General features: G+C 49.5%; 4 protein-coding genes across 5 annotated transcripts in view; 2 read left to right on the top strand and 2 right to left on the bottom strand.

The window, feature by feature from the left end:
• Window positions 1-16193: 16193 nt before the first annotated feature.
• Window positions 16194-21864, top strand: Lgals7 (galectin 7). The gene is made up of 4 exons (XM_021168903.1): window positions 16194-16208; window positions 20498-20577; window positions 21188-21389; window positions 21751-21864. Exons 1-4 carry the CDS (start codon window positions 16194-16196, stop codon window positions 21862-21864), a joined length of 411 nt encoding a protein of 136 aa, XP_021024562.1.
• Window positions 21865-37005: 15141 nt separating this feature from the next.
• Capn12 (calpain 12) lies at window positions 37006-48511 on the top strand. The gene is made up of 21 exons (XM_021168442.2): window positions 37006-37242; window positions 37906-37975; window positions 38142-38260; window positions 38485-38618; window positions 41066-41234; window positions 41709-41783; window positions 41898-41983; window positions 42063-42137; window positions 42979-43142; window positions 43226-43461; window positions 43822-43833; window positions 44015-44223; window positions 44475-44517; window positions 44598-44657; window positions 45207-45264; window positions 45582-45652; window positions 45751-45813; window positions 46347-46425; window positions 48061-48177; window positions 48265-48323; window positions 48404-48511. Exons 1-21 carry the CDS (start codon window positions 37006-37008, stop codon window positions 48428-48430), a joined length of 2163 nt encoding a protein of 720 aa, XP_021024101.1. The 3' UTR covers window positions 48431-48511.
• A 262-nt stretch (window positions 48512-48773) lies between these two features.
• Actn4 (actinin alpha 4) lies at window positions 48774-118424 on the bottom strand. 2 transcript variants are annotated; one of them, XM_021168443.3, is made up of 21 exons: window positions 118125-118424; window positions 74442-74556; window positions 74186-74305; window positions 71642-71728; window positions 70685-70772; window positions 68952-69030; window positions 67817-67898; window positions 67051-67136; window positions 62620-62712; window positions 60883-61113; window positions 60058-60205; window positions 57382-57532; window positions 54146-54254; window positions 53884-54024; window positions 53614-53796; window positions 53394-53528; window positions 52416-52595; window positions 51634-51780; window positions 50985-51065; window positions 50051-50209; window positions 48774-49936 (listed from the first exon to the last, which is right to left on the bottom strand). In XM_021168443.3, the coding sequence occupies exons 1-21, from the start codon at window positions 118287-118289 to the stop codon at window positions 49778-49780; spliced, it is 2739 nt and encodes a 912-aa protein (XP_021024102.1). In that variant the 5' UTR covers window positions 118290-118424; the 3' UTR covers window positions 48774-49777. The 2 variants fall into 2 exon arrangements, with proteins under 2 accessions (XP_021024102.1, XP_029335059.1); XM_029479199.2 differs by lacking the exon at window positions 67051-67136 and adding an exon at window positions 65539-65624.
• An 11203-nt stretch (window positions 118425-129627) lies between these two features.
• The window catches only part of Eif3k (eukaryotic translation initiation factor 3 subunit K), a 10759-nt gene continuing 7728 nt past the window's right edge, over window positions 129628-132658 (bottom strand). Inside the window, exons 7-8 of the mRNA XM_021167165.2 lie at window positions 130842-130967; window positions 129628-129693 (exon numbers count right to left, since the gene is read on the bottom strand). Coding sequence (XP_021022824.1) covers window positions 129662-129693; window positions 130842-130967 — 158 coding nt within the window. The 3' untranslated portion in view covers window positions 129628-129661. The remainder of the gene's footprint in view (window positions 129694-130841; window positions 130968-132658) is intronic.

Genomic DNA, 132658 nt, shown 5'->3' with positions numbered 1-132658 from the left:
ACCTGTCTCCAAAAATACATTTTTTTTTCTGCATAGTACCCTACTATCTCAGCACATAGGAGGTTAAGCCAGAAGGATTGCTGGCTTACATTGAGGCTAGCCTGAACTAAGAGTAAAACCCTATCTCAGAATAGAGAGAGGAAGAGAGAAGGCTGGGAAGAGAAGAACGAAAGTGAAGGAGGGACAGGGAAAGAAGAAGAAATTGCCCAAGATTACAGAACCTCTAAACCTCTGAACAAGGAATGTGGCCCAGTCTTACCATTCCACCCATCTGCACACTTACCCATCTCTGATGTTCAGTCTTTATAAACTATTTTTTCAAGACAGACTCTCACTTTCCAGCCCCAACATGGAACTCTCTATGTAGATCAGGCTGGTCTCAAATTCAAACCTATCTGCCTGCTTCTGCCTCCTGAGTGCTGCGATTACAGGATTGTGCCCCCTCCATCTAGCTTGTGATGGCGTTAGTTATCAACCTAACTCATCTAGAATCACCTGCAAATAGAGTCTCAGCAAGGGTTTTTTTAAATCAGGTTAGCTTGTGGGTGGGCCTGTGGGGATTACTTTATCTTAACTGAGACAGCCCCCTGTGGGTGGCAGCATTCCTTAGGCAGGGATCCTGGACTGCCTACCTATAGAGGGATTGAGCACAAGTAAACTTTCATTTTCTCTCTGCTCTTGACTGTGGATGTGGCCAGCTGCCTCAAGATTCGGTTTCTGTCTCCACTGTCCCACAACCTGGAGCTGAGAGCCAAAAAACCTTTTCCTCCTGAGTTGTTTTGGTCCGCATATTTTAGCACAGTAGCTGGAATAAAAGTAAGACACCATGGGCCCTTCCCTCATCCCCTCCATCCATGAGGCCAGCCATAAGTCTGTCTGTCCACTGATCCATCTGTCTGTCTGTCCATCCATCCATCCATCCATCCATCCATCCATCCATCTGTCAGTCCATCCATCCATCCATCCATCCATCCATCTGTCCATCCAGACACCCATCAACAACCCATCCACTAGTGCTAGCCCTGTCCTCCTCTCTGCCTGTCCACTTACCCACCCACTCATCTCAAACTTTCTGAACATTCACACACTCTTTCCCAACTAGCCCTGCTAGCTCCACCTACTATCCATTACCCTTCCAGTCCTGCTTTTGTCTCCCAGCTGTCATCTTTCCCATTCATCAAGACACACAACACCATAACTAAACACACACTTCCAAAGAAAAGCGCCTAGCCTAATATCTATCTACGTAACCCTCCTTACATCCAACTTTCATCTTCCTTTCTGCTCCTTCTTCTTCCCTTCCTGTCTTCCTCCCTCCATCTCTCCTTCTTACTCGAGACAGGTCTTTTATATAGTCCAGGCTAACCTGGATTTTGCTAGGTAACCAAGGCTTACTTAGAGATTTAATCAGTTCTCCTGATTTTCAAGTGCTGGAGTTATAGGCACACACACATCTGGTGTGTATGTGTGTGTATGTGTATAAGTGCATGTATATGTGTGTACATGAATGTATGTGTATGTATGTGTATACATGTGTTTTGTATGAATGTGTGTGCGTGTATGTATATGAATGTGTGTACATGTGTGTATATGAGTGTGTGTAGTCAGACTTCTAGCTACTTTGTGGGTTCTTCTTTCTACCACATTTCCCCTTTCCACCTCGTAACACTAGAAGCGACAGAGAAAAGGACAGAGGGAAAAGGGGACAATGTTACCTTAGACTACTTGCTGGTTAGGGACATCACATTCCCTAGGGCAAGTTTGATTTCACCAACAGGATATCACTTCTTCTCATCTCTTTGCATACAACCACTTGACAAGACAAAACAAATAACACCTAACCAGCGGGCGTGGTGGTGCTCGCCTTTAATCCCAGCACTCGGGAGGCAGAGGCAGGCAGATTTATGAGTTCGAGGCCAGCCTGGTCTACAAAGTGAGTTCCAGATCAGCCAGGATGACACAGAGAAACCCTGTCTTGAAAAACAAAAAAAAACAAAACAAAAAAGAAAAAAAATCATAACTACCCACCACCAGGCCAACCAGCCCCTTCTACCGAGGCTCGAACATTTATATACCCTTGAAAAGTCCTCAGAATCCCAAACATCACACACTCGCAAACTATCAGCAGCTGGCAAAACCATGTTCCAGCTAAAGCATGAGGCAAATCACAGTCACCGGCTGTGAAGCAGCCCCATATCCCACAACCGGGATTAAAAGGAAAACAGATTACCATAATAGTTCTGTGTTTGTTTTTAAAGAAACCAATATTCTCACTACAAGTGTGCATGTATGTCTATGAGTGTGTGTGTGAGTGCATGTGGCTCATATGTATGTATGCATGTTTGTGTATGAGTGTGTCTATGTTTATGTGTGTATGTGTATGAGTGTATGTGTGTATATGTGGTTTTGTATATGAGTATGTGCATGTATGAGTGTGTGTATATGTGTGTACGAGTATATGTGTATGTGTGTACGAGTATATGTGTATGTGTGTATATGTGTGGTTGTGTATGAGTGTGTGTATGTATATGTGTGTGTGTGTGTTTGACATGGGTTTTGTTATATAGCATAGGCTAACCTGAAACCATTTAAAAATTAAAACAGTGCCAGGCTTGGTGGCACAGGCCTTTAATCCCAGCACTCGGGAGGCAGGTGGATTTCTGAGTTCAAGGCCAGCCTGGTCTACAGAGTGAGTTCCAGGACAGCCATGGCTACACAGAGAAACCCTGAATTGAAAAACCTAAATAAATAAATAAATAAAATAATCAAAACAATGTATTTATGTCTATGTCTTTGAATATATATATATGTGTATATATATGTATACACACATATATTTACATATGTATATATACATATATATTTACACACATGCATATATATACATACATATACACACACATATATATATTTACACATGCACATGAGTGCCCTTGAAGGTCAAACCCCTGGGAACTGGGGTTAAGGGGGTGGAGAGCTTCCTGATGGGTGCTGGGACTTGAACTTGGGTTCTCTGAAGAGCAAATTTCCTTAACCGCTCTGCAGACCTGCCTGGCCTGAGACTTTTTGTTTTTATTTTATTATATTTAGTTTAAAGATTCACTCATCTATTATATCTAAGTACACTGCAGCTGTCTTCAGACACACCAGAAGAGGGCATCAGATCCCATTACAGATGGTTGTCAGCCACCATGTGGTTGCTGGGGATCAAACTCATGACCTTTGGAAAAGCAGTCAGTGCTCTCAACCGCTGAGCCGTCTGTCCAGCCTTGTTTTTATTTTTTTTTTATATTTATTTATTTTATGTGCATGAGTGTTTTGGACACATACACACATTCATACATATGCATGTGCACCACATATATGCCTACAGATATTTGTGAGCCAGCACATGGGTCCTGGGAACTGAAGCTTGCATCCATTGCTAGAACAGCCAAGTGCTCTAACCTGCTGAGTCATCTCTTCACCCTTGAAGGTTTGTTTTTATGGTTTTTAAAAATTCTATGTAGGAACTAGGCATGGTCGTGTCTCCCATCTATGACACTGTGCCTAGCATCCTAACATCTTTTTTTTTTTTTTAACAAACAGTTGATGTTTTCACGTTCTACACTGTCTTTTGTTATATTTTTGTTTGTTTGTTTGTTTGTTTGTTTTGTTTTGTTTTTCGAGACAGGATTTCTCTGTGTAGCCCTGGCTGTCCTAGAACTCACTCTGTAGACCAGGTTGGCCTTGAACTCAGAAATCCACCTGCCTCTGCCTCTGGAGTGCTGGGATTAAAGGCGTGCGCCACCATGCCAGGCTGTTTTAATTTTTTTTTTTTTTTGAGGCAGGGTCTCTTTATGCAGTGCTGACTGTCTTGGGGCTCCCTATGTAAACCAGGCTGATCTTGAACTCATGAGGTCCACTTGTCTGTGTTCCTCAAGAGCTGGGACTACAGGTATATGCCACCACTCCCAGCTACTGTCTCTTTTTTTGTTTGTTTAATTTATGTGTATATCTACAAATAACATTGAAGAGGTCAGCTCAGGAACTTTGGAAAATCCCACCAGACCCCTCCCCTCCAGAAGGAAAAGACCAATTACATTCCTCAGACCACGGGGTGGGGGTTGGGGGGTGTGAACCAACGACAATCGGCCACCTGTGGGTGGGGGAGGCCTGGAGTAGACACATTCCATGACCACTGGCCACCTACAGTCGAGGGAAGTGTAACCCTGGCTGTCCTGGAACTCACTCTGTAGACCAGGCTGGCCTCGAACTCAGAAATCCGCCTGCCTCTGCCTCCCGAGTGCTGGGATTAAAGGCCTGCGCCACCACTGCCTTTTGTCTTATTTCTTGTTTCCTTTATTTCTCATCCCTGCTCCTCCTACTTGACACCTCACTATTCAGAACCACTATCCCTGTGGACTTGGGTCAGTCAGTCTTGATTTGTCATGAAAGAAAATTTATTTTTTGCTGTGGGAGGTGGACTGCAGAAATACATAATGGATCAACATCCCGGGACTGGCTCTGTTGTTGTAGCACAATAGCACAAGACTTAACCATAGATGAAGGAAAATAATCAACCAACCACATGGCTCCATCCAGGACTGGGGAAAACTGTGGAAGAGTTGGCAAAAAGAATGTGAGAGCCAGAGGGAAGGGTGAGATGTTATATAGCCACTTTCTTGGAACTGAAATAGTCCATTCTGGAGGGAAGTGCCTTAAGATTTATGAAGTACAAAACTGATAACAACTTCTTCCTTTTTTGTTTGTTTGTTTTTTGTTTTTGAGACAGGGTTTCTCTGTGTAGCCCTGGCTGTCCTGGAACTCACTCTGTAGACCAGGCTGGCCTCGAACTCAGAAATCCGCCTGCCTCTGCCTCCCGAATGCTGGGATTAAAGGCGTGAGCCACCACTGCCCGGCCCTTTTTTTTTTTTTTAAGATTTATTTATTGATTTTATGTATATGGGTACACTGTAGCTGAACAAATGGTTGTGAGCCTTCTTGTGATTGTTGAGAATTGAATTTTTTAGGACCTCTGCTAGCTCCAGTCAACCCTGCTCGCTCTGGCCCAAAGACTTATTTATTATTATACATAAGTACACTGTAGTTGTCTTCAGACTCGCCAGAGAGGGCATCAGATCTCATTCCGGGTGGTTGTGAGCTACCATGTGGTTGCTGGGATTTGAATTCAGAACCTTCAGAACAGCAGTCTGTGCTCTTACCCACTGAGCCATCTCACCAGCCCTGACAACAACTTCTAAGACTCAGGGAGTTCCTCAAACTTACAGGATTCACAAGGCCCCTCCAGAAGGTAATATAAGCAGTAACAATTACTAAGGAGAAAAGACTCTCTGAGACCTTTCTCTATGATGGGGTGTGCTTTTTGGTGATGGAGCCGCCCTTAAGTAATCTCTGATCCAATAAGTAGCCCCTCACTCATATTCCTTCTGTAATTTACCCCAATACACTCATCCATTTACTAAGTTGGATTTTTGTGGAATTGTTTCTTTGGTCGTTTATCAGTGCACTTTCTGAAACAAATAGAAATTTGCTCACTATTCCTCAGGTGTCTTAGTTAGGGTTTTACTGCTGTGAACAAACACTATTACCAAGGCAACTCTTGTAAGGACAACATTTAATTAGGGCTGGCTTACAGGTTCAGAGGTTCAGTCCATTATCATCAAGGCGGGAGCATGGCAGCATCCAGGCAGGCTTGATGTAGGAAGAGCTGAGAGTTCTACATCTTCATTTGCAGGCCAAATACTAGCTTCCAGGCAGGTAGGATGAGGGTCTTAAAGTCCACATCCACAGTGACACACCTATTCCAACAGGGCCACACCTTCTAATAGTGCCACTTCCTGACCCAAGCATATACAAACCATCACACCAGGAGAAATTACATAATACAAGGGTCCTTTTACTTCCTGAGTCTGGGGTGACCCTGCAGTCACCGTATTCCAAGGAATCTCCAGTTTCTAGATGACCTGGGACAATACCAGACAACTCACTATTTCCAGGGAGCCCACACCCTCACATGACTTGAAGTTTCCGTGTCAGGGAACTCTGGGTGTCAAGGCTGTGACGCAAGAGCTCCGGCAGATTTCCAAACTCCTGGAGACTTGAACATGGAGTTCTGAGGGTTAACCAGAGACCCCAAGGTTGCCTTGGGACCTTGAATTCCCAGAGAGACTTGAGGACCCACATCATGAAGTCAGAGGGAACATCAGCAAGTCCATCAAAATCCAGTCAGAATCGGGGGATCCAAGATTTCAATTGTCAGATCCCAGGGACCTCATGTCTGGGTATAAAACTGGGGATCTGATGATTCCAGAGACAGTGTGCTCTTTCTCCTGGGATCTGGAATATTACCTGCCAGGCTGGTCAGGGATAACAACCTTAAGTCTCATCCCATTGCTCAGACACATAGCTTTGGACATGGTCTACAAGATGTGGGTGGGGCGGGGTATGAGAAACAGGGAGACAAAGAGAGACAAGTGGATCAGCCCTAGTTAGGAACTCTAGGGACAGGATAGCATAAAGAAGAGAGACTCAGGGATGAAGGAGAGACGTATGGGACAGAGACAAAAGTTATAAGACAGGGAAGCTGGCAGGGAGATGTCCATCAGACCAGCTAGTGAAACCAGAGAGAGGCAACGCTCAGCTCTATGCTCTATTTTGCTGGATGGCCTCAGCCAAGCTCAGCCTCTTCATCTGGTCCTACCCTGATGCAGACCACCCAGCTCAGCCCCAGAGCACAGAGCAACAGCAACAGTGTTACTTTAAGTAAATGCAGGTGGGACCAAGCTTGGTGACTCAGCCTGCACCTTCCAACCATCACACCTGGCACAGACTCTGGCCCCAAGGCAAAGCTGTCAAGGCTGGGCAGGTCTCCTCCTGCTCTACCCCCACACTCTCAGGCGTGGCTGCCATGCCTTCTCTTAGGCTTGTAGAATAGGGACAGTCTTTAATATCAAGACTGGGGAGATTTACCCTTCCCTCCCTCCCTCCCCTCCCCTCCAGGATACCCTGCCTCCTGCCTTGCACAGGGCTGTTGGGTTTCCTGGAGACTAGCCAAGTTCAGACAAGCTCAGCAGGCCACAGCCTCCACCTCCTCTCCCCAGAGGGCCTTCAGCCCAGGAATTCAGGCTGCTTCACTCAGCCAAGATCAGCCTCTGCCACTGGTCCCAGCCATGAGAGCTACAACTGGGAGTCCCAAGGGCTGCATTATGTCTGCTTCTCCAGTGCTGGGTTAGCCACAGGGGTCTGGCCTATGAAAACTGCCCAGTAACGCAGGGTGAAATAAAGATGCCACACTTAACAATGGCCCTTCTCCGGCCTCTTGGTGTCCAGATGGGTCAGATTCTCTGAAGCCACCAGGACAACAGAGAGCAGCCTCCACAGAGCACAGGGCACTGAGCTGGTGGGAGCAATTTGCAGAAAGATCACGCTATAGGACTGGGTCACTGAGGTGTCTGTCTCTAAGAACCTCTCTCTTGAGGGCTCCATCCTGATCAGCTCCAGCTCCAACTCGGAGTCCAGGCACACATGTCCTGGTTTGATCCCTTAGCTCTCTAGCTCCTCTCTGAATTCCTTTCTTTCTACTCAGTTTGCAGATGGGGTGAGATGAGATACGGGTTGGAGTGTTTCAGACCCCAATCACCACCTGGTTCAAAAATGAGAGGAAACGGGAACACTGTCCATGAGTCTTTGGGTCAAATACTCTTGGAGAAGTCTCTTAAAAGTAGGAGAGTCAGGTACTGTATTAAAAGAAGTTGCTGGAAGGCAGACAAAGGAAGAATGAGCAGCAACCACAGCTAGTAGCCCAAAGTCCACCAAGGCCCTACTCTTGCCCTGTCCACCAGGTTGTGGAGTCCAGGGGTGAGGTGCATGTTGGAGTGAAAAACTGAGATGGAGATGCTAAATGTAGAACCAACTCCCTATAGTCCTCCCCTGTCCTAGTGCTCCCGAGATCTGTCCTAGTGCTCCCAAGATCTGTCCTAGTGCTCCCGAGATCCCAACCATGTGCTCCCAAGGACCCTCACATGGATGCCCAACTACAGAACATCAGGTGAGGGGTTGCAGCCCTTTGGAGGCATTGTGGGCTTCCTGACAATTTCGTGCTAGAGTGCCCTATAAGGCTGCAAAAATAACTCAACAGTAAAGTACTTGTCTGGTGTGGGGAGGCTCTGGGCTCTATCTTCAGTGTCACAAGGACGAAAAGGAGAACATTTAAGTGTGGTAGTAGTACATGGCTGTAATTATAGAGTCTGGGAAGTAGAGGCAGGAGAATCCAGAGTTCAAGGCCAGAAGGTCTGTTCAAGACCACTTGAGATCCTTTCTAAAACATCCCATTCCCCTCCCTCAAATTCCCAGGGGAGACAGAGAAGGAGTGAGAGATTTTATTTTTCATTTTGTATGAGACAGGTTTTCACCATGTAGCCCTGGATGGCCCGAAACTTGCTATGTAGAGTGGGCTGGCCTAGAACTCAGAGACATTCTCTTGCCTCTGCCCTTAAAGGCTGCTTTTGAGCCTGTCTCTTGAGTTTGCTAATCCCTCCTAGTGCTGACTTTGTTGATGATTACTCTGAGACCATTTGAATTAATTAATTAAAGACTATTTAACAAATTAATCTCCAATTTCAGACAACTTCTTTTTTGCCTCATTTTTTTTGGGCACTTATAAATGGCAACATGAATTTTGATTTTGAAATTTGAGAAAGGATCTTGTCTGTAGCCCAGGCTGGCCTCCAGTCCATGGCAATCCTCCTTCCCCAGTTTTCCATGTGCTTACATTATAAACATTTGCTACTAGACCTCCATAATACTTTTACAGAGCAGAAGTGCATCTCCATATACATGTGCACTGCCTTCCTTGCAACTTTTTAGTTCTGAGGGATACAATGTCAGTTTGGTGAAATCTGTTACATGAATCTAGCTGCAAGGGAGTCCACGAGTAAGTTCTTCATTAATCTCCCAGGGGAACCCTACCTCATCTCATCTGTTCCTGCCTGACTTGGGAGGTCATACTACATCAATGTGATCCCTTTTTCTTACTTGTGAATGAACTAGTGAAGTTGGCTTGAATTGAAGCCCATGTTATGATACTATGTCAACAAAGGGGTCATGAAGATATCTCAGCTATTTGTTTTGGTTTTTTTTTTTTTTTAGTTTTTTTGAGACAGGGTTTCTCTGTGTAGCCCTGGCTGTCCTGGAACCCACTCTGGAGATCAGGCTGGCCTCAAACTCAGAAATTCGCCTGCCTCTGCCTCCCAAGTGCTGGGATTAAAAGTGTGTGCCACCACACCCAGCAGAATGTCTCAGCTATTAACGTTATTGCTGAGTGGCCATTAGGACCTAAGTTCAATACCCAGCACCTATCCAAAAGGCTTAAGGTTTGGTGGCACATGTTCTTAATCTCAGCACTTGGGAGGAAGAGGAAGGTGAATCTTCATGAGTTTGAAGCCAGCATGGTCTGAATGCTGGTGAGTTCCAGGCCAGTCAGGGCTACAAAGTGAGATTCTGTCTGAAACAACAAATGAAGAAATGTTTTAAGAGCTAGGCATGTGATGGCATGTGCTTGTAATTCCAGCCCTGGGAGAACAGGGACAGGAGGAGGCAGGGGGCCTGATGGCTAGCCAACCTAGCTTAACCTATTGTCTTAGTTAGGATTTTACTGCTGTGAACAGACACCATGACCAAGACAAGTTTTATAAAGGACAACATTTAATTGGGGCTGGCTTACAGGTTCAGAGGTTCAGTCTATTATCATCAAGGCAGGAGCATAGCAGCATTCAGGCAGGTGTGATGTAGGAAAGAGCTGAGAGTTCTACATCTTATTCCAAAAGCAAACAGAAGACTGACTTCCAGGCAGCTTAGACAGGGTCTCAAAGCCCATATCCACACCCACAGTGACACACTTCCTCCAACAAGGCCACACTTACTCTAACAAAGCCACACCTCCAAATAGTGTCACTCCCTGATCCAAGCACATTCAAACCACCACAGCTGTGTACCATCTCAAAAAAAAAAAAAAAAAAAAAAATCAATGTTTCTGAGTAAGCACACTCAGGGTCTTTGGCCTCCACATGCTTGTTTAAAGGAGCCTGCACATGTGCCCAACACAGCAAACTAGATTAAACTAAACTAAATATTTTTAAAAGTGGGAATGGAATTTATAATCACTTCATCCATCTTCCCTCATAATTACAGCATGATCTGGCTATCTTGTGTGGGGCATTTCATTCTGGTTGGTTAGTTTGTCTTTTGAGATAGTCTCCTGTATCCTGGGATGTCCTCAAACTTGTTATGTAGCTGTATGTGGTGGCCCATGCCTTTAATCCCAGCACTTGGGAGTCAGAGGCAGGTGAATTTCTGAGTTCGAGGCCAGCCTGGTCTACAGAGCGAATACCAGGACAGCCAGGGCTACATAGAGAAATCCTGTCTCAAAAAACAAAACAAAACAAACAAAATACCCCACATGTATTGGTTTGTCTTACACAGCATTGTTCAGCTCAATTTGAGATAACACCACCATTGAGAGAAACTCACCCAAGAAATGCTTGTGAGGTTCCAGTGGCAGTTTGCCTCTTCCTCGGCCTCGCCTTCGGCTGATTGGGGAGCCTGGTGGTTTCTTCAGGACTGAAGTACAGCTGCCTGGTGTCTGCCTGCCAAAAGGACTGGACTGCAGCTGCTAAGTCCTATTTGGTGTTTGCTAAGGGGCTGAACTACACTGCCCAACAAGATGGAGCTCATTCCCAAAGAGCTATTGCTGAGCAGGACCCTTCCCCACGTCCTAATAACTTTCCTCTCCCACTGCCTCTGCTGGGTGGTGGGCTGGAGGAGAGATAAATCCTTATTAAAGTAGGTTGCAGGGCTGGTGAGATGGCTTAGTGGGTAAGAGCACCCGACTGCTCTTCCGAAGGTCCGGTGTTCAAATCCCAGCAACCACATGGTGGCTCACAACCATCCGTAATGAGATCTGACTCCCTCTTCTGGAGTGTCTGAAGACAGCTACAGTATACTTACATATAATAAATAAATAAATCTAAAAAAAAAGTAGGTTGCAAAAAATTATGCCTACATATATATATGCATAAATATACATGCATAAATATATATATGCATAAATATACATGTGTGTGTGTGCGTATATCATGGAAGAGAGGCAGGATGATGATAGGAACCAGAATACTGGGAAGTCTACTGTGAAAACCCTCTTCTAGGATGGCTGAAGAGACAAGACTGGAACAGTGTCAATATCAGTAGATCTGCTACCATGGAAAGGGCAAATTTGTTTGCTATGGGGTCCCACCTCTAGACAAAGACCTATAGTCAACCAAAGACTGCTGAGAGGAGAATTAGCCTCTCTGAGGGATGAACCCCATCGTTGGCTGTCCAATCAGAGCGCTCAGTCCTGAAACCATATACACACAAGCAACAGACATGGACCCAGCAGGTTGCATTTACAGATGTGTGCATACATATGCAGATGTGTGTAACAATAATAATATAAAAAGAGGCTATGGATTTGAGAGTAGGGAGACATGGGAGGGGTTGTTGATGGTCATGGGACAGTTGGAGGCAGGGCACCTGGGAGGGACTGAAGGGGAGAAAGCCAAGGAGAACGGTATATAATTGTATTTTAATTTAAAAAGATGTTTAAAGGGGCTGGTGAGATGGCTCAGTGGGTAAGAGCACCCGACTGCTCTTCCGAAGGTCCAGAGTTCAATTCCCAGCAACCACATGGTGGCTCACAACCATCTGTAACGAGATCTGGCGCCCTCTTCTGGAGTGTCTGAAGACAGCTACAGTGTACTTACATATAATAAATAAATAAGTCTTTAAAAAAAAAAAAGATGTTTAAAAATAAAATAAAGACCGGGCATGGTGGTGCACGCCTTTAATCCCAGCACTCGGGAGGCAGGCAGGTTTCTGAGTTCGAGGCCAGCCTGGTCTACAGAGTGAGTTCCAGGACAGCCAGGGTTATACAGAGAAAACCTGTCTCGAAAAACCAAAAAAAGTTTAAGTAAATAAATAAAATAAAGATATATTTTATTATGTAGTTATTTTACATGCGGTGGTGGTATACGTATGGGTATTTGCCACAGCCTGAGTATGGCGGTCGAAGGTCAGCCTGTGGGAATGAGTTCTCTTTTTACACTGTAGTTCCAGGGAATGAAACCGAGGTCTGCAAGCTTGGCAGCAAGCTCCTCTCCTCTACCTGCTGAGCCGTTCTGCCTGTCTTCACTTTCTGCGTTGTTTTCTTGAGGCCTTGAGGTCTCACTAGGTAGCTTGGCTGTCCTAGAACTCACTATGTAGACCAGACTAAGAAGCTGCAACTCTCTCAGGGTCCAAGATTGAACTCAGGTTGTGGCGTTTGTGCGTCTAGTCCACTAAGCCATCCGGGGCCTGTTCAGGGCAAATATTTAATTTTTACTTAGAGTTCACACTGAATTCTCTGTCTTCCATCATTCTTTATTTTTGCCTTTGCAACGGGATCTTGGTGTGGAGCTCAGGCTGGCTTTGAGGTCCCGGTTCTCTGGCCTCAGTTTCCCAGGTGTTGGAATACAGAAGGGTGCCACCACACCCAGCTTTCTTCCACTCTCACATAGCCAAAGATACATAGGCATGAAGTCTAATACATGAGGCCGAGGATGGGATTTAGCTGATAGAGTGCCTACTTAGCATGCGTGGAGCCCTGGGTTTGATGCCCAGCATAGAACAAAATAGATGTAGGGTTGCATGCCTAAGATCTCAGCACTTGAAAGGCAGAGGTAGGAGGGTCAGGGGTTCAAGACCAGCCTCAGCTCTGTAGGAAGTTCCAGGCCAACCTGGGCTACATAAGAGTGTCTCAAGCCGGGCGTGGTGGCACACGCCTTTAATCCCAGCACTCGGGAGGCAGAGGCAGGTGGATTTCTGAGTTCAAGGCCAGCCTGGTCTACAAAGTGAGTTCCAGGACAGCCAGGGCTACACAGAGAAAAACAAACAAACAAACAAACAAACAAACAAAAAAGAGTGTCTCAAATTTGTTTTTGAATAAATGGTTTCATAACGAACAGTTTAGTGAAGCAGCTGGGGAAAAGAGGCCACTTTGCCCTTCCACCTGCCCGCTGTCCTTTCCACAGAGGGCAAATGCTTTCAATTGGACCTTAAGTCTACCTAACAATGTGATAATCACAGAACTAATGTACTTCCTGTTCCTTCCAGGGTTTACCGATGGAAGTGGCACTATGGAGGATGGGGACATAGCTTTCTCTCTCCCTGTCACACGCCCCTAACAGGAGCACCCGATCACTCTGTTCATGTAGAGATTTGTTGATTTCTTTTTCAAAGACTTATGTTTAGTTATCTGTGTGTGTGTGTGTGTGTGTGTGTATGTGTGTGTGTGTGTGTAGGTGTGTACAGGTGTGTGCAGGTGCCTGAGAGCACAGCACTAGATCGCCTGGAGCCAGTGGTGCAGGTGGTTGTGAGCCACAGGACAAGGATGCAGGGAACTGAACTTGGGTCCTCTGCAATAGTAAAACGCACGTTTAGCCACTGTGGCTCCAGGCTATAAAGTGCTCTCTCTCTATGTCTCTGTCCCTGTCTCTGTCTCTCTCCTCCCTGAAGGGACTAGAAGACACCATGGGATCCCCTAAAACAGGTGGTTGTGAGCCACTTGGTGTGGGTGCCAGGAACCAAACTTTGGTCCTTTCCAGGAGCAGCGAACCCTCACAACCCCCGAGCCAGCTCTCCAGCGCCTCTCCTTCTCCCTGGTGTACTGTGAGGCGATGGCTACCATTCTGTCTCCTCAGGTCTGTCTATAATAGATACAGAATAGAATAGAAACCTAATTCTGCTTGCCTCAGTGTTCAGTGCTGGTGTTACTGAGGCAACGTAGCTTCCTTCTCCAGCCAGCCCTGTGGGGTGTCTGTGCGGGTGTCTCCTTGCATAACTGCCCATCACATCTTGGCCATCACATCATCTGCTTACTGTTGGGTGCCCTTAGTTTCCTGTATGGTGGACTGAGTCCCTTGGTTTGCTCAGTGTGTTGAAACAAGTCAGGGGTCCTGTCAGTTTCACCGCTGTGGAGCTCTAACCCCAGCGGCCCCTTCTGTCTTCCGTTCCCTATGGGGATGGGGTGGGTAGGAGGCTGCAACCCTAAGGCTGCTGCTGTCCGGAAATCCCCTTTATCAGCGCCTCCCTCAGCCTCCTGCTTCAGGCCTGTTTCCAAGAAGGACCAGGTGCCCTGGATTCCTTCAAGTTTGGAGGGTCTCAGTCCAATGAGCCTGAGAAACCACCATCCATTTGGTCCTCAATTTGTTTTCTCCCTCCTTCCCCACCAGGGAATAACAGTTGAAGCAGCCTGTGAGGTTTTAGTACTATAACAGTACTTAAAGCAGGCTGCCTAAGAAGGCAAGGAGATCTCACAGATTGGGAGCTGAAGGCCCAAAATACCATAGTGTCGAGCCCTGTGAGCCCCCACTGAGGAAAAGTGGGAGCCCACGAGGGAAGAGCAGTCATGTCACCTAACATCTCACTCCCACACTACCCTTTAATGTCTCTCCTTTCCCTTTTTTTCTCCCCTTCCCTTTCTTTTCCACTATCTTTTTGGGGTAACTGTGTGAGAGACCTCCTCAGACAGCCAAATTTGTGACCCTTCCACTTTTGCTCTGAAAGGAGGGGTTTTGGGCATGTACCACCACACTGGCTATTCTCGATAGAATAGCTGCTGGAAACCACTTATTCCCCGACTGAGCCCACAAAGTGACTAAAACCTGGGTAAAAACATGATATCCCTGTCCTCATTTTTGTTTCTGTCTCATTTGTCTTAAAACCTTGGGTCACAGCCTTACCCAGCTATGACACCTATGAACCCCATCAACAACCAGCATGGGACAATGATCCTAAGGGTGCTGTAGTGGCACACACACCTTGGCATAACCAACAACTCTCTAATTGGACGTAATACCCATTCAACAAGAGGGAAACCATGCCTGATACTGGAAACCTACCCAACCACCCGAGTGCTAATGAAGTCATGATGGTTGGAGGAGAATCTACAACTATTAATTTACTAAACTCCCATAATCCCTAACAACAAGCTATACACATCTATCCTGTATGCACAGATAAGTGTAGTCTTCATCCCTCACTAAGGAAACTTCTCTTTGCAACAGATGGAAATCACTGCAGAAAATCACAACCAGTCAAAATGCACACATATGGAGTCCAGTCCCAGTGGATATGTCTATACAACACCACAGCACGCACGGCTCCGGAAACATTGCAGACGATAAGGTGGGACGATTGTAAGAGCCAGCGGGTCCGGGAGTTTGCTGTGAGATTCTGTTCTCCTAGTAATATCGGAAGCCACACCCATGAAGTCTCACCAACATGGCTGCCCAAGCATGAGCTGAACAAGGACAGCACCAATAGATCTGCCAAAGTGGATGGAGAAAAGCCCACAAGGCCTCAGTCCTACACAAAGAAAAGCAGGCAAAAGAGGAAAGCTGGGTGTGGGAGTTCCTCCCAGAGAAGCGGTACATGAGTTATGGAAATGATCATCCCTGAAAATATACATATAAGCAACATTGTATCGACTGAACAAGGTATATTTAAGAATACATATGTATATTAAAAATTATATATATATACATTGTGTATATACATGCAACTGTACATAAATGCACATGTATACATTGTATATGTGTATACATACATGCAATAACAATTAGTGAAAAAAGAGGACATGAACTTGAGAGGGATCAGGGAGCAGTATATGCCAGGGTTTGGAGGGAGGAAAGAGAAGGGAGAAATATTGTAATTGTAATCTCAAAACAAACAAACAACACTGGGTGAGTCACCTGCAAAGCCCTGTGTGTTAGCATGTTAGTCACTCCAGGTGGGGGTGGATCGGTCTGGACCTAGCGGTAGCTAACTCACCCCATACTCTTCAGGACTGAAGGTACAGTCATTGAGGAGGCTGGGAGAGATTACTCAGTTGGTAAAGTGCTTGCCACCCAAGCATGAGAACATGAGTTTGATCTTCAGCACCCACATAAGAAGCCAGGCATGGTGGAGCATGTTTGTATTCCCAGCACTGGGGATTTGGAGACAGATGGATCTCCGGGCATGGCTGGCTAGATGACCTAGCCAGATATCAAACTCCAGGCTAATGAGAGATGCTGTCTCCAAGACCTAGGTGGGTTGCTGGGTGTGGTGGGCGGTACATGTCTTTGATCCCAGTACTCAGTAGGCACAGGTAGGCAGGTATCTGTGTTCCAGACGAGCCTGGTCTACACAGTGAGACCTGGTAGAGGGATGGGGCAGGAAAGACATGACGTCAGAGGAGAGAGTCACCCAGAGCATTTTATTATCAGGCCTTGAAATTTACAAGACCAACTTTATGGCCTAGAAATGCTTATTGCACAATTAAAACATGGAAAAATGAATCCCTTGTAAAAAATCATACTGTCCGCTTAAAATAATTAGTAGATTTTAATTAAATAAGTTCATAGATGGAGCTGAACACTACAAGAAGAGGCTTGCCCTTGTCAGAGACTAGAGTGTTCAACTTACTATAGTCACCACTAGAAACATTAGCTTTCATACAGGTACAGCGACTCTAACCTGTATCCCCAGCAATGGGGAGGCTGAGAAAAGAGGTTTGATAGTTCCTGGCTCACCTGCGCTATAGCGGAGACCTCATCTATAAAAGAAAGAGGAGGCTGAAGAGATGGTGTCAGTGGTTAAAGAGCACTTGCTGCTCTTCCAGAGGACTCGGGTTCTGTTCCCAGGATCCACAAGTGACTAGAAACTGTCAGCAACTCCAGTACCAGAATACCTGGCGCCCTCTTCTGACCTCCTCAGGCACTGCACTCACATGGTGCACAGATATACATGCAGGCAAAACCACCCATACACGTAAAATAAACACCAACACAATCTGTCAGAGGGCTCACAAGCCTGTGTAATTCCAGCTCCCGTAACCTGACGCCCTCTTTTGGTCTCCTCAGGCATTACACTTGCATGCATATACCTCTCCGCAGACACGCACTTAAACCAAAAGCAAATTAAAATCTTTAAAGTTCAGATTTTTCACCAGATCATCAATATCATTATCACTTCATTCCTTTCTTACCTTTTTCTATTTTTGTTGTTGTTTGTTTTGTTTTGTTTTATTTCAAGACACAATTTCTCTGTTTTACCCTGGCTGTGCTGGAACTTATTCTGTTGTCCAGGCTGGTCTCAAACTCAAAGATAGACCTGTCTCTGCCTCACCAGAGCTGGACTTAAAGGCATGGATCACCATGCCTAGCTTCACTTCATTATTTCCACTGTGTACAAAAAATAATAAAAATTATGACAGACTGACATTGACGAGGGGAGCCTTGGGTTTTGAGTCCCCACAGCTGAGCTGGGGCTGTGGATGCCGGTGTGCCTGTCTAGTGTGGACAAACTCTGGGTTCAGCATTGCACCAACCAGTCGTGATAGCACAGCCTAGCCCTTGGGAGGCAAGAGCAGTAGAACCAAGAATTCAAGGTCATCCTTGGCTAATTAGGAAGTTCAAGGCTAGCCTGGGCTACATGAAATTGTTGTTTCAAAGCTAAACCAAACCAAAACAACCCCCCTTTAGCTCCCCCAAACCTCAAGGACCCATTTGTTAGATTCCTTCTTAATCCAGAGCATTTTTCCATAAAAATAGACCCAGGGAATAAATACATTCACTAATGAATTAAAAATGATAAAATGAATACGTTCAGAGCTTGCAGCGAGACAGTCAAACTCAATCACCGATGCCGCACATCTCAGTTCCCAGAAAGGAGATAGATACAGAAACCGATAAAGGATTGAACACAACTATCTTACCAATCACCAAGGGCAAGTTCAGACCTGTGAAGAGCTGTATGTGAACTTCCATCCAGCCCTGATGAAGAAAACGAGAGGCCAGCCCGTGGGAACCAGCACCCACAAACAGAACGAGGTGCAGACAAGTGTCAGGCGGTGATTTATACAGAGCGTGAAGCTAAAATAATGGGAGCCATAATTATCAGCCTAACTGTGACACACGGCTGGTGGTGTAACAGGAAACCTGATGTCCCCTCGTTCTGCCCTGTGATGGGTCCTTGTCCTGTGGAAACCCAAGTCAAGAACCTTCGAACTTCACTCTAAGTAGCTCCTCTCAAACCCACGTTTTCTTGTTTGTTTGTAAAGAGGTTTATAGTGTGTGTGTGCCCCATGTGTGTGTGAACCTGAAGAGGCTACAAAAGGGCATCAGATTCTCTGGACCTGGAGTTTCGGGAGGTTGTAAGGTCCCTGGTGTGGGTGCTGGGAACTGAACTTGGGTTCTCTGTAAGAACAGCAGTGTTTATTTGTTTGTTTTGTTGTTGTCGTGTTTTGATTTTTTTTGTTTTGTGTGTGTGTGTGTGTGTTTAGACAGGGTTTCTCTGTGGAGCCCTGGCTGTCCTGGAACTCACTCTCCAGACCAGGGTGGCCTCGAACGCACAGAACTGCTTTTCTTTGCCTTCCTGGTGCTGGGATTAAAAGCATGCCCCACCACTTAAAAAAAGGAAGGAAGGAAGGAAGGAAGGAAGGAAGGAAGGAAGGAAGGAAGGAAGGAAGGAAGGAAGGAAGGAAGGAAGGAAGGAAGGAGGAAAGCCAGTTGCTGTTGTTTGAGACAGTGTTTTCCAGCCCGCGTTGGCTTCAAACGACCTCGTGCTGACTCTCCCGCCTTCACCTCCCACGCGCTGGTTTCCAGGTGGAGTGATCAGGTCCATCTCCAGCCCGTATTCTCCCGGGCTCCTTCCCCAGCATCGTAGCGCCCACGTTTCTCTGGCATCTTCTGTGCCCCCTCTGGACCACCTCACGGGAGTCCTTGATGTGTATTCTAGGGTTGTGTGTGTTGCGGGCGGGCGTGGGGGGTCTGAATATGGGAAACTGGGACAGAGGAGCAGGAGAGGCAGCAAGTTCCTAATCAACAAGGCAACTTTCCACTCCCAGCATGCATCTGGCCTCCGGCTCTGCCACCTGCTGGGTGGGGCAGGAGTAGGGTGGTGGGGATAGGGATGGGAAAGATCTTTCAGGAAGGCTGCTGGGCTGTTAGGAGCGGTAACTGCTCAGCGCTCCCACCCTCCCTTTGCCTGCCTTCCAGAAATTTCTCTTTCACTCTTTATGAGTCACCCCTACACACACACACACTTTCTCTAGAGAGCTGGTCCAGGGAGACTAAAACTCAGGCTATTGGAAGTTTCCCCATTGTGTTTCATTGATATGGGTGGTTACCCGGGACACCCACCAACCCATATTCCATCTCACTTTCATTGGATGGGAAGATGGGCTCAGTTCCAAGGAGGAGCTGATAGAGACCTGAAGAAGAAAAGTAGGAACCACTGAGAGAGAGAGAGAGAGAGAGAGAGCGAGCGCTGATCTTCTTGATCTTTGGGCAAATTGTTCCCATGAGCACTGTTTCCTGTGCGTCAGTACAGTGGCTCGATATACTCCACATATCCTGGTAAGGTTCAGACACACATCTGGACACCCAGAGGTCTCAGCCTGGTCACTGTTAGCGAACCTTCATTATTTGACCCTCCCGTTACTGGCCACTCCGTTACTGACCACTTCAAATGTGCCAACACACTCTTGGTAACCTGGGTGGTGGGGTGGGGGCACAGCATAGGATAAAAAGGAATAACGGGTTTCCTGGGGACCCCATTGAGTTGGTCAGAGACAACAGAAGCAGAGTTGGCCAGGACAAAGCGGAAAGAGCAGCCTGCGCTCCAGGGAAGAGGCTCCTTTCAGAAAGGGTGGAGGCTGACGCTTGCGCAGCCTCTCTGGATCCCCTAGATCTCCAGAGGAGTCCAGTGTCTGACAGGGTGGTAGGGGCATGAAAGAGGAGGTGGGATGGTGGGGGGAGCACAGGACAAACCTCCCCAGCCTTGGTATTAAAGGTTGTCCCTATCTATAAGCCTAGGAAAAGGGGAGAAGGAGCTGGTGTGTGGGGGCAGGGCAGGAGGAGACTCGCCCAGCCTTGACAGCTTTGCCTTAGGGCAGGGGTCTGTGCCAGCTGTGGGCGTTGGATGGAAAGGGAGGAGCTAAACCACCACCTTGCCTTTACTTAAGGTCCCCTCCCACAGCGACTGGCCACATTGTTGCTGTATTGCTGTGCCCGCCATGTCTGTAAGTATACTGGGGCCCAAGCTGGGGAAACTGGGCCTCGGGACAAGGCCAAGACTGAAAGCTGGGACTAGCTTAAGCCTCCCCTTCAAAGCAAAAAACGGGTATCAGGAGAGCTGGCTGCTAACTATCTCGTGGGTTTCACCAGCACATCCTGATGGGTTGTCTCCCGGCTGGCTTTCCTTTCTTCTAACTGCATTGTCTCTGTCAGGTCTCTGTGCCTGTCTCTGCCTCTCCGTTAATCTGCATCCCTTTTGGTTTCTGCCTGGTCCCTGGAGTTCCTAGCTGGGGATGACCGGTCTGTTTCTTTGTCTCCCTGGTTCTCATTCTTGCCCCACCCAAATCTTGCAGGCTACCCAGCACAAGACCTCCCTGCCTCAGGGCGTCCGCGTGGGCACTGTCATGAGAATTCGAGGCGTGGTCCCTGACCAGGCTGGCAGGTGATATCCCAGGTTCCAAGGGAAAAGGGTGGGTGGGGCATCTCCTGGCTCAGTTGAACCCTGGTTCTTAGAGCCCACATATGGTGTCCCTGGGACCTTGTTTGCCATGTGGAGTCTTGGAGTCCCTATTGCTAGCTTAATTTGGATATTTTCACTGATGTTCCCCAAGACTTGTTGGGTGGGTGTGCCCAAGTCTCCCTAAAAATGTAGGCTTCTAGAACAATAAAAAGAATCCCTGGTTAGTCCTACAATCTCCATGTCCAGTTTTCCAGGACAATGAAAATCTCTCTTGGATCTTGAAGCTACCCTGGATACCCAGGGTACCTGGTCATCAAGTCCATGACCTACTAAAATTGAGACCTTGGGCTTTGTGGGAGTATTGATAACCTGGAATAGTGGGGTCCCTGCTATTAACTCTGCTTATCTGGAGTGCGATTCCCTGAAACCCACTCAGGCGCAGCAGGCCATCCCATAACCTAGCTCCAGGCTCTGGAAATGAGGGGATCCTGGCTATAAGCACAGGGACTCCCTATGGGTGTGGGTGTGCCCAGTGGAGCCACATAACTTGCGCATGGTGGTTGCTGATCTTTGAGGCTTACTGTCCCCGAAGGTTCCATGTAAACCTGCTATGCGGCGAGGAGCAAGGGGCAGATGCCGCCTTGCACTTTAACCCGAGGCTGGACACATCCGAGGTTGTCTTCAACACCAAAGAACAAGGCAAATGGGGCCGTGAGGAGCGAGGCACCGGCATCCCCTTCCAGCGTGGGCATCCCTTTGAAGTGCTCCTCATCGCCACAGAGGAAGGCTTCAAGGTGGGTCTTTGAAGGAGAACACTCCAGACCCAGGTCTAGAGCCAAATGCTGGGGACTGGGCTGTCAAGGATGGCGGGAAAGCCCTTGGGATACTGGAACCCGGGCCCAGACCTGACACGGGCCTCCAGAGACCCTCTCCAGGTCTGCTTCTAAGAGCGACAAAACAGAGATCAAGAGCCAAGTGCTCAGGGACTGGGTGTCCCAGCAGTACACTGTGTCCTAGCAGTACACTGTGTTCCATTACAATGGACAACAGACCCATTTTCCTTCTGAGGAGAGGGAGGCTCGGGTGTAATTAGCCTCTTCCGGGGCCGCAGACCGGGATCCGCATTCAGTCTTAACTTGGGTTCTCACCCTGCAGGCAGTGGTCGGGGATGACGAATATCACCACTTCCACCACCGGATTCCGGCCGCGCGCGTGCGCTTGGTGGAGGTGGGCGGAGACGTGCAGCTGCATTCAGTGAAGATCTTCTAAGCAAGGACTCAAGGGCTTGGCGGGTAGGGGTGGGGGTGTAGGATCGTAGAGGAGGGTTTTGGATGGCGAATAAAGTGTAGCTGTAGTTCCTGACTGTGCCTGTGTCCTTTATGTGTGACTGAAGAAATTGAGACTCAGAGAAAAACACAGTAACCCAGGGGCAAAGTGAGCCTGTGTCGGAGACGCTGTTCAGGACTTGCTGCGCAGGGGCCCAGCAGGGTTTCCTTTGGGGAGCAATCAGGTATGGGGTGGGAGTGGGGGTAAAAAGTCAGGCTGTGTAACCCAGGTCGGTTAAATTGTGGCCACTCCCTTGCCTCAGCCTCCCAAGTACTGGCAGAAATTACAGGGAGTACGATCACACCAGTTATTTTATAAGTGTGTGTGAGAGGCAGGCGAATTTCTGAGTTCGAGGCCAGACTGGTCTACAAAGTGAGTTCCAGGACAGCCAGGGCTACACAGAGAAACCCTGCCTCGAACCCCCCCCCCCAAAAAAAAATGTGTGTGTGCACGTGCGCGCGTCCCCTCCCCGCCCCCCCCCTCGGTCTCTGGTAGGTGTACATAAATGAAAAGGGTGGTGTTACAAGGAGTTGTGAGGTGCCCGACCGTGGGTACTGAGAACTGAACTCAGGTCTAACGCAACAAGTGCCTTTTGCACAGCAAGCCGTTGTGTTCCGGCGGCTTGCTAACATTTGGAGGTACTTTTTTTTTTTTTAAGAGCTGAGGACCGAACACTAGGCAAGCGTTCTACCACTGAGCTAAGTCCCCAACCCTTCGGAGGTACTTTTATACTACACTATGTCATCTTTATAAAGGCCACCAAAATACCTCCTTTTGAAAAAGGGGAAATGCTGGGCCTGGTGGCTCATGCCTGTTAGTTATCTCAGCACTCGGTAAGCTGAAGCAGAACAACTGCCCGTAGTTCCAGGCCAGCCTGGGATAGAGTTGTCTCAATAAGTAGTTAGATAAATTAGTTAATTAAATAACAACGGGAGTTCCGTTTTATCTCTCTCATCTGGACATCCCAAACTTACGACTTCCTGGGCTTCCTGGAGGTCCTGGGGCAGGCAGGGATGGGCATCCCGCTGGGTGGACCCAGCTGGGAGCCTCTCCCAGCCTGGAAACAGGTCGCCACTCGCACACCTCCAGGGCAGACGCAATGTCTCCAGCAGATGTTACTTTGAGTTGGGCGGGGCGTAGGGAGCAGGCCCCCATCGCAGCCGTGCACCCCTTGGACACAGGTGGTGCGGTCCTGAACTGACGATCCGGACTAACTTCCCTGGCCCTGCCATAAATAAGCGATTTTGGTGGCCGGGCGCAGCCTGGTGTCCAGGTTTATTTTCAGGCTCCGACAGGGAAGCACCAGATGCGGCGCCCCGGAGCCAACATCGCTCTCGCTGGAGACCAGGAAGCCCTCCCTGTGGCCTCCACTTTAGGCAGCAGGTTGGAGCTCCAAGTTGGCCTTCTTTCCAGAACATTCATCCCGAGACACGCCCAAGAGGGACACGCCACAGGTCTGTGCCCAGGCCTAGAGCACAAACGACAGTTCCCCCTGGTGGCCACTGTCCACCTTGTCACCTGGATCAACGCGGGCGCAGGAAACTCCCTAGAATCCCTGAGGCCTCAGTGGGACCCTGGAGGCCAGATCCCCCAGGGTCCTGCTCTTCTTCCACCCAAGGTTTTCTGCCCTTGGGGCCTTCCGCTGGAGACCCTTCACCTTGCCCACACCCTAAATACCCAAAGGCCGCGCTATGGACGGGCGCCCCCTAGTGGTAGAAAAGAATTCTGGCAATACCGAAGCAATGTTAATTCTTTTTTTTTTTTTAAAGATTTAGTATATCTGCCGGGCAGTGGTGGCACACGCCTTTAATCCCAGCACTTGGGAGGCAGAGGCAGGTGGATTTCTGAGCTCGAGGCCAGCCTGGTTTAAAGGTGAGTTCCAGGACAGCCAGAGGTATACAGAGAAACCCTGTCTCGAAAAAACAAAACAAAACAAACAAACAAAACAAACAAAAAAAGATTTATTATATTTAAGTACACTGTAGCTATCTTTAGACACACCAGAAGAGGGCGTCAAATCTCATTACGGATGGTTGTGAGCCACCATGTGGTTGCTGGGATTTGAACTCAGGATCTTCAGAAGAGCAGTCAGTGCTCTTAACTGCTGAGCCATCTCTCCAGCCCTCTTTTCTTTTTTAAAGCAAATTTAATTTATTTTGTTTGTGTATGGTGTGTTTTTGTGGCACACGCCTTTAATCTCAGCACCTGAGAGGCTGATGCAGGCAGACGCCAGCCTGGTCTACAGACTGAGTGAGTTCCAGGATGGCCGGTGCTTTCTCAGAAAAGAAAAAAAAATTCCTTTATCACTTTTCAGCTTATTAATGAATAAGTCTCAGATAGTCCTCCAGCACCTTGTTCTTTCCTGCTGGGAGGGCGGCTAGTCAGCTTGCTCTGGGGAGCCTATGATCATCTGCCTTTTATAGGAGCCCTGCCAAACGCACCCGGCTTTTATGGTTCCGGAAGACGGTATTTTGATCATCTTCATCACGCAGGCACCTTAAACACTAACCATCTTCCATGTCCCTTAATGAGTGAATTATTAAATGAGTGAATTATTACTTATTGATTGATTTGGAGGCAGGATTCACTGTAGCATCTGGCTGGCCCAGAATATATATCCTGAACTCAGATCTCTGAGTTCAAAGCCAGCCCAGTCTACAGATCCAGTTTCAGGATAGCCAGGGCTACTCAGAGAAACCTTGCCTCGATAGGCAGAAATAAATCAAAATAGAAAACTAAATAAGTAATCAAATCAAACAAAAAACGATGTCCCTTTGAGAAATATTCAAAATAGAATGCTAAATAGGCAGCAGTATTGGCACAGTGGAGAATGGGGTCTGTGCACCTTGCTGCAGTAGATAGCAGTAAACCACTGATGTTTCTAAGCACTCTCGGGAGCTGGAGAGATGGCTCAGTGCCTGAGAGTACATACCTGCTCTTGCAGAAGACCTAAGTTCATTTTTCAGTACCCATGTCAATAATATGAGCTCAAAACATCAGCCCCAGGGATCCATCTCCTTTTTCTGGCCTGTGGCACAGGAATGTATATGCAAACATCCACACACATGCATGTGTTAAAAAACAAAAATGGGCAGGGCATGGTGGCCCATGCTTTCAATCCCAGCAATTGGGAGGCAGAGGTAGGTGGATCCTTGTGAGTTCTAGGCTATGTAATGGGATGCTATTAAAAAGAAAAAAAGGAGGGGGGGGGAGGCTGGAGAGATGGCTCAGTGGGTAAGAGCACTGACTGCTCTTCTGAAGGTCCTGAGTTCAAATCTCAGCAGCCACATGGTGGCTCACAACCATCCGTAATGAGATCTGGCGCCCTCTTCTGGAGTGTCTGAAGACAGCTACAGTGTACTTACATATAATAAATAAATCTTTAAAAAAGAAGAAGAAGAAGAAGAAGAAGAAGAAAGGAAATAGAAAAAAGGGGGAAATTTTCAAAACACATGCTGCACTCCAAGTTTTCATAGAGGGAATTTTCCCTCTGTAGACTTTGAGATGTATTCACATTAGCTAAGTTCCCCAGGCCCCTGGGTAAGTGGCAGTGTGGTCCCCGAGCTGCTTTTAGCTCCAGTAATCATGCCAGTCATAGTGACATCCCTGAGTCCCTACTGTGTATTAGTCCCCAGTTATGAGTGTTCTTAGAAGAAAACAAATAGTATTTAAAATCTTTTTTTTTTTTTTTTTTTTTTTTTTTTGCTGGGCGTGGTGGCACACGCCTCTAATCCCAGCACTTAGGAGGTAGAGGCAGGCAGATTTCTGAGTTCGAGGACAGCCTGGTCTACAAAGTGAGTTCCAGGACAGCTAAGGCTACACAGAGAAACCCTGACTCAAAAAACCAAAAAAAAAAAAAAAAAGATTTTTTTTTTTAAAAGTTATTTAATGTGAATGGGTATTTTGCCTGCACCTGTGTCTGGGTATCACACCCATGCCCGGAACCCTCAGAGATCAGAGAGATCATCAGATTTCCTGGAACTGAAGTTATAGACAACTTCAAGCCACTATGTGGATGCTGGGAATCAAACCTGTGTCCTCTCAGCCTCTGAGCCATCTCTTCAGCCCCACCTTCCTCTACCACCTGAGTTCTGGGATTGTAATTGCCTGGGTTTATAGGTATGCACCACCATGTACAGTTTTATTCAATGAGCGAGATGAAACTTAAAGTTTCTGTATGTCAGGCAAGGACTCTGCCCACTGAGCCACACTCCCCAGTCCTAAGGTTAGCCCTTTCAGTTTGGGGGGTTTTGTTTGTTTGTTTTTGTTGTTGTTTTTCCCAAAACAGGGTTTCTATATGTGGCTCTTGCTACCCTGGAACTTGTTCTGTATACCACACTGGCCTTGAACTCACAGAGCTCCTCCTGCCTCTGCCTCCTGAGGATTAAAGATGTGTACCACCCCCACCACCTAGCCCCTTTCAGGTTGTTTTTTTTTTTTTCTAAAATTGATTTATTATTTTTATTTTATACACATGAGTGTTGTGCCTGTATGCATGCGTGTGAACCAGGCTGGTCTCAAGCGCACAGTGATCCGCTCCAATCCTCCTGCCTCAGCCTTTGGAGCACTGGGATCATGGGTAGACACCACATCTAGCAGAAAGTTGTAGACAACGTATAATTGACCCGGCTTTTTCGTCCTGTTTAAGGATATATCGGTTATCTATTACTGCATAACAAGCTACTGCTGAGAATTTAGCCCCACTGATTATCTTACTTGATACCTGAGGTTAGGAATTTGGGAGTGACTCTGCGTGGTGGCTCAGGACTGCTCATGCCAGTGGAGCTTACAATCCTATAAAAGAGAGAGTGGTGCACTGAGGATGGCGGCCCAGTTTGCCCCACTTCCTATGGCTCACAAGCTAAGAATGAGTTGTCCAATCTTAAATAGCTAGAGAGAGAGAAAAAAAAATCAAAGACAACTTCCATTATGTGATACTGAAAATTATATGACTTCACACTTTGGTGTTCACAAATAAAGTTTTATTGGCACTGAGCCACGCTCATTCTGTCGCGTTATCTAGTGGCTGGTATCTTGCTTCACCCGTGTTGCAACATTGTGGCATCGCCCACAGTGCTTTAAATGCTTGCCTCACCCATCGTGCTTTGCGCTTGTGTACTCAAGCCAATCCCGGTACAGAGGTGCGCAGTCTTTCCAAAGAGCTAGCTGATGCTGTAGAGTCTAACTCTAAGCAGACGCTCAGACACGGGTCTTTTGTTTGTTTGTTTGTTTGTTTTTTTGAGACAGGTTTTCTCTGTATAGCCCTGGCTGTCCTGGAACTCACTTTGTAGACCAGGCTGGCCTTGAACTCAGAAATCCGCCTGCCTCTGCCTCCTAAGTGCTGGGATTAAAGGCGTGTGTCACCACACCGGGCAGAAAGCTCGAGTTTTTCCTAGGAGGCACAAGAAGTGGCTGCATCCCCAGAGAGGCTGCCCAGGGCAAAAGCCGGGATGTTTTGTGTAGCCTTGTCTTAGACATGGTGTAATCCCCTCTGCCAGGTTGTCATCACCCGTACCAACCTTGGTATGATTTGGGAGACGAACACTGCCTGTTCCGCAGCTTAGGAGGTCACCACGGACCTGGCTGCCACAGACAACCTCTGAGATTTTTTTTTGTTTGTTTGTTTCTCTTTTTCGAGAAGAGTTTTTCTGTGTAGCTCAAGTTGGTCTCAAATTCAGTCTTGGTACAATTTCCTGGGTGTTGTGACTAAAGACGAATGCTACCGCTACCATCGTGTATTTAATAGCTGTTTCCAACCTGTGTGTTGGCACAGGACTTCAATCCCAGTACCCGGGGAGGCAGAGGCAGACTTATGCCTGTGCCTTTAAGGCCAGCCTGATCTACATAGCCACTTCCAGGCCAGCCAGGGCCACACACAAAGAGACCCTGTTAAGAAAAAAAAGCTGTGGGCTGCAGAGATGGCTCAGTGGTTAAGAGCACTGACTGCTCTTCCAGAGGTCCTGAGTTCAATTCCCAGAAACCACATGGTGGCTCACAACCATCTATAATGGGATCGGATGCCCTCTTCTGGTGTGCCTGAAGACAGCAACAGTGTACTCATGAAAATTAAATAAATACATCTTTAAAAAAGAAAAGAAAAGAGAGAAGCTGTCTAGGGGCTTAACAGTGTGTATCATCTTTATGAGTCTGATTTCACTCCAGGAAGATGCAGCAGCCTGGGTCTAAAGTCTTCCTTTCCTTTCTCTTTTGTTCTACATCATCACAGACATAGATCACAACGATATACGTTATTTCAAATTTAAAAATCCATTTTAATTTAGCTTGTGTACGTGCCTGCCAAAATATGCGCGTGGGAGTCAGAGGACAATTTGCAGGAGTTGGCGCTCTCCATCTCTTAGGGGTCAAACTCAAGCCAGCAAGCACCTGACCCTCTTTATAGTTGCTGAGACGTGATTGGCTGGCCTGGGTGCCCCAGAGACCTGCCTGTCCACATGCCTGGCAAGAGCAGCAGCCCTCAGCTTGTAGGGGTGTTCTCAGGTCCCCAGAAAGCACTTACCTAGTGAGGCATCTCCCCAGCCTTCCTAGGCTTTTTACGATTTTTTTTACCAGGTAGATCTCTGGGTTCGAGGCTAGCCTGGTCTACAATATGAGTTCCAGAATAACCAGGGCTGCTCAGAGAAACCCTGTCTTGAAAACCAACAATGACAACAACAAAAGTTGTTCTGTTTTGTTTGAGACAGGGTCTCTCTCTTTAACCCTGGCTATCCTGGAACTTACTATCATTAGAGGGTACCCATCAGAGAAGACTACTCAGACTTGGTTTAAGCCAATAGAAAGTCTTTATTAGGCAGTAGGCGACTGCAGTGGGCGTTCCAGATCCCAGGGTAGCGCTGAGCCTTTCTCAGAATGAGCTTTTAAGCACAAAAACTGTATCTCGGATTGACTTGCTTCAGTTAACAAGAACTGTTAGCCAGAATCAAAAGTGCAGGAGCCAAAGGCAAGGTTAGCACATTTAGAGACTTTCCCAGAACTGCAGGCTCTCTGGGATTAGCTGTTCACTTTACCTTAGGCAGGTGGTGCTGTCTATGTTCTGAATGGGAGTCAGTCAGGCTGAGGTCCGGGGGCTTCTTACATCCTCCAGTGATCCTAGCGAATGAGTCAAATCATGAGTGCATCCTGTTTTAAAGAACTGTAGTTGGCCCTCGGACTGCAAATTTTACTGAACTGATACATAATTGGCCATATCATTTAAGATGCAGGGCAGCCACTGTTAATCCAATCAGAATAAGAATTCACAGCTCAGCCCTGGCTGAGAGCAGAGCGGTTGGACAGACGCAGAGGACAGAACTGATACCAATGATCCGACTTAGGGTTTTGTCTCCTTCTCTTTTTGAGCTTTTTCTGAGCCATGAGATTTTTTTTTTTTTAATTACCATCAATCAACTAGCACAGAAACAATGGGCTTTCCCCAAAGCCAGACACAGTTTCCTTTATCTCAGGAGAAGTGAGTATAAGCCTCTCCAGTTTTGTTTCTGCAAGGGAGTGGACCTGCTATGCTGTTACCTCTAGGTCCTGATCAGCCTGTCTACTCAGTTTGGAAAGCATCAGAAGAGGCACATTTAGTCAAATCATTGGTTCATGCCCACCAAGTAGTCTCAGGGACTCAGTAACACTGCTGTCGTCCATACGAATGAACCCACGAGGCAGAACAGCAGGCATCAGAATACGGGACGTGCTTAGGTTAAACGTTTGGGATATTAGACAGGTTTTGGCCCCTTAAACGTCCTCTCACTTTCATCTGGGCTGCCCCGAGTCACCGTGACTTTTGTCAGTCACTGGGCTGACAGTCTGGTTTGTTCCTATCCTGATGTAGTAAGTGGTCTCAGTGTATAAGCATCCCCAGTGACCTTGGCTGATTTAAGTCTGGGAATAATTGACTCTCATCCCCAGGAGCCCTGCCTGTGGCACAGAGTCTGAATCCCCAGGTTTTTTCCTGTTTTCCAAAGACCAGAATCTTTTTAAAGGAATTTTTCAGTTCAATTTCAGTTTTATAACCCCAGTTTTTGAAATGGGAACTCAAAACTTGCTTCTGGCAGCTAAGAAGCCCAGTCACAGGGCATGCGTAGATTGTCATCTCTGTATTCCTGCCTCAAAAGTAAGTTTCCATGTAACAGTATCTTTTATGGGCCTGATGTAATTGTTGTCTCTGAGGCTGACTGCCTCTGTCAGCTAACCTAGACCTAGTCCTGGAAGCTTCTAGCCTCTGTACAATCTTATCTAGGCCTCGGGTGCTTTCAGCTTCTAAGTCTTACCCGCTAAATACGCTCACCCTTTCTAGTTCTTTCTGATCTCTAGCTGCCGATTCAACTCAGCTGTTCTGGCTTAAACTCCTCTCCCAGCTGACTGAGTCAATCTGGCTTCTCTCAGCTTCTCTTGAATTGCTCTGCTTGGCCTCAAACTAACTTTTGCAATCTGTTCTAATCTTCTGGCTCCGACTCATTCTCTGGCTCATTCTGTCTTCACGTGTGTCTAATTTGTTCTCTCTTTGCAACCTGTCTCTGTACAACTGTCTCAGTAAAAATCTGTTCTCTCTCTCTCTCTGCATAGCCCCTTAAGTAGCTTCTATTTCTTCTCTCTCTTCACTAGAGTTGGGCATATCCTATTCTGTCAAATCTTTCTCTGATTAATCACTTTGTCTGCCCCTCAATTAAATTAGACATCACTTTCAAACATGGCTGCTTCCTTCTACAAACTAACTTTACCTTCATTGTTTGGGATTTAAGTTGTATACTGAAGATGTGTCTGGCCCGGCGTGGTGGCACACGCCTTTAATCCCAGCACTTGGGAGGCAGAGGCAGGCGAATTTCTGAGCTCGAGGCCAGCCTGGTCTACAGCGTGAGTTCCAGGACAGCCAGAGCTACAGAGAGACCCTGTCTCGGAAAAAAAAAAATGTGTCTGTATTCCAGCCAGAGGGATTAAAGGTGTGTGCTAATTGCTGAGCCCCACCACAACTAGAAACAGCCTTTTCCAGTAGACAACACAATCTTGGGGTTCACAGTGTGATCAAATATCCTGCAACATTTCCAAATCTTTCTTTTTTTCCAACACAACCAGACACTTCAGTGAGCAATACGGAATATCGGTTGCTGGCCTGTGTCACACTGACTAGTACCTTCCTTGTATGTCTTCCTCAGTCTCCAGCCCAGGCCTGAGGGTTAGTGAACCATGACCTCAAATTCATACTCATAGTGCAAAACACAAGACTCAGGAGGAGGAGGTAGAGGGGCAAGAAGTGGAAGGGTCCAGGGCCCAATGAAGCCTTAATTCCAATGAGTCCATCATCCAGAGACCATCCATTTAGCAGCCAGTGTCTGTGCCTTCTGCTTTTTCTTTTAAAGACTTATTTATTTGTGTACATCAGATCCCATTACAGATGGTTGTGAGCCACCATGGGGTTGCTGGGAATTGAACTCAGGACCTCTGGTAGAAGAGTCAGTGCTCTTAACCACTGAGCCATCTCCCCATGTCTCACTCTGGCCTCCACATATGTGAGCATGGGCATATGCACTCGGAGACACACACAGACACACACATAGACACACAGATGCACACACACATGCACACACAGACATACACATACACATGCACACACATATACACACAAACATGCACACACAGACACACATGCACACACACACATGCACACACACAGACACACAAACATGCACACACACACATGCACACACACACATGCACACACACAGACACATACATGCACACACACATGCACACACACATGCACACACACAGACACACAAACACGCACAGACACACACACTACGATGTAAAGGAGGGTGTCCTGGTTCCTTGGCACACTGATATTTGACCCCACTCTGCCATTCTAAAAAGAAGCCATGTCTAAACAATGCAGACATTACCTTGTAAGCACTCATCCTTGAGCTCTCCAGAAGCCGGGTCCTGCACCGGCCTTGAGACAGCATCAGAAGTCTCACATCTCTCCCCTGACCCTCAGCCACTGCACGCAACACAGTCTGTCAGCTGCTGGACTGTCTATCTGCAGAGAAACATTTGTAACTAAACCCCAGAATGTCAAGGTCAGTCATGATGCTTTCGCCAAAGACGGGGAGAAAAAAAGAAGTCCTGGCTCAGGGAGACCCTGTCTCCCATGTCACAAGACCGGACTTTGGGAACAATATAACAATAATCCTTTTGTCTTCATGGGGTTGGTTGGACCTTAAATACCCTGGTTCCTTGTTGTCTCCTCCTCCTCCTTTTCGTTTTTTTTTTTTGTTTTGTTTTTTTCTTTTGAGCAGGGTTTCTCTGTATAGCCCTGGCTGTCCTGGAACTCACTCTGTAGACCAGGCTGGCCTCGAACTCAGAAATCCTCCTCGTGTGCCACCACCACCCAGCTCTTTTTTTGGTTTATAGAGATAGAGTTTCTCTGAGTAGCCCTGGCTATTCTGAACCCACTCAGTAGACGAGGTTGGCCTTGAAGAGAGATCACAGATCTGACAGCCTCTGTCTATCAAGTGCTGGGATTAAAGGTGTGCGCCACCACTGCCCGGCTGAATCTTCTTTTCAGAGCATTTCTCTCTCTCTCTCTCTCTTCTTCCTTCCTTCCTTTAAGATTTATTTATTTTATGTATATGAGTACACCATTGTTCTCTTCAGACACACCAGAAGAGGGCATCAGATCCCATTACAGATGGTTGTGAGCCACCATGTGGTTGCTGGGAATTGAACTCAGGACCTCTGGAAGAACAGTCAGTGCTCTTAACCACTGAGCCATCTCTCCAGACCCTCTTCCTTTTCTTTCTTTCTTTTTTTTTTTTTTAATTTCTATTTCTTGACAAGGTTTTACTCTGTAGCCCAGGCTGGCTCATGGTGCCTCTCACCATGCCACCAGATCTGGGTAGAACCCTGGCTCTCAAGTGGCCTGGTGAGGCTTTAGTAGCCATCCTCTGCCTTGTGAATATGTGTAGTCACTGTGAGTCAGCTGCAAGTTTTATCTCAGCGCTAGAGTGCTTGGCAATGGCACTGAATCCTAGGTAGATCTCCTTGTCAAGCCAGTGTGGTGCTATACATTTGTAATTCCCCTGCTCAGGAGGCAGAAGCAAGAGAATCAGAAGTTCAAAGTCATCTTGTCTGGTGAGGCTAGCCTGAACTACCCGAGAAGAGCTTGTCTCAACAACAACAAAAACAAACAAACAAACAAAAAACCAAAACAGCCAGGTGTGGTGGCACACGCCTTTAATCTCAGCACTTGGGAGGCAGAGGCAGGTGGATTTCTGAGTTCGAGGCCAGCCTGGTCCACAAAGTGAGTTCCAGGACAGCCAGGGCTATACAGAGAAACCCTGTCTCGAAAAACCAAAAAAGAAAAAAACACCAAAAAACAAACAACAACAACAACATCCAGTTCATTTGGGGTTGGAGTTCAGTGGTTAAGAGCACTTGTTGCTCTTCCAGAGGAACAAGTTCAAGGGATCGAACCCAGGGAGGGCTTCATGCATGCTGAGCAGGCTGTCTTCTACTGAGCCACATCTCAGCCCTGGTGTCAGGATCTCTTGCAAGGATCTTAAGTGTCAGCTTGTCTCTTCAGTCAGTCCCCTTGGACACAGCTGCCTCTCAGATCCTGTTTCTCAGAATCTCCATCTGTTCCATCAAGCTAACACATTGGACTCACCTGCCAGGGGCCACCAGTTCCCCCGGAGTGGGCCCCTCATTCCCAGGGAAAAGACACCAAATGGGAATAGGCTTTGGTGGCACTCTTCTGTGAGCTCAGCACTCAGAGCACTGAGGCAGGGGGGATGGCAAGCTGGAGACTGGCAGCTTGAGAGCAAATTCCTGTCTCAAAAAACAAACAAGGGGGCATGAGTCCAAGTCACCAGGGCCACATACAGAGATGCCTGTGATCCTGAGCAGACACCTGAAGCTTCAGTGCTGTAGAGATAGAGATGGGGGAGGAGTGGAACTTGAGTTTGTTGGGCTTACAAGTTGTGAGCTCCAGGATCAGTGAGAGAAGAACACTTCTCTGCATATTCATTCATTCTCTCTCTCTCTCTTACACACACATACAAGGTCTCACTATATAGCCCTAGCTGGTGGCATAGAACTTGCTATGTAGCCCTCACGTAGAACTCCCAGAGATCCACAACCTCTACCTCTCTAGCTGTGGGATTAAAGGTGTATCTCACCAAGTTTAGCCCATACAACCAGTCATTTAAAAAAAAAAAAAAACTTTAAAAAAAATTTTATGTGTACGAGTATTTTGCCTGTTTGTATGTATTTGCATCAAGTGATAAAAGAGGCCAGAAGACATTGCCAGATCCCACAGATGGAGTTACAGACAGTTGTGGGCTTCTGTGTGGGTGCTAGGAACCAAATCTAGGTCCCCTGGAAGAGCAAAAAGTTTTAAGCACAGAGCCAAGTCTCCAGCTCTTCACACTACCAATTTTTTAAAAAGCTAGAAGGGCAATTATGACCAGGGCTTCCACTAGTCAGCTGCCAGAGACACCAGCCTTCTTGGGTGGGCATGACAGAGTTTAGAAATGGCTTTCCATTTGTGTACTCATTGGCTTATTAATTAGCATAGTGAATGCTAAAACCGAGTTTGAATTGATGAGTCGGTATGCAGTGTTGGCTAGAATAGTCTAGATACTCCTGCCCTTCTTTGAGCAGATTACAGGGATCAAGTGTACATTGGGCCTGGATGTGCACTGTAATGACCCTGCCTTCAGGGACTGGACTAGGGCTCTCATTTCTAGGGCTGTAAGAATATGGTTTTCCAAGGACATGGTCAAGTTGACCTCAAACGAACCTTGTACGAAATGTGTGTTCATAGCACAAGCTCCGACCTCATCAACCCACAGAACAGGTTGTGTGGCGGCTTGTGCCTGCCTGTGTCATCTGGAGCCCTTCATCTCAGTTGTCCTCACCTGCATTCCCGCTTCATTTCCAAACGCATGAGGCCAGCTCCAAGCGTAACCAAGAATGACCTTGCTGTCACCTCCTTGGTGCACCACTAGGTAATTCGATCCGAGAAAAGTCCTCATTACAGCTGGGTGTGGTGGTGCACATCTGTAATCCCAATACACGGGAGGCCGACACAAATGGATCGCCAGGAGTTGGAGGCCAGTTGTCTGGTCTACATTGTAACTTCCAGGACAGTGAGACTCCATCTCAAAAACACATAACAAACCTAACAAACCCACCTGGGTTTCACCACATCCTGACACCTGGAGTATGGTTTCACGCTTGGGGGGATTGTGTCTCCCCACGGCTTGGCTGTGCTTGTATGCCACCCTCATCCTCTGAGGTAATCTTAGCCTTCCCTGCTTGCAACTCAGTCAGGAGCAAGGAAAAGAGAGGCTGGCAAAGATAGGAAAGATAAACAATGGGGGCGTGGTTAGACGGGGTGGCCAGAGGCTGCTGCACTGTGATTGGCGGGTCTGCTTCAGCTGTGGTCTGAAGGGAGGGATCATCTCAGAGCCAAGTGCCTAGAGAATAAGCCACGGGATCTAACATCTGGGCTTCTGGGTGCAGGACAGAGCTCAGCAGTAGAAGTTTGACTAGCGCGTAGGGATCCCCACGTACATCCCCAGCTCTGGCAAAAAAAAAAAAAAAAAAAAAAAAAAAAAGATCAGGGGGCAGGAAGGAAGGTAAACCATGGACACACACCACTGTTTGAAGAAACTGAGGCACATGGCGTTTATGTGACTTAGCCCAAGACACACAGTCCTTCGTCCCACCATTTAGCCTAGGCTGGCCTGGAATTCAGGTTCCTCTGGTCTCTTCCTGCCAAGAGCTGGAATCACCAGGGAGAAGCATCACCCTTGGCCTCAGACCTGCAATTCTAATGACAGACAGGGCTGAGACTTGAACCAGATACCTGTCTTTGTGTGGTCCCAGCAACTCTGCAGGAGGAAAAATCTGTGCGATTTTTCTTTGTTTCATTGCTGGGTCTCTTGTAGTTTAGGCTGCCCGATATTTGCTATAAGCTAAGACTACTGTAGAACTTCCGATTCTCCTGCCTCAGACAGCCCCTGTTGTTGGCCATGGTGCTTGGGAGGGACGGGGTTGGATGGAAGATGTTGAAAGCTTGAGTTGTCAATGTCTCAGCAAAATTAAAGTGACTAGGCTCCCCTGGGGCCAGAGGCACTGAAAGGCAAGACTGTCTGCCTTGCCAAAGATCCTCCTCCACCTGCTTCACAGAGCCTGCTCAGCTTGGAAAGGGGCTGCAGCATCCTGGGCACAGGTGAGCCCACATTCACAGCACAGAGCAGAACCTGTTTTCTGTAGTCAGCCTTGTCTGGGTGACCTAGCCATGGTCTACCTTCCTGAGTGCTAGCAGAGTGAGCTGGGAGGAAACCAGGTGTGGTGTTTTATATATATAAAAAAGGAAAGAGCCAAGGATATTTTTTATATCTGAGTTCCATGCCAGCCTGGTCTACCGAGTGAGTTCCAGGACAGCCAGGGCTTACCCAGAGAAACCCAGTCTGTCTCCAAAAACCCAAACCAAACAAACAAAAGGACAAAACCCTTCAAAACAAAACAACAATCACACCAGTAGATCTAACACCTGGGATCCTGAGGCAAGAGACCCTGGGAGCCCGAGGCTAACCTCGGAAACTCAGTGAGACCAGGTCTCAAAGTCAGTCGATGAAGGGCCTTGGAGCTGCTTGCCACATCGGGAGGTTCAGTCCTCAGCACTGTCCCCCACAAAGCAGCTGAGGAGACAGGGAGGCTGGGCTGGGCTGAGGTGTGGCAACAGGAAGAAGCACGCGGAAACACACCCCCACGTTGACCTCCTTCCCGGCACTCCCAGAGCCCGGCTGGTCCTCCTAGGCCTGCCCACCTTTTGTGTGCTGCGGGTCATTAAGCTGCTAAACTCGCCACAACTGAGGGTTCCGTGCCCCAGGGAGGAAACCACTGAAGAAGCGTCCCTGCTCCTTCGCACCCCAAACCATCAATTAATATTAACAAGGGAGAATGCTCCTCGGTGCCTAAAGACCCCCAACAGGGTACAAATGGAGCAGGAGCCACGCCCCCCATGACTCAGGAGGTTAAAGGGCTTGGGTCCATCTGTGTGCCCAGAGTGTCCGAATGGCGAGCGGCAACAGGAAGGTCACCATCCAGCTGGTGGACGACGGGGCCGGGACTGGAGCTGGGGGCCCACAGCTCTTTAAAGGCCAGAACTACGAAGCCATCCGAACAGCTTGCCTGGATTCCGGGATCCTGTTTCGTGACCCTTGCTTTCCTGCTGGCCCTGATGCCCTTGGCTATGACAAGCTGGGACCTGACTCAGAGAAGGCCAAAGGGGTGGAATGGAAGAGGCCCCATGTAAAGTGGGGCTGGGCTGGGACCTGGGTCTGATGGGGGAGGGCCAGGACAAGGACTCCTGGGTCTGAGGGAGGAGGGCCAGGACAAGGACTCCTGGGTCTGAGGGAGGAGGACCAAGGCCTGGACTCTTGGGTCTGAGGGAGGAGGACCAAGGCCTGGACTCTTGGGTCTGAGGGATCAGGGCCTGGGTCTGAGGGAGGAGGACCAGGGCCTGGACTCTTGGGTCTGAGGGAGGAGGACCAGGGCCTGGACTCTTGGGTCTGAGGGAGGAGGACCAGTGCCTGGACTCTTGGGTCTGAGGGAGGAGGACCAGGGCCTGGACTCTTGGGTCTGAGGGAGGAGGACCAGGGCATGAACTCTTGGGTCTGAGGGGGAAGGCCAGAGTCTTAGCCTGAGGGATCAGGGCCAGGACATGAACCCTTGAGTGTAAGAGAGGCAGGCTGAGGTCTAGAATCCTGGTTCTTAGGAAAAGGGAGTGGGGGATAAGAGCAGACTCAGCCACGGGATTCAGGGGGATCCAGGAAGGCAAACTCCCACCCACAGACTTTCCCAAGCTTGGAGGCCCTCACTACCTGGGATACTGGTGTCAGGGCTCCAGGCCTCTGACTTCTCCATTGTTCCAGCCTTCCCTTACCTGGCTTCTCTGGAACCTTAATCTTCCAGGAGTTTTGTGCTGAGCCCCAGTTCATCTGTGAAGACATGAGCAGAACAGATGTGTGCCAGGGAAGCTTGGGTGAGCCCCCTGTGACTGTCTGGAGTCCCTAGACCCAGGACTTGAACAGCTCCTCTCCTCTGTCTCCTGTCCCCATGGCTTCTTTCTTCAGTCTGCTGGTCTCTGGTCCACTCGTACCTAATCTGAGCCTCTCTCCTCCTCCTCCTCCTCCTCCTCCTCCTCCCAGGAAACTGCTGGCTTCTTGCAGCCGCTGCCTCCCTCACGCTCTACCCCAGGCTCCTGTACCGGGTGGTCCCCCCTGGACAAGGTTTCCAAGATGGCTATGCGGGGGTCTTCCATTTTCAGGTAGAGTCCAGTTCCTCTCTCTGTGCCTCAGTTTCCCCCGTGGTAGCATTTTGACATAGGCTTCACAGTTACCCTTATGTCCCTACCCCAGCGCAGGGGGACTGGAATTCCAGAACTTGGGAAGCAGAAGGCAAAAGCAGGGGTTGGAGGTAGGATTCAGGCAGGGTCTGGAAGCTGAGCCGCTCCTGCCCTGTTTTTTTTTTTTTTTTTTTTTTCTTCACCAGCTATGGCAGTTTGGCCGCTGGGTGGATGTGGTGGTAGACGACAAACTGCCTGTGCGTGAGGGGAAGCTGATGTTCGTGCGCTCAGAACAAAGGAACGAGTTCTGGGCCCCTCTGCTGGAAAAGGCCTATGCCAAGTAAGGACTCTGCCCCCTTCCAAAGCCCCACCCCTCCCAGCTACAGCCCCAGGAACATGCCCAAGCCACGTGGAGTACTGACATCACATCCGGGGTCCTCCAGACACCCAACCTAGGACCCTGAACCCAGTCATAGCCTCCATGGCCCTAGTACCATGGCACTCTCCTGGAAGAACCTTCATTTTTTGGTACTTTATTTGATATTTTATTGAGAAAAGACCTCATACAACCTAGCTTGCCCAGGAATTAGCTATGTAGCCAAATGAGACCTTGTACTGAGGGTCTTGCCTCCATCTCAGAAGTGCTGGGGTTCCAGGTGTGTGCTACCACCCCAGGTTTATGCGGTGCTGGGTTTGAACCCAGGTTCTCATGGATGCTTGGTAAGCCCTCTACCAACTGAGCTACATCCCCAACCTTTATCCATTGAGTTATTGTCTTGTTACGTAGGCCAGGTTGGCCTCAAACTCATAATCGTCCTTTGCTGGGCCCTTGTGTGCATAGAATGCAGGCATGCACCTCAACCCATGGCTAAAGCTAGGAAGGGAGTGTGTGAGCGGGAGATGGAACCCACCATCTGTGCATGCTGAGCCACATCCCAGCCCCTCACTGGGGGATTCTAGGCAGGGGCTCTACCACTGAGCCACATCCCAGCCCCTCCCTGGGGGATTCTAGGCAGGGGCTCTACCACTGAGCCACGCCCCCAGCCCCTCACTGGGGGATTCTAGGCAGGGGCTCTACCACTGAGCCACATCCCAGCCCCTCACTGGGGGATTCTAGGCAGGGCTCTACCACTGAGCCACATCCCAGCCCCTCACTGGGGGATTCTAGGCAGGGCTCTACCACTGAGCCACATCCCAGCCCCTCACTGGGGGATTCTAGGCAGGGCTCTACCACTGAGCCACGCCCCACCCCAGCCCCTCACTGGGGGATTCTAGGCAGGGGCTCTACCACTGAAGCATAAGGTTCAATGCAGCCTGTGAATCTTCTAATCTTGTTTGTTTGTTTGTTTGTTTGTTTATGGTTCTTCAAGACAGGGTTTCACTGTGTAACTTGGCTGTTCTGGAACTCACTCTGTAGAGCAGGCTGACCTCAGACTCATAGAGATCTGCCTGCCTCTGCCTCCTGAGTGCTAGGATTAAAGGCGAGCACCACTACCAGCAGAATTTTCAAATCTTAAAGGCCTTCCTCTTTTTCTTTTCTTTTCCTTTCCTTTCTTCTCTTCTCTTTTCTTCCTTTCTTCCTTTCTTCCTTCCTTTCTTTCTTTCTTTCTTTCTTTCTTTCTTTCTTTCTTTCTTTCTTTCTTTCTTTCTTTCTTGTGGAAATGACATTTTCCACAGACATTCCAAGAATCCCACTGATACTCATATTTCCCAAGGATCCTGAAATCCCATCATCTATCAGACCCTGGACTTGCCAAATCTTATTCCCTCAAGGGCCTTTAACCTCATGCCATCTCTCATGGTCCTTTGAGACATCAGCAGCCTATCCTTTATCATAGGATTAGGCTACCGTGCGCTGGAAGGCCTGACAAGTCCCCATAGGCATCGCCTTCACGGGCTCCCAGAGCCTCAAAGGGTGAGGGAGAGTTGAGAATTCTGGTGCAGCTCTTCCATGGCTTCCAGACTGCACAGTTTCATGGACCCTAGCAATCACAGCATGTGTTAGATGAGTCTCCCACCTCATCTCTGAATAGTTCAGGGATTGAGCCTACTCCTATTATCACAGTAGTACTGAGTATACTGAGGCAGGAGGATAGCAAGTTCGAGGGCAGACTGAGATGCATAGCAATACCACGTCTAAACAAAACAGAAACCCCCAATTAGCTGAGCATGGTATAGAACAACTTTGTCTCTAGTACTCTGCGAGCAGAGGCAGGTGGATCTCTGGGACTCTGAGACAAATGTGGTCTACAGAGTGAGTTCTTGGTCAGTCGAAGCTTGGTCTCAAAGACAAGAGGGAGGGCTGGGGGCTGGGGTGGGGAATCTGGAGAGATGGCTCAGTGTGAAGAGCACTGGTTGCTCTTCCAGAAGACCTGGCTTTTATTCCCAGTCACAACCATGTTTAACTTCAGTTCCAGGGATCTGAGGCTTCCATGGACACTGCACACATGACATGTGTGGTGCACAGACATACATGCAGGCAAAACACATACATGTAAAAATTATATACACATACACACAATTGGGGAATAGGTCCTGGAGACCCTTATTCTTTTTTTTTTTTTTTTTTGGTTTTTCGAGACAGGGTTTCTCTGTGTAGCCTTGGCTGTCCTGGAACTCACTTTGTAGACCAGGCTGGCCTCGAACTCAGAAATCCGCCTGCCTCTGCCTCCCGAGTGCTGGGATTAAAGGCGTGCGCCACCACGCCCGGCTGAGACCCTTATTCTGATAGAGCTCCTAGGCCCAAGATGTTTCATGCCTTAGATCTACTTCTACCTGCTCCAACAGGCTCCACGGCTCCTACGAGGTAATGCGAGGAGGTCACATGAACGAGGCTTTTGTGGACTTTACAGGAGGCGTGGGTGAGGTCCTCTACTTGAGACAAAACACTCCAGGAGTCTTTGCTGCCCTTCGCCACGCATTGGCCAAGGAGTCCCTTGTGGGTGCCACTGCCCTGGTGAGAGCTGGGCTCCCATGTTAGACCTCCACTAGACCAACTTAGTCAGGGATGAGGTGGGAGGGGAGCCTTAGCATCCAGTGTCTTTCTTATCTTCTGCGGTTGACTCCCCCTTCTCCCCTCAGATCCTCAATGGTAGATTCTAGGCCAGAGTTCTACATATAAGCTATATCCCTCCCCCCACCTCCATTTTTACTTTTCATTTGGAGGCAAAGCCTAAGTTACCTACATGGGCCTTGAACATGTCACGCATCAGCCTTCTGTGTTGCTTGAATCCCAGGCCTGTGGTGCAGAGTCCGGGTTTCCCGTCTCCTATCTGTCACTCCAACTGCTCTCCCCAGCACCCTCTCTGAGTCCCTTGGCATTTTATGCTGCTTTGAGAGCTCCGGGGTTGGAAGCATGAGGCTGGGTTGGGGGGCTGGGGAGAGATGCTTCTATCTCCCACCCGAGGCTCACAATCTTCGCCTCCTCCAGAGTGATCGGGGTGAGATCCGCACAGATGAAGGGCTGGTGAAGGGACATGCTTATTCTGTCACAGGCACGCACAAGGTGAGTCACTCCATAGGTGGACTAGGCTAACCCTACCCTCTGTAACGATGCCCCCAACACTCCCCTCACAGATGATACCCCCCACACCACCCTCACTGATGACTTTGTCTTCAGATGTCTCTGGGCTTCACCAAGGTGCGGCTGCTGCGGCTGAGGAACCCCTGGGGCCGCGTGGAGTGGTCCGGGCCCTGGAGTGACAGGTGGGATGGGCTTGGGGTGGGTGGGGGCGTGGTCAGGGGCGTGGCTCCACATGTCTTCCTCTCCCATTGGTCTCCTCAGCTGCCCACGCTGGGACATGCTCCCTTCTGAGTGGCGAGATGCCCTGCTTGTGAAAAAGGAGGATGGCGAGTTCTGGTGAGTTCTTAGGGACCCACTCTACCTGTGGGAGGTCTGCTGGGACAGGAGCCTTAGAACGCAGGGCCAGAAAGGACACAGAGAAACTCATGGGATGGATGGGTCATGTTGCAGAGCAATGGTCCCTATCAGCTGTCATTTGGGAATCTGAATCTATTTTTTTGCAAAGTTAGAGCAGAAGCAGTAAGATCAGGACTATAAAGGGCATTGTTTTCAGAGGGAGAACACTGAAATTAGGTTAGCTTAAAACTCACTATATAGACCAGGCTAGTCCTTGTCTCATGGCCATATTTTGACCTCAGCTTTCCCAAAGGCAAGGATGGAATTGCAGGCATGAGGGGATCTAAAGGAATGTGGAGTCAGTGATTTTGGGAGATTTAATTGGAATAGAACCATATTTAGGGGGAATCTGGGGAGGCTTGATGACATTTGGGGCTTTAACTATATATAATTTAAAACTTTTCTATTTCTCTATTGGGTCTGGGCCCAAAGCATGCCACGGTGGTGAGAGGATCAGTTCTCTCCTTCCACTGCGAGACGCTAAGGTCAAACTCTCAGGTTGTCAGGCTTGGACAGCAGTGGCTTTTATTGGCTCCACCATTTTCCCAGACGTATTTGCGGGTTTTCTAACGTTAATTTGAATATGTTGAGAGGTGTTTGTGAATCCTTCCAGAGGTAGGGTATTTGTGAGGACTTGGAGACATTGCCAAGGCCTGAAGGTTTTGGGGTTTCTGGAGATTGGAAGTTATTCTGCAGTATTTAGGGAACTGGGGGCACTTCTGGGGTCCCTCAAGCTGGGCTCAGGGGTGGCTGGGCACTTTTCACGGCCGGTGCTTTCCAGGATGGAGCTTCAAGACTTCCTCACGCACTTCAACACAGTGCAGATTTGTTCACTGAGCCCTGAGGTGTTGGGCCCCAGCCCTGCTGGCGGCGGCTGGCATATCCACATCTTCCAGGGCCGCTGGGTGCGAGGCTTCAACTCCGGTGGGAGTCAGCCCAGCGCTGGTGAGGCCTTGGGGACCCCTGAGAAGCAAACTTGGGTGAGGCTTGTGGCAGGATGGTAACTCCACCTCCTTCTTTTCTGTCAGAAAACTTCTGGACCAACCCCCAGTTCCGGCTGACACTGCTGGAACCTGATGAGGAAGAGGATGACGATGATGAAGAGGGACCCTGGGGAGGCTGGGGAGCGGCAGGGGCCCGGGGCCCGGCCAGAGGAGGCCGAGTCCCCAAGTGCACGGTCCTATTGTCACTCATCCAGCGCAACCGCCGGTGTCTGAGGGCCAAGGGCCTCACTTACCTCACTGTGGGCTTCCACGTGTTCCAGGTGAGGCCAAGGTCAAGTTGAGGGTCTGGAGGGGCAGAGGGTCACAAGGGCACCGTTATGGGCAGAAGTGTACTGTGGGTTCAAAGAGGAGTGCCGCTGCAGAGATCATTGGAGAAAGGGATTCAGGTACAGGAAGAGAAAAACGTTGAGGGTCCGAGGGCAGGAGGGGACCAAAGGGCCAGAGAAGGGATGTGGGCACAGGTGGAAAGGAAAGGATTGGGGGAGGGGTCAGAGGGGACCTAGGTCAAAGATGAGGAAATATTAAGGGTTCAGAAAGGAGGGATGTGAGAGGTGTGGAAGGGGAGGAAGGAAATCTGTGAGCTCTCCAACCTTCATTCCGTTGGTGTTTTCTTCCTGCAGATTCCGGAGGAGGTGGGTATCAGATGCGGCTCCAGAATTACCCTAGGGCTTGATGGACCAGGGCAGGAAGCCTGGGAACACAGGAGGGCCTGGCCAGACAGTCTGGGTGTGTGGGGGGAATGGCGCCGTGGAGGCTATCAGAGGGCTGGGTGGGGAGCTTGGGTGGGTGGTGGTCATGGCCCCCTGCCCGCAGCTGCTGGACCTCTGGGACTCCCCGCGCAGCCGCGCGCTCTTGCCGGGACTGCTTCGCGCCGACCGCTCGGTTTTCTGCGCCCGCCGCGACGTGAGCCGTCGCTGTCGCCTGCCGCCTGGCCACTACCTGGTGGTACCCAGCGCGTCGCGCGTAGGCGATGAAGCCGACTTCACTCTGCGCATCTTCTCGGAGCGCAGCCACACCGCAGTGTGAGCCAGTGTACCCTCCATAAGCCTTACCAGGGGCACCCCAACCCCGGCCCAGGAACCTCAATCTAGAATCATAGGCCCCGCCCCTGGCACCAAGCCTCGCCCAGGAATCACAAATCCCCGCCTCTGCATCTTCAGCCCTGCCCTACCCAGGGATTCCCTTTTCCCCAAAACCCACACTGCCTTTGATTGTATTCACTTCCTCTGCTGAGACCTCCGCCCGAACGCCTCCCTTTTTCTGTAACTTGCAGGGAGATCGATGACGTGATCAGCGCAGACCTGGATGCCCTCCAGGTGAGGACTGTTGTAGGTGGGGACAGGACTCAGAGGGAGGGCAGGGCTTTGGGAAGGAACTCAACTCCTCCACCCCACAGGCCCCCTACAAGCCCCTGGAGCTGGAGTTGGCACAGCTATTTTTGGAGCTGGCTGGAGAGGTAAGAGTCGGGGACTGGGGATGCCCAGCCAAATGATACCGAGCTCCCCTCTCTCCTTAGATGTCTTATAAACCAAACCAAACCCTAAACCAAATCAAACACTGTAGATCAGGATATCCAGGAACAGCTATGTTATTCTGTAGCCCAGGCTGGCCTCCTTCGGGTTACCCAGGCTGGGGTTACAAACCTGAGTCGCTTTGCTGGGGTTTGGGGTGTCTTTGCCTTACTTCCACAATGCTTTTCTTTGTTCTGGGAATGCTCAAATTGTCTCAAGGCCTTTGCTGGGTCTGCACCTCCCTTCCTCTGAAGGTTCCCATCCCCTGCCAGACTCAAAACATCTTTCCCAAGTGCCTTCCTCTGTCACTTGCCCACGGTGGGCTCCCACAGTGTGTCTCCCACCACTGTCCTGACCACTCTGAGGACAGGCCTGCCTCCTCTAGCTGGACCCTAGGAAGGCAGCCACAGCTGTGCCGACAGTCCTATGGAGCACAGGGCCTGTCCCAGAGTGGATTGGTGGCTGGATGTTTTGAGTGGTTCTTTCCTGATTAGGAGGAGGAACTCAACGCCCTTCAGCTGCAGACCTTAATAAGCATTGCTCTGGAGCCTGGTGAGTTTGGCTGGAGGTTGAGGTGGGGGTCCTTGCAACCGAAGCACCATAGCTATACAGGCTCTATGTGTGATGAAGCTAGGGTGCCAGGCACAGGAACAGGACTTCCTACAAGGTTATGTGAGGGCCATGATCACTCACAGCCCTGCCCCACTTCCTCTAAGAGGTGGGGGCAGAGATGTAGACCCCCAGCTTGGTTGGTTCTTCAGGCATGAATTCTCAGCACCTGCCTCTATGATATGCCCACTGCAGGGAGTTAGTCTGCAGTGCTCTTGCAGTGTTGGCCTACATGCAAGGGGTGCTGGATTTTTTTGCAGCTAGGGCCAACACCAGGACCCCTGGAGAGATTGGGCTTAGGACCTGCGAACAGCTTGTGCAGTGTTTTGGGGTATGTGGGGTAGTGAATGGAGAGGAGGGACAGGGATGCTGGGGTTTTCCCTTGCCTTTTAGGGGACATTGATTGTAACCAGGTGTCCTCACTTGCAGCGTGGGCAAAGACTGTCCCTACACCACTTCCAGGAGCTCTGGGGCCATCTCATGTCATGGCAGGTAGGTGAGGGTTGAGAGAGCAGCTGCCTCCTTCTAGACACTGATATTGTGTGGACCACCAAGGGGGCACTGCTAACGAGGATATAAAGTCCCTGTCACCCCATAGTGGCCCTCTGAGGGCACTAAATGCAGTGATCTAGAGCTGCCTCTGGTTCCTGTTGGAATTCCAGGTCCCAGCTCAGCTTCTTCCTTGCCAGGTGACCAACCACAGGCCTGTCACCTCCCCTATGAGGAACCTCTGCTTAGCTACTAATGGGTACTCCTTCAAGGGAGGAGCTGAAGGGTCCCAGAACTGATCATAGTGATAGCTCCCTGCTACTGAGTCTTCCCTAGCCTTTGTGGGTAGATGGATTTGAACTTGTCCCCAACAGCCTGGGAGCTTGTCCCCTTCTTACAAGTGCAGAGTGGTGCCCACCCAGAAGCCACCAGAGCTGTGGCCTCAGAGGCCGTCTCTTAGCTACTTCAAGGTGCAAGAGGATCACTCTGGGGCTGGACTTGTGATACTGACTCCCACCTCCCTCTCCACCCTCCAGGCCACATTTGACAAGTTTGATGAAGATGCCTCTGGGACAATGAACTCCTGTGAACTGAGGCTGGCACTGACTGCCGCAGGTGTGGCTGGGGACCTGGGATGGCTCTAGGGACAGCACCCCGTCCTCAAATTCTTGTCTGCATCCCTCAGCTGTGGCCATCCCTAATAGGCTGTCCACAAGGCCCAGAGCCCATTTCCTTCCCTGGAGGCTTTCTGACTGCTTTTATCTGTGACATGGCTAATGTGTAGTATGGCAAGGAGCCCACAAGATGCCACAGAACACCCCAGATACCCTAAAGCACCTTATGAGGCTACTGAGTTATACAGCAGAGGATGAAAATTCCACCCTAAGCCATGGAGAAATGTATGTTAGGGTGGGATTATCAAGATTTCAGAAGACCGTCAGCTCCATGGGTTCATCTGTGACCACCAAGTAGGAGCCAGGGCAGGCAGGCAGGGGGCAGCACAGTTGGCTAGTGAGAGATGAGAGACTACAAGTATGAGACCTATAATAGTGGCCAGGAACATGGAAGACATGATCCTAAGGCAGAGTCGAAGGTGGGGGCCAGGGTGCTGAACTAAAGCAGTGGACAGAGGGGAGGTCGCGAACTTACTGGATCATCTATCCATTATCCCGGAGTGCCTGGTTGTTTTGGATAGGAATCTGATAATGTTTGCCTGGGAATTTTCAGCAATTCTAAGAGGTTGACAGAGGGCTCCTGGGTCCATCTAGCCAGGTTTCCCTTCAGCCCTGGGCCAACATAGACCAATACTCAGGGTACATGGACATCAGAGGGACACCGACCTGCCTCAGGCCACCTAGCTCTGGGCATGGTGTGCCTGGTGTGCGTGGGGAGGTGGTGGTGGGGGCAGCATCTGTTGAATGAGCACACAAAGGTACTATACAAACTTGTGCAGTTATCTTTGAGACTGTATGGGGCTCATGGAAGCTGGGACAAGTCCTTGGGCCTTAGGGCTTCTAGAAATCCATTGCATCGTGATTCTACAGCAGATGTAACAGAGCCAATGTCTAGACTTTAGGTGTGGCCTCAGAGGAAGAGTCACACAGTGGTACCCAGTCAGGGAGATAGTCCATCAACCTCTGAAGGAGCAATCGCAAAGCTGCACTGGTTGGCACCTTGAGAAGCAGCCTAAGTAACTTAAGTGTCACACTAACTTCCCAGAGGGCTGGGTTGTAGCTCAGTGGAGAGCTGCGGTCTGGAGTCTGCCAGTGAGGGGCTGCGGGCAAGTGCAGTGGAGAGAGCATTTGCTTGGCCTGTGCAAGGGCCCCGGGGTTCCATCCCCAACAGCCACAAAAGGCCCACATCAGTTGGAGAGAGCTCCTCTAGCATGCTGGAGGCCCCGAGTTCTAGATCGAGTACCACCTGAGGAGGGGCAGGGAACTCAGGAGCTGATGACGGTCCTTGGCTATGTAGGAGTTAAGAGGACAGCTTCTTTCAAACAACATAGCACAAAACAGCACACAGGAATGGTGCTTAGGTAAGGTACTTTTACTTGCAACTAAAGTGTGAGGGCCAGAGTTCGGGTCCCCAGCACCCACGTGAAGGCCAAGTGATCTCCGTGACACTCGGCCTCAATAGAGAAAGGACTGAGGAAGATGCTTTCCTAAGTGTGTGTGCCCACCCCCAACACTAAAATAAGCAGCAACACCTGTGGATACTGTAAACACAATAAACAAGGCAGCCTCCTCCTAGGCTTCCACCTCAACAACCAGCTGACCCAGTCCCTCACTAGCCGCTACCGGGACAGCCGGCTCCGTGTGGACTTCGAGCGCTTCGTGTGCTGTGCAGCCCGGCTCACCTGCATCTTCCGTGAGTCCTCCTGGCAGGCAGGGTGGGGTGTGGCGGGGTGTGCATCAGGGCTGGTGCTGCGTACTCACCCTGGCCTCTCCCACACAGGCCACTGCTGCCAACACCTGGATGGCGGCGAGGGGGTCGTCTGCCTGACCCACAAACAGGTGAGCTGGCCCGAGGGACAGTGTAGCTCTAGCACCATCCCAAGGCCTCTGCCTCAAGGGCATCTTTCTTTTCTCTTCAGTGGTCGGAGGTGGCTACCTTCTCATAGGTGTGAAGCTGAGGGAAGTCACCCTGCTGCCCTGCTTGGTACCAGTGACAGAAGCTGAACACGCAAGCACCCGCTCTGCTCTGGGGCCTGACTCACTGTCACAAAGGTGGTGGCTATCTATGGTGCCTGTCTTCTGGCTATGTAGCCCTGGCCGGCCTCACAAGTGCTGGGATTACAAGCTGGAGCCATCCCAAACAGAACTGCCACCCTTCCTTTTGAAGCCTCTTCATGTCAGTCCCTGCTTAGAGAGGCACACAACCCACACATAGGCACTGGGCTGGTGGGCACTGCCAGCTCCCTGGGGCATGAACAGAGATGCAGGGAGAAGATGACACCAGAGTCCTTCTTAAAAATATTACATGTTTTATTCTCCCATCCCCAGAGGGCGGTTTATCCAGAAACCAAGAAAATAAAAATCAATCAGAATAAACTCAAGGGGGTGGGTGGAGAGAAACCCATTAACGACCAGGCAGGCAGGCAGGCCAGCAGCCTGCCTCCACCTCAGAAGGTCCCCAGAGACCTCTGCCCACCGCCACGAGGGGAAAATCAGGAGGGGCTGGGGAGGGCATCAAATCAGCTATGTCTTCATTATGAGAGTGAGAGAGGTGGCAGAGATATGCAGCTAGATGGATATATATTTATATAATAAATCCGTAAGTTAATAAAGTAAATAGTAATTCTCTGGAAGTTCTTAACTTTTTAAAGTTTTCCTTTTTTTTTTAAGTTTTTTTTTTCCTTTTTTTTTTTTTTTTAATGATTTGTTTGTTTCTGTTCCATTCTTTGTGTTTTGTTGGTTTTGGTCCTTAGAAAATCTGAGACTCAGAGGCCAGGTGGGCTGGGGCTAATTGCCCCGCAGCCACTCCTGAGGCAGAGAAGGGCTATGGCAGGTCCTCTGCTCCTGGTGACCACACAGGGGCAGGGAGGTGGGAGGAGCCACTGGAATCTGGTCCAGGGGAACTGGGTGCCCTCTGCTGGACTTCTTAGGGCAGGCGGTTCCTGGACAAGGCACATGGGGCTTTGGCCTAGATGTGAGAGGCTTTGAAGGGGCCTCAGGGGCAGAGGGGACCTGGGATTAGGAAGGTATCTCTGGGGCACAGGGGTCCGTTGTCCCCTCCAATCGGCTAAGAACCCACAGCACAGCGTATATATTTAGCAGACCAGAAATGCTGATCGCCAAGCCTCCCTCCCCTACAAGACTGAGAAAGAGAGGCCTGCCTAGCCCCTCCCTGCCTGACCCCCTAGAAGGACCACAAAGAGCTCTTTGCATAGATACAGTCAGGGTGGGGGCAGGGCTCCTCAGCCCCTCCGGGAGGCCAAGGGAGTCTCTGTTCAGGGTGGCCGAGGGCCTCACAGGTCGCTCTCCCCATAGAGGGCTGTGGAGAAGGACTTGTAGTCAAGGGCGCCAGGAGCAGCATCAGGCCCCTGGTAGGGTGCCATTCGGGCAATGCAGTACTCAGCCTGGTCGGGGGGCAGCTCTCTCCGCAGTTCCTCAGCAGTGATGAAGTTCTAGGGGGATAAGACAGGACTCTGAGCCACTGTATCTTACCCACTTGACCTAGTACCCAGTGCTGGCTGAAGTTTTGGCTACTGGCCGCCAATGCTTCTGTGGGTCTTGCCTACCTTGTCTCCTGCCAGGACCTTGAAGGAGGCGATGACCTGATCAGCTGTGTCTGTGTCTGTGGTCTCCCTCGACATGAAGTCAATGAAGGCTTGGAAGGTCACGAGGCCACTATGGTTGGGATCAACCACACTCATGATCCGGTTGAACTCAGCATCACCCTGTGGGGAGGGGGAAAGGGAGAGGACATAGAACTTAGTGGAGCTGCTTACAGAGTCAGTTTTGGAAGAATTCAAAGACAGAAAGGCTGCCAAATAGTGCCAGGCCTTGGGAGTTTGTCCCTTGGCCTCCTCCCCCCAAGTCTGCGGAAGCAGGGGGTGAGGTTCACTCTCCCAGCTTTGGTGGGTGGGGAAAGAAAATGAGAAACAGAAAGAGAAGGGAGAGAGTTGGAAGACTGTTCCCTGGATACTTGTAGGAAGAGGTTGGTTTTTCGGGGTGGGGGGGTGGAGGGTGTCCACTGGAAGGACCCCAGCCTCGAGTGCAGCAGAGCAGCGGAGGCAGGCAAGGCTATGTTGCACTGGAGTTGGAGGAGTGAGTGTCCCCAGGAAGATAGGCAAGCTCAGGAGGGAGTGAGGGGGCTGGGGAAGGAGGAGGAGCAGAGGCAGGGGAGGCAGAGGCAGCATACCAGGCTGTATCCTGTGGAGATAAGCAGAGCCCTGAAGTCATCTGAGTCCATGCTGCCTGTCTGCTTCTGCTCCCAGGACGCAGGCATAGCAGAGGCCAGGCCCAGATTAGGCCCCATGTGCACAGCGGACAGACAGGACAATGGAGAAGCAAGGAGACAGGAGGCCAAGAGATCAGGTAAGGGGTAAAGTGTCCAGAGACATGAGGGAGGAGAAGCAAGAGAGCCAGGAGACAGCACAGGATGCCAGGGGTGAAGAGGAGAGAAAGAGAAGAGCAGTTAATGTCAGTCTGCTGGGGCCGTGGTTCGCGTACCTGCCGGTCATTCTCCACGTCGTAGCCCAGGCTGATGAGGCAGGCCTTGAATTCCTCAGGCCCCAGTGCCCCGCCATGGTCCTACCAGGGGCCATCGAAGGCAGACGTACAGGGTGATGCAGGGGCCGGGCCACATGCAGTGGACAGGGGAGGAAGACACAGGGGAAACACACAGTTAGAGGCGATGCAGACAAGGTGGTGGCCAGGGACTGGTGGGGCAGAGAGGTAGGTCTCCATGGCGTCAGTAGGGGTCCAGTGGGCAGCATGGAGGACCAAGTCCAGGGCTCAAAGATAGAGGGGACCTTTCCCTGTTTACAGGACAGGGTAAGAGGCTACACACTGGTACTCATAGAAGTTGAGTGGCTGTGGCACTGGGTCAAAGGAGGTCTGGAGACAATCAAACTCAACACTCAGAATTCCTCTCAAGAGGCTACCAGTCTAGATCCAAATTTTAAAAACTCTGAATATGGGGACCAGAGTCCTGGAACCTGTGCCCACCTGGCCTTTTGTGTACTCTGGGGTCCTGCCCATCCTGTGGACAGTGGATGGAATGGATGGATGGGTGCAGATGGAGAGGGTATGATGGGACATACAATGGGGGAGACAAAAGGCAACGCTATGCCAGTGGGGTGGGGTAGGGTGAGGTTACCTTGTCAAAGTGGTTGAAGGATGCCCGGAACTCCTGCATCTGCTCCTGGCTGATACCCTTGGCATCTCGGGTGAGGATCTGGTTTTCCACCTCATTGATGGTGCGGGCAATGGTGGTGAGCAGCTGCTCCCAGCCCACACGGATATGCTGAGGGAGGAAGAGGGCGTGACTGGATGGACGGGTGGCTGTCAACAAATAAGGTCTGGGGGAGAAGGGGCTCCACATCTCATCAACTGACAAGGGACACAGGACTTTTGCCAATTATGCGCTTCACTCAGATGAGCAAGGGCCAAGAAGCTTGGGTCATATGACAACTCTTTACAATTATGCTTGTCGCTGCCCAGTACCTGACTCTCCGAAACCCCACAGGGTTTGTGGCAGCACCGGTCAGCACTGTGGAACGCAGATAGGACCCTCTATTCTAGCACAACACGCCTCACTGCCCTGTTGGCTGCCCCAACAGATGTCCTGGGCTTGCTGCTCGGGTAAGGCCATAGTAAGGTGTGAATGTGGCCCTTTCTGGGTCAGGGAACTCTAGAATGGAACTTATGGAGCCACAGTTTTTCAAATGCCCATGTACACTAGTCTGTAAAGACAGGGTCTCCCTCTGTATGTAGTCTAGGCTGGCCTAGTCAAACTCCTCCCATTCCTCCTGCTCTGACCCAGACTGAAGGCTAGGATTTGGGCCACTAGATACTGTGTCTACAATTTGGTAACTTCCACATGGTTTTAGAAAGGTGAGGAGCACGTGGCAGCCCACTCCCCTGGGCAGTGGTGCTCACCTCCATTGTGTAGTTGGTGTGCTTGTTGTCGAAGATGAGGGCCTCCTGGATGAGCTGGTGCTGCTGCTCCAGCAGGTCCAGGCTGGGCTTGTAGTCCACGATGCTGCGCTCGTACTGCTTCAGGTGGCTCAGCTGGTCTTCCAGAGTCCCGTTCATCTCGATGGAGATGCGCCCGATCTCCTGCACGGAGGAAAGACCCCGGGAGTGACCCTAGCCCAAGGCCCGCTGACCCCACTCCACTCTTTGGTGGGGAGAGTCTGCTTTACACATCTAACCTTGGCAGCCACTCTTGAGCTCTCCATGAGGCCCTGCACTGTGATAGACAGGGGGAACTTAGGGAGGGCAGGCCAAGTGACTTGGAAAAGTGCCTTCACCCTCTGAGTGCACACACCTTCACTCCATGACAAAACACTACTTTGCTACTTAGAAACAAGAAAATAAATAAAGAACAAAAGGAGGGCAAGGCCTCTGGCTGTTGGCAGAATCCCTGGGCCCATGGCTATCCACTACCTGACACACTGAGCACGTGAGCAGTGGGGCAGGTAGAATTGCTATGGCTGCCTTACACACTATCCCATGCCTGTCAGGAGTGTCCTCATAGATATACTACAGCCCCCACAGGGGTCTAACACAGAGTGGTGAGGAAAACCCATTTCTTGTGGGAATACTACCACCAGAGATGGCACAGGAGTGGACGGCAAGTCAGCACTGGGCCGAGATCGGACAGTCAAGGTCCAATCGGCTCTAGCCAATCTTTAGTCAGGCTTCCATCAGCTTGATATTACCATTTCTATCAGCGCAGTCCTATGAGGCCAACTGGGGTGCTGACCAGTAAGAGCTGGGATTAGATCTACCAAGGCTATGGAATCTGCTGCCAAGGCCACAGGGACCATGGGGACCTCCAGGACTCGAGAATCCAGAGGACTCTCTCAGCTGACAGGTAGCCTGGGTTCAGTGTTTGGGGTGGGGCAGCCTTACCTCCATCTTGGTCTGGATCCACGGCCCCACCATATTGGCTTGGCTGGCAAACTGTCGGCGGAGGTGCTCATTGGATTGCTGCTTGCTCTGTTCCTCCAGGAGTGCATGGTCCCGCTTTGGCACCAGCTGCTGCACCTGTGGGATGTGCCACAGCACAAGTCAGGTGACATCTTCCCCACCTGGACAGTGCAGCCCTTGCATGTCACAGAGCCTGGCCCACCTTCTCCCACTTGGAGTTGATGATCTGGGGGGTAACGGTGGTGTAGGGATTGCTGCCCGACAGCTTGATGTGATTGCTCTCAGCGATCCTCTGGGCCTCTTTGTGGATGGCCAGGATGGCTTCACGCTCCCTGTCAGCATCTGGCAGGGTGGACTTGAACTGGTCATGGGCTGAGATCAGGCCCTAGAAGTAAGAATGGGAGTGAAGAATGCAGCCTGCCTTTTTGGGGGCAGGGTGGGTCCACCCCTTAGAGGGTGTGGTGGGGCGGACCTCGATCTCCTCGATGGTGTGGACGATGAACATGTCCTGCAGGTCCTCCATGGCACTCTCCATCCAGTTGTTGAAGGGTGCAGCCCGCTTGGCATACTCCAAATGCAGCTGGTCGATGGTCTCTAGCTGTTTCTCTGTTTTCTGTAGTGTGCAGAGAGGTATGGGGACAGGGAAGGCAGGTCAGCTGGTGAGCAGATACCCTCCTAGAAGTCTCCAACATCACTAAAGGGCATCAGGCTCCTGGTGAGTCACCTCTCCTCACCTCCAAGGCTTCCCTGCGACTGTGTGTCAGAGAGCCCAGGTTATCCCACTGGTCGCAGATCTTCTGGCACCGTGTGTTGACGTTGTGGGAGTCATAGTAGTCCAGCTCGCTGTGGAGCAGACAGAGATGAGACCCAGCAGGTGGTAGGCACAGACTCCACCCCAGGGGCCTCAGGCCCTGGGGTACAGGTGACAGACTGGAGCAGGTGGATGGGAGGAGCTGAGTTTCCTTTTACTTTCAGCTATAGCATTGGCCGCAGCCATGCTACTGTGTTGGCCTAAGCACACTCAGGGAGGGTGGAGACCAATGTCAGCGTCTGCCTCAGTGATGCTACCTTCCCTTCCCATTTAGATGGAGTCTCACTGAAAAGCCCTGGCTGGCCTGGAACTCAAGAGTTCCTCCTTCCCTCACACTCTGAGGACTGGGATTGAAGGTGTGCACCCCCACCCCCTACCTCATAGTTACTTTATTATGACTAGTGTGTTGTGGAGAGGAGAGGAGAACTTTCAGTGTTATGGTTTCTGGGCTTCCTATTTCCGGGCACATGGCCTAAGAGCTCCTGGGGAGTTAGAGGGGTCAGGGTTACAGCTTTTTGTAGGCTCAGGAGAATGGACTCGGGTTGTCAGGCTTGTGTGGTGCCTACCCTCTCCACCTTATTGAGACAAGGTCTCTCCCTGACCGTGGAGATCATGGGATCCTCTTGTTCCCGCCTCACCGAGGCTGAGATTACAGGCATGTGCCACCATGCAGATTGCTACATTTGCTCTAGGGATACAAATGCATCCCCATGCTTGCACAACAAATACTTCACTTACTGAGCCATCTGACCCTGTGTACTCATGGAGGTCAGAAGGGGACCTACTGGAACTGGGGTCCCAGGCAATGAGCTGGCAGATGTGGGTCCTGAGACCTGAACTTTAATCCCCGGGCCGGGACAGTGCGTTCTTTTCTAAAATTCTACATTTATTTACTTTATTGTGTGTGTGTGTAGGTCAGAAGAAAATTTGTGGCGAGCTCTTTTCTACCTTGTGGATCACAGGCTCCAACTCAGGTCTCCAGGCTCGGAGGGAAATGTCTTGACCCACTGACCCATTTTCCTGGCTCTAGGCTGTTCTTTTGATTTTAACAACATCTAGCAGGGACAGCTTGCAGTGGTTCATAACTGTAATCCCAGCACCAAGGATGCTAAAACAGGAGTGAGTTTAAGGCCAGTGAGCTATAAAATCAGGTCTTTATGAACTAGAAAGATCCTGCCTCAAAACAACAACCACCACCACCAAAACCAACCAAACAAACAAACAAAAAAACAAAGAGCCAAATCACCAATGGCCAAGGCTGGCTTTTTCCACTCTTGGTTACTGAAGCCTGAAAGTACTGGCATGTTAGTTAGGGTTGCTGTCTTGAAAGGTTTATTTATAAATGTTGTCTGTAGTGACAATTTTGGTTTCTTAAAAAACATAATATCATAAAAATGTGCTTTCAGGCTGGAGACGGCTCAGAGGTTAAGAGCACTGGCAGATCTTTCAGAGGTCCTGAGCTAAATGTACAGCAACTACACAGTAGCTCATAACCATCTATAATGAGATCTGGCGCCCTCTTCTGGCTGTGCAGGCAGAACATTGCACACAAAATAAACAAGCAAGCTTTCATTTTAGCACTTTAATCCCAGGTGTGGGTTATGGGCTGCTTCTGACTGTCCACAGCAGCTGACTATGATTCGCTTCATGCTCTAGCAGAGGCATGGTTTTGCCAGCGGCAGATTGTATGACATTTATGATTTTGGGAACTTTTCAGGGGGTATATAAATGCTAAAGACCCACAAGCAGGGTTGGTGGTTGCAGTTTGTTACTCGTAAAGAAACCAGGTTCAGGAATCTCTTTCTCCTCTACCCTTTCTTTCCTAGCGAGTTATGAGTTACGGGGGAGAAAGAAGAACCCACAGAGTAGCAAAGGCCAGCTACAATCTTAGTACAAAATTATTCTAAAGCTGGATGTGGTGACCCATGCCTTTGATCCCAGTACTGAGGGGGCAGAGGATCAAGACTGAGGCCAGCCTGGTCTACACAGAAAAACCCTGTCTTTGGAAAAAAGCAAAACAAAACATCTAGCTGTACTATTTTATTGCTGTTGCTAATCTCTTGATGTGGCTCGTGTACAAGTTAAGCTTTATGACAGGCATAGACAATGACAGCGGAGTCGCAGGTGCATGCATTCTGTCTCCCTCTGAAGCATGCACACACTGCACCCTGGCACTTGCTTGACTGACATTCTTGTTGGTTAGGCATGGACTCCAGAGAGTTCTGTGACACTGCTGTATACCCGACAATGGGGCGGCACCCACGAAGCCTCCTCTCCTTCCTCTAGGGCCATGTCTAGAATGTTGTTTCCTGGGCTGCCTGGCCTTGCCTCAGAGGCTGGGACCTACTATCTGAAGAGTAGCCTAGCCCAGCTCTCCAAGTCTCTATTTCAGGGCATCTCACCTGTCGCTCATATATAAGTGCTACTTGCATTTCTTTCCTTGGTTTGGACGAGCAGGTCTCTGGAGGGTAACCCCGAGGTACCAAAGTTACTGGTCACAAAAACCTCTGGTATGCACATGTGCAAACTGTGGCCAACTGTAGTGGGAAGGAAGAAACTAGCCCTGTTTCTGTGGTCCCACTGGCAAGGGTGGGAAGGCCTTGCAGAATTGCTCAAGTTTGGGGTGAATAGTGGGTGGGAGTGTCTGCGGAAAGAGCAGCTCCAGCCAAGGATCTTATTTTGGGAGCTCCCTTCAGGGCCTGTGGATTTTCCATGATGTAATGGACCAGGCCTCCCACTCCCTGGCCCCGCCTTGTTGCTGGCCACTGTAATAAGGGCCCCATTCATTGGCTCTTGAGGGGCAGTGTACTAACTGTGCACAAATTTATGTGACTGGGCAAGGGAAGAGAGGGACACTGGCTGCCTGGAAGCCCTTACAGTGACTGTATTCTGAGCAGGAGGGACAGGAGCAGGCAGAACAACAGGCTCACTGTACAGCACTCCCCATACAGGGTGGCAGGCTGGGGAAGACAGGCACCCTTAGAATCTGAGGTCATGCCTGTGCTGGAGAACCTAGGTCCCTTCTGCCTGTTGGTGTTGGGACAGCATGGGCAGAAGCCTTCATTCTGTAAGGCTCTCCTGGTGTATAGGAGGAGGCGGGGTTGAGAGCTGGGGACAGAACCAAGCTCGCCGCTGATGATGCCACAGGGGCACACGTACTTGAGCTCCTGGGCAATTGCAGCAATCTGCTCCACGCGGTCCTGGTGTGCAGCCAGGTCACTTTCAAAGGCCTCATGTTTTCGGATCAGAGCTTTGATGTCTGACAGGGTGGCTGTCTCGTAGTCCCGTTGCTTCAGCATGGCCTCCTTCCCTACAGGTGTGGCAGAGGCACCGTAACAACAGTCAAAGAGCTGTCTGACGGGCAGAGGTGCAGCAGAATGGACATTTGTTACTGCAGAGGATGGAGCCTAGAAGCTACTGGAACCTTCCTCCTTGCCCCTTGGGGCAACTCCAAGCCCATTTATGTTTTGTGCAGTTCTGTACAGACTTACAAAATACTGATACTTGGTGTTTACGGGCCTGAGACAGATATCACAGTGTAACTACTATGCTCTAAATAGTATCTCTTACTGGTAAGAGAACCAGGATAGAAGGGCTGATACCAAGGCCGAAAAGTTACAGACACCCATTTGTGGACATGGTGACTGAGAGAAGCCTTGGGCTTTTAGCCAGGCCCAGCGGGATCAGGAAAGGGACAAGCCTGGAGTCTGGGCCCAGGAGCTGTGCCTGCGCCAGCTTTTTAGAGCCAGTTCTCCTGGGTGGTGGTCCTAACCCAGTCTTGTCGCCCCACCCGCTTTCTCGGCACAGTGGGTGGGGCTGTCCAAACCCTTTGAAGGAAGGGAGAAACACTGTTATTAGTCCTGGAGCCGGACTAATTACATGCCCAGAGCAAAAGCCCAAGCAGCCTGCTAGTAAGTTAAGGGACGACAGGCTACTTACTGAGGGAAATGCCAGCCAGGATGGCAGTCAGACCTCCACTTTTTCCCTCAAGGAGCCCTGTTTCCAATGGCCTCTGGGCTCACCCTCAGATCAGCCCCCAGAACACCTGGGGCAAACAGTTGGCACCCCTTGGCCAATCTCCCCTTTGTAAAACAGTGCCAGCAACAGCATCTATGTGGCCTTGCCCATCCTGAATTTTAGCAAGATGATGGTTAAGAATGGAGTTGCTGCCACCCCCACTCAGCCACTCCCAGCCTCATCTGCCTAGCAACTGCCAGCCACCCTCAGGCCAGGGCTGGCACCAGGAGGCGAGAGGTGGACTTGGAAAACAGACTCCATAGGCCTACCACCCCCGCCCCAGGCTGGAGGGCTTAACCACAAGGCAAGCTTGCAATTCCCTTCTCCAAACTGCTTTCTCCCAAGGGTGGGAACCAGAAATAGCAGCTGAGAAGAATTCAGCCTCAGCTGTTTCAGCAGGGAACTGGCAAGTGTGTCTACACGGCAGCCTTGGATGTATGTGGGGCTCAGTGGTGTCTGGGTTTATTCCCAGGCACTCAAGTCCCTCTGGAAACCATCCACATGGGCAGGCCCCACCAATTCTGATACCTCTCCCTGGGGCAGGGGTCCCACAATGATTTAGAATACAGGTGGGGGCTCAGAAGGTCTGCCAACCGCTGGGAGGGTCAGGTGTGTGAAGGTGTCAACCAATACTGGGTCTAGTTGTAGGTGGGCCTCATTTACAGTGCAAGCCTAGCCCCAGGCATTCCCAGAGAAGGATCTCTGAGGGGTTACCACACCCACAGCCCCATGAAACCAGCTGCCAGACCTCCAGCTCATTTTGTGAGAACCACAGCATAATCTAGAAAATGAGCTGGCAAGACACAGCAGAAAACACCTTAGCTATATATGGGGCATAGGAGTTATGGCATTCCTTACAGCCCTCACAAGAGAAGTGCAAGTCTATATGCCTGAGTTCTCTCTGGGCAGGACTTACCTACTTGGGAAACTACTGTGCATAGGGCCAAGCATGGCCAAGCTTGGATTTTCAATACAGTAGTACCTCACACTGTACTGTAATCTAGACTACTCTGGAGCCCTCTGTACAGCCCAGGCTGCCCTTGAAGGGCACCATTTCTGAGGCAGGAGGTAGTACCTAGCCTGGTCAGCTCACCACCTGTCTCCTGTCTTCTCTCCTTGGCCTGCTCTGGACAACAGCCGGGCTGAGGTAACGTGAGAGCAGGAGTGTAGTGGTGCTCAGCATCTGGCTGCGGTTGGGACGATATGCCCACATGGTTAAGGGGCTAAGGAGGCTCCCTGTGGAACCGTGCATGGGGTAGCAGCGGTGGAGAACTGGTGGTGCTATAGAGGTGTCTTTTGGAAGGCTATTTATGTCTTAGCAGTGAGACTGCGCCCAGGGCCTCCACTGAGTGGCAGCTTGTCTGTGGGCGTGTCACATCATGACTTTGTTTTTCATGGGCATTTTCTGAGGGCTTTAAGTCTCCCAGGAATCTGGAATCTCAGCGATGGAATAGGTCTCAACGAAGGGCCAAGGCTGTTATGGGATTCTCCATCATGGGTCAGACAGGCAGTGGCAGGGCTGCTGAGAAGCAGGCTTGGGGACAGGGTGGTGACTGAAGACAGACTAATGCAACCTGGCCAAGGTGCTGTGAAGCCCAAGTCACAGGCAGCGTGGTAGGCTGAACTTGGGATTGGAGACCATTCCTGGAAGGGACATAGCAAGTGTGAAGGCACAGGGAAGAGCCTTGCTGTACTGTTCCTGGATAATCCAGGAGGGGCTCACCCATAAGCCATCTTAGGTCAGAGCAGAGGTGAGAGGGACTGCGTGTGCTGGCACACTGAGAGTGGACAGAGAGCAAGGCAGCATGGGAAGTGTACCATCAGTCCAGGCCTCGTGGATGGAAGCCTTCTGCCGGAACTTCTCTGCCAGGTGGTCAAGCCGTTCCAGCCTACGGATTTCATTCAACAGCCATTCTTCATAGCCCTTCTCAGCCTGCTCCAGGTGCTGCCACCCATTGTTGATGTCCTGTGGGGTAGGAGAGAGCAGAGGTCTCTCAGGATGCTGGTGAAGAGGCCTGCCTCTGTGTGTGTGTGTGTGTTTGTGTGTGTGAGAGAGAGATGTGTGTGTGTGTGTGTGTGTGTGTGTGTGTGTGAGAGAGAGAGAGAGAGAGAGAGAGAGAGAGAGAGAGGGAGAGGGAGAGAGAGAGAGAGAGAGAGAGAGAGGGAGAGGGAGAGAGAGAGAGAGAGAGAGAGAGAGAGAGAGGGAGAGGGAGAGAGGGAGAGGTGTGTGTGGGTAACTACAGGGGCCAGAAAACGGCTCTTAATCCCCCAGGGACAGGAGTTACAGGTGGTTGTGAGCTGCCTGACTTGGATCCTGGGGACTCAACTCGGATCCTTTGCATTGATAGTTTTGGGCTAACTGAATGAATCTCAGTGTGAGTGGGCAGGTGGGCAAATCAATGGATGGATGCTGCTGAGACGACCTTGAAAGGTGTCTTGTTAGCCTGGAGTACTATTCACATGGTCCACACAAACTGTGGTATGGCTGGGGTAGTATTGCAGAGCATGTTGGGTGTAAAACCTCAGTCAGGAAATGTGAAGCACACCCATCACCATCCCCGCCCCAAAGGCTGATTTACAACGATGGCAGCCAAGCTTGATGCCCTACTGTGGGTCCCAAACTGTGGGTGGCGGTCAACTCACAGAGACCATCCTGCCCTCGGAGGGCATAAAGGCAGGCCGGTTGCTGAGCCGCAGCTTGGTCTGCAGTGTGTTGAAGTTGATCTCCAACTGACACTTCTCCTGCACCTTGGGCGGCTTATGCACACGCCTATAGTCTCGGAAGTCCTCCAGCTTCTGCTGCATTTCCTGGATGGTCTTCTGAGGCACACGGTCCTCCAGCCAGGGGATGGTGCGCCGAATCCACTCTAGAAGCTGTGGGCCCATAGGAAGCCACGTTAGCTGCTGTGGAGGTGCTCAGGGCGCTGCCAGGAAGGACTGCCTCCTCAGCTTACAGGGAAGTGGGATGTGGAGTTACAAAAGCCCTGACCTCAGGGCTGCCTTGCTCCCAAACCCAAATTTCCCATGATTTCCGTGGGGGCCCCACAGCAGAGGTCTGAACGTGTGCCACTCCTGGAAGCACTGTGCTATCCCCTACTTTCTGCTCATGCCTCTGCTCAGAGTCTTCCTTGCCCAGACTGAAGAGGGTGCTCCAAGTCCATTGTCCCTTCCCAGAAGACACACTGGTCCCCTTTCCGTACTGTCAGGAGACTGTGACTCCTGAACTCACAGGCCTTGAGACTCTTGCTCAGGCCTTGACCGTACTTGACACAATGGTAAAGGCCTATCTATGTTTGCCTCACTTGGATGGCTAGTACATACACAAGGCCTGGCACCCCAAAACGGAAAACTGGAAGAATAAACAACAAGTATTCTTACGACCTGCTCTGATCTTTAACAAGGCAGGGAAGAACACTAACAGGCCAACAGTTTAGGCATTCCAAACGATTCCAGAACAGTAAAGGCACAGAAATGGCTTCTTAACATCAAAGACAAAACCAGAAATAGAGGCAGCAGGCTGAGTGTGCATTGTGACTCCCACCCTGTCTTATGGCTGGGAATGGCAGTTACAGCTCAGTGCCACCTTTAGTTCTATCAGTCCCATGGAAGCCAGGGCCTTGTGCATTCAAGGCAAAAGCTCCAGCAACCGGCACCGTTTCAGTGCCAGCTGTCAGTACACAATCCATAAAACCCTCAGCTGGGCAGAAGCTGCCACTCTGGGTTGGCAGTCGAACATCTCTCACGTCTCCCCAGTCCATGAAATCATGTAGCTCAGGTGGTGGGGCTAAAGACATGGCTCAGAGGGGAGTGCCTGCCCAACATTCAGGAGGCCCCACACTTCACATCCACACCTGAATCCAGTAACCTTGAAGTCCTCAGGCCCAGGAGTCATGGTTCTAAAAATGCAGGAAGCTGAATCTCCACATCTTAGTATGAACCTAAGCTCTGGACTCGAGAGCTGGCTGGCATGGTGATTGCCAAGCATTCTGTGTCTCATATTTTCTAGGTCTTGCTACATCCACTTCACGACAGCAAAATAGTGTTTGTTATCCCAGTACTTGGGAGGGAGTCAGGAGGATCAGAAGTGTAAAGCAAGCCTGGGCTACATGAGACTCCATCTACTCCTGACTCCTTGTGTGTTGCCTCTCTCCCAAAACAAACAAACACCCCCAAACCCTCTATTTTTTATTTGATGTGTATGGGTTTTTGCGTGCAGGTATGTTCATGTGCCACTTTGTATGCCTGGTATCCCCAGAAGGCAGGAATCAAACTCAGGTTCCCTGGACAAGTACTCTTAGCATCTGAGCCATCGTCCAGGCTCCCCTGCCTAGCGCAGGTTCAGTCTGGTGGGGCACGGAGCACTCTGGAGCACACACTCACATCACTGGCCAGGCGTTCATAGTCTTCCATCAGGTGCTCATTTTCCTGGTTCACAGCTAGCACCTTGCAGATCCGGTTGGCAGCGGTCTCAGCCTAGAGTGGAGAAGCACACAGTCAGGGCTGCCAGAGGCTGGGGACCCTCCCCCTCCTAATAAGCAGGTCCCCCGAAAGCAGGTTGTCCAAGACCCACAGAACTCCCCAAAGAGGGAAAGGAGAGGAAGCGCATCTCCAGTAAAGTGGCCTTGAGCAGCCATGTCCTCGGGGTGGCAAGACCTGAGCCCCTGCTGAGAACCAGGCCTCTAGCTCCCAGGACTGTACTGGCACTCACTGGAAGGGTGGTGAGGGGATGCGGTACGGTAGTCTCAGTGGTCGTGCGGTGCATATTCTGCCCATTCTGGCCCCTACTGGGAGGTGAGGCTGACTACAGGGGCTCATGTGGGTATGAGTCACAATAGGAAGGGCAGAAGGGAAGCACAGAAGGGGAGATACATAGAGTTGGCTGCTGTACACTAGGAGCCTGGGTGAGGGACAAGTGCCACACAGGAGAAGGGAGGCAGGTAACTTTCGGGCAGCACAAAAAAAAGATCCAAGAAGAGTTGGAACGGCAACAAAACAGGAACAGAAATAGTGAAGAGGGTCTACAGGGTGATGAGGAGGAAAACAGAGGCTCGGGAGTTGGCTCCAGGTCCAGTGTGCTTTCCCATCCATATGTGGCGCAGGACAGAGTAGCTACAGGTGGTGTGCATTTGTTCTGTGCTCAGAATGCACCAAGACTTGTTCCAGAGGTGAGACAAAGGCCAAGACCTGAGGAGCTGCTGGGACCAGCTTCTGACCCCTAACTGAGCCGTGCTGGGACCTCAAGCTCTAACCTACTCTGCTGCTAGTCAGAGGTGGTCTACTTCACTGCTGGAGTACAGGGCATTTTAGGGGATTGGTGAATTTAAATGCAGACAAGAAGAAAGAATGAATGCTTTGGTGATTAGACACAGGAAGACAGTACTCTTGTGTGCCAGGCCTGAATTCACCCAGAAAATACTTTGAGGAGACTGAACTGGCCTCTGGGACATGACAGTGCTTAGGAAACCCAGCACTGCTGGGTGTCCCAAGGGGTACAAATGAGAAAGCTGAATCTAGTAGAGTCCCCCGTCCTCCTCACTACATAGACGAGGCTACCTTAGAAGACATGCTGAGCACAAGCATTCTGAGCCCAGATGTCCCCTAACTGCGACTGCTGTCCTGGACTTTCTTGCTAGTGACTGATCTCTTTAGCAGACCTTAGTCAGCTCCAGGCACAGGGCATTTCTGGTAGAAAAAAAAAAAAGGATTCATAGCATGAGGCTAGGGAGGCCCACCGTGGGCGTGCCCAATGCTAGTCTTGCTGTTAACTGGGGCTCATCACTACCTATTCCCACTCAGCCTTCATTACCAGCAGGGATGGGATAGTCTTCTTCCTTCTCCACGCCTTCCCGCAAAACACTACAGATACAAGCTCTAACCCATGCTGAGTGGGTAGGGAAGGGGCATTGAAAGCAGGCCATTTGGGTAGGGGCCTGAAAAGAACTTGGCACCTTTGCTGTGCCACAGACTGTCTTAAACTCTGGAGCTCATTACTGCATGCCTAGACCAACTCTGTGCGAGGCAATAGGATTCTCATCTTATAAATGGGGAAACTGAAGTAAAGTAGCCTATCCAAGACCATGCTGCCAAGAGGGGGCAAAGCAGGGCCGGGCCAGGCTGCCCATGAGGAGGTCCCCACTGGATGTAAGGTTCTAGGAAGGCAGTATACAGAAGACAGCAGATGTGGTGTCTCTGAGCCTCAGTTTCTTTTTCTTTCAGATGTGTCTAACAGCCTCCACTTCTTCCATGGTGTGTACAGGAGTTCTGTTGGGACCTAGGCAGTTAAAGGCCTTGGAGAGGGCCCAGGGAGGTAAACGTTCCCAAAGCAAGCACCATTTGTCCTTAGCTCCTGGGCTGCTAACACAATGCTGTTGACCAAGCCAGTATACAAGACCAGGAGGGCACAGAAGTGCCAAGATATATACATGTGCTGAGTCCCTGACAAGGGCCAGATGGTGCTGCAAGGTAAGCAGGGCTCAGGGAGACTCACTCCAGAAGCCTCCTGAGCATCTGGGCAGGAGACTGTTTTCTGAAAGGAGGCTCACAGGTAGGTGGCCCTGGAGTAGAGTTCCTGATACCAACTCTATCATCTACAGTGATCTGGGCTTCTATTTCCCTGAGTCACATCCATCACCGATGTGGCTATGCAAGAAGGTGTGCGAGGCTTTGGGAAACCCTGGCCGAATAGGAGGCACCGGGACCTCTGGTCATGATGGCTCTGAGCTGGTCAGCTGGGCCTCCACATCTTGCAGTGATAAAGTGTTTTCATTTGAATCAGGTGCAGGATACAGGGCTGCTGAGGACTGTCCTTGCAGTTGACTATGATTTGCCTTGTGCTCTAGAAAAGGCATGGATGGGTCTGACAGCTGTGAGTGTGTGAAGTCTGGGATTTGTAAACTTTTCAGAGGGTATGTAAATGCCTAGGGCCCCAAGGCATAATATTGGTCTTGATTTGTTAGTAGTTGTGCTCAAAGAAGAAAAAAGGAAAAAAATTAGATTCAGGAATTTCTTTTTCTTTTTCGAGACAGGGTTTCTCTGTGTAGCCCTGGCTGTCCTGGAACTCAACTCTGTAGACCAGGCTGTCCTCGAACTCAGAAATCCGCCTGCCTCTGCCTCCCAAGTGCTGGGATTAATCAAAGGTGTGTGCCACCATGCCTGGCACGATTCAGGAATTTCTTCTCTCCCCACTCTATGCTTTCTCTCCTATCTAGTGACAGGGGTGGAACTGGGGGATAAAGGGTGGGATAAAGAACTCACAAAGTGGCATAAGACCAGCTACAGGGTCCTCCCACCCTGGCTCACCTTCTGGGCCCCCGAGAAGGCGTGGTAGAAGCAGGACACGTAAGTCATGATGGCCTTCTCATCTGGCCTCAGAGTGCCTACAATATCTGCGCAGAGAGAGAGAGAAAGAGAGAGAGACAGGACAGAGTGAAAGATGCAGGAGGGAGGCGGCCAGCCAGCCCGAGGCTCATGCGGGAAGAATAGCGCTTGCTCTGGACTGGAAACCAGCGGAGCTCAGACCTGGGGAACATGCCCTGCCATGGTGCACAGAAGGGCCATCGGGCTCTGAGGGAGGAGCCTCATTTTCAAATAGGCCATTGAAAACTAACTAGACTGTATGAAAGGAGCTGCATTTAGGGCCAAAAAAGTCAAAAGTTAAGCGACTGTTTCTGAAACCCTAACCATAATCGTGTCACCTGACCTACCAGCCATTTGCATAACCCCTACTAGATTCAGCTGGGCTATATGGTGCACATCTGCAATCCTGGCACTTAGGAAGCTATGGCAGGAACCACTAAAGAATCAGATTCTGTCTCAAAGAGTCAAACATTGCCAGACACTGGCAATCCCAGCACCCGAGAGGCAGAGGCACGAAGATCAAGGCTGGCCTGGTCCATATATACAAAGTTCCAAGATTCTAGGACAGCCAGGACTATATCAATACCCCCCCCCAAGTAAAAAGCCCCAGGTGGTAGCACATGGAGCATCATGACTTTAGAGCTAGCTGAGCTATATGTACGAGACATTGTCTAAAAAAACAAACAAACAAACAAAAAAAAACCCAAAACCAAAACCAAAAAACCCCCCAAACCAAACCAAAAGAAAACAACCTGTAACTGGAGAGATGGCTCAGCAGGTAAGAGCATTAGACTTAGGTTCAACCCAAGCTCCCACATGGTGGCTGACAACTATCTGTAACTCTAGTTCTAAGGGATCCAACACCTGGCCTCCCTAGGTATCAGGCGCACAGATATACATGCAAGCAAAACACTTACATAACATAAAAGGTACCCCTAAATAAATAAATAAATAAATAAATAAGAAAAAAGACCTCCCTCAGCAGAATGACCCATGGCTAGCTGATGTTTTCAACTTTCCTTGCCCTCTTGAGTCATTGTCTCTGCAAGCTGCACCATCTCACTTGCTGAGGCCTGCCTGTGTAGCCTTCAAGTGAAGCCCTTTCCAACTGATGGTCCTAGCTCCCAGAGGACCCAGGTGCCTCTACCTCACCACCCTGTCCACTGAGTCCTTGGATCACATGCCCTGTCTGCCTCACCTACTAGGAAATACGCTTCCTTGCGGCAGGGACTTGCCTGTGTTCTCACTGCCTGAACAGAGCCTGGTGTACAGCAGGCACTCAATAGACTGAGCAAGGACTAGATAGGCAGCAATGCCCAGGACTGAGGGAGCTGGCTTCCAGTCCAAGAGAGGCCACTGCCGTCTGCAAGAGAAATGAAGTGAGCGTGGGAGGCGAAAGGCAGCGGCGGCATTGGGCAGTGGCGGCGAGGAGGGCTGCCTGGCCCTGCCTGGTACCTTCTGCGCTCCTGAAAAGGCATGGTAGAAGCTGGACACATATGTCATTATGGCCTTCTCGTCGGGCCGGGCTGTGTTCACGATGTCTGTAAGTGAACAACAAGGGTTAAATGGCCCAAGCAGGGGTGAGATCACTTGTTAGGACCCACAGGCTCCCAAAGCCACAACTCAGCCAGGGGAGCCCCTCTAAGCTGATTCGGCCACAGCCATGCTCAGTCACACCCTAGCCTCCCCATGGTCTCAGGAAAGGCCTGTGCTGTGCTGTGGGACTGAGCGGGAGGGAAGCCACTTCCTTTCTCTGAGAATGGCCTCAAGGGGCTGCAGGACACTGAACTCCAAAGGCCACCAGAGGCCAGAGACATGGGTCCTGCTGGGGGTGGTGCTGGCTGGGAAATGGAGCAAAGCCGGAAAAGGAAAAAACAACATTCCACTTCGGCAGGCTCCAGAGCCCAGGCCTTTGGCTGGTCAGGAGAAAGGCCAGGGCTGTTCACAGGAAGCCAGAAGCTGGCCTCTTCAGCCTCCTTGCCCCTTCTGTGGTACCAGAAAATTGACCCTTAAAGCACTGACCACCCTACCCTCCCTTTTCTGCTATTCTGACTGCATCTGGTCATACCAAGTTCACCCAGCCTTTCACCCTGGCTCAGCCAGCTAGCTCCCCAAGGTTTTCTTGAGGCTTTGATGAGTTGTGGAACCCAGCGAAAGCTAGGTCTAGAGAGACAAGGCCCAAGGCAACATGGTGTTGATTGAACACAGAGGAGGTACTCACCCTCAGCATCCAACATCTTGGGGATATCAAGGTATTTCTCAGCCACTTCAAATGCATTGTTTAGGTTGGTGACTGGATCATCCTGGGGAGGCATTGGAATAAACATAGAATCCGTCCATCAGGAATAGGACCCAAGCAATGGTAAAAGACAAAGGGCTGGCCTGAGACAGGGGAGCCTTGAGGTGCAGGGCTGGAGAGTGTTAGGAATTCTCATCCCGGTGTGCTGCTGCCATACAGGGAGAAAGGCCAGCTTTCTGCATAACACAATTCCTGCCCAAAGCTGGACTACAACCTTTTCTCTAGAAAAATGCAGGCACACTCCTCATAGAACTGCCAGCCAGCCACAGGCCCCAGCTAAGTAAGCCCTGTGCTCTGAACATTTGAGGGTGTGGTTCAGGCTTGAGAAATCATAAGGCTCCCGAGTGTGTGTGTTTGTGTGTGTGTGTGGTGAAGAACATCCATGTTTCCCTCCCTAGAGCATCTGATCCTACTGCTGCAACAACAGCTACAGCTTTTGCTTAACAGGCCTGATCTATCTCACTCCCCTCACTAGTTTTCCAATACAACAGAATTCTCCTTCCTACCACACCCAAGCAGGCTGGATGCAGGTGTTCCCCTGACACCCCCGACTCTTGAGTTCTCTCCATCTCCAGGGGCCCTTCCCACACCAGAGCAGCTCAGGAGCACCATCACTCTCTAGATGTCCTGACCGTAACTCTGCAACCCCGTCAGCCTAGTATGCCACAGATGGCTGGTTGCTTTGGACATGGTCCCCTGCCTTTCCCAAGAGGCCAGAACTTCAGCTTTGTGTAAGCAAATAAAGAGCAAAACTCTGCACAGGAAATGGCAGCCGATGGGAAGGTTCAAAATTCCCTCTTTTCTCCTATGGACAGAAGCATGCTTCTAGAATCCAGAAGGTCAAGAAAGGGAGGGGATCAATCGTCAAGTAAGATAGACCCAAAAACAACCCAGCCAGCTGCTATGCCCATGGAGGACTTGACAGTGCTGAGAGCGTCCAGGAGGTGAGCAGATGAAAGCTAACTCGATCGAGCAGCTCCTACTCTGTGCTGGTCAAGAGCTCAGCTGTGAAGGTCAGCAATGGGCGGCTTTGGGGATGGAGAATGGAGATACCCACCTTCCTCAGCTTGTCATACTCAATCAGCTCAGGCCGGTGCCGGTGGATGAGTGCATTGAAGGCCAGACCGTCCTTCCAGCTGGAAGAGAACACACGGGTTAGAAACGGGGTCCCTGCAGTGACATTGTTTTTTTTTTTTTGGAGAATTCTAGAATTTGTTTTTTTAAACAGAAATATTTTAAGAATGTGCTTTGTTTTAATCCCAAGCATGGGGATGTGGGGCTGCTTCGGACTGTCCGCAGCAGCTGACTGATTTGCCTCATGCTCTAGCAGAGGCATTTTTTTGTTAGTTGCAGATAATTTCTGTGATTGCATGATGTCTGGAATTTTGGTAAATTTTCAGAGGGTATGTAAATGCTGGAGCCCCAAGAGGCGAGGTGGGTGCTTTCGTTGGTCTTTTAGGTGGTTGGTGGTAGTTTTTCAGCAGCCGTGGTCAAAGAAGAAACAAAAGGAAAGAAATCATGGACTGCTCTCCCTCACTCTGTCTCTCTCCTATCTGGTGTTCGGGAGAAGAAATTGGGGGATAAAAGGGGAGGAAAAAGAAGAACCCATAGAGAAGCAGAGTGCAGCTACAGATCCTTGCTGCTCTGGGAGCCCATACCCAAGGGCACACAACGATGCTTAATTCCCATGTCCAGCAGGCTCAGTGTGTGGTAGGCACTGCAGGGCCATGATGCTGCAGTAGCTTTGCACACAGCCTCTGAGCCAGACACTTTGGGATAAAGCATTGATTGATTTGGGGGCTGGAGAGGCGGCTCAGCAATTAAGAGTGCTGCTCTTCCAGAGGTCCTGAGCTCAATTCCCAGCAACCACAGGGCGGCTCACAACCAGCTATTGTGTACTCACACACATAAAATAAGTAAGTAAATCTTTAAAAACAAAACAAAAGGATCGGCTGCACCAAGAGACGGCCCCTTAGAGGAGGCGGGTGGGATTTTGCATCCTGGCTGACCCAATCATGGTGGTGCAGGCCAAGGGCTAAGTGCCTGGATATTGGGTAGACAGAAGGTCCCTGGAACAAAATGATCTCTACAAAGCCAGTCTCTTTCCTGAGTTGCTGCAAGGATCGGTTCCTTCTAGGGTGGAGCTCTGTTATCACCTGCTTAGAACAGTCACTCATTTCCTTCCCACCACCTCACTATTTGGAACCAACAGTCCAACTAGTGTTTAGACTTAGACAGAGCCTTTCCCCTGCCCTATGTGTAGAAGCAGCAAAGGAAATACACGGAGCAGAGCCACCCAGGGGAACCTGTGCCGTTAAGGACAGAACACACTGAGCATGTAGTGACCCAGCAGAGCCCTGTGGACCCTGCTCCTGACAAACGGTGTGTGCTGAATGGGTACCCCAGGCAGACAGCGGCCTCACACAGCACAGACCTGGAGTCTCTCTCAGTCTACAACATCATGTATCCTTTGCCTCCCTCACCCAGGGTCAGTAGACCTGTGGCTCATCTTAGCAGTTGGAAAGCACATTCTTTTAAGTTAAAACACAATAGCAATCTATGTGCTGGCCTCTCTTGAAATGTAAACATGAAGAGGAAGCCTGACTATGGCTTGAGACGTGGTAGAAAGCCTGTAGCTGTTTTAAGCAACTTCAGTCTCCTCTCGGACCAGACAGGGACTTTCCAGTGGGCACACGGTCACCACCGGCAGCTCAAGGACTTACTGAGGTCTGCTACACATCATAGACCAGGACAAAAACATGGCAAGCAAAGTCGGGTGTGAGGAAGCACCTGATATGGAAGTTCTGGACGTTGACGTTTTTATACGGGGCTGTCTTTCTCTGGCACCAGAGGAGGAGTCCTTCCTTAGCAGAGGTCTCTGCAAAGCATACGACAGGTGAGCTCAAAATTAAACCTCAGAACATGGCCCAAGGCAACAGGACTTTCAGTCTCGGGCCTGGAGGCCAACAAAGCCCAGGGAAAGGACAGACACTACAACAACAGCAGCACTGCTAGGCGATCCCATTGTGGGTGTGGGTGATCTTTGCCCACCAACCCACCATCACATGAAGCCCAACCCCAAGAAGCCTTGTCATTGGGACCACTCTAGAAAATGGTAAGGGCAGAATCTGAACCCAGCCCCCAGCCCTGACTAGCTGTCATCAGCCTCTAGGCCACATGGTGAGTAGCCCTGGAGACTAGCCTCAGGCTGTTTCCAACAAGTACCATCTTCTCCTCTGGGTAACCTGGCTGTCTTCACATCGGAAGTCCTATGGAGACATGAGTATATCTATCTTGGTCACCATGGTGATCCAACACCCAGGAGCCCCTCCAGATACTGGCCTCATGGCTTTTCTCATTTTGCGGTGCATACACACAGTGGCTAAGTGGAAAGGGCAACGTTCTTGGATGGCCTATGCAGACCAGAATGCACATCCAAAACAGGTATGTGGAGGTGAAAAAGAAAAAAACCAGGCCCGATTCCATCCTGAGTTTGCTCTGTAGCTCTGGCCACCAAGATGTACAATGGTGCCAGTCATTCTGGTCTACTTCAAGGGAAGAGTATGGGGTTGGTGTACGAAATAGAGGCCACAGAGCACTGCTGCCCTGGGGTAATCCAGGGCCAGCAAGGGCGGTGGGAAAGATGGGCTCCAAGCAAGCATGGAGGAGAATGGAGACAAAACCAGAGCTTGTTCTTAATTCATTCCATCTGAGGAGAGTGAAGAGGTGCTCTCTGCCATGTCTTACCTTCCACAGAGATGTCCTGGATGGCAAATCTGAGGATGATGGTCCAGATCATTCCCAGGGTCATCTTTGCATTGCCATCCACAATCTCTGCACACAGAACAAAGGGAAAGAGAAAGAAAGAAGGCTGTCGGTGAGAGCCCAACTCTTTGCCTCACCCCAGGGCACAGCCTACCTTACTAAGAACACGCTCTAGTCTAGATAGTACTATTCTAGAAGCCTGCCGGCACTGTCCCTAAGCCTCTGAACACAGCTTCCTAGCCACAAAGGCCTTTTCTCCACTGGCCAGCTTACTAATGATCCAGCTCACAGAACCACTCCTCCAAAGACTGTCCCAGGCCTCTGGTTCTCACCTTAAACTTGTCATCCACTACTACTGTGGTAAAATCCCATCTTTATGTAAGCAGCCTGCACTCGGGGTTAAGGGGGTCTTTTGTCAGTCCACTGGCTATACTATCACCTACTAAGGACTAGTCACTTCCTTTCCAATCATCTTGCCACTACCCACACAATCTTCTGCACAACTAGACAATGCTGCCTCCTAGTGACCCTGCAGTGTAGTGTGATTTGTCTTGTGCACCTGGCCCTTTAAAGGAGCTAACTTAGCTGGGCTGGGTGTGGTGGCCCATACCTTTAACACTACCACTGGGGAGGCAGAGGCAGGTGGATCTCTATGAGTTTGCGGCCAGCCTCAAAGTAAGTCCAGGACAGCCAGGGTTCTGTTACACAGAGAAACCCTGACTCAAAAACAAAACAAAACAAAATAAGCTTAGCTATTAGAACTCCTTAAGGCTATAACCTTCAGTGGTGGTTTTCTCTTGGACAGGATAGGTTATAAAAAAGCCAGCTGAGGCAGGAAAGAAAGGAATGGGGCTAGCAGACTGAGAAGACAGCTGGTGGAGAGCATCTTAGGAGACCGAGCTGAGCAGATATGCTAGAACAGTTATAGTTTGGAGATGCTAGTATTAGGAAAACGGGGAGAAGAGACTGTTGAAGCACACTGTTGGGAAACAGGGAGGAATGGCTGGGAGAAACATCTCAAGAGGCTGAGCTGGAAATTGGGAAGAGGGCTAGCAGGGAGTTACTGTTCCAAAACACCTAGCCATTTTACACTGCAGCCTGCCTCTGGACACAGAAGATGCCCCTGCTTAAAGCTCCTAGACAGTATTAGGCAAGCACTCTACCACTCGAGCTCGAGGGGAGGCAGAGGAATGGAATGTCTGCTCCGTCTTCCCAGGATTTATTATCAAGCAGGGCTACCAGCCTGCTACAGCATGGAGCCAAACTAGCTCTCCCACCAAAAAAGCTAAGCTTCAAGAAGGCTAGGCTTCCTCAGTCAAGGGACATGACCAGTCTCACAGCTGCCACAGGTATAGGCTGGCCAAAGTTCCGGGAGGAAGAGGACTCTCATTACACATCCACCAGCTGCCTCTGTAACCTGCAGCTGTGCTTCAAACTGCCAACCCCTCTCACAACCCTGGGGAAGAAGAAGCCATGTTCCTCAATTGCCAGGCCATGAGGGGCCAGGCAAGGCCAGCCAACATTTTTCTCGAAGTTGCCCTTTACCCTTGTCTGAACATGTGACAGTCATAGATTTGGACAGAATCACTGAGAGCACGCACAGAGGAAACATTTGCAGACCAAGCTGTCCTCCAAATGAAGTGGAGACTGGAACATAAGCTGGGTCCCTCCTCTTACCCCTCTGTATTTACAGATGAGCCTCTGAGCAAAACAAACGCAGCTGTGAAAGCCCAGGGCTGGATCGGAGCCCGGAGAAAAGATCCATGCAAGGACATAAAATCTCTGGGTCTGACTGAATTTTGGGTTTTGGTTTTTAAACAAACACCAGCTACCTCTACTGTGGCATGCAGGGCTTGGCACCCCTCCACAGAGGTCCCAGGCTGGGGCAGGGCCTTGGAACTCAGAGGCACACATTCTGGCCTATCGTCCTGCCAAATTCTCAGTCCTGTCATTAACACAAATTAGTTTTCTTTGTTTTTCTAAAAGCTGGGACAACATGGATGTCAGGGCAAGAAACTCTGCTTTGACTAATGAGCAGAGAGGCTGTTGGCAGCCTCTGGGCTCCATGAGCCTCTCCTCATCCAAAGGCGCCTGGGAACTCAACCCCAGGGCCCCAGAAGCTGCTGATCCAGGAGGGGTTGGCCGAGACAGAGGGCTCCTGGGTGTCCAGAGACATGTAATCAGCCTGCACAGCTGAAGCAAAGCCTAGGGCTGACCTTTGACCTTGTGCTTCCTGCTCCAATGTCCTGCTCAGGCTACTAACTCCCCTTTCCTCCTTGTATTTCCTTCTACCCATATGGACCAGGCAGAGGTGCTCTTGACAGACATAAACAAGGTCATATGTACAGGGGCCAATTCAGAGTTCCTCCTCACTCTAGCTTTGCTTAAGGGTGTAGAGGTCATAGAGCCGCCATGCTATCAAGTAAGTGTAGGAGCCATTGTCAGTCACTACCAGCAACGCCTCCTATATTCATTCAGCACGCAGAAGTCCTATTTAGGAGCCTAGCAGCCAGGCCCCCTGCTTACCTTCTGCCCCGATGGACACCAGCTTGACTCCCTTGCTGGCGATGAAGTCCAGGGCTTTGTTTACATTGTTGATCTTGTGCACTCGCATCTTCCCCCGCTCTGGCTTAGGCAAACGCTCCCCTGAGAAGACAGGTGGTGAGGGGAATCTTCCCAGCCACTCAAACCACTCCCAGCCCTACCACACAGGGGGCAGGCAGCACCAGTGCCTGCTAGGGCAGGGTATAGTATGGGCTGCACAGTGCTACCTGAGCCTTACCTGAAATGACCTCCAACAGAAGCATAAGTTTGAGCCCATCCCTGAAGTCCTCATCGATGTTCTCGATCTGAGTGCCAGCCTTCCGAAGATGAGAGTTGCACCAGGCTGTGAAGGTCTAGGGAAGAGGCACAGAGAAGGGATGGAGGTAAGCCAGCATCGGGGCTTCACACCAAGCAGTACTGACCCTCTATATACATCCTGCCTTAAGACAGGCTCTCATGTAGCCCCCGGCTGGATTCAAGGATGGCCTTGAACTCCTAGTCTTTTGGCCTCCACTTCCCCAAATGCTGAGATTATGAACTCATGGGACCACATTCAACTACATACAATTTTTTCCTGATCTTAAAAGTGATCTAGGCAGGCTGTTAAAGAGGCATTCATTCCCAGGCAGACACCGGTCCAAGAGTTAATAGGCTTTCTTTACGTAGCATCCTGCCTCAGCTGTGACCTTCCTACTACTGGACACATACGACCTGGGGCAAGAAAACTAGTGGGTGAGCAAAGTATTCTACAAACCAAGCCTCACTGGAGCTGAGGTAACCCAGCAGCTAAGCCCTCTTCTGAAAGGCAGAACTCTGAGCCCCAATTCTGACCCATAGTTTGCAGCCTCACAGGTCAAACACCTTGGCCTCCCTACATAGTCCATTCTTCCAAATATTGGAAGCTGGATGTGCCTTAGGGGTGGCTGAAAGGTAAGAAGTATCTGGCAAGTTTCTGAAGCTCAGGTAGATGCTCTGGAAGAGAGCTACAAAGTAAGAAGCTGTAGTCCCAGAGCCCAGAATCCTGCAAATGGTGACAGAACACCCAAGTGCAGGGCCACTCAGTGCCTGCAAGCTGGAGCCTGTTATCTGTGCCACAGAAGCGGCTCAGATCAGTTAATACAAACAAGCCCAGACATCTTCTGGGGAAACTGGCCCTCTCCCTCCCACGGCAGGATCTGGGAAAACCCAAGCCTTTGCTCTCCTAGGAGCCCCCAGAACAGAAATGGGCAGCCCGCCAGGAACAGGCAAGAGCACATTCCATGCCTGGGGTGTAAGCAAAGGCCACACGGGGTGCCAAGGGCTTCCATGGAGCCTCTGGCCAAGCATCATGTGTTTTGACAACTGCCGGCAGGCCTGCTCATTCAGAGACTCAGCAGAAGGCGCCTTCCAGACAAAGACACTGCCTAATAACATACCAACCTACAGCGAGGACTCAGCAAATGAGGGCAGCCGGAGTAGCCAGCCCCAACCGCTCACCCATGCTGCTATGCGCAGTGCTATGACTGGGAGACAGAGGCCCTCCTGGTTGCACTCTGCTGTTTCTCACCCGCCCAGGCCTCTGCCTACTTTGTAGCCTTGCAGTGGAACCATCATTTACCCATCAAAGTGCAGCCCATGTGGGTGTGCTGGCACATGCTTGTAACTCCAGCACTCAGGAGGCAGAGACAGGAGGATCATAGTTTGAGGCTAACCTGAGCTAACATACCAAGAATCTGTCTCATAACAACTAAAACGAAAACACGGTGTAGCTCCTTCTAAAGACTGACCCACCACTCTCCAGAGTCTGGTTCTGACCCAGTGTCAGCTACTGGTCGCTGACAATGATCTCTTCTGTCACCTACATCTGTGTGCTCCTTCAGGGGAGGGACCCCAAAGCTCTCACTCACCTGTTTGCCAATCCCCTCCTCCTCCAGCCCCATTTCTCCTTCTTTCACCTGACAGGTCTGAATTCAGACAAACCAAGTCTAGACTTGGCTATAATTCTGAGACAATTTTTCTAACCTTTCCTAACATCCATTTTCTCTTCCCTAGCACAGCAATGAAGATGCCACTGGGGCTGTGAACATTATAAAGACCTGTGTGTGTGCTAGGACAGCAGTGCTCAGTGTCTCCCCCGCCCTAACTTCAGGAGTCCTGTCAACTGCTTCAAGTGCTTGGTTGCCCTGAGCTTTGTCCACCCTGGACTGCAGGTACAGACCATGGCTCACATCATGCAGCAGTCTATTTTTTCTTTTCTTTTGGGGGTTGCAGGAGTAAGAGAGGGTAGCCTCCCTCTCACTATGTGGCTTTGGACTTTTTAATTTTGAAACCTAAAAGAGGGCATTGAATTCTCTGGAACTAGAATTTATACACAGCTGTGAACTGCCATGTGGGTGCTGGGGGTTGAACACAGGCCTTCTGGGAGTGCTCTTTACCACTAAGCCATCTCCACTGCGTTGGCTTTGAACTCTCAATCTTCTTGCCTCCCCCTCCAAGCACTAGGATGACAAGTGTGAACTACCCTGCTTTTTTTATTGTTGTACGGATTCTAGCAGACACACAGCCCACTCTCCTGCCATGTGTGATCCTTCTTGTTGTCCAAAACACAGTGGGCAGGTACTGTACTCAGAGATAAGCTGGGGCATGATTCAGTGGTGGTGTGCAGGCCTACTGCACAAAGGCCTTGGGTCTTATCCACAGCACTGCTAATCTCAAGAGCAAAGCTCAAGGGGAATACGGCCCAGAGTGCAGAAGGAGACAAGGCTGAGCAGGCCATCTCTGCTCTTCATGTGTGTGAAAGATGCTGATGGACCACAAGGTGACCAAGTCACACCTGATAGCCTGAGCTTGTAGGAAGGCAATTCCTGGAGGGTGAGCTTCCTGGTACTCGGATGTCACTCAGAGCCCAGGGCACGTGTCTGAAGGGTGTCTTTGCCTACAAGTGTTGCTCTAGCACGCTGCGGGAAGGGAACAGATTAGGGTCTCCATGCCAGCTTCTTGGGTAATTTGTTCTGTTTCCAACTGACTTTCCCCATTGAGCTTGTCTCTTGTCCTGTAAAATGGATTGATCAGAGTCCACCTCCTGTCGTTGCTTTAGGTATTAATTGTGGAGAAAGGCAGTTAAGCATCTGTCACAGGCTGGCAGATAGTGCCAGATGAATCATACACACTAATGGCTCCTTCCTACCAATCCTCAGGAAGGGCAGGATGCCCTCTGTGCACAGGCCCTTGGCCCACTCCTGCAGTGTAGAGGGGAAATGAGACTGTAAGAATGTCTGTGTAGATGTCCCGTTCGCCCCCACATGAGATGAGGGAGGTGATGACCAGACCCTACTGCTCAGGGGCAGCCACCTGTCCTCACAGGGGCTGCCATACTGCTTGCCCTTGAAACACACCTTCCACCTTCACTCATGTCCTGCCTCTGCCACTGACTGGGGCAACTGCCATGACCTTGGGCAGAAAGCTGAATGGTGACCGAAAGCTCTCCTAAGATGAGGATTAAACAGAGTGATGCAAGCCAGTCATTCTACACGGGGCCTGCCTGGCACATGAGGCTCAAGGTCATGCACACACCAAAGGCCCATTTTGATGACTGGTAGCTATGCCATGTACATCTGTCTTTCTCACTATACAATACAGAGCAGATGCCAAGAAGACATCCAGCAAAGGGACACAGAGGTGCTCCTTCCTGGCCCTTAAGTGTTCTAGGGAACTGAATAGCTAGCTGTCTGCTGATGTGTAACTGTCCTGTCCTGAAATGAGGACACTCAGGAAGCTGTGTGGGAACAAGTGGCTGCAGTCACCACTGCTCCATGCAGCAGGACGAGTGAGGGGGTTCTAGGGTTGAAAAGGGACATTAAAAATTCATAGCTTTTTATACTTGGTTACAAAAATAACACTCTGCTCAGATTCTTCCTCTCCCTTCCCAGTACATATTAGCACTGTGAGGTGGCTGGCAGAGGGTGGTTTCTATAGCTGGAGGCCTCACTCCCTGTGCCCACCCCAACTTCCTCCTCTGTGCTCAATTCCCAGGCCTGCTTGCAACAATCCAGTTGCCTGGAGTTAGCCATCTGCTATGTTTCTGTCTCTAGGCCAGGCCTGTGGAGTGACTAGCGGGAGTCAAGCCCTGACAGAAAAGATGGACAAGGAAGCTTTAATCCCAGCAACTCAGAAGGTAGAGACAAGTGGATCTCTGTAAGTTCAAGGCCAACCTGGTTAACATAAGACAACCAGGGTTATATAGAGAGACCCTGTTTCAAAACAACCAAACCAAACAACAACAACAACAAAACCACACCACCAGATAGGAAACTGAGTTAGCATACATTCCACATCAAGCATTGTTCCTCCTTAGCAGTGAGGAACAATCACTACAGCAAATTGGTCACAACCAGCTCACTGCCAGCCCCAGTCCACATGCCTGCCCCACAGCAGCATGTCTACTCTCACAGTTTAGTGAGGCAGTACTAGTGCTGCTCCTAGTTAACAGAAGAGAAAATGGAGGGCTTTGGCCGAGGCAGCTGCCCACACTAGTCATACCCATTGACAGAGAGAGAGAGAGAGAGAGAGAGAGAGAGAGAGAGAGAGAGAGAGAGAGAAAGAGAGAGAGAGAATATGAATGAATGAATGAATGAATGAATATGCAGCAGCGGTGAGGGAATCACAAAGAATAAGACACAAATGGAAGCAGAACCTGCTCAAATTCAGGAGCAAGAATAAAGAATGACAGCAGGACAGCTTCCCGGGTCTTGCAAAGATCACATGGAGTGTATGTAAAAAGCAGGAGGCCAGTGTTAGAACCAGGAAGAAAAGAAAGATGCAGAGAAAGTAGCAACTTTCTTCTGGCAAGAGGAGGGCAGAGAAGCCACGTCAGGAATGCCTGGTGTGACTTAGATGCAGACTAACGTCTCTGTCACTGGGAGAAGGCAGTGTCTGCATGGGCTGTACAGCACTGACCGGGTTCTGGAGAGTCTGCAGACCTCATCAAGAAGCTGCTGTTCCTGCTGAGGCAGGCAAAGCCCTCTTGGAGCTGCCATGCTGCTCCCGGCCAGAGGCATGGTGAAAAGGCAGCCGGAGGAGGAGAGGGGAAGCTCTGTGCTCAGCACAACTTTAGGTGAGGCCAGGGCTGAACTGGGTACAGCGAGCAGCCTCCTTAGGGACCCTAGCTAGGGTTGGGGGAGGGGAAGAAAGCTTGGCATCACTGGTCATAAAGTCCTTCCTGTGTCACAGGGTCCCCTCCCAGCCATCAGGATGTGGGGCGGCTGGGTAAATGAATGATGGATATTGTTTGTGAGATGACTTAAGCGGCCAGGAATGTGGCAGCAGTGGGCTTTAATGAGCCTTTCATTGATGGAGACGCCTCCCCCAACCCGGAGAGGTGAGCTCTCTCTGGGTTGTCCCTGAGCAAGAAAGAAAGCAAACGCTCCCAAAGCCAGTGGCCAAGTGCCATAGCAGGCTGGGACGGCAACGACAAGGATGACCCTTGACAGCATGCAGTTGGCCCAGCTGGAATTGCCCCTTCTATTTTCTTTTTCATTCCCCAATACAAAAGTCGCTCTTTGCACCAGCACGGAACAAGAAGCCCTGTAACGTCTGTCTGAACCTAAGAGACAGGCTGTGATGTGTCCCAAGGCTAAGGCACACATGCTGGCCCTGATGTGAAGGGACGAAGAGTTTGGCCTACCCAGCACACCACACATGTGGGTTCCATCAACCTCTCACTTGACACAATTTTAAAATAAACTGTTCAATACCTCAAGATTCACAACCTCCCACCCCCTTTCTGCACTGCCACCCACTCAGCAAGCCAATCCACTGCCTGACCCAAAAAGACTGAACTGCACTTCCCTTGGCCTAGGGTGAACTGAAGTTGCCCACAGCAACCTCCCAAGGAACACAGAGGCAGGGGTCCTGGGGTTTCAAACCTCATCTCTGAAATACCGTGTTGGGTGTGTTGGGTCTGTAGCTCCGCTGGGGCACCGGCTGCTTTGAGGGAGAGGGCGCCATCCCACCTCCTGAACTCCCACCTTGTCTGCTGTGGCCTCTGACAGTGCCCATGCCTCCTGCTTCCATGGGTCCTCAGACAGGGCATCCAGGGCTTGGCCATGGAGAGATGCAGTTATTTATTTCTACGGTAAATAGCCACCTTTGTTATCGCCTATCTGCCAGGCGCAGGCCAAGCTGGACCCAGTGAGACAGCTTTTCACTTCCTGAAAGCAGAGACTGCTCCTGGGCCCTGGGCCTTGTCACTAACTATAAAGGTACTTTCAGGGCTCAGCCTTCTGGAATCTAGGTTACCAGCTGCCCAGGCAAAGAGGTGATCACTTTGCTAGTTTCTAAGGCCTCTGAAATAGGCTGTGAGTGATACAAAGATCCATTACCTGCACCAGATCCCTGAGGGATGGAACCCAGGGGCCACAGGAACACAATACAAATAGCCTTGAAGCACAGGGAACCGGGGACACACTGCTAAAATGCCAGGACACTGAGCCCAGCCTAGACCAAGGGCAGAACAGGCTTCGGTGTGACTGCCCCACGACAGCATGGACTAACTTGAAAGCAATTCCAGTGAACTATGGCCGCTTCTCCTGTTCTGGTCTGAAGTTGCCTTATTCGGCGTTTTCTCGGCCTACATGACAAAGCTGACTTCCATTTGGAGGAGAGGCATAAAGACTGCAGAGTGCAGCCGTGAGCATTCCAAAGGTCCTGCGTGTCTATCCAGGAACCAGCTCCCCCAGCCCCTCCCCGCAGCCCGGGTTCCAGCCAGGGCCAATCTCTTTCAAGGGTGTCAGAGAACATGCACGCCCCTACGGACTTTGGAGTGCAATCTTTCCTCATGAGACATGCTGGCCTAAGGCTTTCTTCTGGTTTGTCACAGAGCTGGCTGAGTGTCACCACTCAGAACTCCCTTCAAATGTCACCATTTCAGGAGGCTTTCCCTGAGGACAACCTCCATGAAGCTATCACTTTATTCTCCTTTATCTACAACGCCTATTATTGGAAATCGCATTATCTGTTCACAAGCAGTCTCCTTACCAACTATAACAAGAATCTAATGAATCTGTCTGAGGACTCTTCTTGGGGGAATGGAGTCTTATAATGATGCTCTGTTGAGTCCTAGGATTAGGGCTTTTCATAGTCAGCCATTTAGCACCTAATGGTTTCTTTTGTTTGTTAGTTTGATACAGGGTCTCACATAGCCCAGGTTAGCCCCCCCCCCTCTCTCACACACACACACACACACACACACTCCTCCTGCCTCAGTCTTCCAAGTGCTAGTAGGAGTGCATGCGCGCACATCAGTCTGGGCTTCACTGTTTCTGTTCCTATCCTAAACTGCAAGTCATTATGTGGGGAAGAAATTGCATATGTATATATATATATATGTATATATATATATGTATATATATATACATACTTACTCTGTCAAGGAAGCTAAGGAAGACAATGCTGGTCTGTCACTCTAATGGAGGAGAGGCCAATTGCATATATATATATATATATATATATATATATACACACACTCTGTCAAGGAAGCTAAGGAAGACAATGCTGGTCTGTCACTCTAATGGAGGAGAGGCCAGCCTGAACTACAGAGTAAGACTGTCTCAAAAAACAACAACAACAAAACTCAGCAGCCTCCACTGCCTGGTAGAGTCAGAGATCAATAGAAGTGCTATTCATTGCTGCAACAGCAAGGCTTCAGAGCACGCCACTCCTCAGCACCACTGTCACAGCGAAGCCTGGCCCTTCCTGGGCTTGCCAAGTTGTTGGCTGTACTAGCAAACAAAGGAAACTAGCGCGGCGGTATTGGGAGGCAGAGAGGAAGGAGGATCAAGAGCCCAAGGTCACCCTTGGCTACAGTAAGCTCCTGAGGCCAGCCTGGGCTACATGAGACACCCTCAGACAAACACACAAAAATGAACAAAAGAAAAAAGTAAAGAAGTTAGTAAATAAAAAAGAAGCAAGAATTACATGCTTCTTTTTTCCAAGGACCGGCCGGGGCTTGCAGCTCTGTAGCGGGGCAGGCGGGATGAGGGCCACAATGACACCTGTTATGCCAGCACTTGGGATGCTGAAGCAGGAGGATCCAAGTTGTGGGCCAGAGTGAAACATTAAGAAAGTCCCTTTAACAGCCGGGCGTGGTGGCGCACGCCTTTAATCCCAGCACTCGGGAGGCAGAGGCAGGCGGATTTCTGAGTTCGAGGCCAGCCTGGTCTACAAAGTGAGTTCCAGGACAGCCAGGGCTATACAGAGAAACCCTGTCTCGAAAAACCAAAAAAAAAAAAAAAAGGAGAAGCTAGAGAAAGTACCCAAGGAGCTAAAGGGATCTGCAACCCTATTGTTGGAACAACATGATGTACTAACCGGAACCCTGGAGCTCTTGTCTCTAGCTGCATATGTATCGAAAGATGGCCTAGTCGGCCATCAATGGAAAGAGAGGCCCATTGGACTTGCAAACTTTATATGCCCCAATATAGGGGAATGCCAGGGCCAAAAGAATGGGAATGGGTGGGTAGGGAAGTGGGGGGCGCTATGGGGGACTTTTGGGATAGTATTGGAAATGTAATTGAGGAAATTATGTAATAAAAATATTAAAAAAAAAAAAAAAAGAAAGTCCCTTTAAATCCAGTAGTTTTCTGTGTGAGAAGCACCTGGGGATTCTCCTCTCTTTCTTGCCAATTCAGACTATTGATAAGCTATCATTTGGATGAAGGAGTTTTTCTAGATCACAGGTATACTTGGATTCTCCCCGCCCCCAACCCCCTTTTCTTTTTAGATAGGGCCTCCCTGTGCAGATCTGACCTGCTTGGAACTTGTGGAGATACAGCTCGCTTTTGAGTACTGGCCACCATACCTGGCCTTCTGTACCCGTCTTAAAATACATGATTTTCAGAGTCACTATTGCTTCTATGGGATACAATTCACATAAAGATTAATCCTCTCAAAAGTGAAGTCAAGCTAGGTGTGGTGGCGCACGCTTTTAATCCCAGTACTCAGGAGGCAGAGGCAGGTGGATCTCTATGGGTTTGAGGCCAGCCTGGTCTACAGACAGTTAGGGCTGTTATCACAGAAACACTGTCTTGAAAAAAAAAAGAAAAGAAATAATTATTTTTTAATTAGGGCTGAAGAGGTAGTCCATCAGCCATTAGGAAAACTTCCTCTTACAGAGGACTAAAGTTTGGTTCCCAGCATGCAGTCAGACAGCTCCAGAGGGATGCTACAATTCTGGACTTTGCTAGCACTTACCCACACACAGGTATGTAAATAATAGAAATCTAGCTTGGAAAGACAGTCACACAGGGTTTGGTTATATTGATAATGTGCAACTGTCTCTACTAACTACTTCCAGGATATTGACACCACGGAAGACTGTTAGTGGCCACTGCTCCTAGGCCCCAATGACCCACCTCCTGTCTCTGTGGAGTTGCTTCTTCTGGACACTGCATACAAAGACAGCATGCAGCCTTTCCAGGCTAGCTTCTTTCTAGTATGTCTTCAAGATTTAGCCATGCTGAGTCATGTATACACCTGGTTAACAATCCCTTTTCAAAAGCTGTTTCTACCTTCTGGCTGTAAATCCTTGCACGGATGGGTATCTTGGATGTGGGATTTCTAGGCTGGATGCTAATTATGATTTTCATCATCTGAGGAACTGCCCAGTGGCTTCCCAAAGAGGATGTAACACCTCACATTTCTATCAGGAACTCCAGTTCCTTGCCTAACCATGCTCCTACCTGACCTTTTTTTTTTTTTATTACAACTGAGTGTAAAGTCACCTCTCTCTGTGTTTGTTGTTGTTGTTTGGGGGGGGGGGGTGCTGGGGAAATCAAACTCAAGGGCTGGAGCATGCCAGACAAGCCCTTTGTTTAAGCTCCATACACCTCCTGTCCGGATTACTGATGTCAAGCATCTGTATGAGGACATCCTGACCACTCATTTAGAGGAATGCCTGTTCAAATCCTTTGCCCATTTTTAGATTTCATCCTTTCATTGTTAAGTTGTATAAGAGTTCTTTATACCTGCAGGACATTACATCTTCATCAGAAATATGATTTACAAATATTTATGTGGACTGTCATCTCATTTGTATAATGTCCTTTGGGGTGAGGACGCGGCTCAGCTGTCTAGTGCTTTACCTAACAACCACCCGGCTTGCTTTTGGAAGGTCTCTGAACCACAGAGAGTTGCCTCTGGTGTGGTGAGGTACTCAGCTCCACTCTGTGCATGCATGGGGTGTTCAATTGTTCAGGCACTATTTGTTGAAAAGACTATTCTCCAACCGGGAAGTGGTGGTGTGCATCTTTAATCCCAGAGACACATATCTCACAAAACAAAACAACAAACCCCAAAACAAACAAACAAACAAACAAAGAGTATTCTCTTCCCTAATTAAACTATCTGGCATCTAAAAATCAATTGGCAATAGATTTATGAACTTGGGCGGCTTTGCTTTTTCTTCTCCTCCTCCTTTCCTCCCCTTAGTTTTTCACGAGAGGGTTTCTCTGTGTAGCCCTGGCTGTTGTAGAACTTGCTCTCTAGACCAGGCTGGCTTTGAACTCAGAGGTTTGCCTGCTTCTGCTACCTGAGTGCTGGCTCAGTAGGTACAGACATTTGCCACCAAGCCTAATGATCCATGTGATAAAAGAAGAGAATTGACTCAAAGTTGTTCTCTGAGCTGTGGCATGTGCACACACATACAAAATAAATTTAGTCCTTAAAAATGGCAGAATTTTACCAAAGGCCAATGACTAAGATTCCCTGGAAGTAGATCCCAGACAATGACACTTGACACAGGAAGGCAGGGTGGAGACAAGGGATAGGTAGCCTGGAGTTGAAAGGTGCTCCATTTGTCCCTGTCTAGCCACACAGAATCCTGGAGCCACCTCACTCTGGGGACTAGCCAGGCAACCAAAAGCTATTCAGATTACAAGCCACAGAACTGTCCCCAAGGAGATGTGTCCAGCCTCCCAAACCAAAGGGGCCACCTGTCTAGGAAGAAACTGGCCTGGTTTAAAGTTAGGAGGGGAGATGGAGGAGGCAGGTTCAGCCCTCCCCACTGAGATGTTCAGCAGGAAGGAAATGAATGAAACCTACTTTGGTAGCTACTCTTAAAAGTCCAAACATCCATTCCCAAAAGTTTTAAAATTAGGGCTCCACCCACTCCCCTGGCATTCTGCCAGGAAGGTCCTCAGGCTGCCCTTCTCACCTGGAGGACAAGGAGCTAGCGCCAAGGACAAAAAGCCCATTCATCTTCGATGCTTACAGCTGAGCTCAGGTTTCCTGGTGAGGGTGGGGTACTAAATATCTGGTTAAACCTTGATCCTTCAAAAAAAGATAGACAAGGCAGCTGATCCTGACCTGGACACAGTGGCTTGCAACACTAACCGGTACCAGCAACCCAGTGTTAGAATTAAGATTTTAGTATGGACCAATTTCCCTAGTGCCTTGCCTTGCTCATCCAGACAAGAGGGGGCTGAAATCAGACGGTGTTGATGGGCCCTGGTCTAAGCAGGCACCATACCTCTGTTCCAGGCCTCTCAGGGAACTTCCCATAGCGCACAAGTGCTACAAACCAGGACATCAGGGCATGGGGACCAGAGCAAGCCATCCCATTCCTCCTTCTCCAGATGGCAGGAGGTAGCATGTTTTTGCTGGTACTCACAGCACCCAGATACTGGGCTCTCCAACTACAAGAGGACTGTTAACTGGACTGGTTTCACCTTTGCAACTAAAACTCAGTGACCTTTTCCTTTTTTGGAATATTTTTATTCCAGTTCACAGCATTCTCTTACAGAAGCAGACAGACCTGGAGGGTGGGACCATAAAGCCCAGGGTATAGAAAAATGAGTCTAGCAATCTGTGGTCTCACCCTGAGGGGACACAGAAGCCAAGTACAGATGTCTTGCAAACACTGCTTTCACTGGTGTCCTGTCCTCTGAGCCTGGGGTTAGAGGGTCTGTCTCAAGAGGGCTTAGAGCCTTAGGGGAATGCAGGAGTCCATACCTGCATCATCAATCTTTTGCCTGAGTCCAAGGTCAACTGGTGTTGCCCCAGAATGACTCCCCTCAGGCTGGCACCCAGCAGGGGCTCAGAGAGCACTAAGTGAGAGTGAAAGAATCCAATCAACCTAGGAGAGGCTTTTGACCAGAAACCCTGGCCTTCTAGTGCAGACTTTGCCAAGAGGCAACTGAAGGAACTCGGAATTATCCAGTCTTGTCCCAGCCTCCTATGAAGAGGTGTTGGCTGATCCCTGGTCTGGAGATGCTATGAGGTACACACTAGGCTTGGGAGTCTCCCCACCAATGCATACATATCTGGTCTATCTCAGACTCCAAGGATATAAAACCGACACCAACAATAGAATGGTGTCTGGGGAGAATTTTAAAAAAGAAAAGCCAAAATCAGATTCTATAGTCAGAAAGTAATTACAGGACTAGGAGGAACCAGCAGGGAGCGACTGAAACCTCTGACTCACAGCTGGCTCCATTAAAAAACGGTGAAACTGTTTGCTCTGGCCGAGCGACAGGGCAGACTCTCCCCCTAGCTTGTACTGCCCACACACTTTCTAAGCCTGGCCCTAGCTAGCAATGAGCACTCTGGGGCAGAGCACACAGCTACCCTCAGAACAGTGGACTGGGCACTGGGCATGGTCGGGTGTGGGTTCCATTTCAACAGGGGAAGACTATAGAAAGGGGAGCTTTGTATCCTTGCAACCCACCCTCAAAGCTACTAAGGGGTTGGATCTGAGGGAGCCAACAAGAGGTGGGTTTTGTGACTAGGTGGGGTATTACATTAGCCGTAACATAATTATAGAAATGACTCATGATTCTTGAGCCTTCCCTGTGTATGGGGCTGTCTTTGGTTTTACAGGAAAGGTTCCAGTACTGAAGGAGCTGCCTACTGGTGGGCCTGGAGGCCCCTGGAGCCAAGATGGGCGTCAACAACTTGCTTCAATCCCCATTAAGACTTTTTATATTGCTTCTCATCAGATCCCCAAGACACTAACCCAATGGCAGTCTCTGACCCTCAGGCAGATTCCCAGCCCAGACGGTGTGTGTTGCCCGCCTGTGCCTGGGCTGTAGGTGAGTCATGGAGAAGGGAGGGCAAGTCAGGTGACCGAGTGAGACTCAGAACTCCTGAGGTAGCCTGGTTACCTTGACATTCCTGTGATTATGCCAAGGTAAAAAGTAACCCAAGGAGTTTGCCTTATATGGGCACAATGACAGATTTCAACGCAACTGTTAACTGACCCCACATCCAATCTAGTCTAGGTTGCTCAGGTGACACCCGATAAAGCTGCTCTGAAAGTAGGAAATAACAACTTATGACAGATCATGACCAGTGACTCACAAAACAAAGGTGCAGTCCAACTACATCTATGTGACTTTTAGACAGGGGAGGGGTGAGCGGCCTGTAGACCAAGAGGCTCTATCATCCCCCACCCATACCTGGTGGGGAGACCTGGCTTAAGGCAGGGAGGGTTGTGGAGGAAATCCACTTCAGATTGTAACTGAACAGCAAGTCACAGCTAGGTTCTAAGAGACCTGGTGCTTTTCCCCAGAGAGGCCAGGACAAGCAGGGGCCACTGGGAGACATGGCTCTTTAGGCTGACAGGACAACATGGGCAGAGTAAGTACAGGCTCCTTCATGAGAAACCCCAGCATCAAAGAGATTGAGATAGGAGGAAGACATTTGCCAGCCTGGGCTACATAAAGACCTTGGGGTTTTAGTTTAAGAAAAGAAAAGAAAAGAAAAGAAAAGAAAAGAAAAGAAAAGAAAAGAAAAGAAAAAGATACATATAAGAAGGAAAGAAACCAGCTGGGCTTTGCAGGAATCCTAAAAGTCATCCCAGGAGGTAGGCCCTTCTCCAGCAGCAGGCCCCTAGAACAAACCAACGAACCACTGCTCTCAACCTCTGCCAGACTCCATTCATTCATTCATCCCAGTTTATAAAGGTACCCAATATCTACCATGTGCTGACTTCTCCCTAGGAGAGTGTGTGTGTGTGTGTGTGTGTGCGCGCGCGCGCGCGCGCGCACGCGCAAGCCAGAGAAACCCACAAGAAGAGAAAAGACTACTCCTAGGAAGGGCCTGGCGCCCTGTGGGAGGGAGTACTAGGTTCTGGTTCACTCCTGTGGGGCTGAGTTTTATCCTGGGGATAAGGAAAGCCTTTGATAGTTAGGAAGAACAGGAACAGACACTTGGTAAGAGAAAGACCCCTCCCCCACGGCTGGGTGGAGCAAAGGGGAACATCTTGGACTAGAGTTCCCGGATCTGAGCACACTCTGCAGACAGCTAGAATGGACACATTTTCTGTCCTTTCCAGAGCCTCTTTCTATAGTCCTCTCCTTACAAAAGAGACAGGTACCACTAAGAGCCGTTTGTACAACTCTGCACACACCGCCCCAGTACGCACCCACCTGACCATGCTTCAGAGACACAGGCCTCACTTCCCATTCAGCCAGCAACATTACAATGGGCCAGGAACAGTGGCAGCAGAGTCATAATAGTGACTTGTAAACAGTGCCCCAGCAATGGGTACAGGGTCATGGTACCCTATACTCAAAATATAACCTCAGTAGTTTTTGTTTTAAGTGTTTTTTCCGGTTTGTTTTTCAATGCTAGAGATGGGTTGATCGCGAGGCCTTGCACAAGCTAGGCAAGCACTCTCCAGAGAAACATCGCCCTCCAACTTCAGGAGCTTGTGTCTAAGTTGGAGCATGGAAGACCCATGAGACTCAATTTGAAAAGCAGCCACAGCCGGGCGTGGTGGCGCACGCCTTTAATCCCAGCACTCGGGAGGCAGAGGCAGGCGGATTTCTGAGTTTGAGGCCAGCCAGAGATACACTGTTTCGAACCACCCACCCACACCCACCCACACACCCACACACATACCACCAAAACAAAAGAAAAAAGAAAGAAAAGCAGCTACTTTGTTACAAGATTATCTTTGCTTTAAGTCTTAAGTCCTCTATACAAAATCTATTCCACATGGTTGTGCCTATATATTCCACTGGAGAGGTGAGGCCCAGGCTGAGCCAATGGGAGAGCAGAGTGGTATCTGGCCCGCCTACCCCAGCCTCTCTGCTCCATGGGTGGCAAGCACCACACAGATGGCAACTCCAGTCTTTCATGGCCTGGCCTGGGCCACTCCCCTATGCAGAGAAAGTCTGTATCCTAATTTTCCCTACAGACAAACCCCAGTATAGCCCAGGGCCAAGAGATGGTACCTGACAGGAAAGGCAGGAAAAGAGCAGCCTGGTTCTACACCAGAGCTGCCAAGGGAGTCCTTCTCAGAGGGAGAAAACCTCTTGCTTGCTATGACCACCTCTCCAGTCTCAACACCGTCACCTCAAAGGCCCAAAGATGAGAGGAAGAGAAGCACTCCTCAGATGGTAACTAGCTCCTGCCAAGGGGAACCCCGCAGTCAGATGCCCCATTACCCAGAAGTGAGATCCAGGACGTGGAAGGAGGTCACAGCCAGGCATCTAGAAGAGCATGGTCTAGTTGGAAAGGGATGCTGGTAAGCTAGTCACTGCAGGGCGGTGTGATACAAGGACAAAGGTGAGAGGACACATGATCTGGGTCTTGAAAGAGGAGCACTGTTCTGATGCATGGTGGCCTGGGAAGAAGGTCACTCCACAGTCAGAACACTGACAAAAAAGCCAAACAGGCCGGTGTTAATTAAGGACCCCAGAGAGTAGCAGTAGGGTACAGCACCAACATGAGTCAGGTGTGTGTGTACACGTGTGCACACAAATGTATAGTCTATAAGTCTCCTGTACGACAAAAAGGTTGAAGAGAGCAAAGATGGGAGCAGAACAGGTTAACTCGGTGACCTGATTAGAGTCTCTGAAAGATAATGTTCACCAAGGCATCAAGACTCCAGGTGAGTGGAGTCAAACCAGGAAGGACATCACTGCAGGAGGACAACAGGATGGGGAGATACTGCAGTGTCCCACCACTCACCAGGCAGAGGGGCTGACTCTTCCACTCGGGGTTGCTACAGCTGTAGAATATGCATTTTCTACTACCCACCATGTGTCCTGAGTTATTAGGGCAATAGAAGGAACATTGTAGAACAAGAAGGGCAGGGTTCTAGAATAGTCTAAGCAGTCGTCTCAGCCTTTCTAGTGCTTCAACCTTTTAATACACTTCCTCATGTTGTGGTGACCCCCAACTATAAAATTATTTTTACTCCTGCTACTCATAGCTGTAATTTTGCTACTGTTATGAACCATAATCTAATCTAAATTATCTGCATTTTCCAATGGTCTTAAGCACTTCCTGTGAAAGGGCGGAGCCCCCACATGGGTCTTGACCCACAGGTTAAGAACTGCTAGTTAGAGAAAGACAGAAACTCAGTGCCTATTACAGGGTGAGGTGTCAAATGTTTCTAGGCTTCTGACAGAGATGGATTATGAATGACAATGTAAAATGTGGGTATGGAGAACCTAGGAACATCAACTGGAGAATGCCAAAATCAAAGTGCCACATGACCAGCAGGCATGTGAAAACTGCGGTCTAAAGCTAGCAGAAGGGCATCTGTTCACGCATGCTTTCATCCACACTCATTCAAACATATTCTGCTATGCTGCTGGCTCCAGGGACACAGGAGACAGTGAAAGCCTTCCACAGCTAATAGAGGAGACACTTGAGTCTGAAAATAACTGGGTACAGGAGTGGATCAGGCCCAGAGAAGTGGAGATATCACAAATGAGATCCTTAGGGCCAAGGGTCTACCTAAGTCCCCTCAGGGAAAAGCATGTGAAATGTCACATCCAAGACGAAAGTGGGAAAGGGAGGCACACAATGGCCAGTGGGAGCAGGGGTTGGACACAACTCTGGGACAGAGGGTGAGCAGGGGAGCTGAGCAGTGGTGGCTCACGCCTTTAGTCCCAGCACCTGGGAGGCAGAAGCAAGTGGTCTCTGAGTTTGAAGTCAGCCTGGGCTATGGATCGAGTTCCAGAATAGCCAGAGAAACCCTGTCTTTAAAACAAAACCAAAAAAAGGCCGGGTAGTGGTGGCACACGCCTTTAATCCCAGCACTTTAGGAGGCAGAGGCAGGCAGATATCTGAGTTCAAGGCCAGCCTGGTCTACAGAGTGAGTTCCAGGACAGCCAGGGCTACACAGAGAAATCCTGTCTCAACGAAAGAAAGAAAGAAAGAAAGAAAGAAAGAAAGAAAGAAAGAAAGAAAGAAAGAAAGAAAGAAAGAAAGAAAGAAAGAAAGAAAGAAAGGAAGGGAGGGAGGGAGGGAGGGAAAGGATAAAAGAAACCTAGGGTTGAACATTTGGGTTTGCATTGGACAGTCGAAAGCATCAAACATTGAAACTGTGGTCTATGTTAAAAGTATACACATACTTGGGGGTGGGGGTACACCTCAGTGATACAGTGCTTGCTTACCTCAGTTATCTAGCCCTGGATTCTACCTCTAGCATTACAAGAACAAAAACAAACAAGAAGGACCCTCGGATAATTGATCAGCATGCTATAGTGCTCTGTTAGGAGTGGAGATGTAGAATCTGGCAAACACTGATAATCACTGGTGCTGGCACGCGACTGTTTCTCCACTTTGATAACTATTCCAAAGATCAGAATGTGCATATGTGTGTGCACATGCATGTATAGTCTTTATGTCTCCTATACTCCAGAGAAGTTGAGGACAGGAAGGTTGGGACACTAGCCTGTGTTCTGGATGCCTGATGAAGGGCTGCAGACACTTCTGTGATGGAGTAGGCAGCCTTGGTAGACACTGGGAACTAAGAGGCACTCAGGAAGTGCAGTGATTGGCTCCACTGGTGAAGGTTTATAGTTTAAAAGTACGCCAAAGCCAATATCTAAGTGCAGGACTCTTCCTCAGATTTAACCCAGCTTGTGGGCTCCAGTGCACTGTCTAACAAGAGAAAAAACCAAGTGCAGCCAGGTGGACATTCACAGCCCACACTCCAACTTCAAATTCACACTGAACTCCCTGTGTTCTCCTCCTGGCATTCACTACCCAGCAAAGGATGCTAGGGTAAGGCTGTGCCCTTTGCAAAGACAGACTGGAGCACACCCACCATGGTCACAAAACAAGCCACCTCTTTCTTTCCCTCTCTTGCAGAGCAAGGTTGCATTTAAAAGGAGAAACAGTCTCAGGTTTTGTCTCCCAAACAGTGAAAGCCCCAGGGGGAAGGGCTGGGAACAGAGCAAAAGGCTGGGAACAAGAGCAGCTAGTTCCACTACTGCCTGTGAAGAAGGTGTAGAGGGACACGGGAAACAAAGCCCCAACCCAAGCTAGACAGCAGAGAAAGAAAAGGGAGCCGCTGTGTGCCTTTGGGTCCCATGGCCCAGAGAGAGACGAAGAGCTATCAGATTCTGCTTGGCCACACCATGTGGCCTCTATCTTTCTCTACATTTTCCACGGCACCAGCTTCCCTGCCAATGTCCCATAAATAACAATGGTCAGCAAACACAGACTGCTTGCTCCTCCTTTCCTGCGCTACACATCGCGAGGCTGGGTGGGGGCCCGCAACTTGGGGCACTGGAGGCCAGGTTTCAGGAAGGTGGCTAGCCAGCTCACCACAGGACTATGCTTTAACATTTTTTAGCTGTCCCTAAGAACAAAACACTTTATTCTCTCTGGCTACGTATATTAATTTTACTTAGAGGCAGCAATGTTGGTATCAAAGGAACAGCAGCAGCAAAGAAAGGTCTGAGGACAGGACCTTCTGACACCCTCATCCAATATCCCTTCTCCTTGGACTCTCAGAGGATATGTGCACCAACCAGGACAAGATCCTATCCCTCTAGATGAAAAGTAACGGCTTCTTCCTCTGCCTACTGGGAAAGCATACTGCTTGTCTCCCGACTGGCAAGACACTCATGCACAACTCTGTAAGAACAGCTGGCTGCCATGCTGGGTCTAGAAATGTCCCAGAGAGGTCTTCTTACGACTTTTATAGCGTACAGCTGAACAAGAGGCTGGCTTTCAAATGTATCATAGCAGGCTTGTAGGTGTGAGCTGGGCCCAGCACGTAAGAACCTCTTTCTCAGAGGGCAGGCCAAGGGTAGATCAATTTCCATCCTTAAACATCATACCGAGTGGCCATTCTAAGGGGGGAGGTCAGACAGCAGTCCACTCCACCTGTTTGTTGGCTATTTTCCAACTACTTAACATTTACTTAATGAGCACGTGTGTCAAACCACATGCTAGGGCCACAGCAGCGAACAAATCAGTGTCTCTGCTTTTGAGATGCTCACAATCTTATGGAGGATGGAGAGCATAACGTGGCTGGAGTTAAAAAAAAAGTAGTACAAGATAAGATGGCTTGCCCACAGTGAGTTCAGTCCCTGCAACCCACAATAGGAGTACTAACTCCTGAAAGCTGCCCTCTGGCCTCCATGCCTGTGGCTGCAACCTCATACATATCATACACATGTGTGAATACTACTACTACCACCACTACCACCACCACCACCACCACCACCACCACCACCACCACCACTACTAGTAAATATTTAGAAAAAGAGGTGAAGCCAGGAATGGTGGCACACACCTTTAATTCCAGCACTCAGGAGACAGAAATAGGCCTGAGTTCAAGGCCAGCCTGGTCTACAAAGCAAATTCCAATACAGCCAGGACTACAGAGAAACCCTCCCTGTCTCAAAACAAAGGAAGGAAGGCTGGGCCATTTTAAGGGCATTGGGTGTTCTTCCATAGTACCTGATTTCAATTCCCAACACAAACACAGAAGCTCACAACTGTCTGATGTCCTCTGACACACATGCAGGCAGAACACCAATGTACGGTGTGTGTGTGTGTGTGTGTGTGTGTGTGTGTGTGTGTGTAACAAGTAGGATAGTGAAAAATAAGATCTAAAGAATGGAAATGGAAAGAGGCTAGCGGCACTTGGGAGGCAGAGGCAGGCGGATTTCTGAGTTCTAAACCAGCCTGGTCTACAGAGTGAGTTCCAGGACAGCCAGGGCTACACAGAGAAATCCTGTCTCAAAAACCAAACAAACAAAAAACAAAACAACCCCCCCCCAAAAAACCCAACCCCCCCCACTCCCCCACCCCCCCCCAAAAAAAGAGGCTAGCACTGAGGCCCTTGTGAAGGCACCAGGCAAGAGAGAACATGACTGTATCTGGGAAATGTGGATGTGACTGGGAAGACTAGTGGACAAAGCACATGCCACAGGGCCCCATCATGGGAACAAAGATACCTAGGAGCAAGCCAAGCAGGATGATGCTCAGCCCTATGACAACAGCACAGAGAGCCCAAGGCAATGCTTGGACCAAACTACTTCCAACTGATGCAAGGACCTGACCGCTTGGCTGTGCTCTTACAATGGGACAAAGAAGCTGTTTCAGAACTGTTCTGCCCCCCCCCCCCCAGGCTTCCTGGGAGGAAAAGCTACAACTTGTGCTTTTCTGGGCCTGTCTATAGCAAAGCTGCCTGTGTACCTCCTAATATCTGGTCTAGAGGCTACATACATGCAGCATTCTGCATGATGCATATGCTCAACATATGCTTAGGGAGATTTGTGGGCTCTGTAGCCCCGTCTAAGCCCACTGCACAGACACTGCTACCTACCTCTTGCCTCTGGTCAGCTCTATCCGCTATCACCTCTGAGGTGGATGAGGAAGACATGCTTATGATCTGGCAGCTGAGCTGACTGCAGCTCAGTCTTCCATAAAGAGCCGGCTTCTAATATGACACCATGGAACTCTCTTCAAAGCCCCCCCGCCGCCCCCGAGTCCAACCCCATAAAGATGCCATCTCTCTCAATCCTGACCACTCTGGGGTGGAGACTCTTGGCCATGATCTTGTAAATAAGAAGACTGAGGCTTCTTTGCCTGAAGTCCCCTAGGCAGGCAGAGAACCTCTGGTACACTCCAGCTTGTAGCCTGAATCCCTGGAAACCAAGCTCAAGAGTATGGTAGTATTCATAACCTGACCACATGGGTCCCAGTAAAGAGGCTCACAAGTGTATGACCCCTGTGGTCAGGCCTCTGGGGGAGGAGGCAATGTGGTGCTCTCACTGGACTTACTCAGCTGAACCTTCACCAGGAAACCTCTGCCCGACACCTCATTAGCCAAAGTGCTTGTGTTACAACATGGACTAGAGCCCTTCAGATAGCTGGAGGCTCCCAGGTCAGCTCTCAAGAACGCATCGAGATGCTCACACAGACCCTCCTTCTCGAAAGTTATTTCTGGGCTTATTAAAAAGCAACAGTCAAGAAAACCACACCCAATCCAGGTTGGCTGTACTCTCATCGTGCGAATCTCAGACCAGGATTAATTCTTTGGCTGGTTTCAAACCTTCAATTTCAAAGCTATCTAGTTTGTGCTTGTCTACAAAGGAATGTTACTGGGCACCTCCCACTAGCAGCACAGAAAACAACTCCCACTACAGTCACCTGCTCCTCCAGACCAAGCCATATATAGGCAGCCAACTTCAGAAGACCTCGCTCAACTCTCTACTTCCCACTACTTAATCAGGTTCCCCAACACAATCTTTAGCCAAATGCCTCTCTCCTAAGGGTCCAGGGAACCGAGAGGTGAGCTATGAAGCCAGAGATTTCTCCAACTCTCTCCTCACCACACCCCATCCTCTGGACAGGATGCCATCTCATGCTTGAATCCCAAGCCTCACCAGGAGACCAATTGCTCCATCCTGCTAGAATAGCCAAAAGGGGGGAAGCCCAATTTTGTTCTCAGCTCTGCTGTTCACAGGCTAGGTGGCCTAAGGCAAGCCAGGTCCCCTTATCCCCAATGCTGTTTATCAATGCCGAGTGCATGTGAGGCTAAGCTGAAGGAATGCTGGTGTGCCATCTGTACCAGCATCAGATGACACAGTTTCTGAGATGTCCCTCTTACCTGGGAGCCTCCCAAGGGCAGGGCTGGCCCTGGTCTTTTCAATGCTGTGTACTCAGTGTCTAAAACATTGGCTAAATGTTTGTGGACAATGTTGTCTCGTGAGGGCCTAGCCACCTGGCCCCTAGACATGTGGCCGATTTCTCGCCTCTCAAATGCCTCTCCAGGTCGCTCCTCCCCAGCCTATCCCAGAAAGGCTATCTCAGAAAGAGCACACCTTGAAACACTTCATTATCTGAGAGTTGTGTGCTGGGTCGCATCGTTAGCTCCGCCCACAAGCACAGGGGGCCTACTTTGTTCCCACCACTTTAACAAACAAAACAGAACAAAAACTCTGAAGCTGGTAAAATGGCTTCTTCCATTCTGCTCCAATTCACTGCCATCCTTTCTCCATTCATTCCAAATCCACCAAAAAGGATACGCTGGGGGTAGGGCACAAACCCTTATAAAACTTGGTGTGGGGAGTGTATGGCCGGAACCCTGGCACCCAGGAAGCTAAGGCGGGAGGATCTAAAATCTGAATCCAGCCTGGTGTACGTAGCAATTTCCAGGCCAGCCATGGGTATTGAGACTCTTGTCAAAATAAACAAAAAACCCTCTAAAACCTCACTTAATACTGCTACGTGATCCACAGTGGCATCAAAGGGCACTACAGGAAGCCCCTGCATGTTAGTCCCTACCCTGATGCTCCCTGGGCTGCGAATACATGGGGATAGAAACGTTCTCTTCATAGGATTAGAAGGCAGGCCAGTGGCTAATGAAGTCCCTCTCTGTGTCCACATTTTTCTGAATGCACAGCCCTCTCCTCAGGCAGTTTCCGTGCACACGGAAGTGGTGAGCAATGCAAAGCATTGCAACCATTTTTCCTCTAGCTATTTCTAGGCACACAAAGAACATTTAAGGACTCAAGGCCAGCCTGAGAAAACAATCGAATCAGGAAATACTCACCAACTCAAAGGCAACAGAGCCCAAAAAAAGTCAAAACTTGAGGGCTTTGCCTTGATGGAGACATTTCCTGGCTTTTCTTTTTTTTTTTTTTTTTGGTTTTTCGAGACAGGGTTTCTCTGTGTAGCCCTGGCTGTCCTGGAACTCACTCTGTAGACCAGGCTGGCCTCGAACTCAGAAATCCGCCTGCCTCTGCCTCCCGAGTGCTGGCCCGGCTATTTCCTGGCTTTTCACAGGCAGTTCAACAAAGTGTGAAGACAGTGGGGCTAATAACAGAATTAGCACAGGATTCGATTTAGAAAAGCCTGCTTTCTCAGGGTTCATGCCCATTCTTTATCAAGCGTCAACACATCTGAGTGCCTACTGTATCCCGCTTTCCTGAGGCTTACCAACTCTCAACAGCAGGAAGCACAGTGTTCTAGTTCCTTCCCAAACAGGGACTGTCAGCATCTCCCAGGTCAGAGTTAAAGAGTCAATTCTAAACAAGCACCCCTGCCCACGTCCTTTCTGTGTGGACTTTGAACTGGCAGGCTGTGTGAAGCCTGCTCCCCAGGCGACTGTGGGTGCACATCTTTAGGCTCTTCTGGACAAGCAAACAGAAATACTTCCCACAGGAAATCTCTATTTGCATGAGAGAAGCAGACACAAGCTTGAGAATCCACATCAATGACCTGAGGTAATGGACTGAAAGGCTGGGCATTGCCACCCTCACCTTTTTATCAGGGCGGCTACTAAGGAATGGATTCTTTCCCTCCGCTAACAGGATTCTGAAACAGCAGTTCATAGGAGGAAAACCATAAAGGAGAGGCAACAGCAGGGCCAGGTGCGGGAAGCAGGTGGCAAGTGGTGGCAAACAGTCTACAGAGCACTCCTGTGCTTTCAGGTCTACACTACACTCCTGTGTGCTTCACTGTTTGGTTTAAGAGTTAAGGGCTGGTGAGATGGCTCAGTGGGTAAGAGCACCCAACTGCTCTTCCGAAGGTCCAGAGTTCAGATCCCAGCAACCGCATGGTGGCTCACAACCATCTGTAACGAGATCTGGCGCCCTCCTCTGGAGTGTCTGAAGACAGCTACAGTGTACTTACATATAATAAATAAATAAATCTTTAAAAAAAAAAAAAAAAAAAAGAGTTAAATTAGAGCCAGACATGGTGGCCCATGCCTTTAATCCCAGCACTGAGGGGGCAGAGGCAGGCGGATTTCTGAGGTCGAGGTCAGCCTGGTCTACAAAGTGAGTTCCAGGACAGCCAGGGCTACACAGAGAAACCCTGTCTTGAACCCCCTCCCCCCAAAAAAGAGTTAAATTAGGTCAGCAGTGGGGGAGGTGCACACCTTTAATCCCAACATTTTTTTTTTAAAGATTTATTTATTTATTACATGTAAGTACACTGTAGCTGTCTTCAGACACTCCAGAAGAGGGCACCAGATCTCGTTGCGGATGGTTGTGAGCCACCATGTGGTTGCTGGGATTTGAACTCTGGACCTTCGGAAGAGCAGTTGGGTGCTCTTACCCACTGAGCCATCTCACCAGCCCCCCAACATTATTTTTTAATTTATTATTTATTTATTATTTAATCACAGGCAGAGGAAGGCAGATCTCTGAGTTCAAGGCCAGCCTGGTCTATAGACTGAGCTTCAGAGAAAAACTATAGATAGATAGATAGATAGATAGCTGTCCTAGAAACTAAACTTCCAGCCTCTTGGAAAATGACATTTCAGGACCCATGTATTCTCGCCTGGCAGCAATCAGTGAGGGTTTCCTGGAGCTGTAAAAGCCACTCCACACTTTCGTGGGTCACCTGTCCTAATATATATAAGCTAGGATCACTGTGCCTCATCCCCCAAAGAAGTCACATCCACCCCATAACGGTGGCCCGAAGGACCGGCCTACCCACTGGATGGCCACAGCCACGGTGGAAACACACCTGTCCTTCCTTTGGAAAGGGACTGAGGGTAGAGCAACCTGGGCTCTACTCCTGGTTTCCTTTGACCTCCATGACATTATGCTCCCACCTTCTACAGATGGCCCAGAAGCCCAAAGAAGTTTAGAGGGTGCTATGTACTCGCTAACAGTCTGAAACGCTGCATTTCCTCGGGGTGCAAGAGATATTCCAAGCACCCTGTCTAAATAGTGGGGCTCAGAGGCTGGGATAGGGCACAAAGAGAAACTTATGTTTAGGAAGATGTTACAAACACCAGATATCCTGGCTGGGAGTAGTGCCTCTTCAGCTCTAATACTTTCCAAGTTGTGCTCAGAGAGAACAACTATTTCCACACAAATGCCCTATGGATCCTTCCTGAACCCAGGGAAGCATCATCAAGGGTACTGAATAGATAAATCAGTCAACATGCCTGAGCCAAAGCGACATCATCTAAACACTTTCCTCCTTTTCAGGACCTAACTTCGAGGCTAGAGCTCATGAAGGGCTTGCCTAGAATCCATCACGGGAGCGAGACTCAGTGGCTCAGCGAGCGAGCTGGGGGCCCTAGTCCATGTGGGTGTTGATTAACTGTTTTAAAGCCATGAGTAGTCTCTCTCTCTCTCTCTCTCTCTCTCTCTCTCTCATGCGCGCGCACACGCACACACACACACACAGAGGATATGAGCCACAGGAAACTTTCATGGCTTTCTTGTTTAATCCTCACACTTCCTTCTAAGGCAAACAGGAGAGGCATACTAACTGTATCCGTGTATCCGGAACCTGCATTCACTTCAGAGGCCCAGTTCCATCCAGAAAGTAGACTATGCAAAGCATGAAAGGAGACACCACATTATAGCCCCATCTGGGTGGCTGCCTGTGGTTTGTCTGGAATTCAAAGGCACAGGCACTTCCCTGATCTTCTTATGGGTGCTTCTACATATAAATAGTTCACCAGATTGTATGTATTGCATTAATGTCCTTACACAGAGCTGCTCTCAGTTTATTTTTGTTGCTTTCATTTTCAGGCCCTCTGTGTTTGTGCCTGTTAGACTTCCAGCCAGGAAGAAAATGACAAGATGCACCGCTTGTCCTGTGCTCAGAGAGAATCCAGACAGCTCCTGGAGGCACATGGAAGATTAACAACGTAAGGATGCCAACTCACTGGCACTGCGAGTCTTCTGAAACGCTTTCTGTGGAAGACGCAGATGTATCGATCTAGCTTTGTGTCGGCTTTCATCCTTAACGCAGGAAGGAGGGAGCGACCACTACCACCTCTTACCTCACTAGAGCTGCTAGTTACACAAATCACCCAGGAAGGAGCCATTCAGAAAGGGCTATCTCTGAGAAAGCAGCATTCTCAGGAGAAAGACTAGGAACAGTGTTGTTAAAAAAAATTTTAAAAAATTAGAAAAACTGAATCTAAGGCACACACACTTTTTTCTTTGGTCCTTCTTTCTTTTCTTTTGGGGGGTTGACAGGGTTTCCTGGCTGTCCTGAAACTCACTTTGTAGACCAAGCTGGGATCTCAAAGAGATCTACCTGCCTCTGCCTTCTATACTGGGATTAAAGATGTGTCTCACCATGCTAATTTAAAACCATCTTACACTTCTCTTCCATTTGACTTGCTTAAAAAAAAAAAAAAAAAAAGCCGGGCGTGGTGGCGCACGCCTTTAGTCCCAGCACTCGGGAGGCAGAGGCAGGCGGATTTCTGAGTTCGAGGCCAGCCTGGTCTACAAAGTGAGTTCCAGGACAGCCAGGGCTATACAGAGAAACCCTGTCTCGAAAAACCAAAAAAAAAAAAAAAAAAAAAAAAAAGACTGAAAGATATTCCCACCCCACCCCCACACGCATGCCAGATGTTTGGTGGTGTCAACTATAGCAGTGGTTCTCAACCTTCCCAATGTTTTGACTCTTTTAATACAGTTCCTCGAATTTTGGTGACTCCCCAAACATAAAATTATTTCATTGCTACTTCGTAACTGTAATTTTGCTACTGTTATGAATCATAATGTGAATGGATATTTGATATGCGTGCAACTCCTGTGAAAGGCAGCTGAATCCCCCCCCCCACACACACACACACACAGGGGTTGAGACCCACCAGTTGAGAACTATGGACCTAGACCAATGACATCATCCAGGTTTTGGGTTCTTGGCAAGGGTCACAAATATTGTTCACATTGAGTTTCCTGCAAAGGCTCTAAAGACAGGAAACCAGCCCTGTGCCTTAGTCCCTTGCCTGATCTGAGCCATCCTGTCGGGGCAAAACAAAGACTTTTTGTGTTTTTTTTCCTTAAACACACACACAATTTACCCACAGTTTTAATGAGCACCTTAATTACAAGCTAAAGAATTAGCTATATTTACAGATGACCTCATGCTTGCTGTAATTAGCAATGTGAAAGAGCTGGCACATCCCCATGCTGGTTCCTGCTCCCCCACCCCGCTCCCACCCCCACCCCAGTTCAGGTTCATTAGGAAGTTTGACCTCCCAAGCCAAGTCGCTCTGGTCCAGAGAGCCCCCCACAGAGAGGACTGGCCCTCCCTCTCCTTAGTCCAAAATGGATAGGACTTCAGGAGGGTATGACTTGCCTGGGATAATGATGCCGGAGAGGTGACAGATTTCTGAGGGGCCCCACTGTAAATGTTGACAAGTTTTAATTAACACTGAAGATAATTTAACCCTGGCACAGGAAAGGGTACGAAAGCACTCATCTCAGAGGCAAGCGCTGAGATGGTGCCCATGCTTCCCCCACTGCACTAAGTTTGTGCTTAGTGCTCTCCTCATGTGGAAGCCCCACACTGAAGGTGCTGCTGACTCAGGCTGTTACTTTCCATACACTTTTTTTGTGCAAGAGGAGTGTCAATGGCCTGATTTGGAAAGTTCGAGCAGGGTGGCCCTCCTTCAGGGTCCAGCCTGCTGCCAACAATAGGAGGTCCTGAGAGTGCCTGTGCCTGTACAGCCACCCCCACCCCCCACCCCCCACCCCCAGCCCCCAGTCAGTTGTCACTCTGCTGTAACATTTTCCAAATTTGCTGTGGGCCTGCGCCCTGTTAGGGGAGAGGCTGGGAGGCGGACATTCTCCTCATTCTTTTCCCTTATTAGGTTGTGGATTTGATTGCTTTGGGGGGGATAGGGGCTAAGTTGAGGAATGGCATCAGGAAGTGACCCCAGGAAGGGGGGGCTGGGAAGGAGGGAGGGAGATGAGCAGCAGGCATGAGCTTTTTATTTGGGGGGGGGGGTGGCAGCTCTGCTAAGCCCTCTAGAGCCCCTTGCTCTGGGTTGACATCTGAGCATAGGCTCCAAGTGAACCTTGTGGCCCTGTGTGGCAGCCCTTCTGGGCAGTTACTAAGGGTCATCAGTGGGAAACTTTCCTGTTTCTACACCCCTTAGAAGAAATGGCTGCGGACTGCAAGTGATCGAGGGGGAGGTGTGCTTCTAACATGAGGTCATAGGAGGGTTTTTTTCCCCTGCTTTTGCTTTGAAGAAAGGGGACTGGAGGAAAACCTGGGGAAAAGACTCGGTTGACAGCAAACTTGGCAAGCTATTGCACTGGTCATGGAGAAATCTTGCTGATATTGTCTGCAGCTCATCCAGACACAAAACTGTTCAGGGCTCAACTCTGAAACAAGCAACCACCTTCCAGATAATGAGGCCCAGATGGAGAGGGCTAGGCCGTGCCACTTGCAGCCCAATGTGTGTTACCACTTGATGGAGGAGGGTGCTCATTTGAAGTCACAGCATGGTTTAGGCTCTAGAGTTCCCTGGGAGAGAACTAGAGGAAAGGGGTGGTGCTGGGATTTCTACTGTGCTGCCATTTCAACAGCACTCTCCACCTCCTTGAAGAGGAGGCTAAAACAACAAGCACTGCCTGGATGGAGGATGGAGCGCTCTCAGCCTGCTTCTAGATCACTATTTGTCCTGGTTAATACTCAGAATCATTTCTGAAGGAAAGGGATGCAGTTTCCAACACAACACTGAAACTTAACCCCTAGTCCCTGCCCAAGGGCAAATAGCAGAAAAGTAGCAGGAGTGGGTGTGGAGTCCAGTTCCATTTTTTCCCTAGAACAGCTTGATGCTTCCCCTCCCACCACATATCTCACTGTCTCCTACTTGATGCAAGGATAAAGTGTGGACTGGGATATCACAAGTGCCTACCCACAGGTATTCACGCCTCCTAGAGTGCAAACGCTGAGGTGAGGTACCATCTGGGCTGCTTGTGTCTAGTGAGGAACAGAGAGTGATCAACCAACCAACCCGCTTGCCCAGCAAGCATCCCCACAGAAGCCTGGGTCCATTCAATAAACATCTTCTTGGGTGCATGTGTGTACGTGTGTGTATGTGTGTGTGTGTGTGTGTGTGCGAGCATACATATATACATATATATACACACACACACACACACACACACACACACACACATACATACATATTCACTATATAACACAGGCTAGCACTGAACTCTGGAAATCCCTGCCTCTGCCTCACAAGTGCTGGGATTACAGGCATATGCCACCATTCCTGGTTCATGCAAAAGTATTTTGCAATTTATGTCCCAGGCACTTCTTTTCAAAATGGAGGGTTAAACAATATATTCTCCAACTATAAGCATGACTCTCAAGTCCTCCCTTGATAGAACAGTGATCTCCCTAACTTCTTGCCGTTTATGAAAGGGAGAAGGGGTACCTCATAAAGGCCATCAGGCAGCTTTGACCTGAGTTTCTCCACCCTCTGGACCTAATGGCACCAGGCTACAGACTATGTCAAAGCAGGTAGCGCAGGGCCACCTTCCCCACCCCTGCTGGATCACCCCACAGCAAACTCTTGATCCCAGGTAGAGGAAGAGGAGGATAGGAGCACTGCGGGCAACTGTAGCCCTCCCTTCCTGCTGGAGTGGAGCTGAGGTATGCGCTTCATGCATCACCTGCAAAGGGGAAGACGCCACTTGGACAAAGACACAGCTAGTGACGCTAGGCATATCTCACAGAGGCCACAACACTGACCAAAGACGTCAGCTTATGAAGCTCACCAAGGGCACTGCAGCTTCTGGGTCACACAGGCGGCCATGAGCATCTGAATAAAGAAGGTATTTAAAAACCAAGCAAACAAACAAACAAACACCTCAGTCAAGTATTTCCTGGGATTCCATAAGCCAACTCTATTACTGGCAGCTGAAAGTTTAGCTTGGCAGTAAAAATAACTCTTAGGATAGAGTACTTCTGGGCACTGCAGGGGCAATCTATCACCTATAGAATGCTCCACAGGCCAGCCTGCCAGAATCAAGCCTCACTCATCTTTGAGAGCAGCAAGAGTTATGTGGCTATCTGCACCAAGAGGCAGTGTGCAGCCTTGCACAGGATGTGGAGACAGTACTGGACATACAAAAGAGGTGTTCCAGGCTGGCGAGATGGCTCAGCTCTTCCGAAGATCCTGAGTTCAATTCCCAGCAACCACATGGTGGCTCACAACCACTCCTAATGAGATCTGACGCCCTCTTCTGGTGTGTCTGAAGACAGCTACATTGTACTTATTTATAATAAATAAATCTTTGGGCCACAGGGAGCAGGGACTGAGGGAGCAGAGCGAGGCCGAACCCTATAAAGGATGACTACTACAAGCCTGAAACCAGCCCCAGCTACAGAGTTAGTTCTAGAATATGGTTAGGTTAGCTGTCTAAAAATCAAAGGCAACTGGAACAGATCCCTACCTGGTTTGGCCACTTACAAGATTCTACCTGTAAAAAATAAGAGGACCCCACATGGACTTCAGAGGCTAGGGTCCTGTTACTCAAAAGGTTCCAAACACAGCTGAGCTAAAGCAAGCACCCACCTCTAACACCTAGAGATCCCACATAGACAATAGTCATCAGGGGAAGCACCATTTGAAAGCAGCAGCTATGCACGTAGGACCCTCCTCCAACTTTGCCCCAAAAAACTTGCCCAAAGCTGTGGAGCACAGCCCCCATCCCCACACTCACCTCCTTTATGAAAACTTCCATGGCTGACCCCACCTGTCCTTTGTCACCCCTTTCCTCTCCCAAGACAGCTAGAGTACTGCGGACTTGCCGGAGTGCAGTTTAGTGGCCTTCTGAGGTCTCATGTAGCTTTACTTGCTACCCAGATACGCTGTGAGCTCCTCGAGAGCATGGGTCGGGTCTCCGGTTTCTCTCATACCCCAAAGGCTCTGCATGGAGCTCCACTCAGTAGAGAGGCCCTGCCAGGGCTGGTGTTCGGCCCTGGCGGTCATGTTTCTACCTAAGTAGTAGACTCCAGGGCCCATGGAGCCCCAACTCAAGTTACACAAGAAGCTGGTTGGCTATAAAACGCAAACCTACTCTGTAGCCAGTGGCCCCTCATTTTGCTACCTAAGTGACCACTTTCAAGAATCCTTTCTCCACTTTACAGTTTAATGGAAACACAGTACCCTCCCCCCTGAAAGACTTTTCTATCTACAGCAGTAACCTGGAGCAGGCTCAGCTGAACATAAATGTATAATAAACCACCCACCATTGAAACTAGCTTCAGCCTGCATGAGGGGGAACAAACAATGGACTCTGACACATTTGCCTTTCGCTGTACCCTTTCTAAAGTCCACTGAGTCAGTTTTATCAAGAGGAAGTTTAGTTTCATACTAGAAGGGATGAAGATACACATACACACACACACACACACACACACACACACACACACACACACACACACTCTCTCTCTCTCTCTCTGCTACCCTGCCACCATACAGCTACTGAAAGATTTAATTAGTCACATGGGTACTCTGCCAACAGCAAACACCGACCGCATCATCTTCTTTTTGACTGAAGCAGCCAGCTGCCTGGGCCACTAAGACAGAGAACTGACTCCATTGCTCCTTTAGCTTCTGCTGACAGGGAGATGTTTGCTACAGGATCTCTGGAGAGCAGGACAAAGCCAAACCCACGCTCACAGAGTATACACCAACTTACCTTCTCCCTCTGATACAGTGTGCACAAAAGCAAGAGTGTTCACCAAGAGCCCCAAGCTCTCTCTCTGCTCCTCCCTCCAGGGAGTAAAAGCCACACAACTCGTCTGACAAGCTGAGTCTTCAAACAGCCATGGCTCCAGTGAGACTACATTGTCCTGCACTGGCTTCCAACAGGATACAAAAAGCAGAGATGCTGAGATGTAATCACCTAAAAGTCTACCTCCTCCTTTGAACTAGAGTAGCCCTGGATGCACCTGACCAGAGGAAACAGGAAGAGATAAAGAGTGGGTAGGAGAGGGGTTTACAGAGGAGAGGGCCTGGAAGAGCTGGACTTGTAAGATGGGTAAATCAGGGTGATTGTTAATGACCTGGACCCCAGAACCCTCAGGGTGGGGAGCTAGGTCGAGAACAGCCAGGGCTACACTATACAGAGAAACCCTGTTTTGAAAAAAAATCAAACAAAAAATAATCAGACTTCTGACAGGGTATAGTGACATATGCCTGATTCCTAGCAGTTGAGAGGTGAACGTAAGAGTGAATGACACAGTCGGGCGTGGTGGAGCATGCCTTTAATCCCAGTACTTTGGAGGCAGAGGCAGGTGGATTTCTGAGTTCAAGGCCAGCCTGGTCTACAGAATGAGTTCCAGGACAGCCAGGGCTATACAGAGAAACCCTGTCTCAAAAAACAAAGCAAAACAAAACACACAAAAAAACAAAGAGTGAATGACACAGTGAGACCCTGTCTCAAAAGCCAACAGTAGGAACAACAACATACAGGCTTCAGGCTTAAAAGGGACATTGAACACTTTAAGGCGGAAAAGACACTTTGTGGAGTCTCAACAGGTATAAACGGTCTCTTGATGAGACCTGGGATGGGAAGGGTGTTGGACCTGACCATGTGATAAAAGTTCGGTGCAGTCATACCACAAAGCATGAGCATGCAGTGCTGTAAAACTCCAGACTCCAAAGTCACCCAAGCTTTAATCAGACACATGTGCCTACTGCATTGACAATCACAGAGATAATTGAAGCCTTTGTCTGCTTTACTGTAGTGCAGTTTGGGGGTTCCCACTTTAGAAGTCAGTTCTGGTTTGACTTGTCCAAGGAGCCCAGGAGGAAAAGGCTGCAATGTCCAGGTTCCTCACCACGTTATCAGCACTTCAGGAGACAAAGCTCTGAGATCCCTGTGCCAAGTGGACTCTGACACCTTCCCCACTGTAAGGAACAGCTAAGCCACCACTGGAGGAAAGCTTCAACCTTCCCTCCAGCTCCAGAGCTATTCCCAATCTTCAGGCTATGGCAGAGCTTAGGAACAAGAAAGAGTATAAACCAGAGAGCCATACCTTTGCTCCATTCTGGCCTGTATCAGTTTACCTCATGGCTACATTGATTATTTGAGCTAAACACAATCATTTTCATTTCCTTTTTTGAGACAGTCTGTCTCTCTTGCTCACTTGAACTTATGATCCTTCTGTCTCAAACTCCTTGATTAAAGATGGGTGTTATTCAACCCAGTCCCTGGTTCCATTGCTGCGCATGTACTATAAGGATAAAGTCTACTTCAGAGGATTATGTGCTGACAGTCCACAATATACCAGAGTAAATTGCTAGCTGACATTAGTTTATAGCACAGAACCCAACCTGAAGCTATCTGGTTTACTATGTGTGTCCACACTGACCTTTGCAGGCACATGTAGAGGCCAGAGGCTGACACTGTCATGTCTTCCTCTATTGCTTCTCTGCCTGTTTTCCTGAAGAGTATGTATGTGAACCTCATGCATCTGAGTGCCCAGAAGAGGCCAGAGAGGGTATTGAATTTCATGGAACTGGAGTTATAGGCCATTTTGAACTGCTTAGTAACACTGGGAATCAAACCCTAGTCCTTACAAGAGTACAGGCTCTTAACCAAGGTTATGTCTCTAGCCTTATTTTTGAGACAGGCTCTCTCGCTTAAGTTGGAAGTCGCTGCTCTGACGACACTGGCTGGCCAGCAAACCCTCCAAATCTGCCTGTCTTCCTGCACATATGTACCTTGTAGTTCCAGACATGTGTTGCCATGGCTGGCTTTTACATGTGCTAGGAACCCTCGATCAGGTCCTCATACCTGGCAGCAAGCACTTTGCTCACTGAACCACATCGCCAGGCCCCTAGCTTCCTCATGTACATGTGTGGTATCACTGTCCCCACCAACCTCCAAGGCAACTGAGAACATATAGAATGAGATGGAAGAAGGTCTGCATCTTTATAGTCCTCCAACTTCCTTAGTCTGGTGGTCACACACCAATCCCAAAACAGTCCCCAGAGGCCCTGAACTCTTGACAAAACTGAACCCACTAGAGCCTGAACTGCCACTCCTCAGAAATCTCATTTTCCAACTACGCTTGGAATGTTTGATAGGAACAGAAATTTATTTTTAGGCAAGAAAAGTTGTCTCCTAAGCTAACCCTACAGTCTTAGTGCTAGCAGGCCGTATTTGGCAAGGGTTGCCTTGGGCTTGTTTATCAAAAGGCCCAGAATTTTCTTAAGTCTACAGTAGCTGCTCAGGGAATACAGTGGCCTGTGGGTTTCTATCCCACTGAGTCTTGGGGTCCTCCTGTGTTGCAGTAGAATCCAACTGAACATTCCACATCTTCCCCAGTTTGGGGCCGAGATTCGTTAACCAAGCACCAGAAAGTGCTCAGAGTTCTCAGTGTGCTGAGTTTTCCTCCCTCTGTTGACCCCATCACTGGGTTATAAAAGCTGGGCATGATGAGACAGAAGGATGACAAGTTTTAGAGGCCAGGCTTGACTATGTGGTAACTGGCCAGTCAGGGTTTTGTACTAGCCTCTTCCTCAAAGTGAGGAGAGGTTGGCATGCTAGGGATGTGGCACAGGGGCAGTCTGCAGAACAACCAAAGGCCCTGGACCTAATTTCTAATATCAAAAAAAAAAAAAAAAAAAAGTTTGAAGAAGTGGCCAAGGCAGGTGAGTGTGCATGCTGGGGGTTGGGTATGTGCTCACACACCTTTAATCCCAAACACTTGGAAAGTGTGGCCACAGACAGATCTGAGCTCTGCGTCAGCCTGATCCACATAATGAGTTCCAAGTTAGTTAGTACTACACAGTGACACCCTGTCTAAAAAGGGGGATGGGGAGGTGACTAAGAAGTCCCTCCCCTCACTGGTGTGTCTATTTCCTGACCACCCCACCAAGAACCATAGGAATGGGTGACTAAAGCCAACATCTCTGAAAAAGCCATCTTGATACAGGCCGTTCTGTTTTACAGAAAGTCAAATCTACCACAGTCTTGGCAGCATAGCTCAAATGATCCAAAAAAAAAGAAAAAAAGTAACTGCCTCACAGCCCCAGCGATGTTTACCGTCTGGATACCTTCCAGGACTTGACAATCTGAATCATGACTGGTTCACAGACAGCCTGCAAGAAGGGCCAATTCATCAGACTGCCCTTGGACCAGCCTGGCAAGTCACTGCTTCCAGACATTTTGAATTTTGAAACTGGGTTTACTTCATAGGCCCAAACTAGAAGATTATGTTAAGTCTTAAAGTTAAAAAAAGAAAGGACAAAAAGAACAAAGAAACCCCAGCCTTTCCCAAAGCAAGCCATGTCGGCACCAGCCAGGGCCACGCTTCTCACAAGGATTTTAGTTTCATCAGGAATTTAATGAGCCATGTGTCTTAAAGGAAAGGTCGGGGGTGTTCTCAGAGCTGGAAAGATGTGGATTTTTTTTTAAGTTTTTTTTTTTTTTTTTTTAATAGTGCTCTTTATTTGCTCTTGGGGTTTGATGAGAACTTTAGAATTTTTAATTTGTGTTTGTAAAAAACAGGCAAAAGATGAAGACACACATGGAGGGGGGGATGTTTAGTAGCTCAGGGGTAAAGCTGTTCCCTAACACATGTGAGGTCCTGGGTTCGACCCCCAGCACTGAGACAACAAAAGGCCACATAGCTGAAATTCCAACTCTAAAAGCCTAGAGAAAAAGACCCTAGAGTGGCTACAAAGGCACCAGCTGCTGTGCATATCCCTTATCAATAAAGTAGGTTGGCCCAACTTCTCTTCTTGTCAGGGAACACAGCCACTCATACCCTTCTGGGCATGGCCACTGTGCAAGACATGTGGGCATTTTTCTGAGACCACCTGGCAGCATCTTTTCTGCCCAGGGGCCCCCGGATTGGGTGCAGCACTCCCCTAAATAGTAAGCAGACTGGGTTTCCATGGTGAGAGCAATTAAATACCTTCTATTCACGCCAGAGTTAGTCAGACAAGAGTGCTAATGTGCTAATCTAATCTACACACACACACACACACACACACACACACACACACACAGAGAGAGAGAGAGACAGACAGACAGACAGAGGCAGAGAGACAGAGCACCAGTGCCCTGACGATGCAGACTGAAGCCAGTTTCCAGAACTGCCTTTGTTTGGCCTTTATTGGTCAAAGGCCTGTCATTCCCATACCTGAACAGAAGACCCACAACTCCTCTTCCTGCCTGAGATACTCCCTCAAGCAACCCTGTCATGTCATCCTTTTGTCCTTCCCCACCCACTGGATGCTGAATCATTTGCAAGCTTCCTTCCACAAGGCAGTTTAACCTCAAATTGGCTTCCTCTACTATGGTGGGGAGTCAGGGACATAGCATTTCACTTGTTGCTGTCCCTCACTCTGGAGTGCCCTTAGAGACATTCTTAAAACTGCACTTAAAACTAGAGATGGCTCAGCGTTTAAGAGCACTGACTGCTCTTCCAAAAGATCTGAGTTCAATTCCTAGCAACCACATAGTGGCTCACAACCATCTGTAACGGGATCTGATGCCCTCTTCTGGTGTATCTAAAGACAGCTATAGTGTACTCACATATAGAGAAACTCTGCCCTGTGTATGTGGGGCTTGGGAGAAGAGGTAAAACGGGCTGCTTACACTCCATCCACCATCAGAAAACCCACTGGAAAGCAGTGACAGACATCACTCAGCCCCACACCTTTGAGGGAAATTTTGAAAAAGGATAAAACAAACCACAATGTCGCCTTTCTTTCTGTCTGCGGCAGACACAAATGCTATTGTGCTACTGGTATTCCAGCACCCCATTCAGTCATTGCGACACCATCACAAGGATATTTCCCAAGATGACTGCACAATGTTCCTCAGGGCAGTAACAGCCACTTCCAACTACTACTTCCCTATGTCCATGGTTCCACTACAAGACAAAGAATCTGTTCTGCTCCGATATTTAGAAGAAAAACATTTTGGTAAGTCAGTCCTAACTCCACAGGAGAGCACCAGTTTTCCTTTTAGACAGGAAAGCCTGATGCTTTATTCATGGCAGTGCCCACCCAGGCTTCCAGCATGTAAGTCTAAGAAAACTGAGCCTTGGAGAGAATCTATGTGTCGAGCAAGTGACAGTGCACACTTTTATATTTACAATATAGTCTGGAGTGGTACTGTGGACCTGTGATCCTAGCACTCAGAAAGCAAATGCAGGAGTTTGAAGCCCTCCTGGTTTAAATCAGAGCCTATCCCAAAAAAGAGAAACAGAAAACAAAAATGGGAGGGGGGCTGAGCAAGGATGAATCAAGTATCATCCAATCCTGAGCAAATCTCGTGGGACATTCAAGGGACTGAGTACCCCTGGGTGAGTCACTGCTCTGCTCACTTCCGGACATGTTCCTAGGGTCAGATGAGTGTGGCAGGCACTAGGGATGTTCCTCCACAGACCCTCTGTAGAGCCACAAAGCAATTTGTCCCTTCAAGTCAGTCACCAGTTAACCTGGTGATTTCAGAAGTCAGAAGTCTCTTGTCACATGGGTCTTCAATCTGGTGGCAGCATGCACCACCCCTCTGAACAAAGGAAGCTGGCCTTAGGCCAGCACCTTTGGCAGGAATAGGACCCCACTGGAACTTAACATTCTTTCGTCCTCCATGAATTTATTTTTACAGTTTCCTTTTATGTATAGCCAGGGAAACCAAATCTGTCAAGCACCATACAGATCTCCCCTTTTTTAAAAAAGGCTTTTAGTGTCAGGCATGGTGGTGCACACCTTTAATCCCAGGACTCAGGAGGCAGAGGCAGGTGGATCTCTGTGAATTCCTGCCCATCTGGGGCTGCGTAGTTAGACCCTGTCTCAAAAAAATTAGAAGTGTTCTGTGTAGCCCAGGCTGGCTTAAGCTCAGCAGCCGCTGAGGATGATTTCCACCTTTCTCCCTCCGCCTCCCAAGTACTGGGACCGCAGGCCTGCAGTTTTCAGTTTGTTTTTAAAACCTAAAAAACTTCAAGTCGACTTAAAGATATTTATTAAGTACATAAGGTAAACATGAGTATGAAAGAGTTTAGGAGACTGAGTAAATGCAGAGCCTATCTGGGTCAGTTTCTTCATACACACATGCATGTTACCTAACCATTGGTTGGGGGTAGGCGGTTGGGAGAGGTCATTGCAAGAATAAAGGAGCAAGTACAACGGGCAAACACCAAGCCCCAGTAAGATCAGCCCACAGCTTTTCGGGTAACATTTCAATACATCATAGCTAAGAAAATGGCTACTAGCCTCCCCAGTAACTGTGGCTCAAAGTAGCTCCTGAGGACTTTCTGTGGGCAATCTGCTATGTACAAGAGAGAAGGATGTGGGGAGGAAAAAACCACGACCAAAAGAAGCATAGCATCAAGATAAATGTTTCAGAGACTTTATAGTCCAGGCAGACTGCTCCTGGACTAAAATCCCCAAGCACTCAGGTTTGTTCATCTATACAGAAATGCTGCTTTCTGCCAGACGGCCCATCCCTGTCAGATGGTTTGGGCCACCTCATCTTTAAAAAGAGGCTACAACTGAAAATAGTTGTTTCTCTTTAATTCAATGACATTAGACTCCAGGTATCTGGGCAACAGACTAAAATGTTACTCATGAATCTTCTTCAGGTGTTAAGAACTGTTCTGTCACTTTCAGATACTCTGTAACAAATGCCGACACCTACATTGCAACATTGTAACCACGCTTCCTTGTAACTGGTCTTTGATGTTTTAACCTAACTAAAAGGACTCTAATCTTGAGCTCTCAAACTACCCAGTATAAAGGCTTCTTTCACTGGTCCAGGAAAGATGTTTTTTGTATCTGCTTTCATCTCCCCTTTAATAGGTCAGAGTCTCAGTTACCTTGGCCACTGAACTGCCAACTTGCTATATCACTAGCCTCTTATTTCCATGAGAAAAGGAGAGAGAAAAAGTGTTAACAAAGTAACACGAGTGTTTTTGTTATTCTGTAAAACTAAACACATAAATAAAGGCAACAGAAGGAAACTGAAGGAAGGGAGCTGAATGCTGAGAACAGAGACATAAAGAGCAAAGGAAATAAGGATAAGCAGGTGAACACTCAGCAAGAACATGCGAGCAGGGCTGAGAGATCAGCATCTTGATATTTGGGCTATTCAGAAAACCTGAGTGAAGACTACAGCAAACAGCTGTTGGCTCATTTTCTCCCCCTCAAGATACCAGCAAGGCAATTAAAAAAGAAAGAAAGAAAGAAAGAAAGAAAGAAAGAAAGAAAGAAAGAAAGAAAGAAAGAAAGAAAGAAAGAAAGAAAGAAGGGAAAGAAAAGAAAAAAGAAAGAAAAGATCTGGTCAAAGGCTTGTGCTACGTCCAGCACACTATAAATCAGTATGGCAAAAGCCTAGAGTGTTCATCTCAACAGCCTCAAATTCCTTGGGCATTCCCAAATTGAAGCTTTTTTGGCTCCCTCCTCCTAGCTGTCATCTACTAGACAGCACTGCCAGATAACCTGTACTACGCACTCACTCAACTCTGGAAAGGCTGCTGCTGTCTGGCCCAAGTCAGCCATAAGCCAAGTGCATGCTGAAATGGCAGAACTCTCCTTACCTGCCTGTTAGGGTTAGACTAGGAATTCAAGACTAGGCCCGCGGGCGGGATAATGAAGTGAATATGCTAAGTGTCAGGATACATTTTAATTGACCTCCCTGCTAGTTTCTCTCTTGGATAGGAAGACAGTATCACACCCTCACTTCCTGGTGGGCTTTTTGTTGCTGTCTTTTATTTAAGAGAGGGTTTTACTAAACAACCTTAATAGGCCTTCAACACTATGTAAAAACCCTAACTAGCCCTTGAACTTGAGGATTTATAATCCTCCTGACTCTGTCTCTAGTGAGCTGATATTACAAATGTGTGCCACCATGCTTAGCTAGAGTCTTACTAAGTAACCTAGGCTGGCCTCTAATTCTCAGTGATCCTCCTGACTCAGAATACCAAATGCTGGAATTACAAGCCAAATCCTGGGTCATCCATTTTTTTGTTTTTTGTTTTTTTCCCACTAACACTTTCACCCAACTTTCCCCACAAGGCCAAGCAATTGGCTGCCATTAAATGAAAACTTTTAGCATGACTTTCATTCAACTAGAGGATGAGTCAGTTCCTGCCGCCCAAGAAATCACCCAGTTGGTTTCAGAAGCTGGAACCAAAGAGGGCGTTTTAAAAGGTAAAAGGCAACCCTCCGCCCCCAACACACACCCGGGACTGCCCAGGATTAGGTGAAGTGGTAGATGCCACTCCAGGGCCACAGCCAGATCACAGCTCTCACGTGTGAAGAGACCTTATCCTCCCGGCAACTTGTCACTTCTTTTTCTTGCTTTTTGAAATAAAGGTCTCCCCATATTTGCTCATGCTGGCAGGCCCCTGAACTTGAGATTTGCCTGACTCAAGATCTTGAGTCCTGGTCTTCCAGGAGAACACCACACATTTTCCAGGAGGGTGGGTGGAACAGGATACTGGCAGCTGAGGTGTTTCCTCCTCTCTTCTCCCAAGAGAGCACACACACAGTATATACTCACCCAGCTCATATACTTATCTTGTTTCCAGAGGACAACCCAGTTTGGCTACTTTTTTTTTTTTTTGTAAGTATGTTATTTAATTTTGAAAGCTGCTAAGGAGCTGTTAGTCTTAGCCAGCTCCTTAGAGGGGAGCAATTAAGAGTAATGGAGCAAAATACCAGATGGCTACTTTGGGGCCTTCATCATCAGTCCAAAAGAAAAATGGGGGTGGAGGAGGGGAAGAAAAAAAAAAAGAAAAAGAAAAATAGGGGTGGGGGGAGGAATGGCTTACAGAAAATCAAAACACTATCAGAGCTTTCAAATAATTAACTCACATTTAATACTGCCTGAGCCAAAGGTCAGGGTCTAAACTCAGGTCTGCAAACAATGGCGTGCCAATGAACACTCAAGCTCAGAACAAGGCATTTCCTCTTGCTGTGGGATCTTTGGGGGTAACTCTCACCCTTCCACAAGAGATGTTACAGAAGTCACTTTAGGAAAGTGCTCTTCAGTCACACGATCCTAAGGGTTAGGTCTGACTGACTAGCACTTGGATGGGACAAACTAGAGAAGGGAACTAGGACTCTTAATTGCTCAAGAATTTGTTCACAGGCCTGTAGTTCCATGCTACTCGGGGAGGCTAAAGCACGTGGATCACCTGAGCCCAGGACTCTGGAAAACCTGAACATAAACCCAGACTAAAACGACACAACAATAATTTTTGAAAACTAGCTCAGTCCCCTGTCCTCCCACAATGTGCAAGGCTGCCCTGTGAAACACCTGCTGCATAACTTCCTTATGGATAATGTCTTGGGTATGCATAGGGGTGCCTAGAATTTACAGTGAAGGGCTTTCAGGTAAGAGACAGACTCTTGACTTGAGCCAACCCCTGCTTCAGCTGTTCTGGCCACAGAATTTGAGTGTGTGAACAGGTACAGACGAGACTGTCACGCTCCCTGTGGTGGGAGTTATCTATATGCCTTGGAGAGGCAAGAAAGGCCTGTCACTCACATTTACAAAAGTTGCTCTGGAACATGGGATAAGGCCCAGTCATAAAACAAGAAAGAAAAGTCCTAGAGATCCTGTGCTGAGAGATCTTGTAAGAGAGATACAAAGCACTGGCCGGTATATTCCTTTCATAACTCCTAACCCCACGGCACCAGAGATCTTAGCTATGCAGAACAGGGTGGAGAGGTGAAGCAATACTTTTCCCCTAAAGAACAGCTAAGTGTAAATATTTGCTGGAGTAGGTTATAAAGCAAGCATACTAGAGCAGGGCCTTTTCAGAGCCGCTGAAGCAACGTTAGAGAACACTGTGAGCCATCCTGTTCTCAACCTTTCCTGGTTGGGAAGGAAGGGAACCAGGAAGGAGCAGGGGAAAGTGACACAGGCAGCCATGGGGATTCTGGTGAGTCCTGGTTCTGCCTAGGGTCTGAATGCACACCAACCTCACCACCCTAAAGAGAGGGGTAAAAAAAAAGGAGGCACCAGAGGTTGGCATTTGTGAAAGGAGGGTGGCCCCTACTCCAGTTATCTAAGGAAGGGGGGGGGGAGGCAGCACTGCACTGCTCCCTAAACATTAGAAAAGAAAGATCCAAGACATTCTCAAAGCTGATGCTGTGACCTGTTCGTTTCCTTCCAACTTTCCAAGTCTTTTGGCAACTTTCAACCTTTTCCTCTCATGGCCTCAGACAATAAATAATTGTTGAGATCCAGACTAGATCTCCCCTGCCTTCCAAAATGCACTCATTCTCCAGCTACCATTCCTCAGCTATTTTACACACCATCCTTACACCACTGCGGACTTCCACCCCTCTAGTGACTGCAGACAGCATACAAGCTGACAGTCCGACTGAGCCAAGGTCCCACCTCAGGCTTTCCAGGCACTGCAGCTTCTTCCACCATTGACCCTCCAGACTGGGTGACTGGACCCAGCCATATAGCAACTTCCCTGCCCCCCCCGGGGGGGGGCGTCTGGGAAATGTCACCAAACCGGCTCTCTTCCACACCCTCAGGGCCCCGCTCCCAACTCCCAAAGTCCCAACTCCACGCACATCCCGTCTGCAGTCACCAAAAGCACATTTCTGATCGCCCTGAGAGCAAGGGTCTTGTCCTAAAGTCACAGTGCCCATCAGTAAGTTACAAATCTGGAAAGTCTCAACCTCTAGAAAGCATGAAGTAGCTTCTACCTTCAATTTTAATTTCCCACTCTCCTCACACTCTTGCGAACCATCCCCCACATTCTCACCCACTCAACACACCCTTCTTTAGCTCTTCCTGCATACACTCACAACCTCTCTCCCATCACTCGGAGCTTCCCTCTCAACCACCCAACACATCTCCACCCCTGGCCTCCTACTCTGACCTCCACTCCATACTGTGGCTTCCCTTTAGCATCGCCCCCACACTCCTAAATACCATCAGGAAATACTATTTTGTACCCCTTCACCTACCCTCCCCATCAAAAGACACTACTCTCCCAGAACACTCATTTCTTCCTCACTCAATTAACCCCCCCCCTTTCTTCCTCGAGGCCTTTCTAATCAGACTTCCATTTTCCCAAACTAACCCCGTCCCATTAGCCTCCATCCCTGCTCCTACTGTCTTCTACTATTCTCACTCTCGAACTATTTCCCCGTGAGCCTGGAACCTTAACTCTTTCACCACCTCTCCCTCCTTCAAAGCACGCACACTCTTTTGGGTCTCCCCATCAATTCTAATTACGCCCCTATCCTTTTCTTTATACAGCAAGGCACCCTCAATAAATCTCACCCTCCTCACACAAACATCTGTTTTGTTCCTAGGCCTTTAACTTCTGTCCTGAACACCTACCTTCTCAGACCCCTAGTCCCATCAGACCATCTTAACACCTACTCACCACACACCCCAAGCCCATGCAGACCCCCCTCCCTGTCTCAGGATTCCACAATCCTCTCCTTAGTGCCCCCTTTTTACCTTCCCTGATTCTTCATCTCTTCTAGAACCACCCCCCAACACACACACACACACACACACACACACACACACACGAAGGCTTCCCGCAACTCCAAATCTCTTCTTCAGACTCTCTGCACTCCAGACTATCTCCTCCATACTAGGATTCCCAAACCGCCAAACACTATCCAGGCTCACCAAATCCCTTCCTGGACCCCATTGCTTGCCTGGGCCCCATTAATGCTTCCTCTGATCCAACAATCTCGCCTTAAAACCTAGTTCCATTGCAACCTTCCGAATCATCATCTCGTTTGTTCCAGTTCCCTGTGTCTCCTACCTGGCCGCCACTTCCCCCCTCCCCCTCCAGATTCCCAATTGCTTCCTTAAGCTCTGTAATCCCTCTCCCGGACTCCAAACCCGTTCCCGGACCCGCCAATTGTCTCCCAGGACCCTCCTCCAGGCCTCCCCGCCACGCGCAGGACGCCATCCAGCCCGGGTCACGGGCCGCGCACCTTGCGCTGCTGCTTCTCCCAGGCCGGGTCCAACAGCAGGTCCCGGTCCCAGTCATCCTCCTGGGCCATGTAGTCGCCCATGCTTCCGCCGCCACCCGCGCCATTGCCGCCGCCGCTGCTCGGGCCGTACTGGTACGCCTGGTTCGCTGCGTGGTAGTCCACCATTCCGCCGCCTTTCGCTAGCCCGCCAGCCGGTCCGCTACCGCCTCAGCTCCCGCCCCTGTGCCGGAGGCTCCGACTCGGCCGCCGCTTCAGCAGCTTTCAGCCCGCCCAAGACTGACGCCTGCGCAGTTCACTTGCCGCGCCTGCGCACTGCGCTGCCGCCGCCGCCCTCCCGCGCGCGCGCACATGAGGAGGCCCGGGGCGATCGGCGCAGGCGCAGAACGCACCTCCGGCTGCCCGCCCAGCGTGGGAGCCCAGGCGCTTCTAGCGGGAACGCGCGCGTCACCCCGTGTGGGCGGGGCTCAAGTCATGAATGATTCATAAGGCGGGGCTGGTCATCCGGCTTTAACCTGTTTCGGGGTGGAATGTGTTCCCATTCAGCCATTCAGACATAATCAAGATTTATTTGGCTGCCTGCTATGTGTGAGACCGTGTTTTCTGCCTTGGCATTAAAGAAGTCAGGAAAAGTCCCCACCCATTCGAAACTACTGTAAACCTTGCTCGATGGAACGTGGGGTCTCTGTTCTCAGGCCGCAGAGACTGAAAGACAGATAGCATGTTGGAGCTTGGGTTACACAGGAAGACCAGTCTTAAATTAAATAAATAATCGAGCTTAAAACTGGGCATGGTGGGCCGGACAGTGTTGGCGCACGCCTTTAATCCCAGCACTTGGGAGGAGAGGCAGGTGGATTTCTGAGTTCGAGGCCAGCCTGGTCTACAGGGTGAGTTCCAGGACAGCCAGGGCTCCACAGAGAAACCCTGTCTCGAAACAAACAAATAACTGGGCATGCTGACACATACCTTAGATCCCAACTGGAGGTGTGGACAGGAGGATTCAAGGCCAGACTTATGTAGTACACAGCGAGTTTGAATCTAGTGTGGGCTACATGAGGACCCAGTCTTTTTTTTTTTTTTTTTTTTTGGTTTTTTCGAGACAGGGTTTCTCTGTATAGTCCTGGCTGTCCTGGAACTCACTTTGTAGACCAGGCTGGCCTCGAACTCAGAAATCCGCCTGCCTCTGCCTCCCGAGTGCTGGGATCAAAGGCGTGCGCCACTACGCCCGGCTGAGGACCCAGTCTTAAAAGAAGAAAAGAAACTCTAGAATGGGCTGGATTTGTAAAGTCTTCTGGGAAAAGGGAAAAGGTAGATATTTAAAGAAACTCTTTCAAAGATACATCGAGTTAGATTCGACTGGGATAGCTAGTTAGCGGGGAAGGCAAGGGATCCTTTTGGACTTGTCTATCTTCATTCACTCTGCAAATACTGTGCACCTACTACGTGCAGCCACTTTCCAACTACAGACAGCATGGTAAGCCAGGTCAATTATCAAACGACTAATTTTGTAGGAGAGATGGGCAACAATAAGAATCATGGAAACCAGGCATGGTGGTGTATTAATCCCAGCACTCAGGAGGCAAAAGCAGGCAGAGCTCTGAGTTTGAGGCCAGCCCGGATAGAGAGTGAGTTCTAGGACAGCCAGAAAAAACCCTGTCTCAGAGGGGGAAAGGGGGAGGAGGGTAGGTAGAGGAGAAAAGAAACACACATGGAATAATAATAGTGCCTCATTGACAGCCATCTGATAACCAGAGGGGCCATCTCCATCTTGAAAGGTGACTTCCTGCTTCCAGCTGCTCAGGAAACCTTAATCCTCCCTTAACAGGGCTTCTTACAAAGAGGCAGTCAGCAGCCACCACTCCAAGCTTTCTTCCTGCCACCCCCACTCTTCTGCCTCCAGCCCCAGTTTGTTACTGTCCCTTGGGTTTGATTTCTTTGAAATTTACATGTATTTATTGTGTGGGTCAGGGGTGCCCATGTCACATGTGCTGGTCAGAGCTCTTCTGTGCTTCTACCACCTGGGGTCCTAGGGTCCAACTCAGGTTGACCAGCTCGGCTGCAAACTCCTTAACAACTGAAGCATTTGGAGCTGTTGGTTTGGCTTTGTTTGAAACAGGGCCTGAGCCGGGCATGGTGGCCCATGCCTTTAGTCCCAGCACTCGGGAGGCAGAGGCAGGCGGATTTCTGAGTTCGAGGCCAGCCTGGTCTACAAAGTGAGTGCCAGGACAGCCAGGGCTACACAGAGAAACCCTGTCTCGAAAAACCAAAAAAAAAAAAAAAAAAACAGGGCCTGTAGCCCAGGCGGGCCACTAATTCACAGTGTAGCAGATGACCTTTGGCCACTAACCCACCTCCTGCCCTGCCTGGTGTGGAAATCAAAGAGCCTTCCATAGCCTTAGCAGAGCGCTGCTGGGTCAGACGCCTGAATCAGACCACAGCCCTCCCTGCTCTCCTGTGCTTCCCCACACTTAGAAGTCAGAAAGCCTGGACGGGCTGCTGGGGTTGCTTTTGCCTGGTCTAGACCCGCCCTTCCTTAGTAATTAAAAATTTTTTCATTAGCTAAAACTCAGTGTGATGACAGGTAAGGTACTGGTGGTCAAGGCTGAGAACCATAATTCACTCCTTCAGACGACACATAAGGTGGAAGAACCATCCCCCAGAAGTTGTCCTGACATCCACAGATGCCCTTTTACAAAAAGAAACATGCCGGGCATGGTGGTGAATCCTTTAATTCCAGCACTTGGGAGGCAGAGGCAGGCGGATTTCTGAGTTCGAGGCCAGCCTGGTCTCCAGAGTGAGTTCCAGGACAGCCAGGGCTCCACAGAGAAACCCTGTCTCGAAAAACCAAAAAAAAAGAAAGAAAGAAAGAAAGAAAGAAAGAAAGAAAGAAAGAAAGAAAGAAAGAAACATGATGATACTAAATATGTAAAAAAAAAAATTGTACAAAAGGAATGGGGTTCTGTCAGATCCAAAAGAAACTCAGGACAAATGGCTAGCTAAGGTGCTTCCTAGCCCGCGGAGGGCACGTGGGCCTCTAGGCTCAGTGAGTGCCTACAACTCCTCTCCATGTTCCTCATTCCTATCACCCTGCTTCTCAGCACGTTCTTGGCCCTCTTGGATCTTGGTTACCTCCTTCACTGTCTACTCTCTGCTTGCTTGCTTGCTTGCTCTCTCTCTCTCTCTCTCTCTTTCTCCTCTCTTGCTCTCCTCCCCCACCCCTCCTTTCACGGTCTGGTTCCGTCTACTAATCATGTTTAATCTACTACTTTCCCTGCTCTAGACTCTTCCAGATGCCTCCGGCTGTACTCTCCCTCCTAGGTACAATAAAAACCTGCCCTGGTGGCACATGCCTTTCATTCCAGCACTAGGGACTCAGAGACAGGCAGATCTCTGTGGTGAGTTCAAGGCCAGCCTGGTGTACAGAGTGAGTTACGAAATAGCCAAGGCTGTACGGAGAAATCCTGTCTCCAAAAAAAAAAAATTAAAACCTTTCCCCTCAACCATACCTTGAACCTATCATATCCCCATTCCATTCGGTTTCATTATGACATTTCACAATGCATGTCCTATACTTTGATAATCATATCCAGCCATTACCCTCCTGTTCTGCCTTTCACTAATCCCCTCCCAGGTAATTCCCTTCCCTCTTCTCAGCAAGTATTGTTCCCCTTCCACCCCTGGGATCTAGGGTTAGACCTTCAGGCTAAGCTTCATGGCCTGATACCCTCTTTTCTTTTTTCTTTTTTTCTTTTTTAATTAGGTACTTTCTTCATTTACATTTCCAGTGCTATCCCAAAAGTCCCCCATACCCTCTCACCCCACTCCCCTACCCACCCACTCCCACTTCTTGGCCCTGGTGTTCCCCTATACTGAGGCATATAAAGTTTGCATGACCAATGGGCCTCTCTTTCCACTGATGGCTGACTAGGCCATTTTCTGATACATAATGCAGCTAGAGACACAAGCTGGGGGGGGGGGGGGTACTGGTTAGTTCATAATGTTGTTCCACCTATAGGGTTGCAGATCTCTTTAGCTCCTTGGGTACTTTCTCTAGCTCCTCCATTGGGGGCCGTGTGATCCATCCAATAACTGACTGTGAGCATCCACTTCTGTGTTTGCTAGGCCCCGGCATAGCCTCACAAGAGACAGCTATATCTGGGTCCTTTCAGCAAAATCTTGCTAGTGTATGCAATGGTGTCAGCGTTTGGAGGCTGATTATGGGATGGATCTCCAGATATGGCAGTCTCTAGATGGTCCATCCTTTTGTTTCAGCTCCAAACTTTGTCTCTGTAACTCCTTCCATGGGTGTTTTGTTCCCAATTCTAAGAAGGGGCAAAGTGTCCACACTTTGGTCTTCGATCTTCTTGAGTTTCATAAATTGTATCTTATATCTTGGGTATTCTAAGTATCTGGGCTAATATCCACTTATCAGTGAGTACATATCATGTGAGTTCTTCTGTGATTGGGTTACCTCACTCAGGATGATGCCCTCCAGGTCCATCCATTTGCCTAGGAATTTCATAAATTCATTCTTTTTAATAGCTGAGTAGTACTCCATTGTGTAAATGTACCACATTTTCTGTATCCATTCCTCTGTTGAAGGACATCTGGGTTCTTTCCAGCTTCTGGCTATTATAAATAAGGCTGCTATGAACATAGTGGAGCATGTGTCCTTCTTACAGGTTGGAACATCTTCTGGATATATGCCCAGGAGTGGTATTGCGGGATCCTCCAGTAGTACTATGTCCAATTTTCTGAGGAACTGCCAGACTGATTTCCAGAGTGGTTGTACAAGCTTGCAATCCCACCAACAATGGAGGAGTGTTCCTCTTTCTCCACATCCTCACCAGCATCTGCTGTCACCTGAATTTTTGATCTTAGCCATTCTGACAGGTGTGAGGTGGAATCTTAGGGTTGTTTTGATTTGCATTTCCCTGATGATTAAGGATGCTGAACATTTTTTCAGGTGCTTCTCAGCCATTCGGTATTCCTCAGGTGAGAATTCTTTGTTAAGCTCTGCACCCCATTTTTAATGGGGTTATTTGATTTTTTTGGAGTCCACCTTCTTGAGTTCTTTATATATATTGGATATTAGTCCCCTATCTGATTGATACCCTCTTTTCTCATGGAATTTTGTTTTGTTTTCCTCTGAACTGGAGATTAAAATTACGGCCCACCAGGCAAGCTCTCTACACTTTTCTTGAGTTTGTATTTTGAGGCAGTTTCACTAAGCTGCCCTCACTGGCTCCGGACTTGTGATGCTCCAGTTGCAGCCTCCCAAGGTTGGTGGGGATTATACTCCATTTATCTTCCTCCCTCCCTCCCTCCTACCCCCCTTTCGTGTGTGTGTGTGGGGGGGGGGCTTGTCTGGCAGTCTGGAAACTCACTCTGCAGACCAGGCTGGCCTTGAATTCAGAGATCCGCCTGCCTCTGCCTCCCAAGGCGTGGTTTAGGATTAAAAAGGCGTGGTTTAGGAAAAATCCTTTAATCCACGTGCTAGGATTAAAGGCGTGCGCCACCACAGCTCCGCTCCAAGTATTTTCTTCCAAGTGGAAATTTAATGGAAATTTTATTCTTTATGCCAGCATAGCCTTTAAAATAGAAGACTATATTTAGTAAAACAATGAAAGTCCTGGGCTTTCCGCCAGACCCAGAAGGTCCCCCACATCTGCGTCCCTGCATCCCTCTCAGCTCACCTGCCACTCTCTCCCTTGCTTGCTGGCCTCCTTGCTGCTCCTGCCACCTGTCCAAATGATCCTAAGCCTCCAAGGCTTTTGCAGTGCTGTCTGTCTGTGGCTTTATTCACACATTCCTCATGTCCATGACGCAGCCTCTGGTTCTGCAGGCCTCTGCTCCTTCAGGAGCCAGTTCCTGATCACTTTATATAAAGTTACATCCTGGGTTAGAAGGGTGGGAGGTGTTTTGTTGGAGTTCACCAGTGAGGGATGGGGGTGCACCTCAGTGGCAGAGCACATGCCTGGAATCCAGTAGTGAGGGTTTCAGAGCCTGGCTCAGTCAGTGGGAGAAGGCTTAACTAGAATCCAGCAGTGAGGCTCTGGGGGTGTGGCCTATTGAAAGAATGCTTGCCTAACCCCAGGTTCTTAGGTTCTGTTCCGTCCAGGTCCAGACAAAGACTGTCTCCTGAGCCTTTTTCAAAATACTTTTCACCGTTTAACATTGTTGATTCATTGCGGCTCTAGGTCCTGTCTGTCTCCTCCCCCAAAATAGCAACCCAACCCCCAAGGGAGGGGAGGGGGGCCTTTCCTTCAAGATTCTGCTCTAGCCCTGGCCCTGAAGCAGTGGCTGCTGGGCGGGGGACACTTACCAAACCCTAAGGGAAGGAGTGAGTAGCCTCAAAACCACAAGCAGAGCCAGGTGTGGGGACTCAAGCCTGTAGCCCCAGCACTTGGGAGGGGAGGAAGGGGCGTGAGGAGGTAGTTCAAGGTCAAGGTCAGCCTGGGCTATGCGGAGGAGAGTTTGTTTAACAAAACTATGAACAAGAAAAACCAAAAATGCCGGGCAGTGGCGGCGCACGCCTTTAATCCCAGCACTTGGGAGGCAGAGGCAGGCGGATTTCTGAGTTCGAGGCCAGCCTGGTCTACAAAGTGAGTTCCAGAACAGCCAGGGCTATACAGAGAAACCCTGTCTCGAAAAACCAAAAAAAAAAAAAAAAGAAAGAAAGAAAAGTAAAGAAAAAAAAAAGAAAAACCCAAAACCCTGCTGCAGTTGGGGGGCGGGGGGGGGGGTTGGGTGGCTCAGCAGGTAGACACTTAATGTCAAGTCTCAGGGTTTCTTTCTTTTTTTCTTTCTTTTTCTTTTCTTTCTTTCTTTTTTTTTTTTTTTTTTTTTTTTGGTTTTTCAAGACAGGGTTTCTCTGTATGGCCTCAAACTCAGAAATCCACCTGTCTCTGCCTCCCGAGTGCTGGGATTAAAGGCGTGCACTAGCACTGCCTGGCCAAGATTTACTTACTATTATAAATAAGCACACTGTAGGTGTCTTCAGACTCACCAGAAGAGAGCATCAGATCTCATTATTGCAGGACCTTCGGAAGAGCAGTCAATGCTCTTAACCGCCTAACCATTTCTCTAGCCCATCAGCCTGCTTTCTTATAGAACTCAGGACCACCTGCCCAGGGATGGCACCATCTATAATGGGCTGGCCCCTCATTGAGCATGCCAGCTGTATGTGGTGCCACCTGCCTTTAATCCCAGAACTCTGGAGGCAGAGGCAAATGGATCTCTTAGGTCCAGGCCAACCTGGTCTACAAATTCCAGGATAGCCAGGGCTTGTTACACAGAGGAACCCTGTCTTGAAAAACCAAAAAAAAAAAAAAAAAAAAGAAAGCCTTACAGGCCTGCCTACAACCTGATTTATAGAGACATTTTCCTAATTGAGGCTCCCTCCTCTCAGACGACTCCAGTTTGTGTCAAGTTGACATAAAACTAAATGTCTAACACATCTAATGGCCTGTTTGGTCTCCAGAGCCTACACAGTGGAAGGAGAGAACTGATTCCCGCAAGTCATCCTCTGACCGCCTCCCCCCCCTCGTGTTCTCTCTCTCTCTCTCTCTCTCTCTCTCTCTCTCTCTCTCATACACACACACACACACACACACAGAGGCATGCACAAATAAATACATTTTAAAAATATTTCATTTTGGGCTGGTGAGATGGCTCAGTGGGTAAGAGCACCCGACTGCTCTTCCGAAGGTCCAGAGTTCAAATCCCAGCAACCGCATGGTGGCTCACAACCATCCGTAACGAGATCTGGTGCCCTCTTCTGGAGTGTCTGAAGACAGCTACAGTGTACTTTACATATAATAAATAAATAAATCTTTAAAAAAAAATTCATTTTAATGTGTCAACGTTCTTGTGTAGATGTGAGTATGATGGAGTTTGTAAGATCCCAAGCTGGAGTCACAGTCAGTGTGAGCCGCCCAACATGGATGCTGGGAGCCATACTTGAGTTCTCTGCACGAGCAGGAGCATGCTTTACTAAAGGGCTGTTCCCTTCCCCAGCACCTAAAATTATATATATATATATATACACATATATATACACACACACATATATATGTATATATACATAAAATTATTATATATGTATGTATATATATAATTTTATTATATATTTAAAAGATTTATTAATTTTTATGTATATGAGTACAGTGTAGCTGTACAGATGGTTGTGAGCCACCATGTGGTTGCTGGGAATTGAACTCAGGACCTTCGGAAGAGCAGTCAGTGCTCTTAACCACTGAGCCATTTCTCCAACCCTTTTTTGCTTTTTCTTTTTTTTTTTTTTTTTGGTTTTTTGAGACAGGGTTTCTCTGTGTAGCCCTGGCTGTCCTGGAACTCACTTTGTAGACCAGGCTGGCCTCGAACTCAGAAATCTGCCTGCCTCTGCCTCCCGAGTGCTGGGATTAAAGGCGTGCGCCACCACGCCCGGCTTGCTTTTTCTAGACAGGGTTTCTCTGTGTAGCCCTGGCTGTCCTGGAACTCACTTTGTAGACCAGGTTGGCCTTGAACTCAGAAATCCACCTGCCTCTGCCTCCCAAGTGCTATTATATATTTTTATGAGGATGTTACAGTGGGGTTAGTAGCAGTGGGAGGCTCCTGGCTCTCGAAGAACCACAGGTGAGGAAGGACTGTGTCATCTATAGCACTGTGGAGGAGGGAGATCAGGAAAGTGGGGTGGGCAAGAGTATCATGAATTTAACTTTGTTGGGACAATCAGGGTGACTCCCTAGAATTGGGTTCTGAGCAACAGAGACATGTGGGATCTTTACTGAAACCAGAAGGACCCCAGGGAAATGGCTTATTTTCAGGCGATCTCAAGTGAGCCATTCTGGCCTCAAACGCCCTACTTCTCTGAGGATAGCCTTGAACTCCTGATCACCCATCTCTCAATAGCTAGGATTCCATGGGTGTGCTGCATGCGCAGCTTAGCCCAGGACTCTTGTGATGGATACAAGTGGCCATCACCCCCCCCCTGCCCATTTACTGGTGGGCACTGGGATTTCCAGCCCAATAGCTCAGAAGTAGAGGCAGCTGCTTGAATAGTGAGGTTTGCATGAAATGGTCCCTTGAGCACTTCCTGACAGACACCCTTGGTCATGGGAGTGATAGGACGACCGTCTATACACTTGGGGAGGAAGGGGCTCACACACCTTCTTTCACTTCCCTGAGGGGACTGTTACGGGTAGTCTGACTCTGAGGGTCTCCTCTAAGTAGCCACAACTGCTGGTTCTTTGTTAAGAACGTGTGTACATACGGGAGTGTGTGTCTGTGTCTGTGTCCATATACATACAAGCACCATATGTATGCCTGGTCCCCTCAGAGAACAGAAGGGAGCAGAGTGTCCCGGAACCATAGTCCCAGAGAATTGTGAGCTAGCATGTGGGTTCTAGGAACCCGACCCAGGTTCTCTATAAGCGCAGCAAGTGCTCTTAGTCATGAAGCCATCTCTCCAACCCTAACCTTTTGAGACAGGGTCTTACCATGTAGTTTGGCTGACCTGGAACACACATGGCTCTCCCTCCACAGTGCTGAGATTAAAGGAGTGTGCCACCATGCCACCCAGCACACTACTCTAGACTTCAATAGACAGCAAGACAGCAATAGCTGTTAAGCCTGTTAGTGTTCCACAACACAGGGTCTCCCTTTGTATTCCAGGCTGATCTTGAATTCCAAGCAGTCCTCCTGCCTCAGCCTCCAGAATGCCAGGAAACTATGGCTGGCTCCTGTGTCCTTTGTTAACACTGTAAGAGGAGTCTCCTTGAAAGGACAGAGGATTGTCTCCCAGGTTGGGGGCGGACAGTGGAATGTCACAGGTGATGGTGGCAGCTCCAAGAGACACTCACCAAGTTAGACTCTGGAACACACACACACACACACAGACTCTAGTTATTAAACCAACGCCTGCCCAAACGTCACTAGTCTTTAGTCAGAGCCAGATTGAAAGTGGAGATGATACGGCTGCCCAAGGGCAGGTGGTCATTTCTCCTCCTGAGGAGCAGCCGTGGCCAGTTGTTCAAGTTGCATCCTACACAGGAGCACCTGCCACAGATGCCTAGTTGGGGTCCCACCCAGAGATGGCTCCTTGATTTCTACAAGATGGCTGAGGGTGGGGCAGCATACAAGCCCTCCCTCCTCTAGCACCTCAGAGCTTTCGGGAACAGTCATTTATTTGCTGTCCCCAGGGTTAAGATGAGGTCTAGTTCCGGGTGCTGGCTCCGGTAGGGTAGGTCTAAAGGCCAGAGCAAAGGGTGTGTGCCCCACCCTGGTTCCCTGGGCCAGGATCCTCGGGAGGAATGAGTGCTGACTTCAGGGAGGGAGGAACACGCCAGCAGTCCATTCCCTGGCATGACAGAACAGGCCCCAAGGGAGATGGGAGTGGCTGCACATTTACTGGGTCACTTATCTCCACTGACCTCACCCCTGACCCTGTGCACACTGAAATCACCTGTTCAAGGTCACTTGGCCAGAATACCTGGAATATCTTGGGTGTGACATGGACTGGGTGGCTGGGAGGACAGCTGACAAGGTGTCAGTCTGGTAACCTCTCTAACCTCCAGAAAGGCCAACAACCTGGACAACAGATCATCCGAGCCCAAGATGAATGCTTCCCGCCTCCTCATCTCTGTTTCTCTGGCGAATCAAGGAGTTTTGGATTACTGAAAAGCAGCAGCTAAGGGCTGTTAGAGGAACAGAGCAAAGCACTTCAAGTCGTCCAGTGTGGTACACGTGGGGCTCAACCTCCCAAAGACTGCGGTTACACGTGTGTTGTGATGCTCAGAACCGAACCACACTGAATATAGCTTTAGCACCAATTAAATCAGGGCTCCCTGCTGAACTCCGAGCTCAGCAGTGTGGTTAAAGAGGCTCCCCAGTGGGAGGGGTTACAAGTGCTTCGCCACAGCTTTTTATTAGAGCAGCAGAAAGCTTATGGACTAATAAGCCCCTCAGGCCCCCACCCCCACTTTTTTTTTTGAGACAGGGCTTCTCTGTGTAGCCCTGGCTGTCCTGGAACTCACTCTGTAGACCAGGCTGGCCTCGAACTCAGAAATCCGCCTGCCTCTGCCTCCCGAGTGCTGGGATTAAAGGCGTGCGCCACCCCCTTTAAAGACAAAGACAGAGCCTAGTGCTGAGGGTGGCTTCTGATCCCGATCTTCCTACCTGCACCTCCCAAGTGCAGGCTGTCACCCCTGCCAGACAAGGAAGCACTAAGCTCTCCTTCCCAGAAGCAGGTGACTTGTCAAAGACAAGAACATGCTCTGCTCTCCACTCTCTGAGGAGCCCAGGGCCCCAGGGCGGCACCTCCCAAGGCCATTCACTGGCCTCAGCCTACCCTATCCTGCACTGACTCACAGGTCAAAAGAGGAGGGGCAGGGAAAGGCAGCAGGGTGGGACAAAGGAGGAAGTGGCATGGGGGACGCCCGAGAAGAGGGAAGGGCCCCAGCTTGGGCCACAAGCTGGCTGAGGGCACAGGCAAGAGACGACAGGGCGGAGTGAACAGATCTTTATTAATGCACACTGGGTTACTGGGAGGAGGCCATGATGCTGGATACACCTGTTGAGAAGGAAGAAACTGGGTGAATTTGTGAAGAGAGGAAGAGCCACCTCCCAGGGAGCCGCTGTCCTTCAGGGCCAGGTCACAGTCACTACAAAGGTAGTCTGGTGCTGTCCTGTTTAGTGGTCTTGGATATGGTGATAGCGCTGTGCCTCAGTTTCCCTGTCTGCCTATACAGCCATCTATTGTACAGAATTACGGAGTTAAAGAGCTTGACCAGTCTGGCAGCTCTCCATTGCAGACAGAACTGTGTGGACTTCTGAGACCCAAGCATGGTGGACACTTTCTGTAGAGGTCAGAGCACCCAGTGGGAAGTGACAGAGCTCACTGCTGCTCAGCTTGGCCAGTGACCAGCTGGTGGCCCTCAACAGAGCCAAAGTTGGGAGAAGGAGCCCTAGCAGGAGGCGTGTCTCTGTCCTTCCCCACTTCAGGTCACTTGCTCTGAGAGAAGGATGAAGCAGGGCACCTAGCTAAATGCCTGTGTCACTTTAAAAATCTTTGTTACTACTTATTTAAAGACAGTAGCTTATAGGTAGGCCAGGCTGGCCTTGAGACTCCTGACTCCTGAGATCAAAGACACCACACCCACTTTTTCCTCTTTTGGGATAAGTCTGTTTATTCAAAATGTGACAGGAAGGGCTGTCACTGCCTTTCACTCTGTGCCTGGCTCTCCCTGCACGATCTCCCTTCACACTTAACCTCCCAGGAGGCAGGCACTGTGCCATTTCTAATAGTTTCCAAGTTAGAACAAGAGCAACTACCTTATGGTGGGACCAAATGACTCATCGAGAGCCACAGCCCTGAGTGGACAAGTCTTTAATTCCAGCACTCGGGGGGGGGGGGGGGGAGAGGTAGGTAGAGTTTGAGGCCAGTCTGGTCTAGGGGAATGCCAGGGCAGAGGGTGGGAGGGAGAGAGAGAGAGAGAGAGAGAGAGAGAGAGAGAACATGGAAGGCTCACATCCAGCAGAGGAGGCTACTCAGCATCCCTCACTGTCTCTCCCTGGGCCAGCAACCTGGATGGGTCGGTGGAATCTGGCACAGTTCCCAGTCCAGGAATACAGGCTCTGCCTTGTGCTTTGCACACCCAGCACTGCTCTGTGACCAGGACACTGTGTCTTCCCTACAGTCTGCGGCCCCAGGCCACTTACTGTCAAAGTCAATCTTCTCCACGATGTTCTTGGGCTTAATGCTCTCTTCCTGGCTGCAGATGAAGACCTGCCCTGACTCGTCGGCGCTCCAGCCGTACTTGCTCATCCACACCTTCAGCTGGTTGTCTGCAGGGGACATGGGCGGAGGTGTTGGTGGCCTGAACCCTAACACTAGGGGCTTTGGAGGCAGAGGAATCGGGGCTAAGCAGGCCAAGCCCCCTTTGCCAACTGCTCTAGGCAACTCCTGCCTGGACAGCAGCAGGACTTGGAAGAAAAGACCCTCTAGGGCAAAGCCAGCATTCTGGGGCTCAGTCTCCACTTGGCCACCAGAGGGCGCACTAGCCTCTTTCTCCTAGTCACATAGGGGTTTTTCTGTAGGTTTTTGTTTTTGGAGACAGGATTTCATGCAGTCCCGGCTGGCTTGGACTCACCATGACATAGACTCCTAACACTCCTGACTGTCTCCCAGGTACCAGGACTATAGAATTTGTGCCTCCGGGCACAGGTTCCCTCAGTGTCTTAACAATATTTTGTATTTATTTATTTTTTAAAAAAACAAAAACAAGACAAAACATTTATTTAGGGCTGGGGAGATCAGCGAATAAGAGCACTGACTGCTCTTCCAGAGGTTCTGAGTTCAATTCCCAGCAACCACATGGTGGCTGGCTCACAACCATCTGTAATGGGATCTGATGCCCTCTTCTGGTGTGTCTGAGGAGAGCAATGGTGTGCAAATGTGAATGTCTGCAGGTGCTCCCAGGGCGAGAAAGTGCATGGAATTCTTGGCACCTGTGACCGCCCACCATGGGTGCTGGGACCCACAAACCTTCTTCCGCATCAAGCAGGAGGTGGTCACGACTGCCCAACCTCTCTCTGGCACTGTACCACTTTTTGCAAACTCAAGTGCTGAGGGTTTTGGTTTGGAAGGACCTTTAAGAACATCATTGCGCCGGGCGTGGTGGCGCACGCCTTTAATCCCAGCACTCGGGAGGCAGAGGCAGGCGGATTTCTGAGTTCGAGGCCAGCCTGGTCTACAAAGTGAGTTCCAGGACAGCCAGGGCTATACAGAGAAACCCTGTCTCGAAAAACCAAAAAAAAAAAAAAAAAAAGAACATCATTGCAATCAAGGCCAGGCCTTCTCAGAGCCGTCCTATGTCCTGTCACCAGAGGACAGACCACGGAAGTTCTCCAGAGATGTGTATGTGACCAGAAGGAAAGCTGCCTTCTCACCTGGCATCACACTGTTGTGCTTCCAGGGCACACAGGCACAGCACACAAGACAGGCAGGCCCCTGCTGCAGGATGGCCACACTGGCTTTCCTCTAGAGGCCAAACGCCGTCCCTCTGAAGCAGCCTCACTACCCTTGGCAACACCAACTACAAGGTGCAGATGCTTCCACTTCGCTCCATCCGTGAAAAAGGCCTGAGCTCTCCTATTCACTGCCAAGGTCAGCATCAGGACCACTGTCTGACATGTGCTGACATGTGTTAACTGGTTGGTGCAGAGGCTCATGCTATAGCCCAGGCTGGCCTGGAATTCCAAACAATCTTCTTGCTGCAGCTTCCTATAACTGGAATTCCAGGAGGATAGCATTACACCTGGTCAGCGTGTTTTCCAGGCAGTGTCTCACTACATAGCCAAGGCTGGCCTTGAACTCATGGAGATACAGAAGGCAACATCCTATACCAAACCCTCACCCACACTCTGGGGCAGGTAACAACCTCGGAAAGGTGCGGTGGGTTCCCCTGAGCTGGCTGAGGCCCCATGCCCCAACCACCTTTTCCTCTCAGACTGAAAGAAACAGCACCAGGCCTCAC

Source organism: Mus caroli, unplaced genomic scaffold, assembly GCF_978045245.1.
Source record: "Mus caroli unplaced genomic scaffold, Mus_caroli_1 scaffold_8, whole genome shotgun sequence".
In the NCBI taxonomy this organism is placed as follows: domain Eukaryota; kingdom Metazoa; phylum Chordata; class Mammalia; order Rodentia; family Muridae; genus Mus; species Mus caroli.
Note: the sequence above shows the minus strand (reverse complement) of the source record. Positions and strands in the feature narration are given on the sequence as shown.

Excerpts from the sequence above, each read along its gene's own strand:
- Lgals7 (XM_021168903.1), top strand. Across the intron at positions 20,578-21,187 it reads GTCCCTGACCAGGCTGGCAG|GTTCCATGTAAACCTGCTAT; the intron begins GTGATATCCCAG and ends CTGTCCCCGAAG. Across the intron at positions 21,390-21,750 it reads CCACAGAGGAAGGCTTCAAG|GCAGTGGTCGGGGATGACGA; the intron begins GTGGGTCTTTGA and ends CTCACCCTGCAG.
- Capn12 (XM_021168442.2), top strand. The coding sequence starts at position 37,006 with ATGGCGAGCGGCAACAGGAAGGTCACCATCCAGCTGGTGGACGACGGG. Across the intron at positions 37,243-37,905 it reads TGGAATGGAAGAGGCCCCAT|GAGTTTTGTGCTGAGCCCCA; the intron begins GTAAAGTGGGGC and ends TTAATCTTCCAG. Across the intron at positions 42,138-42,978 it reads AAGGAGGATGGCGAGTTCTG|GATGGAGCTTCAAGACTTCC; the intron begins GTGAGTTCTTAG and ends GGTGCTTTCCAG.
- Actn4 (XM_021168443.3), bottom strand. The coding sequence starts at position 118,289 with ATGGTGGACTACCACGCAGCGAACCAGGCGTACCAGTACGGCCCGAGC. Across the intron at positions 69,031-70,684 it reads GTCCAGAACTTCCATATCAG|CTGGAAGGACGGTCTGGCCT; the intron begins GTGCTTCCTCAC and ends GTTCTCTTCCAG. Across the intron at positions 54,025-54,145 it reads GTCGCAGGGAAGCCTTGGAG|AAAACAGAGAAACAGCTAGA; the intron begins GTGAGGAGAGGT and ends TGCACACTACAG.